This window comes from Anguilla rostrata, chromosome 7 (assembly GCF_018555375.3).
Source record: "Anguilla rostrata isolate EN2019 chromosome 7, ASM1855537v3, whole genome shotgun sequence".
In the NCBI taxonomy this organism is placed as follows: domain Eukaryota; kingdom Metazoa; phylum Chordata; class Actinopteri; order Anguilliformes; family Anguillidae; genus Anguilla; species Anguilla rostrata.
The window spans coordinates 28,622,033-28,736,902 of NC_057939.1; the positions used below are offsets into that span (position 1 = coordinate 28,622,033).

Consider the following 114,870-nt stretch of genomic DNA (forward strand, 5'->3'; position numbering starts at 1 on the left):
AAAGGTCTTGGAGAGGAACTGCCGGTTCCTGGCAGGACTGAGATTTAACTGGTGATTTCTCAGCCAGTTTCAGAAGTCAGGGGTTTGGGCATTATCTTTCTACAGTGGCGTATTATCTGTGCCATTACAGACTATACTGGGTGTCAGATTTGACGACTTGACAGTTAACCCATTTTATTGAGGTGGGTATCCTCAGTCATTTTAGGGGAGGCTTGAGATTTTTTTGGAGGGTGTCATTTGCGAGAATCCACAAATTGGGTTGTTTTTGACCACTCCGCTAGAACCTGAGGATGTTCATAAGTGAAATTCAGGCTGAAACAATTTCTTATGTAGCCAAACATGTTTGAGTAATTTTACTCAAGAAATAAAACAGCAGAAGAGGTGTGGGGATACCCTGAAGGAGGACTTCATATGGAATGTGTTGTCTGTACTCCTGCGCTCTGGCTCACAATCTACACTGATTAACACCTGGAAAAGCCAGGTGCCAAATTATTTATTTAATTAATTATTAATTATTTATTATGATTGAACATTGTGACTGCTAACATGATTTGCTGAACATTTCGAGCATCTGTATATAATATACACCTGTGCCTCATTTACCCACGTGTATACCCATATGTATATGTGCCTCTTATTCCTAGGTGTTTAAATATACCTTTCTCTTATTTGCCAAGGTGTTTCCATTTGTTGTCACTACCTGTACCCCAATTATGTAAGTAGAGTCTGGGATGTCTGATGATACATCAGAAAATTTAGGTGGAGGTTCTGTACCTGAGGTTATTCTCATACCCCATTCAGTAGATTATTCTATTTTATCCGCAGTGGCTTTCTGATACCTCTTATTTCTTTTCAAAGCTGAGAACTGTTTGTTCTAACTTTGACTGTTTTCTTTTTCTCTATTTTGAAAGCAATGTGAAGTGAAAGAGGGATAGCACTGGTGTGCGCGTGCATGCTGTATGAACCCAACAGAAATCAAATGTTGCTGTCAGAGTGAAACGTATTCAGTTGATTTAATTCTGTATTGTGTAAGACTGCATTTCCATGTGGTCAGACTGAAATGAGTAAATTGCATAAAGGTTTGTTGCAGAAATAAAGCTTGCTACAATATTTTGGGAAGCTTCCGTATCTAAAACAAAAATTTGTCAGTCCATGTGGTTAGACACACATGGCAGGTACTTTTATCCAGAGTGATGTGCAATTCCTCTAACATGGTACGCAAGCTATCTCTGGAGCTAGAGGTAGGATAAGCTAAAATTAAATCAGTGCTGTGAGTCATGCCATGAGACCTGCAATACAAAGGGAGAGAAAGGACTGTTTGTTTTTTTAATACAAACAGTAATTGAGATGTATTCTGTTCTGTTTTCATACACTTAAGGAAAACAGCCAGTTGGCCTTAACTGAGTGAAAATGGTCTTTTCACCACAAGAGGATGAGAACAGAGAAGCCCCCAGGCTATGAGAACACCACCCATTGGACATCACTCCTGGCTTTTTTTTGCCATTTTGACAATGGCATCATTAGCTCAGGGGAATGGAATAACCCCTGGCCATCACCCATGAAAAAAGAGACACCCATCTACGTTAGCATTGCGCCTTCTTCTGTTTGGGTCTCTGGCAGAACAAACAAAAGGCTTTTGGCGGAATGAGCATGTAATGCAGCAGCCTTGCATTCTTGGAATTTTTAAGTAAAATCTAACAATGCAACAGTGCAGATGCTTCAGTTCCAGCACAATAGTTTTCCATTTTGTCCATTTTAGTTACTGGTTTTTTATATTCCTCCACATCAGCCACACTATTCTTCTTGTTTACTGTGTTTGATTAGTTCATACTTCATCCTCTCTGCTCGGCAACATCCATGGCCTTTGTTGTTAGTTGTACAAAGTAATTGTTGTTAACCTCTCATCATCTTTTGGCCCACACGATCTCCCATTTCCTGGCATTTCCTGTGCGAGCGGTCCCTGTCTACGTAAACATCATCGCGTTCCACTCCGCTCGCACTGTGTGGTCACGCGGCTTTTGTGCATGAGAGGGGACGTCAGGAAATTCTGCTACCAGACCGTCATCTCTTTCTTTATGTATCACCAAGACACTAAAAGCTTTCTATTTACCTTTCATACTGAGTACAGGAGTCAGAGGGGGTGGGGGGGGGGTTAAGGTGGAACAGTCAGTGCAAGTTTTACATTTGAAAAACACAGAGTGAACACCCTGCAGCTTCTAGAGACTAATGTAAATACTGTTTCATGTTGACATCACATTGACACACACATTTTAAGATTCAAGCCATCTTGGAAATGCTCAGTGCACCTAGGTTCAGGCAGAAGAGAAAATGTGAATTGTATTAATTGAAAACCAACCTTTGGACTGTCAGGCCACACAGAGAGTCATATTAAATAAAAACCTATGAGGGGTGGGGGGGTGTAATATGGAGGTTGAGCGTGATACTGCTGAAGGGATTCTTGTTCATCGGCCCACCACCCATCTCCCCCCTCTCTCTGTCTCCCTCTCCCCCTCCTTCTCCCCTCTGTTTTTGTTATTCACCTGAAGAATTGCCAACAGCCCTGCCAGACCGTTCTGATTAAATAGAATTGAAAATCATCTGTCCGACATAAACACACACTATTATATTTTACCCTGAAGTAAAGAAAAATTCCACTTGTCACACAAAACCATGCACACTTGTTAACACACACATGCACATTTGTTTACAATGAGACACATGTTTATATACACACACTCAAACTCTCTTTCAAACACATACATTGCATGCAAAAACCCTGTTTGATGTTTGTCGTAAATGCACATACAGACTCTTTCACATATATAAACTCTAACACAGATGTGCACACACACACACATATACATGCTGATATTTACTGCACAGACACTCATTTCACTTGCTATAAAGCATAACTCAAAAATTTAAATTTCCTAGAAACATGTTTTTATGACACCATTAGACACCAAACTACAGCGAAATATGTTATTCTACGGAAACTAAGTCAACAAACCCTGACATTAAAGTTAATGAAACTGTCAGTTTTGTGGTTGAGGGAAAACTGTATGAATACATAGATTAGTGCATAAATCATACCGGTCCTCCCATACCTTCAGGGTCACCCCGCTTTTTAGTGGTTATGTGGCACGGCCCAACCCAGTACCCTCCAGCAATGTCAGTGCAAGTAGGGCATGTTCTATTTCTCTCAGTGGCCTGGGGGGGGGGGGGGGAATAGGATAGGGTTGGTTAAATGGGTGGGTTGAAGTAAGAGCTAGGGCTGGCCTTCATTAAGAAAGAAAGGAGAGAGATACAGAAACAGAGAGAGAGAGAATATTTTAGGGGCTAAAATAAAGGCAAATAAAAGTAAATGTGTGAACAGGGAGGAATGATAGTTAAAGGTGATGAAGAGAGAAGAAAATGGAGCGATGAAGGGGAAAAAATAAAGAATTTGGTCAGTATGGAAAAAGTGGACTGATGTGGAGAGACAGAGACAGAGAGAGAGAGCGAGAGAGAGAGAAGGAGGAATGTAGTAAATCCCTGGTGATTCCACAATTCTCTGGAGGAAGAAAAGAGGAATTTTTATGTGCTGCAGGTGAGCAGAACAGAGAGAGCAAGAGAAAGCGAGGGAGGGAGACCAAGAGCAAAGAGATGAGAATGTAAAGAGAAGTGATAAGCAGAGGATGAATGTGTGAAAGGGCCCAAACAGACATTTACATAATTTTTTTAAATGAGATTTTATTGAAAAAACAAAAATTGGGTGAAAAATTGGGAGACAAACAGAGCAGCGGACCAACAGACAGACTGACAGATTGACTGAAAATGGCTGAACGAAACATATGGGAAATGCATTTACTGACAAAGACAATGTATGTGTGTGTGTGTGTGTGTGGGGCGGGGGGGAATTGGGCATGGGAAAATGGGTAGAATTGCAAACTTATGGTTCTTTATTACCCAATAATGCTATGCCAAATTTAGCAATTAGCTGCAGAAGGAGAGAGAAATACATTTGGGAGACTGGGGGAGGGAGCGGTATACATCTTCCCTCTATAGAACAAATAACATAAATTTGGGGTAGAGTCTAAGAGCAAGATTGGGGCAATTGTGAAGGGTGAGGGGGTGGGGGGAGGTCATGTGTTAACAACCTCTCCACATATAGCTATTGTCTATTTTAAATACATGTTGGAGAAACAAAGGAAATTTGTCTAATCTGACCATTTGTCATGTTTTGATCATGTAGAGACACAATTTTTACTCTTTGTTTATCACATGTGTATATAGCCATTTATTTATCATCATGAAAGTTCATAAATTAAGAATTTTTTCTGTTTTGGCAAGAACCATAAGGAAACAAATGAAAATACAGAGTGGGTACACTGAGTATTGTAAAACTGATTAGAATTAAATTCACAGATGCCCCGCTGTTCACTTACACACGCACGCACAATGCAAACTTTGTTAGCCATGTGAGGTCCCCCTTAATCTTGCTGTATGTGCCACATAAGTGCACGTGTCTGTGTGTGTGTGTATATTTGTGAGCAAGAGAGAGTGTGTGTGGGCATGTGTGAATAATGTGTACATTGTGCTGTGTATTTGTTCAGTCGCACACATGCTTATTTCAGAATTCGGACATGGGCGGGATGCTCCATGCAGTGGAAACGTATCCGGACCAGCCCGCCCAACATCTCAGGGCAAACAAGACACACCGCTGTCAGTCAGTCAGCTTCTTTCTCTGGGTCAGTGACTCAGTCAGTGGTGTGTGCATGTCTGTATTATTTGGTGTTAACCCTCTCCTGCCCCCAGTGAGTCAGTCCCACAGCGTGACCGTGTGTCAGCGCTCTGGCAGCAGTGACACACAGACAGCCCTTCATTCCTTCACTTCCTCTCAGAGCCCAATCTTTTTTCTCCTCTCCTCCCCTCTTTCTTCTCTCCTTTCCTGTCAGATTTCCCTGTGGAAAAGATTATTTCTCCCTTTCACTGTTTTTCTGAGTTTTTAAATACTTTTTATTTATTTTTGGTTCAACTTATTTTTTGTTATACACTTTTAAAAAAAGTTATTTTTATATTTTTACACACACCCTTTCCATTATTATTGCCTCTATGTGCATAGCAGTGTTGGCATTGTGAATGCTCCCTAAAGCGTCTGAAGCTCACAGGTAAAGTGGTTGGTGGTGGCAGCTTGTGTGTGGTGGAGGTGGGGGCAGGTGGAGGGAAGAAAAGTAGGAATGCAGGTGTGTAGCTTGGAGGGAAGGAGAGAAGGATTCTCATTGATCCCTTAATTTAATTCCTGTAACCACAGCCCGAGGGAGTGCCAGTGAGAGGGAACGCGGTGGTGTTTCTACCTGCGTAACATACTCGAAACGTGTCCTCAGATGTCTTCTTGGTTTACCTGCCGCTGCGCCTGTCTGGGGTCCATGTGCAGGTGACATGGCAACTAGCGGCGTATTTCGGAGAAAATGGAGAGAGTGACTCATGAGAAGTTTCCGGAAGGAAAAGCAACGAGGTGAGAGGGGAGCTGTGACATGAAAGTCGGATCATAAATTTCTTTGGACAGATGAATAAAACATTTTTTATTCCTTCCTTTCCTCATTCTTTTATGTTTTTTAGTTCTTATTTTTGGTGGTAGACTTTTTAGTTATTTAATGTTGCCTCTTTTTCAAAGTTCAAAGTCATTTAAACTCTTTCTCGGTGAAAAGGCCAACTGTGGATACTACAGGGATCCAAACCTCAAAAACAAACAAAAACAAATGTTTAATTTATTTTAGCTAGAAACATTTAATTGCTTGGATGGCAGTATAGACCTCATATAGATCAATAAATAATAATATTCAATAAATATTACAGATAAAATCCATATTTATGATAAAAATGCACCATGAAGACACACACACACACACACACAAAGCACTTCCACAGAAAAATATGCGATTCACAACCCTACTGTGCATACTTGTACACTGGTTTAGCTATAAAAACATAATGTAATGAGTTTGTTTTATTCCCCCAATGATTACTATGTTTTTTGGCACAGTCACCTTGATAACTATTCAGTCACAAATGTTTATTCAGTCCAACTGCACTGTGGACTGAACTTGAATTTCAGAAATTGCGTAACTAATTTAAGAAAGTGTTATGTTATTTTTTACACAAAATCTTTCTTTCATTTCAATCACTGCCAAACTCTCGGTACTGTGTTAAAAAAGAAAAGAAAAACACCTGCCTTATCATAGACATAGTGCAATGACCTTAGATTAAATGAGGCAATAAATTATGAAAGAACAAGCCATGATAAATTACAGTGATGGCACAAAATTATTTACCTCTGTCCAACAGGAGAGCCCCCAAAGCAGAAGAGTTAGTCTCTTGAAAAAATTTTTACCATGGGAATGCAAAACTGCAAGTAACTTTACAACACAAGTAACTTGACAGTCTGTTGACGATTGACTATCAGGCTTGTGACAAATACTTAATCTCAAATACTTGGAACTTTTAGACACCAATAAAATTTTATACTGGTTACTAGCAATTTTAAAAGGAATATATTTTTTTTAACCAATATTCAGAAGAAATTTGATTTACAACAACAGCTGCTTGAAAATTCTTAGGCATCTGCATCAAATTTTACAGGCATCTAAAGAGTTAAAATTATATATATGACCCAGGTCTGTTTGATGACCAAACTATTAAATTGGCATGCTGAGATATGTTGGGAACAACTTCTAAGCAGAATGTTACTGTAGGACACGACAAACAGGGTGCTATGCTAGGCATTACAGAACAGAGAAAAAAGGATTTTTTAAAAGTAAGTGAGAGAACATGAAAAAAAGATAACATTTTCTAAAGAACACTTTTTAAGTCAATGGAGGAGAGGATGGGAAGAGATGTGGGGGGAAGTGAGAAAGAAAAAAGTGGGGATAACCTCTCCCCCAGTCTGTCACCTCACTGTCTCTCCCCTCTTTCCCATGTCCAAATGGCTGAGTCAGTGTCTGTGCATTATTTAAGCTCTCTCTCTCTCTCTCTCTCTGAGTTTCTGTCTGTCTGCTCTCGTATTCAGTACCCAGTTAAATTAACTGGAAAGTCCAGTTATGCAGTTTCCTCCTACGATTCAACAACCCTGTCCCCTGTTCTGTGTCTCTACACACACACACACACACACACACACTGTTCTGCCTAGGATTATCTACACTGTACCATTTTAAAATTTAGGCCCCCTTCCCCGACCTTCAGTGCAGGTGTAGCTTATAGTAGTGTCCCCACTCTCTCTCTATAAAACCACTCTCTCCCAATGCAATAATATTAATATACTGTAGTTTGCAGTCAGTGTGTATCTACTGTATTAACCCTCTCTCTCAGTGCAGTGTTAATGTATTATAGTGTGGAGTTAATGTGTATATACTATATTAAACCTCTTTCTATTTCTCAGTGCAGTGTTAATGTACTGATGTCTCCAGAAGTTGCTTACTCTGCACATAATTCATTTTCCCACCATCTCTCCATCTGTCTCTATCCACCCTTCCCTGCCTTACCCCTTCCTCCAATTCCTCCTTCAGTGCAGTGAGCATTAGCACATTAGCGGTTTTCTCAAGCTCTCAGCTTCTTTTTCAAGCGGTTGAAGTCCTTGGCCGACCTCCAAAGCCAGCTCTGCAGCTCTCTTAGAACCCAGAAGCTCTCTACCTTTCGGGAGAAGTCATTGAGGGAGGGTGGGTGGAGCAGGGAGGTGCTGGAGAGGGAGGAGAGCAGGGGGGCAGGGGGGGGAACAGCGTGAACCCCGGGGGCCAGGTCAGACAGGAGAGTATGTCCCTCCCTGGCACTGAACTGGTAGAAGAGAGAGAGGGGAGAGAGAGGAGGATGAAGGGTGGAGGTGTAGAGAGAGGAAGGCAGTGAGCGGGAATGGCGGGGATGGAGGGATGGGGGAGATGTGAAGGCGGGAAAATGATCTCTTCCTCTGTCTCCCTCCTTCTCTCCGATGAGCTCCAGCATGTCCTGGGCGTGGCTCTCCCATCCCAGGCGTAGCTCATCCTCATGGGTATTTTCCCTACTCAGAAGATGGTTGCCATTGGCAACATTGTTGTTGCCTTTGTTGTTGCTGTTGCCATAGAAACTCGGCAGTATCTCATCCATGAGCAGCTGCGTCAGGTTGACTCTGATTGGCTCCGAGACCTGTAGCTCTGCCCCCTGAGGCCCTGCCTGGGGCGTTTGTGATAGACTATGCCGGCCAGAGTCATACAGGTGGAAGCGCGATCCCAGGTAACCTTCACCAAATTCAGCCAAGCTTCTCCTGCTGTTTGTCTCTACCTCCTCCCTCAGACTCAACAGCCTTCTCTTGCCCCCCCATCCCTCCATCTCTCCATCCTCTCCCTCCTCACTCTCTCTGTTTCCCCCCTCCATGGGGTTTGCCTGCCCCTCCCACCTCTGCTGCCTTCCTCTCCTCCCTCTCTCTTCTCTGCTTTGGCTGGGATTAAAAGTAGATGCCCCTTCTTTGGCAAGCTCCCTACGGGAGTCCCCCTCTCTCTCCCTCTCCTCCCTGGCCCTATCCCCCTCCCTTTCTCTCCTGGTACCCCCCCCCACAGTCCCTGCTTCAGGCTGAACAGTGCCCCCAGTGGGCAAGCTGAAATACTGCGGGGGGAGGGAATACCCCAGCGTGGTCATGAGGCCGGAGATGGAGCCCAGCAGGCCATCCAGGCCAGCAGAGAAGTGCAGCAGTGAGCTCTGGAGGTAGGGGCACAGTGTGGCCCTGGCCAGTTCCCGCACTGCCCCCAAGAGCACGCTGTATGCCCGGTGGTTCTGTGCTAACCGCGCTCGGTTCTCCAGACCCCGCCAAAGGTCTAGCCGTGTGGCTGCGCTGGGCAGGGACAGCGCTGTGGTGTTGGGCCGTGGCGGGGAGAAGTCTGGGTCACTGAAGGGGGGGCCCAGATAGGACAGCTGAGAGAGAGAGAGAGAGAGAGAGATACTCTCTTTACTGTTTTACAATTTACACAGAGCGCCATAATGTTTGGGACAAAGACTTTTTTTTTTTTGTTGACTTGGATCTGTACTCCACAGTTTTGGATTTGTAATGACACAATTCACATTGAAATGAAATACACATTCTCAGTTTTTATTTAAGGGCATATTTATACATTTTGGTTTCATCATGTGGAATTACAGCACTTTTTGTAAATTGTCCCCCCATTTCAGGGCATCACAGTGTTTGGGACAAATGCCTTCACAGGTGTTTCTGATCAGTCAGGTGTGTTCATTTGCTTCCTTACTGCACGTATAAGACAGCTTTCGGTTTCTAATTTCTATTCTAGACCTTTGTCTGCTATTGCCAGTTGTCAACATGAGGACCAGAGCCAATGAAAGTCAAGGAAGCCACAATGAGGCTTAAAAATAAGGAAAAAACAGTCAGATACATGGGCCAAACCTTAGGCAAACCAAAACCAGCTGTTTGGAACATCACTAAGACAAAAGCTCAGAAATAACAAAGCATCAAAGAAGACGTCCATGGTGAATACAATGAATTTGGAGGCATTTTGTTGAACTTGAGCAGATAAGATGCTTCAGCACACTTCAGAATTCATTGTGTTGCTGCTATAAGCAGATCAGTGAAAACAATTGAGCCAGTATCTGTGGCAGACATGCATGCCAAAACCATAACCCCCCCCCCCTCCCCCCACCACATTTCACACATGAGGGGGGTGCTTTGTATCTTGGGCAGTTCCTATTGGCCTCTATACTTTGCTCTGGGTATCACTCTGATACAAGTGAATCTTAGTCTAATTTAAACACAAGACCTTTTTCCAGAACTCTGCAGGCTCTTTCAGATGCTTTTTAGTTAACTGTAACCTGGCCATACTGTTTTTGCAGCAAACAAGTGGTTTACACCTTGTAGTGTAACCTCTGTATTTCTGTTTGTGAAGTCTTCTGTGGACAGTAGTCACTGATAGATCCCCACTTACCTCCTAAAGAGTGTTTCTGATCTTTTGGACAGCTGTTTGGGGATTTTGCTTCATTATGGAGAGAATTCAGTTTGAAGACATCAGCTGTCTTCCTTGGCTTACCAGACTCTTTATGATTTCTGATTTCTGTGATTTCCAGTGCTCTCTTCTTAATAATGTTCCAAACAGCTGATTTTGATTGGCCCACAGTTTGGCCATGTCCCTTATTTCTCAGCCTCACAATGGCTTCCTTGACTTTCATTAGCACAACTCTGGTCCTCATGTTGACAAACGCCAATAACAGACTCCAAAGGCAATCAAAAGGCTAGATTCAAAACTAGATACTGAAGCTCTCTTACACCTGCACTAAGGAAGCAATTAAACACACCTTACTAATTAGAAACACCTGTAACACCATTTGTCCCAAACATTATGCCGCCCTAAAATGGGGGGACTATTTATAAAAAGTTCAGTAACTTCTACACGGTGAAACCAAAATGTAAAAAAATGCCCTGAAAAGTGATCATGAGCACTTTAACCATACGTGATTGATTGATTACAATTATAAAATTGTGGAGTACACAGCCTAAAAAAAATTTTTTTTAAGTCTTAGTCCCAAACATTATGGCACTCACTGTATATGCTAGCACAACCAAGCTGCCTGCAATTGGCACAGATGTTGACTCGCCAGTGTTTCGCAAATTGTTTCTACAGCGGTCCGCTAGCAGGAAGTCAAGGCAAAGTGGTCAAGAGGAGAATCAGTAATGCAAAGAATAATGGGGGCTGGAGAATGGATTATTTACAATGTTTAAAAAAAATTGTTTCTGTGTTGTTATTTATTTATTTTTCTTCCCGCAGGACATGATCCTAAGTATACCTCCAAAGTTGCAACAAAATGGCTTAAACACAACAAAGTGAAAGCATTGGAGTGGCCATCATAAAGCCCTGACCTGAATCCCGTATAAAATTTGTGGACTGAACTGAAAAAGCATGTCCGAGCAAGGAGGCCCACAAACCTGACTGAGTTACACCAGTTCTGTCAGGAGGAATGGGCAAACATTCTGGCAAAGTATACTGAAACATTTGTGGAAGGCTACACCGAGCGTTTCATTCAAGTTAAGCAATTAAAAGGCAATGCCACCAAATACTAACAAAGTGTATGTAAACTTTTGACCCACTGAAAATCTGCTGTAGTACATATAAGCTGAAATAAATCTTTTAGCTATTATTTTGAAATTATCTCTTACGGAAATAAAGTAGATACCCTAATTGACTTAACACAAGAAATGTATGGTAACATGAATTGTGTGGAGTTGTGAAAAATTGAGTTTGAATGTCTTTAGCTTAGGCATGTAAACTTTTGGCCTCAACTGTACTCACACACACGCACACAAAAAATGAAACGTTGCACACAGACTTACATAAGTGTCCTTAATTTCTCTGAGTTGATGCTCGAGGTATTTGGTGAGCTCATAAGTCCTCTCAATCGAAGATCTCTCATTGGACAAGCTAAGTGCAGGATCAGACACCTGGGCAGAGACCACCACTGCTGCCAATAGTAGAGCCACCTGGAGATGATGCACTGGGAGAAACCACCAATTAGAAAAGAACAACATGGTCATTGCACTGCAGATCACAAATACAGTTGGTACTGCCTGAAGCCAGAAGCAAGAAGTTCTGTTCTTCCCTGCTGGCTTTTTTATTAATTTTATTGTGTATTTATTTCTATGTGTATTTATTTCCACTTGGCCTGTCAGTCAACATGGAAGGGTGGGATCAGCTATGATCAAAGTGCATGAATACGCAATGACCCCATGATGGGGGAAAACAATCCATAGAGTTAGTATGAGCAGTCATAAGATTTACAAGATTATAAAAATGCTGACAAGTTGTTGTGTGGTGGGCTGTACAAATAGCAAAGCCAAGAACACCAATTTTAAGTTGTCTGGCAGTCGGAGGGTTGCCGGTTCGATCCCCACCCTGGGCGTGTCGAAGTGTCCCTGAGCAAGACACCTAACCCCTAACTGCTCTGGTGATTGACAGGCATCGATTGTAAAGCGCTTTGGATAAAAGCGCTATATAAATGCAGTCCATTTACCATTTACCATATATTTGTAGTAGCCATTTTGCCACCGGTAAATACTTATAACTTTAATTAGCTGTAAGCGACTGTGTCAGAAACAGTAATAATTTGTAGGCTTGTTTAACGTAATTAGTTTCTTTAGGATGTGATGTGACATGTAACTTAAAAGCAACTGAAGATATCATAGTCAAGCTTTTATGTCAAGAACATTCACCTGTCTTGTCAATGTTGATTTGATTTTAATTCCCTGGTCACAATATTGGGCCTCACAAACTTATTCTTACTTTTGTTCTTAAAAATGTTCCTACGAAAAAATCAATAGGAGATTCATGACAGATGTGGAGATCGTTGTTTTTGTGCATATGTGATGCACCAGGTGTATGAGATGATGAATGCTGGCTGTTCATAAATTTTACACGCAATCCTGTTCATGTGATTTGCATAAGGAAACAGCAATGAACAAATACAGATAAGAAAAAAATGCTGAATGCCGAAATATTCTTGGAAACGTTCTTATACACAGTTTACAGTCACATGATTCGTGAATGAGGCCCATTAACTAACATAAAATGCCAGATGCCATATGATAACACCATATAGGGGCAAATATAACATCACAAAATTGTTGTAATAACATTAAATACCATCCATTATCTATATTCACTTATTCCTGGTCAGGGTCACAGGGGGTGCTGGATCCTACTCCAGGCAAGAGGCAAGAGTACACCCTGGACAGGTCGCCAATCTATCACAGGGCACACACCATTCACTCACACACTCAAACCTATTGACAATTTAGAGTCTCCAATTAGCCTACCTGCATGTCTTCGGACTGTGGGAGGAAACCGGAGTATCCGGAGGAAACCCACAGGGACAATCTTGCTGTGAGGCAACAGTGCTACCCACTCAACCACCCAACATTAAATACATCACTCCAATACTTCATGACAACAGTATTAAAACAATAATTTCAGCTTTATTGTGGAATTCATCCAAATATTTAAGGTGAAAGTTTCTGACATAAAAGCTTGACTAACTAATATCTTCAGCTGCTTTTAAGTAATTGTGTGAAAACTAAAAAGTGTTAAAACTGCCCCACCTAGCAAGCCATATACTCCATTTGCTTCAAAACTGCAGCTACACTGTCATATAAATCGTAGCGAAGGAATTAATAGATGATTTTAAAGAGCACTATAAGATCAATTTTGACAATATTCTTGATTAGTTCATTGCTTTAAAGTTACAATCTCGAAGATTTCAGTTTCGTTCCCTTTGGCGGTACCAATGGCGAGAAGCGGTAATTGCAGGTGTGTTTTTGGACCTCACTTCCCATAGATCCAACCGGATCCAACCAGTGTCGCCTGTGTGACGTCAATGAGTTGGCACCTGGGCCACGCCAACTATTACACTTACTATTTACTGAAAAATGGTTGTTATAAAAGTAACGTTATGTACATACTCATTAATTGTCTAACATTAGGCCAACTTAAGCTGTCTTTACACTGCCGAGCCGGGTTAAAATGCTGTAGCAGACCTGGGGTAGAATTAGTGATGATCAATTTCCACAAACGTTCTTTATCCACCTTTTGCTCGGTATGAACATCTTTACACTGCAGAGAAGAATTCGCAGGATTCGCTGTGGCTCGTGAAATTACGTATCTCGTGCATCATCATCGTGAATGATTGTTGTGTGATATTTTTGAAACAACTGCCTTGTTTCTGGTTTTGCTAGCTAAACTGTTTGAGAATAAAGCTGAGCTGGGTGTTAAATTAGCAATCAGAATAAGAAGAATAAAACAAAAACAAAGGAGATTTCATCAAAAAAGGGCATCAAGGCTGGAACATATGAGGAAGCGTAATAAAATAATAACAACGCTAATCCATACTGCTGTATTCTTTTATTTAGTTTTCTCCGGCTTGACATCTTTACACAGAAATCAGACCCGGCTCTGCTCCACCTATACCCCGGCTTATATATTGATGAACTTGATGGCAATGTAAATAACGGTAACGTTAAGGCCAGTTAAGTTCAATGATTCGCAACGAGACAAAACGGTTTTAGAATGTTGCAGAGAAAATTGCAGCGGTGTGAACTGGTTAGTTGCAGAGCCTCTGAAGCCGTTGCCTAGGGTCTCAAAAGACCCACCTTGTCAAATCGCCAAGTGCAGTTTTAGAATGTTTACAATCAGACGTTTTGGAATTTTGCAAGTTGCATCCAGTCTCGTTGCGAATCATTGATCTGAACTGGCCTTTAGTTAGCTACATTGCAACGCTGCAACAACGTAGCATTGCATTCGAGAGACGGTTTGCGAGGTCGGTACCGGTCGGTAGCGTTAGTTAGTGTTTTTTCTAATTGTTAGCTGACATTAGATTGTGTTAATTACATTAGCTAGCTAGCTAACGCAACGTTACCTGATATGAGAGATGGATACTGTGCGCAACGTTGTCTAAACTAATGTTGCCTTTATTGACATGGTCCGGTAGCTAGTGTTAGCTGTGCAAATAGCTATGTAATTTAGTCACCTTACATTGTCATCAAATGTAATACGAAATCTACATCAACAAATAATATGACCTCTCATGTTACACAAAAACTTATTAGGGTTCCATAACCCCCCACCTTTAACAGTAGCAGACACCGGAAAAAACAGTACGCCGCTCACACACAAATGAGTTGAAGAGCAAGCCTGTTGCGTTAGCTCCGCCTACCCTCTCTGGCGGACCAACCACTGATGGGTGATGGGATATGCGTCACTATCTATGTGCCACTTGTGATTTTTTCCCGGGAATGTCGCCACAGACACCCAGTTCTTTAATCATAAATTATAATATTAATAATAATAATATAAATGAATATAATAATAGGCTCAATCACCATTGTGTTGCCTAATTCAGCGATAGATAGTGACTTAACAGACATTTATTTTAATGAAAATCTTCGAGATTATTACTTTAACAGTTTCATCCATTCCAAACACCACTTTGTCCAGATAATAGTGTTTCCACAAAATTGTATTCGTTATGCCACCTAGTGGCATGCCACCAAGTGTCATAACGAATAAAATAATTAATAAATAGTTATTTCATTGCTTATTTCATTATCTATTTTAGCACTTTATTTTTCAGTGCTTACATATTTCATGATCAATTAATTTGTTTAATTCCTCCTTTACTTATTTAATTATCAATTTATTAAATTTTTTGTCACATATAATCTTCCATATTGCCCAAGACAATTTTCCCTTTGAGGATAATGAAATGTATCGCATCTTACCTTATGAATACCAAGTACCCGTAGATATATATTCTAAAATAACCATAGATATTTATAGTGATAACCATACAATAAACACAACTGTAAACAAATAACTTTTGTCTCAATACCAACCGACTTTTGTGTTATATATTGGCAAATTGAACATAAGCTTCTTTTGACAATAAAGCTTTTCCAGTTTAAGTTCAAATTGTAGACTCACAGTTTCATGGAGAGCTCTTCCTGAACTGGGATGAACTTTTTGAAAGTTAGCATTGTATTGCACTGAACAGACCTTGTACTATAGAGACATTTATAAACTAGTGGAACACGATCCCCACTGGAGAGCAAAGTGTTCTAAATTACACTGTGTTTAAAGTTCTCGGCCAAAGGTGCCCCTCATTTCTGAAGGATCGGGCATATGTGTTTATTCACTACATTTCCAAAAGTATGTGGAAACCCCTTCTAATTAGTAGTTTCAGCTATTTCAGCCACACCCATTGCTAACAGGTGCATAAAATAAAGCATACAGCCATGCAATCTCCATTAATGAAAACTGGCAGTAGAATGGGTCGTACTAAAGAGCTTAGTGACTTTCAATGTGCCACAGTCATAGGATGACAAGTTTCCAAAAAGTCCGTTTGTCAAATTTCTGCCCTGCTAGAGATGCCCCTCAACTATAAGTGCTGTTATTGTTAAATAGAAACGTATAGGAGCAACAACAGCTCAGCCGCAAAGCAGCAGGCTCACAGAATGAGACTACTGAGTGCTGAAGCGTGTACCACGTAAAAATCATCTGTCCTTGGTTGCGACACTCACTGCAGAGTTCCAAATTTCCTCTAGAAGCAACACTGGCGCAAGAACTGTTTGTCAAGAGCTTTATGAAATGGGTTTCCATGGCCGAGCAGCCCTCTAACAAGCCTAAGATTACCATGCGCAATGCCAAGCGTTTGGCTGGAGTGCTGAAAAGCACACTGCCATTGGACTCTGCAGCAGTGGAAACGTGTTCTCCGCAATGATTAATCATGCTTCACTATCTGCCATTCTGACAGAATGCATAGTGCCAACTGTGCTGGCCCAAATAGTGCCAACTGTATAGTGTGTTGGAGGAGGAATAACGGCCTGGGGCTATTTTTCATGGAACTAGTTCCAGTGAAGGGAAATCTTAATGCTACAGCATACAATGCTATTCTAGAAGATTTTGCACTTCCATCTTTGTGGCCCTTTCCTGTTTCAGCATGACAATGCCCCCGTGCACAAAGCAAGGTCCATAAAGAAATGGTTTGCTGAGGTTAGTGGGGAAGAACTTGACTGGCCTGCACAGGCTGGACTTCTACCCCATAAAACACCTTTGCAGACCTGCCAACCTTAGGAAAATATTTTGAGTACTAATACATAATACTAATACATAATACATAATATTGCACTGGGCTATATTATGATATACTTGCAAGTCAAAAGTTTGAGTACACCTGCTTAGAACAATTTTTTCATGATTAATATTTCATTATATGATATGTGTGCTTATACAAACTGATAACCATAAGTGAATAGCATTCAATTATTTAATAAAAATTGAAATAATTTATTTTGTATATTGTAACATTTTTTCATTTTCAAGTATTTACAGAAACGTATGTTGTAATGTAAAAAAAAAGAACTTGTTGCAATGTAAAACACTGTCAATTATGAATAAAACCAAGTTTCTGTTCATGATTTCCATTTTTATTTAATAATTAAATAATTGAATCAGCTTATATAGGCACATATCATATAGGCCTAATGAAAAAAAAGTATTCAATTGAAAAATTATCTAGGAATGTAAGCTTTTGTAACTAGAGGTTTAGCTAAATTATTACCTGAAGCTCCTTGGTGGCTAATGTCAAAATCATAATTGCACAATGTGCAAAATGCATGGTGCGGAAGTTTTGAGGGGCGGAGGCACGGCCATTGCTCCTGATATTTTGCGAGGAACTTCTGGGGGTCATGGACTCCCTTCTTTTTAGTAGGTCGCCTGCTCTCTCTCTCCTTGTCAGTATCCTCGTCATCTGAGGTCATGATTATTTTCTAACTGCAAGGCTGGTCGGGTGACTGGCTGCAATAATAGGAATTATTTGCTACGTTAGCATTCTATAGTCAAACACCTTTGCAATGATCACTTTGCTCCAACAGAGCGTGCGCGATTCAAAGTTTGAACAGGGAGTCTCCGTAGCGTTTGAGTTACTGCAACTACTACTCCGTCAGTCATTCATGCGTCACGTAACGAGGCTAAATTGCATGCGAGCTACTACTACGGCTAACTATATACACAAATTTATCTTATTAGGATATACCCCTTGAAATGCATCATCTCGTAAAGTTACCGAACATGTTTTAACGTTTTATATGTTAGCATTACGGTCACATTTTTGTGCTTGATTATTACTCCCCACTTCCCATTTTACATCAGCAATGCAGCGTTACGCCTAGGTGGATAATAAAGTACCGCTGCGTATCAGTGGATGTTGAGTGGGTCGGGGAGGGGTTACAGAACCACAAGCACAAGGCCGTAGCATCTGGTTCAATCCGAGGGATGTAGTTTAAATACCGAATAAATGTACGGCATTGTTTTGTATTAATTGATTGCTTTCCGTAATTAAATTACAATAATATATTTTTTTGCAAAAGACTTAGGCACCTGTAAAAAAAAAAGCTGTACAGCTAAGATGCTTTCAGAAATAATTAAATGAAGGGTTATACATATTTTAAAAAATAATAATATAAAGAGCAGTAAATAGTAACTAAATAAAATCAATGTTTGGTGGGACCACCCTTCGCCTTTAAAACTGCATCAATTCTCTTAGGTAACACTGTCCTGCAGTTTTATAAGAAAATCGGCTGGTAGGTTGTTCCAAGCATTTTGGAGAACTTGCCACAGTTCTTCTGCATATTTTGGCTGTTTCGCTTGCTTCTGGCTCTCCAGGTAATCCCAGAGACCCTTGATCAAGTTTTTATCCGAAAAGTAGTCTATTACTTAAAATATTACTTTATTTAACAAAATACAAAAATGTATCTGTCAAATTTTATTTTTTGGAAAATTAATGTTTGGAAATCTCAAATTTGCTCTTTTCTACTGACACACTAATGCAGAAAACAAAAATAAACATCTAAGACCAAATATATACTATATATTTAAAAATCTAGGGTGCCTAAGACTTTTGCACAGTACTGTAGTGTATGCATGCTCGAATTAATGAACTGTGAATCTGTTTGGATAAGAATGTGTGTGTGTGTGTGTGTGTGTGAGAGAGAGAGAGAGAGAGAGAGAGAGAGAGAGAGAGAGACTATGTGTGTGCATGAGCCCATAACGTGTGTGTTTGTTTTTGTACATGCATCTCTCTCTCCCTCCCTCACTCTCTCGGCAGTGTTAATGCACAGTGCAGTGCTGAGGTGTTAATTTGAGGGCACATCATTAAAAGTATTTTACAGGGTCCTCACTGGGAAAATGGCTTCCAAACCCCCTCTTTCAATGGGTGTCAGAACAACTCTGTTCCACTCTGCCTCACCAAGACAGGTGGGGCACAAAAAGCCTCATTTTCAATCTGCTGGGATCAGAGAGCCCCTGTTTTTAACTCCCTAAAATCCCAAAATATCCACTTCTCACAGCAGAGGTTCTGTATATAAACCCACTCTCTCCCAATGCAGTGTTAATGTACTGTAGTGTACAGTCTGTTTATAATGTATTAACTCTCAGTACAGTGGTAATGTACTGGAGTGTGCAGTTTGTTTATCCTGTATTAACTCTCAGTGCAGTGATAATGTACTGTAGTGTGCAGTGTGTATATGCTGTTTTAACCCTTTCTGTGTGGTATTACTGTACTAGAGTGTCCAATCATCCATTTCATGCACTCTATGTAACTCATCACTCTTTTTTCTCAAGTTCTTTCTCTTTGACAAGAGGTAGACACAAGGACGTGATCTTGATGTGTAATTACTTGTCTATGGCATGCAGTCTATGGTCTTCTAACAAGCGTGAAATATGACAAGTTCAGAACAGTACAATCTTTCCTCATCACTCCACCTCTTTCTCCCTCCCTCCATTTGTCTGTCTCTCTTGATCACTCTTTCTGTATCTCTCCTGCCTTTCATTCACTGCTTGTCTCTATCACTCTCTCTCTCTGTCTCTCTATTTCTCTCCATCTCCTGGAACAGAGCCATAATGGAGGTACTCTGTTTCACACAGAGTTTGTGCTGTATCAGTTGAACAGCACTGTAAGACCGTGTCCTGTGCCTCTCAATCCATTCCACTTGAAAGAGGCATTGAGAAAGTGTTATTTAGACCCCATTATATTTTCTTTTGAAAACTCACTCGTGCAAGCACACAAACACGCATGTACATTTGTACACATGCACACACACAGACACAGGCACATACACATAAATGCATCCACACAGGCATGCGTGCACACACACATGTGCAAACATGCTCATACTCACACATAATGTACAAATATGCACACACACAATCATTGGCTACAGTTCATAAGATTATTGTTGTTTATGTCTTCTTTACTCGCTTATATAATCTACGCCGCTGGCCATAACAACATCAGCTTATTAGCCTTGATTTTAGCTCTTTCTCTTTTCGTATGGAGTATGCCCATGCCCAGCTTCGTAATGATCTTAGTGGGTTTCAAGCAGTTTGATGTGTGGGGCAAGCCTTACATTCTTGTGTAGGGGAGGGGCTTGTTGTACATCTGACTTAAGTTTGTTAAGGGGCTGGGGTGCATAGGGTGTAAGTATTGATAGGAGTTGGAGATGTTTTGCTTTCTTTTTTTTTTTTTTCTTTTTTTAAACTGTTTTCTGTTTTGATTCAGATTTTTGTGTTTCTGTGTTGTGTTTTGTGTTTCAGAGGATGGTGACTGTCCTTTATCTGTAAAATACCTAAATTTCCAATTGCCTGTTGATGCCCTCAGTTGCTAAAATAAAGGAATATCCAAGGTCTCTTTTCTTTCTGTCTCTCTCTATCACTCTCTTTCTCTTAGTTTACAGGGCCAGAGTAGAGGTGATAAGATGATCACACCTAAAGGGAGAAAATGGACTGGACCTTTACATTTCAGGCTGAATTTTGGGATTGAGAAATACATTCACACACGGTAAAGGACTGATTCACATTTCTGACCCAGTTTTTAAAGTAACCTTGTGCATAGATGATGCAATCTTTTCCCTAAGGGAAAATTGCTTTGAGTTCTAACGTCTTGTTTTTTCATTTTGCCAGTCATTTAATTCTGCTTCATTTAGTGGCCAACTAAATGTGAGGTAAAAACAGCAAAAAAAATTCTCACTCTCTTTCTCTCTCACACACACACACACATATGCTTTCCAAAATTAAAACTGGTCTGAAAGAAAGGTTTCATTACAGAACTGATGTAGAAGGACAAATACAAATTTAAGTTTACATGTCCAACAATTTAATGATTTTTTCTATAAACTGAGCAGAATACATCATAATGATTTTAATGCTTTCCCATTTAATTCAGAAACAATCATTTCAATGTTATTCAATTTTTGTCATTGACAAAATGCAGGAGAGTAATAATGAAGTTTTTCAGTCATCAAACAGATCCACACAATAGCCCATTAAGGAAGTGTAGTTCATTACAATTAATTAAAAACATAAGGTGTGATTATTTCACTCTCAATTACCCTAACCACATAGCATAAACTCAGAGGCACTCAGATATATACTCATACAGACAGACTCCCCAAACAAGTCTAGAGAAGTCTAGTTTAACGTTGCACAGGTCAACTGAATAATACTGCACATTAATACAGCACTAATGGAATGAGCATTAACAGAATTGATGACTGCACACTACAGTACATTAACACTGCACTGAGAGAGGGGGGTTAATACAGTACATGCACATTGACTGCACATCGCAATACATTAACACTCCACTGAGAGAGAGGGTTTATATAGTGTCTACACACTCACTGACTGGACACTACAGTACATTAACACTGCACTGAGAAAGTGGGTTAATATAGTACATACACACTGACTGCACACTACAGTACATTAACACTGTACTGTGAGGGAGGGGGTTAGGGTCATTGTTGTGTGCCTGTATACAGTTAGAGTGGAGATTTATGTGCAGTCTGCACTCAATCAACTTCACATTCCTTTACTAACTCAACACACACATACATGCATACATACGCAAACACACACACACACACATACATACACACACATGCAGAAATATACGCACACATACGTTGACACATTCAAACACATGTACATACATACATACATACATAGGGAGGCACATGTACAAATGCATACGCAAAATGTAATAGAAAAACACAAGCATGCAAATGTAAACCATACACATGTCCAATACACACACACTCACAGCCATACATAAATACACACACACACGGATGTACGCATCTACTTATATAATGTTGGACAGACACACACACACATGCGCGCATTCGACTGGGGTCACAACTGAATTCACATAGATGTACTTGGCATTATAAAGGACAGTGTCCTGCCAAAGAATATCAATGGAATAAAAACGGGATATAAAAAAGACATTAAAACCCAACAACAATTTATAACAACCTCCCTTTCCGCTTCTCTCTGTCCTGAACCCTCTCTTCCTCTTTCTTCTTCTCCTTCTCTCACTTTCCTTTTTAGTCTCTCCATCTTTCTTTTTCATTCACTCCGGTGGTTTCGCTATCCATTGCACTTTCTTAAAACCCATTTTTCCCTCTTTCTTCACTCTTTTTTCTTCTGTATTTCTAATTCTCCTTCCATCCCAACTGAAGCATTCCACACACTTTCTTTTTCTTTTTACCCTCCTTCTAGTATTAATTTACCAGCTCCCCTTTGCCTCTCCCTAATTACATCCTTCTCTTCCTCTTCTTAATTATCCCCCCCTCTGCACCCCTCCCTTCTCCCCCATCTTCTGTCCCCATTTTTTCTTTCTTCCCCTCTTTTTTCAGGCTTCAAACTTCGGTTTCTAATTTACCCCCCCCCCCCCCAATGCCCCACTCCAACTCTTAAAAAGTAAATATGTTTTAAAAAAAAACATACAAGAGCCTCCGTTCAATTATTTCAGTCTGTTACTCCTTTTCAAAATGAAGGAGGAAAGAGGTGGAAAGAGAAAGAGAGGGAAAGACATTGAGGGAGGGGGGTAGGGGGTGGGGGGGGGTTGGCAGAGCATGGGACCATGTTAATTTGGGAAAAATGTAAACAGCATGTGTAACTGTTCAAACCGTGACCAACTCATTTTATATCATCTCCTCTCTCTCCCTCTGGGTGCTGCACACAGTCAATAGGGAATCTGTACTACATTAACCCTCTGCCTCCTCTCCTCTCTCTCTTTCTTTCTCTCCCTCTATAGATTCACAGATTCAGGGATCTGCATGGAGGTATTTTTACTCTTCTCCCCATGCGAAATAAAGTTCAGTTGTTTTTTTTATCAAACTGCCGCTGTCTTTGGCATGTTCAGGTATTGTTCAGTTACAGACACGACTTTATTAATGGCTGAAAAGCTGACTTAGGCTTTGTGAAGTAGGCAGTGTGGCCTAGGAGAACTAGCCCCAGTGTGTGTGTGTGTGTGTGGGCATGCTGACATTGTACCCTTGGGCAAGGTAATTTACCTGAATTGCTTCAGTAAGCATCCAGGTGCATAAATAGATTGTATGCAACATCAAGTAAAAAGTAATCTGTGCAAGTTGCTCTGGGAAATACTGACTCCTAAACTGCTGTAAATATGTGTTTTGTAAATACATAAGTGTGTTCAGACCTCTTTTCATTTTTGTCTGTGGACATACATATACATATACTTGTGTATGTATGTTTCTTCATGTTTGTCTGTGTCTTTTCATTTGTGTGTATTTGTGTTCATTTATGTGTGTGTATGTGCACATGCGTGTGTGGAAGTGTGTGTGTGCTTGTATGTGTGTGTGCACATGCGCATGTGCATGTGTGCATGTGTGTGTGCATGCATATTTACATCTGTACCACACAGTTTTCTGAAAAAACATTCTGTCCTTCTGCATTTGTTTCTTTATAACGGATGCAGAACAGGACTCTGTTCACAAAGACGCTGACAGCAGGAATCAGGTACTTTCCCATATCAGTGACAATTAGTTAGACAAGGACATGGTCAATGTTCGACCTGTGACCCCCAAATCACACACACACCGCCAAATTCTGCCCAAATGACATTAGAGGTCTCATTAGTCTGAAGGGTGATACAGATGAAAAGCCATTTCCCTTAATCTGTTTAATTCATGCCAACAATAACTTTTGCGAATTTGACTGATGTCGGATGAGTTTGACAAGTTATATGAACGATGGAGCTTGAGAAGAAAAGAAGGAACAGTGTAGATGCGTTACACAACAGTTTATGCTGCGTTACTACTCCCTTAGACTAATCGCCATCATCATCACCATCATCACCGCCCTTATGAAAAAAGATTTATATAAAATATTTTCAAAAACATTAATCATTGCATAAAAAATGCGTAGCGAATATGAGATATTAAAGTGACAATAATTGATGTGACACGTTTTTACATGTAGTCTATCAACACTACTCTTTATGTTACCACTCGGGATTGAACCAGCAGTAAATAAATATTTTCGCACGGGCTGCTGTCAATGAACGTCCAAAATAACATCATGTGTGTTAGTTGTTCATGTTTTTCTTACCTTTTGTGTGTCGCATTTCCAGTTTCGACTGCTTTTAAAAAAAAAAAAATTTTCCTTTAAACGGTCGACAGGGGGAAAAAATCACCTTTTCTTTTGTGAATAATATTGTACATAACCCATTCAGAATAGTGACTCGATGCGTTTCCTTATTTTTAACTTACTTTCTGAAACTTTGGTTATAGGTAGGCTATAGCCTACTTTCGAGGTTCACGAGTGGCTCAGCTCAAAAGAAACAAACTTTTTTTGTGGAAAAGTTGATACAGCTTCTTCTATCACAGGCTCCAGACAATTCAAAAATCTGTCACAAAATGTATTGATATCTGACTAATATCAATAAATATCGACAAAGATTGATTATGGGTATCCAGCGGTGATAGTTGGTTTTCCAAGCCTTGAGTAGCGCGTTTGGAAGCCGGAATAGGTGACGTTGACGACGCTGACTTGATGGGTATGCGGGTAAGACTGAGTGAGTGACGGCGGTGCGGTTTATATACAGGGGCAGAAAGAGAGAAAGTTTTGTCTCCCTCGTACCCCTCCTTCTCTCCCACACTTCTTTCGGTGAATCAGACAATTGACGCATCTAAAAAGTAGAGGAACTAAACTTTACTGAGCCAATCCTAACCCCGGCTCTTAACAATCAGTCACTCGCTCCTTGTCAGTCCGACATTTTTATCGTTTCCATCACGTTCGTTGAGTCAAACGTATTTCCCCCACGTTTTAATTACCTTCAGAATTTACACCATGAAATGTACAGGTTATAATTTTTTCCTACTTGTTTTTTTCTCTAGCATCCATTTGACCTTTACACATCTTGATTTGCAACATAGCCATATTATTTAGAATTTTACGTTTTAAAATTGAAGCTATCCCCTGCTGATAAAAACCAGCAAAAAGTGAACATTGTTATGCTGATGACCAGCATGCTAGAACCAACTGGTCGCATGATTGGGTTTATCAAGATTACCATCATAGTGCAAACGTGACTAAGCTGTTCTACCAGCGCAGCTATTTTAATTATCAGTCTGAACAAGTTGGTCCACCAGCTGGGCCAGCATAACATCTGTACGACCTTCATTAAGCAGCAGGGAAAGTGTGTTTTTCAGCAGGGTTAATTCAACTTCTCGAGTTTATGTGAAAACAACTTGGATCAAATCTTGTAAGCAGTTTATTTACCACTGAACATTTTACTGTGTGTGTGTATGAGCATGTATTACTATCTTTGTGAGAACCAAATGTCCCCGCAAGGATAGAAAGATGAGGAAAATTACACAAGGTGGGGACCTTTTGCTGGTCCCCACAAGTTCAAGAGGCTGTTTTAGGGTTAAGACTTGGGGTTAGAATTAGGTTAAGGTCAGGGTTAAGGTTAGGCATGTAGTGGTTGGGGTTAGGGTTAGAGGTTATGGAATGAATGTAAGTCAATGGGAAGTCCTCACAAGTATAGCAATGCAAACATGTGTGTGTGTGTGTGTGTGTGTGTGTCTTCAGCTTTAGAATCATGTATGCATAAATATCTCCTTCACCTCAACTCTTCCCAGACTCGTATTTAGTCTACTGGCCTTTGCAACCTAGAGTGTGAAATGCATGCAATCCGTACTGAATGTTTGTGTGTGTGTATGTGTGTGTTCTGCCATGTTTAATTAGTTCAGGTGCCATTTTGTCCTGCATTGCAGTGAAAACTGATTTAACCTGGTGTGGATTAATGCTGTGTAGTTAATGTGGTCAGTAGTATATTATAGTGTAAAAACCACTATTGAGAAAAAATCTGGGTTGCCAGAGTGGATACGGTTTAGTTGTGTATAGTGCAACATCATGCTGTGCATTGTTGTATTATGTAATACATAGTATATTGTATACAGCAGTGTAGTGTAATGTAGAATCAGGTAGTATATTATAGTTTAACTTAGTTTTGTTTAATGTAGAGCTTCGTATTGTAGTTAGTGTGATGATTAGTGTGTAGTGTATTGTAATGTTTTTAATATAGTAAGTATTGAAGGTATACCATGCAGGTTTTGTTCTAGACTCTGTGTTTGTCTCCTCCTTTGTCCTCAACCCCACCCACACCTCTGCTGAGGATGCACCCTCAAGTGCTACAAGTAAAATGTCAAGGGAAGAGGTGAGGTGGTCAGCGATATTGGAAATAGCATTTTAGCAACATGAATGATTCCAAATAGATGGTAACAGTAATTGGGTGTGGTATAACAATCTTTTACACTGAGTCACCCCTTAACGTGTGAGAACATTGTATAGTACTCCGTAGTGAACCTATTTTGTGTTTCCTTGTTTGGTATTTAGCTATTCTGGACATTTAGTTAGAACTGTGATGTAAACATGGAATTGTGTGTGTGGAAATAGTAACATCAGCAGGCCACAGGTACATTATTACTAGCTAATACACTAGTGAAGTAAATGACTTTTTCACGAAGTTATCCGTATCCAGTTCAAATATTAGCCTCTTTATTTTCTCAAATACAACATAATGTGTATATGTTCACAGCTATGAATAGCTGATAACTTTGAGCTTGTAAGTGAAAATGTCACCAAGCCACTCCCCTCGTTTTCCCGCAAATGTGTCAATGGGAAAATGAATGGGGCAATTTTCAATAAGCGATATTTTTAGTTACAAGTCGGGAACCAGTTAGCTATTGGTATGCGGTACTCATGACATATATGACTCATGAAATATAATATCAGCAGCACGATTGACCCATCAGAAATACAAGGTACAACGTTGTGTACGTTTAGTACGCTTAGGAACTACACATACCGGTACTGTGCTCACGACGCACGCTTATATCGTCACGGCTCAGCTAGAACACGCTTGCGTCCTTCTACTTCTAGTGTCACTTTGATGTCGTATTTCAATTTCAAATTACTGGAAATAACAGATTTGTTACTATTAAGTTATATTGTTTATTTCACATCATAATTGTACGGTCGTGATGACAACAGGATTTCCTTTCAGGGATCTATAAAGTACAACCATAGACCGTATAAAAGAGTACAACCTAACCTAACTAACTTAAGACGTAATTTCAAATGGAAAATAACGTCATATATATTTTTATCACAACACAACAACAATATAGCTAGCCAGCATGGTTTTCGATAAATTACCGACAATATATTTACTACTTACTATGTTTTAATAAAACTATTTATTAGAAATTGTCTATCTCTTGCCTACTGCACCTGTCTTGTCTAAGTGCACTGTGATTCTGATTTTCACAATGTGTGTATTCCTTTGTAAGTGCTGTGAGCAGACTGAAAGTCTATGTTACACCGAAGCCTTGCGAAACTAAGTTTCGTTACATCGTGTACTGTACAGCATATTGTTTGTAATGACAAATAAACCTGACTTTGACAGCTAGCTAGCTACCTGCTGATCCAGCCCTCCCTAACGTTAACGTTAGCTAACCGAAACTTTATAAACGATATCTTTCATGCTGGCGCTGACAGACCTGCTCTACATGGTTGGATTTGGAATGATTTTCTCCCTTCTTAACATTATTGCCCTGACCATTGAAAAAATGCATTAAGCTAACCAGTGACACCGCATTTGTCGTGGGTATAGCTAGCTAGCCACCGGTGTTGGGTGAAGTTGCTCCCAGCTGCTGGCCCAGAGTCAGTTATTTTCTTCCCCTACTAATGGCTAAAGTTAAGACCTGGGATGGGAAATCTGATCCCAGACCAGCAGTTAGGGGCAACTTCACCCTGGAGCCTAGGCACCACATTTGGCGGGTAGACTTACAAGCACACGTGGTTGTGATGTGTATCGTGCGACTTTGATTTAGTGTAGTTCAGGACCACCAACACGTTGTAAATCGACATAAATCCATTTGTTCCCTCCAGAGATTGAAATAAATACAACCAAGCACATGCTACAGCATGGAATGATGGTCCCAAAAAAACGTGAGAAATCTTTTTTTAATCACTATAGATATTTTACAATCAATGATTTGTAAAAAGTCAATAGGACTTTAACATTGGGTTGTGACGTCATGAACCAGACGCCCCCTGGAGGCAATTTGACTTACAAGCTCAGTGGTAGCTACGTTATCTGACCTGTGTTCTGTAGTTGTTCCAGCGTCCTTCGGTATGCAGTTATTGTGCGTCGCTTCAGATAAAGCTGCTGCCAAATAAAATACAACGTAATATTAAATTGTTATATTCCTGAGGTATAGAGTTAGATATAAATTATTTAAATATTTCAAGTTATGCTGTGTTTTATAATCAGTGAACCCTGATGAGGATGGGAGTGTTTGTTTACAACTTTGTCATGCTATATCGAATTCAGTTCCCCTGATAGAAATAAATGCAGATGAACTACCGATGCCTAGGCACAGAAAAGAGTGCCATGCCCAGAACCATCGTGAACACATTAAAATAACAAATACAGGTAAAAGGTGCAGGAATTTGGTAAAACTAAGCAAAGACATAGATTGCCAGTGCATCATAGATATGCCTTAGCATGGCTATTTTATAATATTTTACAAATAAAAAATCCTGCATAGTCTGCCTTTAATGAAGTCTTTGTGTGTGCGTGTGTGCATGTTTGTGTACGTGGGCTTCGGGGGGATACATTTGTATGTTTGTATCTGTGTGTTCAGATATAACATCACTTTTCAGTGATGTTTTATGAGTCATTCTCTCATTATTCCCAACTGATCTGACTTATATGTTCATAAGATACATATGTTTGTGATCAATTGCTTAAATAGCCTGGGAACAAGAAGCTTCCTTCATCCTGATTTAGCAATAATAGTCTACTACATTTTTGCACCAGTGATAAGGAAACGAGTAAATTGTACTTTACATTGTATTTGAATATGGCTGAAATACAATAAAAAGAATAGCAGACCTGACTTCTGCCATCTGCACTGCAGTATTCACCAGCATTGCGCATACGTTGCCCCACGTAATCCTTGACCCTGCTTCGTCTGCCCTCTGGTGGCGAATCTCTTTAATTGCAGTTTCAGTAAAAACTGGTCAACACCAATCAAGTTTTGGCTTGCTGCAAGTCAACTAATAACACCATGCATTTTCATGGATTTATTCCTGAACAGCCACAGACCAGAACACCCCACAACACCTGTGAACGTTGAATATGAAAACCTGGTGGCCATATTGTTCATGTCATTGACATCATTCAAGTTCTGCCAGTTATTTAAATGGACAAACCCAACATGGGTCAATGTGATTGGCTCGACTATGTATCGACTATTGCTTCACAATTTCACTAGGGACTAATACACCGAATCTAACATGGACAGTATGGATTGTTCATGAGAATTGATTATAATTTCGCCATCACTGAACGTAGAAACTTTTCCTTCGTAATTTTGTTTGGCAGTTAAACAAAGTGTTCTTGTTCCAAAAGTTATCTTGATCAGACTTATGGTTCATGAGAAGATGATTTCTAAGTATCATTTTTTCAGATGAAACAATGGCCAACAATGCTAAATATACAATTTTTTTTGAAGCGGCCAAGTTTTTAAAGCTATAGAGTTTTGTCTTGTTTCGAACGACTTGCTCTTCTATTCAGAATGTGTTTCAAGGTCGATGACCATGTCTGGAATTAATTACAGCAATTTTAATGGACATGCCCATTATGAGTCAATTTTATTAGCTCTCTATTCAGCCATCTTTTGATGCATTAAGCATTGCTTTTTGTGGGGACAAGAACAAAGATGGGTCACATTGAATCTGAGATTGACCGGATGGACGGTTCATGAGAATAAGATTTTTTTGTGTTTTATTTTTTAAAAATTAGGCTACATTCTCTTTTCTTGTATTTGAAAGCTTGTAACATGGAAAGATCAGATACCCAAATGTCACATAATTTTTTTTCACCCTCTAAAAAAATCTAAGTGTCTCAACATTTTATAATGTCTGTATGAGAGAATAAGAACGAATATAGATCTGAAATTGTATGGATGAAATATTACTGCATCATTGTTATTGAAAAATGTGAAATGTTTGATTGAAATTTCTCCCATGACTGAAAAGGTTGCTAACTTTTCATACTTTTTTATGATAGAAAAGTTACTGTAGTCTCTCTGACTCCATTTGGGTGAAATTTTACAGTAGTGTTTTCAAATAATCCCACTTCAAACGTTCTATGTAAATTAATACAGGTTTATTCAAGAAAGTGAAATTTTGGAATATAATTTCTCCCTAAAACGTGAAGGTCTAAAAGTTCTGAGACTTCATTATTATAGATACTGCCCTGCTGTACCTCCGCTCCATCCTGGGCGAAATATTACTGTGCCGACTCAAAACCTGTGTAATCCAACAGAGGCCAATTCAAAAAGTGAAAAAGTGATCAGGGTACCCATAGACTGCATGTGAAAGTTGACAGGTCTTCCTTCAACTCCATTCTATGTGAGTTTAGCTGTAGTCTGTGGTGTGAAAAGAACTAGTAGTGACATCACATGTTAGAGAAACACCTGTCGACAGATGCCCTGATTGACCCAGTGGGGGTCAGTACAAACTAGAGAGCAATGAAACATGGACCCCTAACTGATTTAGCCCTCCCATAGCCAAGCGGCAATCGACTTACCAAGGCCTTACGGCCACATCTGGCACGGTCTGGATTACATCCGAGGCCCTGAGGTTAATCCATGGACCACAGCATGGTGCTTTAACCAAACGCTATCCAGCAACTAATGGAGTGGAATTATTTGAAAATGCTACTGTAATATTTCACCTAATTTAGATCAAAGATATTCCAAGGCCTAGTCTATCATGGACAAGGGTCAAAAGTTGGAGACATTTTCATTTGGGGAAGAAATTCCAAGCCAAATTTGGAATTTCCTCGATTCTTCTATCCTTGTGTTCTTTCCTCGCTCCTAAGCTCCACCCATCAGAGGATGCAAGGAAAGGACAGGAGGATGGAGGAATCAAGGAAACATATATTAGGCCAATGGAAGGTCCTTGTTCAGTCAAGTGTCAGTCTGAAACCATGTTAATTACATACGTGCCAGATTTTTTTGAATATCTTGAATATAATTTTTTAATATATTGAATAACTTAGTTACATAAAAACTAAGCAGTCTGGTATTGATTATTAATATATGATGAAAAACACATTTTCAGCATACAAAAATGCAAAGTTACTCACACATACAAAGCACTAAGTCGTTAATTCAAACTAGCAAAATCTAGGCCTGCCATTAAAAGTATTGATATCAAAATTACGCCAAGTTACAAGAAACAATATTGGCTATAGGGGTGCAGTGGGTAGCACTGTTGCCTCACAGCAAGAAGGCCCTGGGCCTTTCTGTGTGGAGTTTGCATGTTCTCCCCGTGTCCATGTGGGTTTCTTCCGGGTACCTACCATACTGTAGATATGAGTGTATGTGCCCTGCTGTAGCTTGGCGAACCTGTCCAGGGTGTATTCCTGCCTCTCGCCCAATGCACGCTGAGATAGTCTCCAGCACCCCTTGTGATCCTGCCCAGGATAAGTGGGTATACATAAGATATGGATGGATGAATATTGTCAATCTTGCCTCACACAAATTAAACAACATGTATTCCAAAGCAATGCTACCCAATGTTTCCTAAATTGTTTAAAGTAACGTGGCCCTGTGTGTACAAGCATGCATTACGTTAAAGGGGCAAACGTGTGGATAGGTTTGTAAGAGTCCTTCATGTGTAAAAGTTTTATCAGCCTTTCAGTAGTGTGCATGATAACAAAGTATTGTATATATGTGGGTATGAATGTACAGTATTTCATTTATTTATTTTGGTTGCAAATTCACCAGTAGTTTTTTTCATTTAAATGTCTTGCCTGAGCTAATTTTTGTTATTTGACACATTGATGTGGCACAAAGTTTGAATGACAACATTGTCTTCAGATGGTAAGATTTAAAAACGCAGGGCCAAGTTACTTGAAACAATTTAAGAAACACTGGGTAGCTTTGGAATACAGCTTGCTTAATTTGTGCGAGGTAAGATAGCCAATATTGTTTCTTGTAACGGAATTTTGATAATAGGCTAATTTTAATTCCAGGCCTAGATTTTGCCAGTTTGAATTAATGACTTAGTGCTTTGTATAGACAGCGCTTTGTATGTGTGAGTAACTTGGCATATTTGTACGCTGAAAACGTGTTTTGAATTTCCTTTTGTACTGTGTTTTTTATGAGTAAGTGATAATAGTAATTCATATATAAATGTATACGACATGCATACGCATAAATGTATGCAAACACATAGCCTACATTGTAGATGAAAAATACGTATAGGCATGGATTCAATAATTTTTCTCTTACCCTGGATGACATAAATGAAAGTGTATGTCATATTTTAAAATGGAAATGTTTTTAATGGGCTATTGTACGTGATATACCTACTAATTGTATGTCGGCAGAGGATCTACAGGGCTAGCTAGCATTAATTTAGAAATTAGAGGTTGCTGGGTAGCTACAGGAGCCTAGTTAAAAAGTAGGTAGGCTACCAGTACAGGCACAGCGGTGAATGTAAATCAGAGGTGGGTAACCCGGCTTCAAAGAGTAAAAAGACTGACCATGCATTTGCTCCAGCACCATGCACTAAACCAGCTGATTCTAATTAGCATAACTCTTCAGCATGATGGGAGAACTTAATTATTGTGATCAGCTGGTTTAGTGCATGGTGCTGGAGCAAATACATGGTCAGTCTTTTTACTCTTTGAAGCCGGGTTACCCACCTCTGAAGAAAATATACCTGCCACGAGAAGTCATTCTAGCGCCAGTTTCTATACAACCGGTAACTTTACCTACCGGACTTAATCGCAAAGCAGTCTCTGATCGCAACGCAGATTTTGGTGCTTAATTTTGGAAGCGTCTGTAGGCTACTAACATTATACAGTCGGTCTGTCGTCTCGTTAGCAAGATAGCTAATGTTAAATAGTAAAAATTCTGAAAGCGGAAACTGTCTAGATTATGGGAGTATTTTATTTAGATTTCCAAATATATAAATTAGTTACCTGCAAAGATTATACAAATTCAAAAGCAATAGTAAATGTTTTAATTTTAGTTAGCCACCAAGCCAGTGTAATGAGATAGAGGCAGTGGTGGGCGTTCATTGGTAATTTCCCTTTCAGTTCTTATGTAGTTCATTGTGTGCTCCCCGTAAGTTTCTATTGGCGTCGCTGTCTCTAGGTCTCTACATATCATATGATATACTCTAACCATAGACTATATAACACTCACGATGCAAAAGGAAGTGAATGGCAGGTCGTAGAACCCTTTTCCGTGTCATTTCGGCCATAGAAGTGACGAGCGGTGGTTCACGCGGGAAACGGTGGACGGAGTTTTTGACAGTAATGTAAACCACGTCTTTATTTATTGTTGATGTTTATACCGTTGAACCGTCAGTAGAGTTCGGTTAGTTTTCTCTGGTAAATTGAAAAAGTAATTGTTGAATAGTCTGTCTCTATCTTTTGATTTCTTGAGAAATGCGGCTAATATGAGTGTGTAGCTTGCTAGCATTAGCTAGCGAATAAATCCGCAACAGCAGATTGTGTTTTGTCGGGACTATTGTATTTCCAGCTCGCTGTCCTCGAGGCTTGACAAAATGCGCGTGTGAGACACATTCTCAAGTATGCAAGTCATTTGCTATGACAAACTAAAAGCATAGCAAGTAGCTAACTACTTAAAATAGCTTATTTGGCTAGTCTAATGTGTATTCAAACCTTGAAACTAGAAAAGCTAAAATTATAAGGGCTAGCCCCTAACTAGCCGTTATAATTTTATTTCTCCACATTTTTGATTGGCAAGCACATAACTATGTTCAATTCAAGCAAACAGCAGGTTTTTGTATATTGGTTTGCTTGTAGACTTGTTTGAAAATGAAAACTGCGTTAGTTAATCCCATTTTAGTTGGCACTAACTCGCGATCTGACTAGCTAACGTTATCTGCTTAGGTAGATTCTGTACGTTTTGTTTGCCACATGGCTAGCAGCTATTACGATCTCTAAAATCGAGCGAGCCAACTTTGGCCTTGGACCCATGTGTTCGGTAGCTATGGTTTTTATGGGCCAGTGATACCCCCGCAGATATGGAGGCGTTGTCGATCGGAGGGAACTGCAAACATAATTCGAGCATAAGTTACATATTAGAAGGTAACCGATTCAAAGACCGTTCATCCCTAATTTAAGCAGTCGCATCGTGTTTACTGGTGGTAGTGATCAGAATCAAAGATTCCCCAGATTTAAAGAGCGCCCGAACTGCGGAAGTTAACTTCTATTCGACCACCTGTGTACATTGATTTTAACGTGATTACTACGTGATTGTAGATGGCACCATACACTTAAGACACTAGGCTATATGGTCGTGTTGACTTGATTAACGATGGTAATAATGGTCATTTTAATTACAAGTACAGTCGCATGCGGCTTTTAACGGGGCCCAAGCTGCACTGGGCAATAGGCCCACAGCTGTATCATTTGTCAGGATGTAATGAATGACACAAAACACTTGACAATAAGCACAATATGAATATGGAGATGTGGCTTAAAACGGTAAATAGTCGTTTTAAACATTAAAAGCCTTCATTATGAAAAGTTAAAAGCTTGTTAAAATTCTGGGATTGCAATTGTGGTTGGAATGAAAACTAGCATGAACAGGGGGTGCCCAGGACCGAGTTTGGAAGCCATGATCTTGGATAAAGAATGCCAATGCAGGGTTTCCCCCAGAAAAGTTGTTGGGCCCGGTGGCAAGTATCTTTTGACGGGGGCCGGCGGCCCGGCGCGGGCCGGCCACAAAGTGTCTTTTTTGATTGGGGCCCGGCGCGGGCCAGCAACAGACTGATGGCAGCATTAAGGTAGGGCCCTATAGTTTCTGTGATAACAGAATCACGGACGGAATCGCGGAATTGAGAATTTAAAAAAGCTATAACACAGATTCCATAGGGCCCTACATTATGTCAGTGCTAAAAGCTGACTGGAGATTTGAATATATAACTACGTAATGTGAATGTTATAAATAAGTCATTTATTCAACACACATTTTAAAAAATCAACAACTATTTACAGTATAGCATAGTCTTTCAAAGAATCTGACAACAATGTACAGACTTGGAATGCTGTGTTTTCAACAACAACAAAATAAATTAAATTAAAATAAATATTAAAGTTTTTGCACTCTACAAAAAACTTGTATTCAAGTCCTGATTGGCTACTGAATCTTACAACAAGCCTTGGAATGCTGGGCACATTTAAATAGGGATGGGAATCCCGAACCGGTTCCAAGTTGTCCTATTCATTGGAATTGTATGGCTCCGAGCTTATCGATTCCGCTTATGGAAGCCAGCATGTGTTTTATGACAGCTGCGCATTGCAAAACAATGACGTAACGCCTTGGGGGAGGCATGCACGCAGGCAGCCTGTCTCAGGTGTTTGTTTGGGACGGCAGCTGTCACAACAAATTTGATCCGGACTGCCAGCCTTGATACATTTTGTTGCGATAAAGATTCTAAGACAACTCAGAAATTTCTGTGGATTAACTGGTTATTTTCTAGCCTGAAATGCGATCGTATTACCAAATGTCTACACGTCATGTAACGTGCACGTAGTTCGCTATCTCCCTGGATATGAAGTAAATGTTTTTACCAATTCATAATAATAAATGCGATTTTATCCATATAATAGCTATACAAAAAGGCAAAATAAATGTCGTGTTTGCGATTGCCGTCGTAGATGTCAGAAGGAAATGTCACTGACAAAAAAAAAAGTTTGCTCTCTGCAGTGGTTTGGGCTGGAAACGAGCTGTAAGAGTGGGATATGCACAACACTGCCTACTTATTGGCTACTGAATCTTACAACAATGTACAGCGTTGGAATGCTGGGCACATTTCAACAACAAAATATCTATGTATCTGTGTTACTGACTGTTTGGCTAGCTAGCTAAGTTAGCTAAATGACCACGTTGTCGTGCACATCAATGTCACCAAGCTAACGTTATTAATAAACAAGAAGTCGTTATTTAGATGGCGATTAATAAATCATGTAATCTTACAATGTATCGAACGTTACATTCATGCTACTGGTTTAACGTTACCTACACACTGCTTAAGTTAATATAAAAAGAATGTGCTTACCGACGAGATGAAGTGATACGAAGTTTGTAACGAGGTTAGTTAGCCTACTAAAGAAATGGTGCCTTGCTAGGTACCCTTAGCTTGTGATAGTTGGAAGCATCAAGTGTTGAACGTCACTATGTACAATGAGGGTAAAGAACAGCCCTGCTGTTTTCCTATAGTGCGTTCACGTTTTAACCAACAGATGTCGCTGGTGAGCTTTCCAACCAAGGCGCCCCACTGTAACTGTAGTTTAAAAAACATCTTAAAAATACATTAAAAAAAAAAAAAAAAATTCCCTGATGCTTAGGCCCGGCGGGCCACCGGGCTTGCAATACACTGGCGGAAACCCTGCAATGTTATGTCACAAAAAAAAAGCATAAAACTTGCTTTGCCTGAAGATGGTGCAATAGAGCACCATCAAAAAAAAAAAAATCCCTCATGGCCATATGCTAAATACATCTGTGAAGTATTGTCTCTCTTGCATGCAAGCGTTCAGGAGTTATGCCTCACTTCTTGTTTATGTGTATTTGCCACAAAATTTGTGAGAGCGGTACAGTAAAATGCTTTAGAGTAGCAAAATTGTTTTGATAATTTTTTATCTTCAGCTATATTGTCCCAAAAACTGACAAGCAGTCAAACTGTATGAAGAGTTAGAAAAAAGTAGATTTTTTAAAAATCACAAAATTGTCAACAGTACACGTGTAGGATTCTGCATGACTCAAGGATTCTGCCAAAAAAGATCATGGTTCTAGGCCTTAGTTTTTGAGGTACTGGCAAAAATGTAAAATGCCTTGTTATAACACCAGCATGTGGTCAATGTGGACAGGTTTTGGTGACATAAGTGGGTGACACATGCAAGCTATTTACCAAATTTTGTCCTTTTACATCATATGGTTTCTGGGATCCAGATATGTTTTAGGGTGGAAAAATTATAAAGAATGATGATAATAAGAGCAATCCCAATAGAGTTCTTGCTGCTTTGCTGCTTGAACCCCTAGTAATAATGTAGATTTTGTCAGATATGTATAGATGTTGACACCATTGTTGATTTGCTGGTGGGAAGAACTGAAAGTGCTGTACTTGTCTGTCTGTCTGTCTGTCACAGCTGGGTGCCAGGGAAGCAGGAAGCAGAGATGGGGGACATGCTGGAGTTTAATGAGATCTACCAGGAAGTGAAAGGCTCCTGGGTCAGTGCATAAACACACACCGTAATCTGTGAGCTGCTGAGTGTAGGAGAGAACAGAAGCATGACGTCATTAAAAACAAGCCCATGAGCAATAATGGGCAGGCACTGTGTCTGGTATCCTGCTGTATAGATCTGTACCCTAAACTCAGCAAAGCAAACCCAGAGCCACAGCCGTTCACACATGGCCATCACTGTTGCATGGGTGCCGCTCTCACATGGGCACCGCTCACAGGACGAGTGCACACTCCTTTTTTGAATGAAAAACAGCAGATTCACAACCTCTCGTCCTTCTGGTGTTCTCTCAGTTAACAGGCTGTTTATGAAGGTGATTCACAGCTTTAAAGTAATAATCTTGAAGATTTTCATTAAAATAAATGTCTGTTTAGTCACTATCTATCGCCGAATTAGGTAACAATGGTGATTGAGCCTATTATTATATTAATTAATATTATTAATATAATAGTTTACGATTAAAGAACTGGGTGTCTGTGACGACATTCCTGGGAAAACATCACAAACGGCGCATAGTTAGTGATGCGTTTTCCATCACCCATCAGTGGTTGGTCCCCCAGAGAGGGTAGACAGAGCTAACGCAACAGGCTCGCTCTTCAACTCACTTGTGTGTGAGTGGTGTACTGTTTTTCCGGTGTCTGCTAGCGTTACAATAACAGAGAAAAGGGGGGGGGGGGGTTATGGAACCCTAAAGTTTTTGTGACATGAGAGGTCATTATTTGTTGATGTAGATTTCGTATTACATTTGATGACAATGTAACGTTACTAAATTACATAGCCTAGCTATTTGCACAGCTAACGCTAGCTACCGGACCATGTCAAGAAAGGCAACATTAGTTTAGACAACGTTGCGCACAGTATCCATCTCTCATAGCAGGTAACGTTGCATTAGCTAGCTAGCTAATGTAATTAACACAATTTAATGTCAGCTAACAATTAGAAAAAACTCTAGCTTATGCTACTGACTGGTACCGACCTTGCAAAATGTCTCTCGGATGCAATGCTACCTTTATGCAACGTTGCAATGTAGCTAACTAAAGGTCAGTTCAGATCAATGATTCGCAACTTGCAAAATTCCAAGATGTCTGATTGTAAACGTTCTAACTGCACTTGGCGATTTGACAAGGTGGGTCTTTTGAGACCCCAGGCAACGGCTTCAGACACTCTGCAACTAACCAGTTCACACCGCTGCAATTTTCTCTGCAACATTCTAAAACCGTTTCGTCTCGTTGCGAATCATTGATCTGAATTGGCCTTAACGTTACCGTTATTTACATTGCCATCAAGTTCATCAATATATTATAATGATCGGAATAAAGCCGTCTTTACACAGAGCATTAACCAGGGGTATAGGTGGAGCAGAGCCAGGTCTGATTTCAGTGTAAAGATGTCAAACCAGAGAAAACTAAAAAGAATACAGCAGTATGGATTAGCGTTATTATTTTATTACGCTTCCTCATATGGTCCTTCAGCCTTGCCCTTTTTTGATGACATCTCCTTTGTTTTTGTTTTATTATTCTTGTACTGATTGCTAATTTAACACCCATCTCCGCTTTATTCTCGAACAGTTTGCTAGCAAAACCAGAAACACCAGCGATAACATTTTGCAAGGCAGTTGTTTCAAAAATATCACAACAATCATTCACGAGAGACTGTTTAGTGTGCACGAGATACATAATTGTACGAGCCACAGCGAATCCCGCAAATTCTTCTCTGCAGTGTAAAGATGTTCATACCGGGCAAAAGGTGGATAAAGAACGTCTGTGGAAATTGATCATCACTAATTCTACCCCGGGTCTGCTACAGCATTTTAACCCTGCTCGGCAGTGTAAAGACAGCTTAAGTTAGCCTAATGTTAGACAATGAATGAGTGTGTACATAATGTTACTTTTATAACAACCATTTTTCAGTAAATAGTAAGTGTAATAGTTGGCGTGGCCCAGGTGCCAACTGACTTACGTCACACAGGCGACACTGGTTGGATCCGGTTGGATCTCTGGGAAGTGAGGTCCAAAAACTCACCTGCATTTACTGCATTTCGCCATTGGTACCGCCAAAGAGAACGAAACAGAAATCTTCGAGATTGTAACCAAGTGTTTTTTAATGCATGTTGTTAAAAAGTTCATCTCTCTCTGTCTCTCTCTCAGTACAGTGTTGTCTTTCCCCCTGTAGAATGATGGGCGGCTGCGGTTCAGTAAGCAGACGGTGGTGTATAAGAGCAGTAAGACGGGGAAAGTGGACTCTATCCCGGTGCCTGATCTGACCCAGGCTCAGTGGAGGCGTGTCTGTCTGGGACACGGAATCAAGCTTGTCACCAGCACCGGCCACATCTACAAATACGATGGCTTCAAGGACTCGGTGCGTATGTGTGAGCGAGTGTGTGTGTGTGTTTGTTTGCTTGTGTGTGTATTTCCATTGTGTGCATTAGTGAATGAGAGAGTGTGTGTGTATGTGTGTGTGTTTTTTGTGTATGAGAATGAGAGATACCATGTGTGTCTGAGACATTGTGTGAGGTAATGTGTGTGATACCATGTGTATGCTGGGTATTTCCTGTGTTGAAATATCTAAAGCAGTATCTGCAGTATCATAAATCCGATATTGGGAATGTTTTTCCCGAAACAACCTTTTTCGATCAAGAGACGAACAAAAAGAGGCCATGTTTTCAGTTTGCACATCACAGGGTGGTGCATACCCCCAGTGCAAATTGCTCACAGGCCATTCGCAATTGGTCCATTTGAAATATCACATGGTTGGTTTTGTCATGGCTGACCAGCCAGGGGTAGAGTTCAGCTTTGTTTTTTGGGTCATTTCATCACCGTGTAGTCCTGTGGGAGCATTGTCTTGGTTGCCTGAGTGAATGTCACGCTTCCTCCTCAGCCATGCAGTTGAGCAACTAAATGATCAACGCTTTGATACAGATTGCTTGATCAAGAGCTTTCGAAACTAATTTCATGCATACAGTACAGGCCATAAGTATTAGGCCACCTCTATTTAAAAAAAATAAAACAAACAAAAAATAAAACCTTTAGGTTGTTGTGGTGGAATTTTACAATGGTTTCATTTGCTATAAACTACAAGGTTTTACTGTTGTGTTGGAAGCATACCAAAATTTCGATCTTGGTACCAATACCAGCTTTGGTAAATACATTAGGGGAAAAAAATTAACCTCATTTGAATGAGTCAAATGAAATTGAATATTAACCAAACTATCTATTAACAAACTTGCATAAAATCTTAGTTATAATGTGACATCAGATCAGTGCGTTTCATTTGAATTCTTGAACATTTCAACATTATAAACAGCAGTTCAACTCTGTGTACCATACGAATTAAGCCGCGTTTCCACCGCAGGAACTATACCCCGGAACTAGGACCCTTTGAGGAACTCAGTGCGTTTCCACCGCAGGAACTAGGGTCTAAATTTAGTTCTGGGGGCTTTGTTTTACCCCCCAAAAGGTTCCTGCTCGGGGGATAGTACTTTCCGAAAGTACAGGAACCTTTTGGGTGGAGCTTGCAGCGCTGAACATTTCTGATTGGTCGAGTACTCGTAGCATTTTTTGTGTGTCTATATTTTCAGGCGCAAACCGACTTATTTTCATAATAACTTCAAATCAAACTTGTGTGTTATGCGGCGCAGTAGCCTACTTTTGGTTATAGCCTGCCAACCTCTTGGAATTATAACGTGTGCTCTTCTGCTCTTTTCTTGCTTTAGTATTCGTTTTATAAAATGCTAAGCATTCGTGCTGGGACAGCATATTACGTACTAAAACATTCAAACGGATTAATTCGGTTGCTGAATATTTTCTTCCGGATTTTCTTTGTTAGCCCGTTGTAATTGACTCAAAACGTTTGATACAGTTATGTGAGGTATGCGGTAGTTCTGCGTAATTCACATTGGTGATACAGTAAAAGCAAACTGGAAATCACCTTCCGCACTTTTTGTCAGGGTAAAATAACAGGTTAATTCTAGTAATCGTCCCTTTAGCTTTTTCAGACTGCCGTAATTTTACTCAATTTTACTGCCATTTTTCAATTCCACGAAAAGACCAGGAAGACTATGGACTAATTTATGGTGCATGGTTCGCATCTGGAGGGCACACTTCGCTGCTCGGCTAGCAGTAACTTTGAAGGAAAACAAACGGTGGCTGTACCACTACTAATTTAAATTTTCACGCAAGTCCGAGTTTTCGTTCTATTCTTGTCATTTTGCGATTAGCCTATATAGAATTGACGATGAGAAAGTAATCAAACAGCAAATTGTTTACAACGTGTGCATGTTTTCTGCTGTTGTTGCCAGTTATATTGGAAATGTCAATGCATTCTGTCGCTTCGGATGTCAAGACATGAAAGCGAATGTTCGCATAAAAACATAATGAATGTGTTTGAGAGGATATATAAAACAGTTACAATCTGACTATTGGTCTGTTATATCCTATTTGTTGCATAACGGTCCAAGTTCAACTACCAACGACAGTTTTGCTTGACAACGGTAAAATATGCCCAAACGGCCACAGAAGAATATTTCAATTCCATGTGATTCAATCGATAAAAATCAATAAATACAGAAGTAACCATGTATAGTCATTGTTGGTAACCCGTTGTATATACGTGGAATAAACCCCTCCGGGCTGTCCCGGTTATTAGAAAATAATGTAGGCTACTTCGGTGGTAGTATGGGGTTACAGAAGAAATCATATGACAGATGGACCGACGACAACGTCGCTTTTTGATACGTCAGTGGGCTAATTTGCTTAATCTTCGCGGGACTTTAGACCCCGGTGGAAACACAGACAACCATTGGCTGAAGGAACCTTTTAGTTCCTGGTAAAGTAGTTCCTGGGACTGAAAGTTCCGGGTAATTTTGGTGGAAACGCGGCTTTAGTGGTGTGTTTTGTTTTTATGGTCTATCATTGGTGCAACCAGGCAAAAAAGATTCCAATCAAAAGAAAGCAATACAGCCAAATATACAATAAAGAGAATACAGTGGGGGACACCTTTCCTGGAGAAACAATCCAACTTAAGCCTGGGGCAAATGTTAATGGAGGAAATGTCCTGTAAATACATAAATGTATGCCGTTCATAATTTTATCATGACACTTCTAACAGACGTGGCATGGAATAGCGGGATTATCGGGATGAACTAAGATATGTTTTGGCATTCTGATCCAAATAAATTTTTGCCACACAGGCTAGTAATATTTTAAAAAACAAAACCCTAGGCATGATTTTTGTTTTACTCATGTTGAGAAACCAGGGTAGTGCTTGACATATTGTTTTTGCTGGTCGCTGCGTCTTTCAGATTGGAAACTTAAATTGTGCCACGGGAAAATGAAGTAGTACCGTGTAAATGAATAATAGAACCGATGTAGGTAGTCAATATAGCTACCTACACTGGTTAACATTACATAACTGTAACCAGTGTAGCTAGCTACTACCTACATCGGTGCTGATGAGGGCAATTGTTCTTTGAAGTATTGCCCTCCTCCTTGCTCTATCTCAGAAAACAATGAAAACACAGATATGATTGTTTACAATGAAATGACAAGTTTATTATTGGGTTGACTGTTCACTGTAAGCTATCCAAACTGAAATGAATATTTTCCTACCCATCGTTGCCTTCCACTTCTCTTCTGACGGCAAAAAGATGATTTCAATTTAAGTGACTAGCTATACCAGCTATATGTTGCTGATATTATTGGTTATATCAGAATATTTCAGTAACACAGTCTGCTACTTATATAATACAGTGGCAGCTAGTGATAGGCAAATGGTTAGTAACAACCTCTACCTAGTTATGTAGGAAAAAAATGTCCTTGTTAATGTAAAATAGCCGTTAGCAAAGCAGTTGGAAACTGAAATGACATTTGCGCCAATGCACTTAATGGTTGCAATTAAGGAATTTAAGCGTTTTCCTCGTCTAAAAGTTGCTATTATAAAAGAGGCTGTATTCATTTAACTAAATGTATATGTATTGTTTTTTTCTCAATTTAGACAGTTTATTATGTATTATTATTTATTCTTTAAAACAACAAAGAAATGAGAAAAATATTTTGTTTTCTTTATTTTGTAGTGATTATATGTACTTCTGATACTGGACCAAACTAGATTTCTTTTTCCAATTGTACCCCAGGATGTATACAACACCAGGAAAAAAATTTGGAGTGGATTGAACGAAGCAGTAAAATTATATAGGCGGTTTCCCAAAGGTGGGCCCAAATTTCCTGAAAACCTCTCCAAATGGTAGCAAACCTCTCCAAATTGGAATTACTTATTTATTTTTCCCCAGCCATATTCCACTTCCAGACGCTAATTCCATTGAGGGTGGTACCCTCTGGAACCCACAAAACAAATTCCCACAAATTCATGTTTTTCACTAAGCCCTGTATTTCAGTCTAATGCTGTCCTTTTGGAGAGCTTCTGTGTACAAAATGTGTTCTTCATGGTTAGTTATCACACAAACTAAATTCACTTAAAAAAAATAAATAAATAAAAACACTGTTACCTTGCTGTGTACAATAAAACCAAATCATAAACAAGTTACAATAGTGACCTTTATCACTACTGCATTGTCTTTTATGCAGAGCATTCGCTATAAAAAAACAAAACCAAGCAAAACCGTGCACTAAGCTTTCTCTCTTGCGCTATGCAAAAACGCAAAGTGAAAGTAAATCGGTATGTAGAATATCTAAGCCATAGTTCCAGCTAGAAGGAAGCTGTAAGCTGTGCTCAACTTGATTCTGTATGATTGCTGTAATATATACCGGGTTTCCAGGCAGGGGAGAATATGGGTCATGATGGGAAGATCTTAGAGAGTTTAGTGGTAGCTTGCTTTTAGGCCATTTGCTCAGCACTGAAATGGCTAATTGAGACTTATTTGCTCTTTGTGAAGTAAGATGTTGCTTTTTTAGAAAAACCACACTTTTTTGCTTTTGTCATTGGGATGGCAGGTATGCCATCCAGCCAAGTTACGCCTTGGCGTGGCATGCCCCATACCAATTAGTTGGAGGAATTATGCGAAAAATCGTTATGCGGTGGATAGAAGCATGAAATTTGGTACATATGGCTGCCTAAACAGTTGGCAGTTGACTCAAAAGGCACCTAAAGAACTTAATAAAAGCAGGAAGTTTGGCACAGACGTCCCTTGGGCGACCCCAAGACATCCTAGAAAGGGTTCCAAAAATAATATTAAACAGGAAGTGAATTATTGAAGAAATTCAAAATGGCCGCCTAAACAGTTGGCAGTTGACTCAAAAGGCACCTAAAGGACCTCATAAAAGCATAAAATTTGGCACACATGTTTCTTGGATGATCATAAGACATCCTAGAAGGGGTGCCCAAAAATATTTTAACAGGAAGTGAGCTATTGAAGAAATTGAAAATGGCCACCTAAACAGTTGGCAATTGACATAAGGCATGGAAAGGACCTCATAAAAGCATTTGATTTGGTACGTACATTGAGTGATCCGAATATATCCTAGAAGGGGTGCCCCCAAAAACTCTTAAACAGGAAGTGAGCTATTGAAGGAATTCAAAATAGCTGTCTAAACAGTTTTCAATTGACCTATGATGCACCCAAGTGGACTCATTTCAATCTCAAGGTTGCTAACATTTGTCATCAGGTATGTGAAGGAGTGGCCCTTCACTAGCCTGTTAAACAATAAATACTATCAATTAAATAATTAATTGATTTAATTTAATTGTTTAATTGAATGTAATTTGTTAATCTGAGGCAATTGAAACTACGTGCAATTGATTGGCTCAAGCTATTTAACTGTCAGTAGGGACAGAGGGGAAGAAGTTGAGCCACAACGATCATTTGTACTGCTAGTGTTTTTAAAATAAATTATTCGTCTTTTTAAAGTCTTGTTTTACTCTGTTGTTTTTAAGCCTTTTTACAAGGTAATATCAAATAAAAAGCTTCTAACATGCAGTATAAGATCTTATTTGAGGGACATAATCTAATAGTGACTCACATGTGTGCCAATTCACATGTTCCAGCACATTGGCATAATGCTGTGCAAGGTAACCCAGCATCTCGGCATCGACACTTCCGAGAACAGAGGGGCTCAGTTTTGCAGCCACTCTTTAGGAGTTCTCTACAAACTTTGGCAGCCTCTGGCAGGAGTGTCCATGAAGGTGTCTGCGAATCAGCTACTTTGGTCCATCCATATTTTTCAGGAGAAGGTACAGGTTGGATAGCTTTCAGACTTTTGGACCAAATGCTAGCTTGGTACCCGGCTCGATTTGAATGTTGTAGCAGTGCAGCCTGTGTGGGAGGAATGTTTTCCATTGAGAGACATTTTTGAGAAAACGGGTCCTTCCTTAGATCATTGACCTTTTCAATGTCTTGTCATACAGAACATAGGTGTATCTTTCCAGCAATGCAAAACTGTTTGATTCCTGGCTAAGTGGTTGAACCAGGAGAAAGAGTCCAGGGTTTAACTGATACCCATGACACTTTGACAGCATGCATTTACGACTGTCTGCATCTCAGAGTATTAATCAATTCAGCAGGGAAACCGATTCAGTTCAATGTCGAGAGCTGGCATCCGTTCAAAACATTGACAGACAGGGGCAGTATGGATGACATGATTGATTATAACTTAAATATTGGATTTTTTCAAAATCACAGACACATAGCCAATGTGTCACAGGTGTCATCCATAGTTATTCCGATTCCTTCATGGAGAGCCCCTGAAACATCTGCACTGGATTGTCAAAATTGTCATGAGGTCCTCATGCCACTCACCCCATGTACCCCTCGTCCCTATTTATCCCATCAGCAAAAAGATGCTATTTTCCTAAGAGTCACTGTCTCACAATTAGCTAATAGCATGCTAATGTGCTAACGTTACTCAGTCAAACCCCTATTCAAACAGATTAGCTTGCACAATTGCTAATGCAAGACATGGCATGCTATATTTTTGATGGTGATGAAAGCAACCATAATCAACTGTAAAATACCAGCACATTGTACAGTTATCTAGCAAGACAGGCGATAGATAAGTTGGATAACCAGATTAAACAACAAATGCAAAGAATAGCAAGAAACCGTGGAGAAGCTATACCTTGTGCAATTTGTAAACAGCACCCTTCTGTGTTCTTATCAGTGAGGAACAGTTTTTTTCCCCAGTGTTCACAGATTGCTGATACCTTGTTCAACATGCTTTGGTATGAAAGCGTCTGCTAAATACCTAAATTGTAAACCGTATAATTTACAGTAGCTCAAGTTTATTCGGTGCCAATGGGAAACTAACCTAAGGTAGTTGCATGCTAAATGTGAACTTCATAATCCAGGGGGATTGTTTTTTCCAGCACAAAATACATGGCTAATCGAGTCACCGAGCACTGTTCTGATACACTGCCTTTATTGATTAATTAAGTCCTGCCCCCTCGTACCCCCCCCTTCCCCAAGGGTCAGACCAGGGTCAGTCCAGGGTCTTGTTTGCAATGATAAAACATTTCTATACATTCCCAATAGTGTCTACACCCAACTGTGCTTCTGTCCACAACATTTTTTGGCATTAAAATGCTAATGAGTTGTGCCCCAATAGAGGGCTTGATCTCTGGTTATATGAAGATTTTAACAATTAATTATCTATAGATTATCATTCATTGGGTCTTTTAAAAACTTTTAAAAACAATTATGTATATATGCCATTGAAAATACACCACTCAGAAAAGCATTCATTCATCTCATTCTGACTGTTTTTTAAGCCTATGTTTGGTGTTTAAAGCTGTTTAAAATGTATTTAAGAAAATTTCCATGGGTTATTTTGGGCAAATCCTTTAATACTTGTCTATTTACTATAAATGTAAAAGCTGACATTAGCATAATAAGCCAAAATGTCTAAATTATATCACGTTTTAGGAATCTTGGGTCTTTTCTGGTGGCCATTTTGGGTCCAAATTTTTGGGCACCCCTTCTGAGATGGTGAGATACATCCTGAAGAGTATCTGTACCAAATTTGGTGCTTCTATCCACCGCATAACGAGTTGGCCTTTTTTTGGGTTTAATTCTCCCTACTATTACAGGACTGAAACCCAGGTTCAATTTCCCCCCCCCCCCCCAACTTAAGCCAATCAGAGGGAGAGTAGGGGTGGGTCTTTGCAGAATGCGGGTGTGGAAAAAAAAAACAACAAAAAAAAACACTGCTACGGTGGAGTTTTAGAGATTTTGAGAATAAGGTTGTAATATTACGAGAATAAAGTCGCAATTTAATGAGAATAAAGTCATATTTCAAGAAAAAAGTCGTAATTTTCCGAGAAAAAATCATAATAGTACGAGAATAAAATCGTAAAATTTCGAGAGAAAAACCATTTAAAATTTTTAATTTAAGTATTTCGTTATTTGTGAAACCTATGCTAAAGTTAAAGCTAAACTTAAGATGCTCCACCTTCCTCATTTTAATGCAGGCGGCAGGCTGCTCTTCTGTTATTTCCCCTCTAAAATAACATGTAGCCTAAAATTACGACTTTATTCTCGTAATATTACGACCTTATTCTCAAAATCTCAGAATTTTCCTCTGTGGCCATAATACTCCGTCGTAACACACAGAGACAGACCTGCTAAATGTCAGGCGCACCGGTGCGACCAATGAAAATGTTTAGTCGCACTTGACAGATTTCTGGTCACATGTGCGACCAAAATGGTCGCACTCTGGAGCCTTGCTGCATAAAATCTTTTTGTCTCTCTGTTAGCTAGTGCGATGCCAGCTGACGCCATTAGATGGCAGTGGTCACCAGTCAGTGTGAGATCCGCAAGAACAGAACGTCTTGCTTGGTAGCAAGCTTTGCTGGAATACTAGGAGCAAGCTGAGAGCAAGTGTCTGCATATGTGGTCAGCTAAAAGGTTTTATGTTATATTTTTAGGTGAGACCGTATGAAGCATGAATTTTCAATAGTTTTAGTATGCGTACGAATTCCTGTTGACTTTTACATGCTTATACACGACAATGTTGTAAGATATTGTTGGTTAAACTGGTTAGTAATGTAACTACCTTGTGTGCTAGCCACAGGCTATATTGTTGTTCACATGGTTTGGTTAGCTATGTTACAGTGCGTTCTTCACGAACCATGTTATAATGCTTATTTATGCGTTGTAAAAACAGGCCTTTATTACTTTGTGACATAATTTCTGTTAGAGAAACCAGTGCCATACAGAACAGTATTGTATTGGTAGCAAGCTTTACTGGAATACTGAGAGTGAGCTGAGAGCAAGTGTCTGCGTATGTGGTCAGCTAAAAGCTTTTATATTTTGTTTGCAATGAAAATGAACTGCTTGTTCTCATTAAAATATGTGGCGCTGTGTCGTTATTCTGCGAGTGCAACATATGCTTGTCTGTCATAGCCAACATTTATATATGAATTATTACTCATTACAAACTCGGTGCAAAAAGAAATCTCATTGAAAACACATTTTCAATGTACAAAAATGCCAAGTTACTCACATACAAAGCACTGTCTATTGTTTCACTTGGCCCTGTGTTTTTTTTAATTTTACCATCTCGCACCATGTCGTAATTCAAACTTTTTGTCACACCAAAGTGTAAAATAACTAAAATTTCCTCATGCAAGACATTTAACTGAGTGTACAAAACTGCTGGTGAATACCTACAGAAAGCATATTCCTCCAGAAAACAAATGTTTACACTTGGTTGTCAAGTTCATTTTACTAAATGAACAAATTCCTGTACATTTGCTACTTACAATAAATGCTGCATGTAAAATAAATATTGTACATACATACATAGAATACTTCATTATCCCCGTGGGGACATTTCCCTCGCAGCATGTAACATTCACATGTACAAACAGACATTTATACCAAGAAACAGACTATCATTGATGCAACAGAAAGGCTGGGCAGCTGAATACATACATACAGATAAAAATTGGACACATTGAGGCCTATTCAATCAATCTTGACTCTTAGAAACCTATTCACACATGCACTGTATGCTTCTACACACAGGGCCAGGTGGCTTGAAACAATTTAGGAAACATTTGGTTGCATTGCTTTGGAATACAGCTTCTTTAATTTCGGTGAGGCATATAGATGGCCTATATTGTTTGTAGAACAGTAATTTTGCGTCATTTTGATATCAATACTTTTTATGGCAGGCCTAGATTTTGGCAGTTTGAATGAATTACTTCTAGACAGTGCATTGTATGTGTGAGTAACTTGGCATTTTTGTACATTGAAAACATGTTTTTCAAGAGATTCTATTTGCATGCATAGAAATGCTCGTTTTCAAATGCCCATGAGTTCAATGGAAATCACGCATAATGAATATTGGGTTGGGTTTTGCTAGCCTGTATACAAAGAGCAAATAGATTTTTTTGGTGGGGGGGGGCTTATTAGCAATATTGATGTCATCACTGTAGCATTAGCAATTGTTTGAGTTGTGGAACATAATTAGATTATAGAATACCATAATTCACCTTGGGTGTCAGTTTCAGCCCTCCTTTGGGGAAGGGGACTGCCTTGTCATCTTTTTGTTGTCTCTAGTGGTTTCACCGATCGAGACTGGGTTTTTTGCATCAAAGTGCAAAGAGTCTGCTCTTTACAATGGTGCACCTTAAGTCAGTGATCGATGAAAGCAATAATTTACGAGAATACTATTTTTAGACGCCTACAACTAATTGGGGCTTAAGAAATTAATGTTTTGTACGGTACACGGGTACACATGCATTGTGCTGGTCTCTTGAAGACTAAAACATAAATGTAGCTAAATCTAGGGAGACAACATGTCAAGTTGATGGTGGCAGTAAATTCGGATCAACCGCAGTCGCTGTCACACAGTCACCGCCTAAGCTCTATTTAGAGCCAGGCTTTGGCTTTCCAGTTGGTCCCAAAGGTGTTTGATGGGGTCAGGTTTAGGGCTGTGTGCAGGCTTGTCAAGTCCTTCCACACCGATCTCAACAAAACCATTTCTATATGGATCTCACTGTGCCCCCACAGACATTGTCATGCTGAAACAGGAAAAGGCCTTCTCCAAACTGTTGGGCTTGCACAGAATCGTCTAGAATGATTGTATATTGTAGCATTAAGATTTGCCTTCGCTGGACGTAAGGGGCCTAGCCCAAACCATGAAACACAGCCCCAGACAAAGGGGTGTCCAGATACTTTTCAGATCGGTGACAAATTAAATAAAAAACCAACATGAAGTGCCTTAGTCTCTGGAACACCATTCTTCCAAAAGATATTTCCTCATTTGGTGTTCTGATGATGGTGGTGAAGAGCGCTGTCTAACACAGTCCAAAATCTCCCATTGGTGTTCAATTGGGTTGAGATCTGGTGACTGTGAAGGCCATGGCATATGATTCACATCATTTTCATACTCATCAAACCATTCAGTGACCCCTTGTGCCCTGTGGATGAGGGCATTGTCATCCTGGAAGAAACCACTCCCATCAGGATATAAACGTTTTATCATAGGAGAAAGGTGATCACTCAGAATGACTTAGTATTGATGTGCAGTGACCCTTCCCTCTAAGGGGACAATTGGATCCAACCCATGCCAGGAAAATGACCTCCACAGCATAACAGAGCCACTGCCTGGACCGTTCTCTTGGTGTTCGCCACACATGCACTAGCCCAATTGTCAAGAATATGGCTCTTGTATCAAGAGCTCTGTCAGAGCTAAAAAAGATTTAGATATTAAAAAAAAAAAAAACCTTTAAGTTGTCACAAGAGGTTATGTTTTCATAGTCTTACATTTTTTTGCCTTCGCTACACTAACCCCCCCACCACCACCACACCAAGAGATCAATTCCACAGAAAACACTGTGTAGATACAGTGTGTGTGTGTGTGTATGTATGTATATGTATGTATGTGTATATATATATATATACATGCGCGCGCACACTCACTGGGGCCACTTTATTAGGTACACCTGTTCAACTGCTCGTTAACGAAAATATCTAATCAGAAAATCATGTGGCAGCAACTCAGTGCATTTAGGCATGTAGACATGGTCTGCCAGCAGCCATACCTCCATGCACTCTGCTCCTGCCAAATGGCTGAAGCTAAGCAGGTGTGGGCTTGGTTAGTACTTGGATGGGAGACCACTAGGGAATACTGAGTTGCTGCTGGAAGTGGTGTTGGGTGGGCCAGCAGGGGGCAATCTTTCCTCTGGTACAAATAAACCCCAATGCCCCAGTGCAGTGACGGGGACACTGTGCTGTAGGAGATGCCGTCTTTCGGATGAGACGTGAAACTGAGGTCCTGACTCTCTGTGGTCATTAAAGATCCCATGACACTTATCGCTAAGAGTTGGGGGTTCCCCGGTGTCCTGGCCAAATCCCAGATCTGGCTCTCGGAAACTTGCCACTAAAAAAAAAATCATCCTCAGACTTAATTGGCTAAATAAATGTTCTCTCCCTCTCCACCTTTGCTAATGTGTGGTGAGCGTTCTGGCGTAAATTGGCTGCCGTGCATCACCCAGGTGGGTGCTACACATTGGTGGTGGGTGAGGTGAGTTCCCCTTCACTGTAAAGCACTTTGAGCATTTGGAAAAGTGCTATATAAATGTAATTAATAATAATAATAATAATAATATTCTGAACTTCAGCAGACAATCTGCTGAAGTTCATACCAAGCATCAGAATGGGGAAGAAAGGTTATTTAACACCTTAGCGCACAAGCTAAATCTTGCCAATCCTTGCCCATTTAGGGGGTACCCTATTTAAAGCTTTATAACTCCAGATGTGAACACCCCAGAGACTTGAAAAATGGCTTAAATGAAGCAAGACATTTGTACAATTTACAATACTAATGCAGATTAGTTTATAAGAAATAAAGTGCCACAAATGCAATTGTTTTGACAAAATCTAAAATAAATTTGCACTTTTTAAGTTCGCAATGAAATACTGAGAGATTGCATATATACAGGAGGTTAAACTACATGTGCTATATCAAAAACTTCTTGACCACAAGTTCATAAAATCTAAGGGTGGATATGTAGAACTACTATAGATGTATGAAGGAAAAACTAAGCAGTGTACCCAGCGTCTCCAAATCTATCCAAAATGTCTAAATTATGCATTGTTGTACATATTATATTCACGTATTTCACTACAAATCAATTGTTTTGACTCAAGAAAATCACTGTTGCATAATTTTCAAATAGGAATTACAAGCTTTCAGTCAGTACAGTGGTCTAAAATAGCTAGGTGTCCAGAAACATATCCAAAATATCTCTAAAATTGAATAAAATGCTTTTTGTCCATTATAAAACATATAAATGAGCCCCTTATGAAGGTCTAAGATGAAACATTGCTATCAGATTAAAAAAATAATGCAAAAATATTGTCACACAATGCGGTACAGTACCTAAATGTGTAATAATTAACTCGTGTGTATTTCTATACTCTGTACTCTCGTATGTTTTATTGTATGGGGATGAGACAACATGAAAACAATTTTCACCCGTCCACCACGTTTTGGCAATGTTCCAGCTCTGACGTCATCACTGTTGCATGCTTCACAAAAACTATTACACTACTAACACTTACATTACAGTGTGAAATATTTACATTATATAACACCACTAACCTATTTAAAGATACTCTATTTCAAAAATAACGTATATAACCGAAATATTTCGAGCAGTAATACGTACATAGCAATGATGGAATCTCATCTATGTGGAGTAGAGACCGTATCAGTGATACTGTTCTGTTCGCTTCGGTTTTGCTCCAGAAAACGATGTCAGCTAGGTCTATCAGCAAACATATGGCTTAGCTATGTCCAGAAGTCCTCAATAATAATAGTATTTTCCAAGAAATTACGAAATATCGTTGACCACGTTTCGTTAGGTGCAGCGTATTTTTATGCTAACAGAGTGAATGCATAAGTGAATGCGATGCTAAGAATATTTTCTGTTACGCTGGCCTATAAAACGCTATTACAAAAGCAGACAAAGCTACCTGGCATCGCTCCCATGTCCCACAATCGGCAGCTTGTGTCACCTATTTTTTGACAGACAGTTATGTTTGTTAAATGTTGACCAGGTTTAATGTTGTATTTCATGTTATCATTATCCAGTTTGAATAAAAATAAAAAAGGATGAAAATGTAAGATTGTATTTTGTATTTGAATTATTATGGTAGATTAGGCTCCCTTTTTAATTTTGTGATTTAAATTTAATATCAAATAGGATCCATTCCTGCTTGTTTTCAAAGTTTTGGAGGGACAGCACTGTATAAATAGAAGTAGTAGTATTGGTTTTTATCATTATCTGAAATGTCATCAAAGTTAGATCTGGTTAGCTAGCTAATTGGCTGGTAGAAATTATCACAAACAACTAGCAACTAATTAGGGGTCCAAGCAGCGAAGCTGGTGGAACACTATTGTATCTGTTAGGAATATTATTATTATTATTATTATTATTTTTCTCCGCTAAAAGTGTCTGAGGCTCAGCAACCATAAGTCCTAGAGCAACCAAATTTGGTAGGTGGGTTCCTATGGCCCGCCACTACTCAGGCCGTACAAATCACCTGTGTCGGCCAGATGGTGGCGCTATAACAAAGGGTCATGCGTAAAAGGCCCTAACTCCCACTCCGTAAGTCAGATAAACACAAAACTTAATCGACCTATGTATCTGAATGTGCTCCACAACTTTGCTATTGGGACCACCTATGTCCGCCATATTGTTTGCCCGCCATTTGGACTTTTTAGTTGCGGTGTGGAAGCTTTCTCTGCTAAAAGTGTCTGAGGCTCAGCAACCATAAGTTGTAGACCAACCAAATTTGGTAGGTGGGTTCCTATGAACCCCCACTACTCAGGCACTACTACTCTAAATATTTCGGTTATATACGTTATTTTTTAAATTGAGTGTCTTTAACCTCTTTAGGCACAAGCCAAATTTTGCCAATCCTTGCCCATTTAGGGGGTACCCTATTTAAAGCTTTATAACTCCAGATGTGAGCAGCACAGAGACTTGAAAAATGGCTGAAATGAAGCAAGACATTTGTACCATTTACAATACTAACTTAGATTATTTCTTCCTAAATTATGAATATAAACTAAAGTGCCACAAATGCAATTGTCAAGGCAAAAAATCTAAAATCAATTTGCTCTTTTTTCGTTTGCAATGACATACTGAGAGATTGCAAATATACAGCAGGTTAACCTCTTAAGGCACAAGCCAAATTTTGCCAATCCTTGCCCATTTAGGGGGTACCCTATTTAAAGCTTTATAACTCCAGACGTGAACACCACAGAGACTTGAAAAATGGCTTAAATGAAGCAAGACATTTGTACAATTTACAATACTAACACAGATTAGTTTATATTCATAATTTTGGAAGAAATAAAGTGCCACAAATGCAATTGTTTTGACAAAAAATCCAAAATAAATTTGCGCTTTTTAAGTTCGCAATGAAATACTGCGAGATTGAATATATGCAGGAGGTTAAACTATACATGTGCTAGGTCAAAAACTTCTTGACCACAAGTTCATAAAATCTAAGGGTGGATATGTAGAACTACTATAGATGTATGAAGCAAAAACTAAGCAGTGTACCCAGCATCTCCAAATCTATCCAAAATGTCTAAATTATGCATTGCTGTAAATCATAACATATCCATGTATTTCACTACAAATCAACTGTTTTGACTCAAGAAAATCACTGTTGCATAATTTTCAAATGGGAATTACAAGCTTTCAGTCAGTACAGTGGTCTAAAATAGCTAGGTGTCCAGAAACATATCCAAAATCTCTCCAAAATTGAATAAAATGTTTTTTGTCCATTATAAAGCATATAAATGAGCCCCTTATGAGGGTTTAAGATGAAACATTGCTATCAGATTAAAATAATAATGCAAAAACATTGTCACACAATGCGGTACAGTACCTAAATGTGTAATAATTAACTCGTGTGTATTTCTGTACTCTGTACTCTCGTATGTTTTATTGTATGGGGATGAGACAACATGAAAACAATTTTCACCCGTCCACCACGTTTTGGCAATGTTCCAGCTCTGACGTCATCACTGTTGCATGCTTCACAAAAACTATTACACTTCCGTCTAACGCTTACATTACAGTGTGAAATATTTACATTATATAACACCACTAACCTATTTAAAAATACTCAATTTCAAAAAGAACGTATATAACCGAAATATTTTGAACGATAATACTTACATAGCAATGGTGAAATCTCCTCTATGTTCAGTAGATAGAGACGGAGAGACAGTATCAATTATATTGTTCTATTCGCTTCTGTTTTGCTCCAGAAAACGATGTCAGCTAACCGAAATATTTCGAGCAGTAATACGTACATAGCAATGATGGAATCTCATCTATGTGGAGTAGAGACCGTATCAGTGATACTGTTCTGTTCGCTTCGGTTTTGCTCCAGAAAACGATGTCAGCTAGGTCTATCAGCAAACATATGGCTTAGCTATGTTCAGAAGTCCTCAATAATAATAGTATTTTCCAAGAAATTACGAAATATCCTTGAACATGTTTCGTTAGGTGCATCGTATTTGTCTGCTAACAGAGTGTGATTGCGTAAGTGAATGCTATGCTAAGAATATTTTCTGTTACGCTGACCTATAAAACGCTATTCCGAAAGCAGAATTAGACATGTTATACATCGTTAGAAAGCTTATACTCTCGCCTACCGAATAAATGAATTGTAAATCTAGTCAGACTGTACTAAAAAGGGCGACGACGCCGTAAACAACAGGTGTGGTGTTACGCACAGCTATTTTGGAAGATACCCAGGCGTCACAGATGCGCCTATATTTCCCAAACGGATTGTCCAAGACAATATATGACCACGCAGTCTCAAAAGGGACATCTCTACACGTAAAACCAACAGTAAGGTTTTATATTTATTCAATATTTAGTCCCAGATATTGACTGTAGAATGACATGGTATCATTTTAAAAAACTTTTTCTCGTTTATTTCGTTATTCAGTGAGCAGCGTTTTCACTGCTGTATAGGCATATCTTAGGGCTATTGTCGGGTTTATCTTGTTGCTATGACGGAATACGATTTTTTAGTGGTGAAAGAATATTTTTATGAATGCCAAGATAGACAATATTGTCCATTATGTCAAGGGTGGGGAGTGTTTTTTAGATGAGACTGCAGGGAGGGGGTGTGTGTTAAATGAACGACGGGAGCGACAATGGTGGGGCTGCGAAACTCCGTTTTCGGCATAGTTGTCATGTATCGTCTACTAATGAAACGGAAACAACGCGTTTCTGTTTTCATCTCACACTTTGGTTGCAGTAGTACCGAATGTTTGAGTTTAGTAATTTAGGCACGCGGGCGTGCCCACCACTAGGGGCTGTGCGCTAAGAGGTTAAATAGGTTACTGGTATTACATAATGTGGATATTTCACACTGTAATGTAAGCGTTTGTTATTAGTGGTGTAATAGTTTTTGTGACTCATACAACAGTGATGAGGAGAGTGTTGGAACATTGCCAAAATGTGGTGGACGGTTGAAAATTATTTTCATATCGTCCCATCCCCGTCCGTCGCTATGCTGAGATTTTAGTTTCTCTACAAACGCGCAAAAACACTCTGGTATAATAAAACAATGAAGGTAAATATAGCCTATGTATATAGTCCACTTCCTTCTGTTGCTACCATAATATAACAAACTTTCTTGTGTCTACAGCACAGATTCTCGCTGCAATTACTAATATTGAATATAAACAGAAGACGCAATTTATGCTGTAGTCTGCCAATGTCGAAATAAATAATACGGTACTCTGCGCGCTGGTAGCAGGGATGGCGAGTTGATATTTCGTTTTGTTTCTTTTTTTTCAATGTCGTATTTATTATTTGAAATTATTATCTGTTATTATATTATTATTATTATCTGTCTCTGCGGCTCTATGTGCATTCTCTGCTAAGCTGAGCAATGGATTGGAATATGTGTCTGACGTAGTGTTGAACGGTATACCGAAACTTCGGCACTTTTTCGGTAATTAAAAAAAAAAAAATCCTGGATTCGTTCACTGGTTCCTTCACAGCTCTGGTCCTGACTCCGACTTCTGACTCTTTGTTCACTGACTCCACTTCCTAGTGAACAAGAACGACTCATGCAGTGACTAATTCTGACTTCTGACTCAAGTTCCTTGTGAAAGAAATGTGACACTGGTTTATATGTGAATTCCTACATTAACATGGCATCGGCCGACACTGTTATTATGCGATTCACAGATATTTTCGAAATATTTCACAGATTTGGATATTTTTTCCTTGCTATTTACTCAAATAGCATTTACTGTTTGCTCGGAAATAGGCTAAGTGGCACGAGTTGGCCTCCTAAATAATTTGCAAATGACAGAAGGTATGATGAATACAATATAATGTAGCCTATTGGATATTTTATGGTTTTATAAAGAGCGCATGAATTGCCAGTGTGCGACAAATTCTTATGAGTTTGTAGTTTTATGGTACAAATGTTTTGTAGTGGATCAAACGTGCCAAAATTGATTTTACATTTCAGTTTTACACTTATCTTCATAGTTGGTGGCTGTCCAAATTTTATGACCTGTAATTCAGAGATTCTACAGAACTGCCGTGCCGTGCGTTACTGCAGCGGTATTAACGGATATGATTTTATGTGCCTCGGCTATAGCTATTTAGTGTTAGGTAACTGCGTTGTCATTTTCCTGCATCATGAATTAATGGCCGCTTGTTCACGGTTTATTTACGTCACGCAAATAACAGAGTAGGCTAGGCTACTCATTGCTTATAGCGTTTCTTAGGTGTAACTGGGCTAACCAGCTAGTGTAAGCCTGAGGACAGGAGAGAGGGAGTCTGAGATTGATAAACAGAAAGAATGAGAATGGAGGGAGAGAAATAAGGAGAGAGGGAGGGAGAGACACTGAAGGAGATCAGGGTTGGGAGCCCATGAGGAGTGCATTAACGGCGTACCTTACACCTGCTGTCCCACATGTGGAACCCATTCCCCCCAACCCCTCGAGGCAGTGTTTGGCGTTAATAAGCCCAACAGGATAAATAAACTGTGTCCAGGCCGGTCATCAGGGAGTGTGGGTGCCCTGACACAGCTGGGTCAGCTGGGGTAATTGGGCTCTGATTATCCCGGTCTCCTGGTGCACATTACAGTCCAGACTGAACCCCGATGATGTATTTATTACCCACTGAAAGACGGTAATCACCACAAACTTAGAGCGGTAAACATGAGGACTACAGCATTTCAGCTGCCGTTGTTCCCTCTTCCCTCATCTGGCCCCCTTTCTCCCTGTCTGCAGGATTTTGAGAAGATCTCGGAGTACTTTAAGGCTAATTACAAGGTGGAGCTGGCAGAGAAGGACATGTGTGTGAAGGGCTGGAACTGGGGCACTGCCAAATTCTCTGGTAAACCATGTTTGTACTCGCGTACACACCTGCTCATACATGCACGCACACATACACACACACTTTCTTTTGCTCGCAGTTGTCCCTGCAGATTGCTGAATTAAGGGCATGTCGTTTTCTTGCATTAAGAAATGAGCTCAAATTTGGCCCCATTCTGTTCTCTTTTTAAAACTTTTTGTCTTTAAAAACCACTTTTTCTGACCTCATTAAAATGAGATGAAAACCACTTTAAAATGCTGGGGGGGGTGGTTCTATTGAGAAAGTAAATCTGTTGATCTGCCTGTAAATCGTTGATCTGCATGCAAATCCATGTATCTGAACTGGTTTCAGTTCAGATACATGGATTTTGCATTCCAACCACAATGTAAATTTTTCTCAATTGGGTGCTTTTTAGGTTTTGAAGCATTATTTACACTTTTAAGCCACATTATGTGAGAAATATCTATGCATGCCATGAAGAATAAAATTTGTCTTCCATGTTCATATTGTGCTTACTGTGCTGTAGCAGGGGTGGCCAACCCTGGCCGTAGGGAGCTGCAGGGTCTGCTGGTTTTTGTTTTTACTTAAATACAACAACCACTTAGACCAAGGAAACCAGGTGAAAGGAGTTAACTGTAATTGACTGCTTTAATTGATCAATTAAGTGCCAAGTAAAAACGAAAACCAGCAGACCCTGCAGCTGTCCGGGACCTGGTTTGGCCACCCCTGTGCTATAGGGTTGCATGGTATTCTGATACTAAAGTACCACTGTACCAAAATTTTGTAACCAACATTTAGCAAAATTCAATATTTTACCAAAATGCACTTGACATTTCTTTGTATTACAACAAAATGATTGTTATCCATTGGAAAAGAAATACTGTGGCTTTGAGAATTGAAGGGAACGTTGACATAGGCTGTGTTTGAAACTATACTAGGGCTGGGCGATATATATCGCAGTGATAATTATTTTGTGCAATAGCGGTCGTCACCACCGTGTGGCGTACCGCCTTTTTGTCTTTTTCTCTTATATTAATTATACCTGAGGCAATAGCAAACAACCATGCTTTTGGAGGCCGTGTGAAATTGGTGGGGCGCAAAACTTTCCTTTAAACTAATCATTGATCTCAAACTGTTTTAATTTATTTTCAGTGATTAACAAGCATGCAAATGATCTGATTAATCAATTGGAAAGTGACACAGCGTCTTTGCATTGTGTTAGGGAGATTAAATGATAAATGTGATTTAGAAAAATTTGTTTTAATCACTAAGCAGTGGCGGAAACTTCCCCTGATTTTACTTGAGTATCAATACAATTAATCCACAAAACAGGCTACTCAATATTATCATATATAGCCAGCTCTCCCCAAATAGGCAGTTTTAGCAAGTAGCCTAGGCCTTATAGCCTACATTTTTTTTCATTTGCAATACGAAATTGCACATTTTTAATAAGCATTATTTGCGGATACATGCACTTCTTTCTCCACACTCGTATTAATTGCAAATATCTGAAATGCGTAAATCAGGGGTGGCCAACCCCGGTCCTGGGGAGCCGCAGGGTCTGCGGGTTTTTGTTTTGACCTTAAATACAACAACCACTTACACAAAATAAACCAGGTGAGGTGAGTTAACTGTGTAATCAACTGCTTTAATTGATCAAGTGCCGAGTAAAAACAAAAGCCAGCAGACCCTGCGGCTCTCCAGAACCTGGGTTGGCCACCCCTGGCGTAAATTGTAAACAATCTTTCAGGTTTTGTTTTTGCTGGTTATTCTGAAAGCTAACACGGTAGATAACAGACTGGTGTATCTTGTTTGTTAAGTTTAGACTACTTGGTGATTAAAACAGATTTTTAATGAATAAATTGAATTTATGATTTAATTCCCCTAACATGGTAAGATGCTGTGTGTTAGGCTACTTGCTATTTGATTAATCCGATCGTTGACACACTTGATAATAAAGGAAAATTAATGAAAACCCCTGTGTGCCATCTTCTTAAATAGTAAAGGGACACAAATAAATATAGTTTAAATTATTTAATTAGTACTTCATTTATTTGTTATATTTAGTATTTTGCTCACAAATCACAGATGTATAATTTTATTTTTAATTTTTATTTAGTTTCCCCACTTTTTAGTATTTTCATTTTTTTATTTCCTATTTTCTTGCTCTAATATTATATTAATTGTATTTCTATTTAGTATTTTCCTTCTATTTCCTATTTTCTTGCATAAACGTTACTAGGTTTTACATCTTTTATAGACAATTTCCCCACCTGTTTGGGGAAATTTCTGTCCGAATGATTTATCCTTAGTTTGGCTAACAAATGAGGTCAGACTTCTATCACAGTGAACCAATGGGATAGGACGCCATCTTCAGACCAACCCTCAAAAAAGTTCTCTGATGCATTTTTGTTCATCCATTACAGCCAAATCAAAGGCAAATGACCCAAACAGGATGTGAGCTCATATCTCAGTTACACCCAATCTTTGGTCAGTTGGAATAAAACTTGCTATCAGTGCTTACAGCCAGGCTTGTAACATGATCAGATCAAGTTGCCATGGCGACTGCCCTGCTGGACTGCTTGGCCCCCTTATCGCTGCTGGCAGCTATATTTATTGTTATAATGTTGTTGTATTAATAATAATAATTAAAGCCGCAAGCGGTGGTTGGGAGGGGTCCAAGCATTGGCACTATCGCGCCCCCTATGGAGCGATTTTAAAATAACTTTTTCCTCATGATCATATGCCTTCACCCAACATATTTACTGAATATCATGATGATTATATAAAATATTGATGACTTATGGCCAATTTTGTGCTAAGAGACGCTGTCGGATGACTTAGTTGCATCGCCATGGATGTGTTCTGGCCGCTTCCAGTAAAGGCCTTTACTTTGTCGTAACACTTAGATGGGATGTCGTAACACACATATGGCCCGGCGTGTATGTACAGCTGCAGCGCTTCCATGCTGTAACTAAAAAAGGCGTCACACTAGTGTTGTCATGATACCAAAATTTTGACTTTCATACCGATACCAGGTTTAGTATCACGATGCTCGATACTGAAACAATATTGATTCAATACTCGGTACCTAACAATACTGAAAATACCTTCATAGATCAGAAACCTAATGTCCAAAAGGGTTGACCTCATTTTCAAATTCACAGTTTATTAAAAACCTGGTATATTAACAACCTTTAAGTTGATGCCTGTTCAACATATTAATAAGCATAGGCCTATAGTGTTACAACACTAAACAATAGAAAAATATATTAAATATATTTTAAAAATTAAACAATTGTAAACTAAATAATCTTTAAATAGGTCTTTCACTTTTAAATAGATCTAAAAACAGCGTATTTTAATAACAATGCAGCATCTTCCTATAATATAATATTTCCAAATTAGAACACCTATTGCTACTAAAGTGAACTGAGTCGAAGCTTGCACTGTATCAACGAGTAAGTGCACAAGTGCACGTCACCTCACTTGCCAACCTTAGTTGCTACTGCCATTTAGCGAAGATTCTGACAAATTACACTTTTCATCCTCTCAATCGGTAATGCGGGAGACACATTTCCCTGGCTTTTACATTTGACGCAAAACTACCGAACGTCAGAAAAATCTAATACCGAACCGTTTCTTTTTTATAAGTACCGAAAAAGTGCTGAAGTTTCGGTGTACCGTGCAACACTACGTCAGACACAAACCTATTCCAATCCATGGCTCAGCTTAGCAGAGAATGCACATTTCAGAGCGCCTCAGAGACAGATAGAATAATAACACATAAATACACATTTCAAATAATAAATACGACATTGAGAGAAAACGAAACAAAAGGCTACTCTCGTGCTGCGCGCAGAGTAGCCTGCCGTATTATTTATTTAGACATTGGCAGATGAGAACATTTTCAGTTACGCTGACCTATAAAACGCTATTCCAAAAGCAAAATCAGACATGTTATACATCGTTAGAAAGCTTATACTCTCACCTACTGAATAAATGAATTGTCAATCAAAACCAAATTGTACTAAAAAGGGCGACAACGCCGTAAGCAACAGGTATGGTATTACGCACAGCTGTTTTTGAAGGTAGCCTACCCAGGGATCACAAATGCGCGTATATTTCAGAAACGGATTGTCCAAGACAATATATGACCACTCAGTTGCAAAAGGGACATCTCTACGTGTAAAACCAGTGGTAAGATTGTATATTTATTCAATGTTTAGTCCCAGATATTGACTGTAGAATGACATGGTATACTTTTAAAAAAACTTAGTCTCGCTTATTTCGTTATTCGTTATTTTCACTGCTGTATTGGCATATTTTAGGGCTAATGTCAGGTTTATCTTGTTGCTACGGAATATTACATTACATTACAGGCATTCGGCAGACGCTCTTATCCAGAGCGACGTACAACAGAGTATATAACCATAACCAGGAACAAGTGTGTCGAAAACCCTAGAGAGAAGTACTGTTCCAAGTGCAGAGAACAACCGCATAGTTCAACTTGGACCCTGTAGGTTAAACTGATTAACACTCACACAAACAAGAACAGCAACAACGCAGTCTATGCAAAAATACAAGCAATAGTTAAGACGAGTGCATTAACTAAGTCACCTACGAAACAGCTACCTAGTTACAACTCTAAGCTTGCAGTCAATTTAGAGATTCAATTGAGAATACGATTTCTCTCAGCATAATGATGGATTTAAAGACTAAACGAACTCACCCGGTACTGTATGATTCATCCTCTCAAAGCTTTTACTAACAAACTTTTAGTAGCAAAAAATGAAATCTCAACTCGCCATCCATGCTATCTGCTTCCTACGCTCGGAGTACCGTTTTATTTACTTCGACATTTGCAGAGTACAGCATAAATTGCGTCTTTTGTTTATATTCAATATTAGTAATTGCAGCGAGAAACTGCAACTGTAGGCTCAAGATAGTTTATGTTATGGTAGCAACGGAACGAAGCGGACTATATATGTATTTGATCAGTTAAAAGTAATTAACTTATTTTATGTAATGGCATGCATAGCTATTTCTTACATAATATGGCTTAAGGGAGTAAATAATCCTGCACGTAATTAAGAGAAATGAACAGCTTGTGAAAATTCTGGAATTGAAATTGTGGTTGGTATGAAAACCATATATGGCATATGCAGGGGGGCCCAGGGCTGAGATTCGGAACCACTGGGCTGACCGAAAATCAATATAATGGTTATTAAAATTTAGCTATTACAAGTTAACCTTGTATAAACAATATTGTGGACTGAAGTTGTGTATATGTGGAAGTTTATTATGACACACCGGCTCTTATTTGTGCTTTGAAATAAGTATTTCATGAGCATTCCATCAATAATAACACTTCTGATGTAATTGTAACGAGCCACTCTGATCGCTTCGAATGACGGACAGAATCAAATGACAATGGTGTTGATTTAGGAAATATGCAACTTTTAATGATTATTGTTAGTCCTTTATTGAGACCATTTGGGGGGGGGGGGGTTTTATTTATTTATTTATTTTTTCATTTGGTCTCCTGTCCCCCCAAATGATTGGCGCCCCTGCAGACAATGCATTTATGGAGTTTTAATATTTTTTAGTTAATTTTAAGTCCCTTTCTGTACTCAATGATGTGCTTTATATGGTGCGGTTTAATTTATTCCACACACTCTGTGCCCACTGTAGTGTACCATGGCAGTTATGTTATTACCATTTTTTTTTTTTTTTGAACGTGTGGGATCCTGTGCCCCCTAGGGCCGCTGCTGTCCTTCGATATAAATGACACCCCCGCCTTCGAGGTGCCGCTATCCAGTGTGTCGCAGTGCGCAACGGGGAAGAATGAAGTGACGCTGGAATTCCATCAGAATGACGATGCTGAGGTGTCTCTGATGGAAGTCCGCTTCTATGTGCCCCCCAGCACCGGGGATGAAGGAACGGACCCTGTAGAGGTGCTGTACCTGTGATGGCCACCACTGTACACTGATGGCCGTACATTACATTGCGCACATTTAGCGGAAGTGTCTATTCAGGGTGATGGAGAACACAAGAATTTGATTGCGAGAACATAAGTGCATGTGTGTGTTGCAGTAAGTGACAGTGTGCATTGTTCTTTAGGCCTTTGCTCAGAATGTGCTGTCGAAGGCAGATGTGATCCAGGCCACGGGAGACGCCGTCTGCATCTTCAAAGAGCTGCAGTGTCTCACTCCCAGGGGCAGGTACTGTGAACTCACCTGCTGATCACACTGTTTACCCCATCTACCACAGTATCAACCCAAATCACCCCAAAGTGGTTTAAGTTCTGGTTTTAGTCTGTTTTTAAAGGGCCCCCCTCAGTACTGGTGTTCCCTCCCACAGGTACGATATCCGCATCTATCCCACCTTCCTGCACCTCCACGGCAAAACCTTTGACTACAAGATCCCCTACACCACTGTGCTCCGCCTTTTCCTGCTGCCACATAAAGACCAGAGACAGATGTTCTTTGTGGTGAGTGTTCATATACAGTTGAAGCCAAAAGTTTACATACACCTAGGCAAAAGACATTCAAACTAAGTTAAGTCAATTAGGGTATCTACTTTATTTCCATAAGAGGTCATTTCAAAATAATAGCTAAGGGACAGATTTATTTCAGCTTTTATGTACTATATCAAATTTTCAGTGGGTCAAAAGTTTACATATACTTTGTTAGTATTCGGTGGCTTCGCCTTTTAATTTCTTAACTTGAATCAAACGCTTGTGGTAGCCTTCCACAAGCTTCTCGCAATGCTTTGCCAGAATTTTTGCCCATTCCTCCCGACAGAACTGGTATAACTCAGCCAGGTTTGTGGGCCTCCTTGCTTGGACAAGCTTTTTCAGTTCAGTCCACAAATGTTCTATGGGATTCAGGTCAGGGCATTGTGATGGCCACTCCAATACTATCACATTATCTTTTTGTTACAACTTTGGAGGTATGCTTAGGACCATGTCCTGCTGGAACACCCCCACAACATGATGCTGCCACCCCCATGCTTCACAGTTGGGATGGTGTTCTTTGGATTAAAAGCCCTCACCCTTTTTCCTCCATACATAGCGCTGATAATTATGGCCAAACAGTTCAATTTTTGTGTCATCAGACCAGAGAACACTCCTCCAAAAGTTTAGGTCTTCATCCTGGTAATCACCTGCAAACTTAATTCTGGCTTTTTTATCCCAGTCTTGGAGTAGGGGCTTCTTCCTTGTATGACAGCCTTTCAGGCCATGGAGATGTAGGATTCTCTTAATGGTGGATGTAAGTACTTTGGTACCTGATGCCTCCAACTCCTTCACCAGTTCCTTTGTTGTTGTCTTGGGGTTCAGTTGAACCTTTCAGACTAAAATTCGTTCAGCCCTGGGAGTTCCATTTGCGCCTCCATCCTGAACAATGTAGTGTCTGTGTGGTCCCAAGATTTTTATATTTGCATACAGTCGTTTGTATAGATGCTTGTGGTACCTTCAGTTTTTTGGAAATTGCTCCTAAGGAGGAACCAGACTTGTGGAGGTCCACAATTTTTCTGAGGTCTTGGTTGAGTTGCTTGCATGGTATCAAGGGCAAAAAGGCAATGGCTGTAAAGGTAGGCCCTTAAATACAGCCACAGGTGCCAGTTAACTCCTAATTGACAGTTGGCCAATTAGAAGCTTCTAAAAAGCAATTACATCAATTCCTGGAATCTTCCAGACCGTTAAAAGGGACATGTAAACTTGTGTATGTAAACTTTTGACCCACTGTAATTCTAATATAGTGAATTAAAGCTGATCTATAATGGATTGTTTTACAACCCCAATTCCAAAAAAGTTGGGACGGTAAATGAAATGGAAATAAAACAGAAAGCAGTAATTTGTGAATTTACTTTGACTTGTATCCAAACAAAAACAGTATAAAGACAATGTATTTCATGTTTTATCTAATCAACTTCATTGTTTTTTGAAGATGTACATGTATTATGAAATTTATGCCTGCAACACACTCCAAAAAAGTTGGGACAGTCGAATGTTTACCACTGTGTAACATCATAATTTCATTTAATAACACTTAAGCATTTGGGCACTGAAGACACCAGTTAGTTAAGTTCAGCAAGTGGGATTTTCCCCCATTCTTCCATTATGCAGGTCTTCAGCTGTGCAATTGTACGGGGCTTTCATTGCTATATTTTGCGCATCATAATTCGCCACACGTTCTTAAAAAGGAGACAGGACAGGACTGCAGGCAGGCCAATCTAGCATCCGCACTCTCTGTTTATGCAACCATGCACTTGTATTCCGGGTTGAATGTAGTTTGGCCTTGTCCTGCTGGAAAATGCAGGGATGGCAGCATATGTTGCTCCAGAATTTGTACATATTCTGCATTAATGGTGCCCTCACAGATGTGCAAGTTACCCATGCCATGGGCACTGACACACACCCCCATACCATGACAGATGTTGGCTTTTGGACCTGATGCTGATATCAGCTTGGATTGTCCTTTTCCTCTTTGGCCTGAGAACACGACATTACATTACATTACAGGAATTTGGTAGACACTCTTATCCAGAGCGACGTACAACAAAGTGTATAACCATAACCAGGAACAAGTATGACGAAAATCCTAGAGAGAAGTACCGGTCCAAGTGCAGGGAACAACCGCATAGTTCAACTTGGACCCTGAAGGTTAAACTGTTTAACACTAACACAAACGAGAACAGCAACAACGCAGTCTATGCAAAAATACAAGCAGTAGTTAAGACAGGTGCATTAACTAAGTCACCTACAAAACAGCTACCTAGTTACAACCCTAAGCTTACAGTCATTTACAGGGAGGTAGGGAGGGATGGGGAGAGGTGCAGCCTGAAGAGGTGAGTCTTCAGTCGTCTCTTGAAGTGGGTCAGTGTCTCAGCTGTTCTGACCTCCATGGGGAGGTCATTCCACCATCGTGGGGCCAGAACAGACAGGAGACGTGTTCGGGAAGCGCAGGTGCGAAGAGGGGGAGGTGCCAGGCGTCCTGAGGTAGCAGAACGGAGGGGTCTGGCTGGCATGTAGGGTTTGAATATCTTGTGGAGGTATGCTGGGGCTGATCCCTTGACTGCCTGGTATGCTAGGACCAATGTTTTAAATTTGATGCGAGCTACAACAGGCAGCCAGTGGAGGGTAGTGAGCAGGGGAGTGACGTGGGAGTGTCTGAAGACCAGACAAGCTGCAGCATTCTGAATGAGTTGCAGGGGTCTGATGGCAGATGCCGGTAGTCCAGCCAGAAGAGAGTTGCAGTAGTCCAGGCGGGATAGTACCGTTGCTTGGACCAGGAGCTGGGTTGAGTAGGTGGTGAGAAAGGGGCGGATTCTCCAGATGTTATACAGGAAAAATCTGCATGCTCGGCTTACTGCTGTGATGTTCTTTGAGAGGGACAACCTGTTGTCCATCACCACTCCGAGATTCTTGGCACAGGGTGATGATGTCACTAAGGTGTCCCCTAGGGAAATGGAAAAATCGAGGAGGGGAGATTTTAGAGCAGGAATGAAGATTAGCTCCGTCTTTCCCGGGTTGAGCTTCAGGTGGTGATTGTCCATCCAGCTCTGGATGTCCCTCAGGCAAGCGGAGATGCGGGCAGGGACCTGTGTGTCCGATGGGGAGAAGGAGAGAAAGAGTTGTATGTCGTCGGCATAGCAGTGATAGGACGGCTGTTTTGTTCAAAAACTATTTGAAATGTTGACTCGTCGGACCACAAAACACGCTTCCACTGTGCTACTGTCCATCTCAGATGAGTCCGAGCCCAGAGAAGTCGGCGGCGCTTCTGGACAGTGTTGATGTGTGGCTTCTGCTTTGCATAATAAAGCCTTAACTTGCATCTGTGAATGTAGCAGCGAATGGTGTTGACTGACAAAGGTTTACTGAAGTATTCCCGAGCCCATGTCATGATATCTATTACAGACGCATGATGACTTTTAAGACAGTGACGTCTGAGGGATTGGAGATCACGCACATTCAGAAATGGTTTTTGGCCTTGCCCTTTACGCACTGAGATTTGACCGAATTCTTTGAATCTTTTAATTATATTGTGCACTGTAGAGGGTGAAATGCCCAAAGTCCTACCGATTTGTCTTTGGGGAACGTTGTTCTCAAAGTTCTGGATTATTCGCTGACGCATCTGTTGGCAAATTGGCGATCCTTGACCCATCCTTGCTCTTGAAGGACTAGGCCTTTCTTGGAGGCTCCTTATATACTATAACATTATTGCCTCAACCGTTTAACATCACCTGTTTCACATCACCTTGTTATTTCAACTTGTCACATCGTTATTAGTCCTAAATGCCTTGTTAGGGGTCCAAGCAGCGAAGCTGGTGGAACCCTATTGTATCTGTTAGGATTATTAGGGGTCCAAGCAGCGAAGCTGGGGTAGGACGACCTGCCAGCTAAGAAGTGACCTGTACAAGCGTGATGGGCTGCACCTGAACAGGAGGGGTTCTGCTGTGATGGGCCAGCATATGTTTAGGGTAGCAGAGGATTATTTAAACTAGGGGACAGGGAGGTCAGAGAGTGAAGGGTCGGGAAGTGCAGACTGCCTGGATGGAAGCTGTCATGGCTACATTATTTTGTGAACACCAATGAAATCTTTTTAAAGCAAAATTTTAGTGCGGTTGGCTTGGGGCTGAGAATGGAAGAAGGTGTGTAAAAGTAATAATCTTGAATGTCTTTGTTTAAATTCTAGAAGTATAAAAAATACTATGAATAGTGGGGGCTATGACATAGTTGGGATTTCAGTGACATGGCATGGGGAGGAGGATGGGGATGAATATAATATAGAAGGGTACAAACTCATTAGGAAGGATAGATCCAGTAAGAGAGGTGGGAATGTAGTTCTCTGTGTAAAATCTTAATGTGCAGGAAATTCCAGAAATTGAAAAACTTGTGCCTAGTCAGAATATTTGGATTAAGCTTGTTGAGCAGGGGTGGCCAACCCAGGTCCTGGAGAGCCGCAGGGTCTGCTGGCTTTTGTTTTTACTCGGCACTTAATTGATCAATTAAAGCAGTTGATTACATAGTTAACTCACCTCACCTGGTTTATTTTGTGTAAGTGGTTGTTGTATTTAAGGTCAAAACAAAAACCCGCAGACCCTGTGGCTCCCCAGGACCGGAGTTGGCCACCCCTGTTGTAGAGGAACAGTCAGCTTCAGACATTAGTGTGAATTCAATGCTCTTTGGAAACCTTAAACAGGTTTGTCAGTAAGGGACTATTATGGGTGACTTAAGTTACCCTGAATTTTTTTAGATGTTTTAAATAACCTTTTTTGGTCAGTCAGCCTACAAGAGGGAATTCAATTCTGGATCTGGTGCTATGTAATCCCAACTGAATTTGCAGTATAGAGGCAGTTCAGCCGCTTGGGACAAGTGATCATTCTGCAAGATCTGATATATTTTGGTAATACAGCAAGAAGTTTTCATTTTACATTAGCCAATTTTAACAAGATGCATGCAAATTTAAGTAATATAGACTGGGTGCAACTTTGTGATTGCAAGACTTTGAATGAAATGTGGGGCTGGTTCACAAGGGTTATTCTTGAGGCACAATGTAAATTTGTTCCAGAAGTAAGGAAAAGTAAGAAGCAAGCAAGCAGTCTCCCCAGTGGATGAACAAAGCCATACAGGAAAGTTTGAGAAAAAAAAGAACTGTGTAGAAGAAGAAAAATGACAGCACTGGGAGTTAATAAGGCTGAATATTGTAAATATGTGTGCTAAAGTTAAAAAGGAACTATGGGAAGCCAAGAGGCTCTTTGAAAGGTGAATTGCCAAGATGCAAAATGTAATCCTAAATGTTTCTTTCAATACTGTTTTAGGAAATGTAAAGTGAAGGAGAATGTCAGGTGCATGACAGTAGGGTTGGGTCGGTTTCCGGTTTTGCAGATCCGGTCCGGTGTAAGAGCTTAAACCGGTTTGATTTCATGCGACTGAACCGGCATTTGTCATTATGAGACGTTCTGGCAACTTAAAAAGTAGCCTACATCAGCAACCTGTGTGACTGTGCTAAATCCAGCTTGTATTGCATTAGTAATAAGCAATATGACAACGTGATTATCATAATATTATGTTTGTTTATAAACGGAGCCACTAGTGTCTGAGTGCAAAAAAAAATTCTACACTGTAGCTTCAGAACTGGCTACAGTGTATAACACAAAGACTAGTCGTAGGAGGGATCTTATTTGAGCAGGGTGCTGCAGGAAGTGGAGTTTGGTCTTCCTCATTTATATCAATAACCTTGACAGGGACATTGAAAGAATATTATTTTAATTTGTAGATGATACAAAACTGGAAGGCCCAGCAAATAGTTTAGAAGCTGCCAAAGTAATCCAAGACGAGAATCCAGAAGTGGGCGGAAACCTGGCAAATGAAATTCAATATAGCTAAATGCAAAGTTATACATATGGGAAATGTTCATGTGGAAAAAAACATAAAGCAGGATTACTTTATAGGAGGAACAAAATTGGAATGTGCTTAGTTTGACAGCAGGGTTCGTACGGTCATGAAAAACCTGGAAAAGTAATTGAAATTAAAAATGCAATTTCCAGGCCCTGGAAAAGTTATGGAAAATATTTTTTGAAAAGTAACGGAAATATAGCTAGAGTTGCATCAAATATAATTACTAATTAATCCAATCATAAAAATAGTATGTATAGTAATAAAACTTAAATTGGCACGTAACCTTCGCGGTATTTTGGTTGTGTGAGAAGTTAATTTGGTCCGGCTCAGCCTGTTTAAAGGCACGCCTCTGCTGATGTAGCAGTTGGTAAACGTAGGCCCTACTGTGCCGACAATATGCCAGGGAAGTGCAGCTTCAATAATATATCAGGGCTCGAAATTAACTTTTTTACTTGGTAGCACTGGTGCTCCCAACTTCAAAAACTTAGTAACACCCACCGAAATGTAAGGAGCACCAACAATATATGCAATAGATTTTTTATTGATAAAAAAGACAATATAACAGTACGGTTTACAAGTAACAGTTAAACTGTCACGCATAAAATGTGTCGACTCTTCAAGGAATTGCGTGTTATGCATTCAACCGACAAAGCGCTTCTCGTCACATTAATACCGCTAATTAAATCAACCGCCAGTAAACTGCATCGGAGAAATTAGCTGTTCCAACCGGGTCGCTACACAAAACGTCCACTTCAACTTTTCAGCTTTCAGTAACGTTAATAAATTGAACATAAACTTTTGTCTTCAGGTAACATTAGTTAACGCGTTAGCTCTCTGTGTCGCGTGACAGTGGAGTGCAGAGAAAGGGAGTGATTGAAGGCTAATATTAACCCATTTAAAATCAGCATTAAAGGTAAGAATGTCAAGCTCGCGATTGGTTAGAAGGGTCACCGTCAGCTCACAAGGGACATGCTGAGTGTATTAACTAGCGAATGTGCAGAGAAAGAGACGTTCGACTGGAAAAAGAAAAAAAAAAAAAAGGTCGCACCAGAACAATTATTTGCACTCGCACAAATGCTCCCAATTATATTTTGAGGTCGCACAGATTAAATTTCGGGAGCATATGCAATTTCGAGCCCTGTTTGAGACATTGACAAAAATGTTAAACTATTCGAATTAAAATGTGAGAGAACGTATCTAAGTGTGTCTGTCTGGTGTTTATTTGTTTTAGAGAGGCACCATATGTTTCAGATGCAGACCTAATTTTACTTGGTGTTATTTATTTATTTATTGACCTTTCAGCAGAATTACAGGTTCATAAAGACGGTTGTCATTAAAAACACTGAATTATTTTGCTGTTACAATAAAACATCAATACTAAGTAGACAAAAAATTTTTAATATTGCAATTATCTAAGCTGAGATCTAATCTCGTATCCCAAATTTAAATTTAAAATCCGCTGTCATTTAGGAGTCTGCACATATAGGGGATTGGTGATCTCCTGTATCTCTCAGTTCGACATCTTGGGATGGCCAGTTTGTTGGAGTTCCTTGTCTGACGACCTGTGAGCTCCTCCCTGAGGGGGGGGTAGCCAGTCACTGAAGTTGGACTTTAGCAGCTTTCTGGCAAAGCCAAGACACAGTTGAGTGCGTCTCTCTGAGAGTGCACAATCCGAGAGTGCAGAGAGCCTCTGGGTACCCTGAGTACCTGTGGCCAAGTATGATTTTACAAGCCCGTTTCTGCGTGCTTTCCAGCCTTTTAGCCTGGTCTGTAGTCAGGGAACTGTGCCAGACGGGGACTGCATACTCCAGCACCGAGCGTACGTAGCCTGTGTAGATGGAAACCAGTTCTGGGTCTCGGACACCAAATTTCTTCAGGCGACGCAGAGCAAAAAGCTTCCTGTTCGCTGAGGTCAGCATGTGGTCCACCTGACTGTCCCAACGCAAATTACTCTGGATGGTGACCCCAGGACCTTGACAGTGTCACAGACTTACAGGATGTTCTGGTCAATAGAGAGAGTCGGCAGGGCGGGTGGATGCCTCATGTGGGTGACATGTGAAACTTTACATTTCTTTGGGTTGAGTTTCATTTTGTGCTCCTCTACCCAGATATCAAGACCATTCAGGGTCTGTTGGAGGGTACAGGGTAGTTGGAGCTGTTACAATAAATAATTTTAAATCGTCCCGCTGAGATAAAGTCATTTGTTTTGGTCATGGAAATTCAGTTAACCCTCTGGGGTCAAATGAGGCACACTGGTGATTGTGCGATGCTCTGACATTTGTGTAAATTTCATCAACTTTATATACAGTGATTCCAAAGTGTTTCATATCTTTGTTTTCAGCACAGACTCAGCTACAATAATATGGCAGCAGTAAGTAGGTCATAATCATGGGTGGATTGTAAACTGCTCTAAAAACACACAAACTGTAAACAGTAGTTTTGAACATGCACAGGAATGTTGTAATAAAGCACACTGAACAATTGTGACTAAGACTTTTGGTCACTGAAATGTGTTCATCAGGGTCTTGGGTATCAAAAGATGACAAAATATTTTAGCAAATCCAATGAGAAATATAAAATACATTGCTAAAAGTTAGTGTTGTGACTACTATTTTTCAACACCAGGTGAGAATGGGGGGGCAAATGGCCTTTCTGTAATGAATATGCATTGGGTAGGATGACCTGCCAGCTAAGTAGGCTATTCACACCTGGCCGCATGCCTCCCCACCACTAAGACAAAGACTCAGTGAGCCATTTAGAAGACAGAAACAAAGACATCTTTTGATTTTCAGAACATTTATTGAAGCAAACTATACGCATGGAAGATGAGATGAGACTGGTGTACTCTTGCAACACTTGCGTGGCCTCTTAGCTAGTGGTGAACTAGGCCGTGTTTCCTTATCAGCAACTCTGTAAATATGATAAAAACAAAATTGTTAGGAAATGTGACATCAAATCAAACTTTATTTATATAGCACGTTTCCTTCAACAGGTGAAAATTAAATGTGCTTTACAAAAAAGGGGCGAACCACTAACTAATGAAAACAAAACTTAGGAAATGTGACATGGTTACATCATATACAAACAAAGAACCAAACAAACACAACCAGACGCAGAGAGGTAGCCTATAATTTTGAGAAGCAATGGTTAGAATCATTCGTAGTGTGGGAATTTACAAGCGCGCATATTAGTGAATATTCCTACAAACACAGAGAATGTAATACAGCACACATTTACAAATAATGCAAGCTATCAACGAAACAACATTAGCTAAACTAAATAAACATTGCTATTCCAGCTCAACTACACGCAACTCATCAATAACAATGCCTCAATCTGAAGTAGGCTAGGTCTGTTTAGCTAAGTGGTTATTATATTGCTATTTCCCGAATTTACTTACAGTATGCCAATATCGATTGTGCGAGGACATCAGTTTTAGAATCTTAACCACGCCACGGGCTATTTATTACCAATATGATCGAAAAACATACAGTCTGTCTGATACTTGTAACACAACCAGACGCAGAGAGCCTAGCCTATAATTTTGAGATGCAATAGTTCGAATCGTTCGTAGTGTGGCAATTTACAAACGCGCATATTGCTGGATATTCCTACAAACACACAGATACGTTGCAATACAGTACACATTTACCAATATGATCATAAGAAATATACTTACGCATGAAGTTGATCCTCAGCTGGATCAGTTCGCTGTTCGAAATGACACCGCTCTTCATCAGTGTCGGCTTCCGGACTGACCATTTTCCAAAATTAAACGAAATGTTCACCTCAAAAGAAGTGAATTAGGCGACACTTTGACATTCTATCCCGCCTTCGCAGACTTTGCATTTCTCACATGGATCTCGCATCACCCCTCCTTTAGTCTCCTTCTATGGAGAGTAATTATAATGTTGTTAACATGTGAATGCGATTTGGGCGGACTTCCTGCTGAGCGAAATTCACATAGTAATGAGTAAAGTTTAACGAAGCATACATGATCTAATTAATCAAATTTGGAACATTTAAAACAATTCATATTATTTGCCAATGGGCGCATTGGAAAGTCGTGATTCTAAGGTTTCTGTCAATGTTTTTGTTGCGTCTGTATGATAACAGCACGTGAAGTTAATCATCCAAATAGAAACGAAAGTTAATTTCATCTTGTCGAGCTCCGCTGGCGGAGCTCTCGACCCCAGAGGGTTAAAGGTTGTGGAGAAGTCATGGAAAAGTCATTGAAAATCATTGGTGAAAAAGTGTATGAACCCTGGAGAGACTTGGGGGTAATGGTTGATCAAAGCCTTTCTGGTTCTAGGCACTGTGATATTGCAGTAAAAAAAGAGAACAGGATTCTTGTATATATAGTCAAAAGTGTTTAGGATAAATCCAAGGAAGTTATACTTATACATTTGTTATACCATGCTTGGATTATTGTGTGCAGATCTGGGGCCCGTGCTACATGAAAGATATAGAGACTTTGGAAAAGGTTCAAAAAGGGCAATCAGATTGATTCCTGGTATAAAAGATAAAAGCTATGAGAAAAGATTTAAGATGCTTAAACTTACTAAAAGTAGACTTAGAGGTGATTTGATTGAGGATTTTAAATTCATAAAGGGGATTAACAGTGTGAACTACAAGGGATTCTTCAGGTTGAGTTCTGTTAGAACGAGGGGACATAAAAGGATAAAAGGTAAATTCCGCACAGACATTAACAAGCGTTGTTTCATGCAGAGATTTGTCAATGTGTGGAATAGCCAGCCAGGTCTTGTAGTTGCGGCAGAAACTAGGGGTTTTCTAGACATGGCTTGATACTGTGTTAGATACTATCTAGCTTGTAGGTAATCAGAGCAGTAGGTACAATTTGTTTTGGAAAACGGGTTTTAGTTTGGGCTGAATGGCCTCGTCTCGTCATTACAAAGGGTGTATGCACGTTTGTCTGTGTGTGCATGCGTGCATGTGGTTTGAGTGATGGTTATGTTTTGATATATCTTCTGCTGGTTTCTCTCTCTCAGATCAGCCTGGATCCTCCCATTAAGCAGGGCCAGACTCGCTATCATTTCCTCATCCTGCTTTTCTCTAAGGAGGAGGATATCTCTCTCACCCTCAACATGAGCGAGTGAGTAGCGGTGACAGCCTCATCCTATACACACACAGCTCTGAGCAGTGCTATAAGTCACTATTCAATTCTTGCTCTCCCTCCCCCTCTACCTCCTTCCCCTTCTCTCCTCTCCAGGGAGGATGTGGAGAAGCGTTTTGAGGGGAAGTTGAGTAAAAGCATGTCCGGCTCTCTGTATGAGATGGTCAGCCGAGTGATGAAGGCCCTCGTCAACAGGAAGATCACCGTCCCAGGAAACTTCCAGGGGTAACCACCTTAACAATCCAACCAGCAACCCAATAGGTCACCACAGCAACCCAACAGAAAGCCAGTCAGCCACCTTAACAACCCAAACAGCCACCCACCAACCCAAACAGCCACCTTAATGTTGCGTTCTTTATGAACTCGGCAGCTCGTAGCTCGGACATGGAAGCTTGGAGTTACTTGCTTGGTTCCAGTGATTACCTCGTAGCAACTGTCAGTAACATGGCAGTTGACAAGAAGCTGTCCCTAGTTCTGACACTTTCTTAGTGGCAACAGCTTCAGAGCTACTGTAACATATGCTGTTCCTTGGGAACAGTAAAATAGATATAAACTTTTATTACCTGTTACTGTGGGTGTTCCTCAATACCAAAAACGTGAAGTCTGGACTTGTGAAGTACGTTCTGTGGGAGACCACACTTCCAAGAACAGTAGGACCGAGAATGCTGTTATATGCATTTGAGATGCAGTGCTTATTTGTGACGTGCGGTTACCCTACCTCCAAATGACAGCAATGTCAGCAGCCTTTCCTGACAGTCTCCCTGCCCGATGTATTCTAGTTTCTTTTAAAGACCCCTTCACAATTGTTTGAGTGTAGTTTCCTTTCAATTGTAGTTTAATTATAGCCTTAAAATATGAAAGTGAAAAAACATCTATTTCATCTGTTGTTTTCTAGCTAGCTAATGCATTTAACTAGACTAGCTAGGTTGCTTCATTCATGATCGCTTTCTATACCAACAAAAATCTACCTAGCTCTTTCTGCAACAAGGGCAAGCTTTGCTAACTCGATGTGGCCAAGTTAGCATTACCAACAAGTAAGTGTCGTTCCAGTCATTTAAAATTGCTCTCTGTACCAACTAACATTTAGCCAGCGTTTGCTACAGCACACAACTCTACTTGCCTCAGTTTATGCACCCCATTACAGCCGGGTCGATGAACATTTTTAGTTATGCACAGTACCTATATTTAAAATGAGCTAGAATTCAGCTATTTTTAAATATTTCTTGGGTCGTTTTCATTTTTAGAAGATTTTAGTCATTTATAGGTGAAATGAGAACTAAAATTTTATGACTCAGCTATTGCATAATACTAGCCTCTGCCTATGACTTAGCCTCTACGGTAGCTGACTCAACTTGGTTAACTGCACGAAATTAAACGTTTTTAGTTGTATGTTGTATGGTTAAAATGAGCTAGAATTCAGCTCTTTTTAAATATTTCTTGCCTCATTGTCATTCTTAGAAGATTTTAGTCATATTTATAGGTGAAATGAGAACTAAAATTTTATGATTTGGCTAACGCATAATACTAGCCTCTGCCTACGACTTAGTCTCTAAGGTAACTGACTCAACTTGGTTAACTGCACGAAATTAACTGTTTTTAGTGTATGTTGTATAGTTAAAATGAGCTGAAATTCAGTGATTATAACCCATATTTCTTGCCTCATTTTCATTCTAAGGAAACTTTTTGTTACATTTATTGGTGGAAGGAGAGAACGAAAACAATATTTGTGAGTTTGGCCCATCTTGTCTGCCATCGCCTAACAAATGGTGGGATACCAGGTTCATTCTCGTTGGAAAAGGATTGCTCGGATGCGTCCTTGATATTTGAGGGGAATCAGTACCTCTTTTGGGGTCTTTAACAGTTCTTGCTTCTTTGCATTTTTTATATTCGAATAGGACTAGGGCCGTTAAATATGTTGTCACATGAGTTCACCAGACCGCAAGGACACACAAGAGAAACACCCTCTGTTTTCTGACATTTCAGCCGTTTTTAATAACTTAGTTCCTTGTTCTCGGCTACTCAGAGCTGTGAAATGATACCTGACTTTCTGACTTGTAATTCCAAGTTAATGGCCCATTCCAGTGTGTTTCTCCTGGTCAAAAACTCGTAATCGCAAGTTTCTGAGGTATGTGGAATGCCGCATTACAACTCACCTAACAACCCAGCCAGCCACCGTAACAGCCCACCCAACAACCCAACCACCCACCTAACTGACCCAGCAACCCTACCAACCACCTTAAACACCCACCCAACAACTCAACCAGGCACCTTACAATTGACCAAACAACCTAGCTAACCACCATAAATACCCACCCAACCAGCTGACTTAACCCACTCAACAACCCAGTCAGCTGCCTCAACTCACCCAATAAGCCAGCCAGTTGCCTTAACAGCTGCCCCAACAGCCCAACAAACCACCTTAACTGCCTATCCAACAACCCAACCATCCACATTAACAAATTACCCAATAACCCAACCAACCACCTAAACAACCCAAACACATTAACTACTGACCCAATAACTTAACATGCCATCTTAACTACCCGGCCAACCACTATAACAACGCAACCAGCCCCCTTAACAAATCTGACTACAGTTTGTGCTCTGTAGTCTTTCAACATGTGCTTGCAACATGTGTATCTTTTCATGTTCTTCTCAATCTTTGGTGATGTGTGCAGGTGCATTGCTCTGCCCTGAAATTGACAGGTTAATATGATGATGTAGGTTTTTGGGGTGCTTGGAAAAAGACGTCATGCTTTGTGATTGAGGGAGCTGGGCTTGTATCTAGGGGGCTGGGCGCCTGCTTGATTCCCAGGTGTGGGCCATTGCTGTTGGGTTTCTGAGCAAAGGTACTTCACCCACACCACTCCAGTTAAGTATTCAGCAGGTGTCCACACTAACATCCTTTCACCCGTCCTGTTTCTTTCCATTTCCTCTTTTAGGCACTCGGGTGCACAGTGTATTACCTGTTCGTATAAGACCAGTTCAGGGCTGCTGTACCCATTAGAGAGGGGCTTTATCTACGTACACAAGCCGCCGGTACACCTGCGCTTCGATGAGATCTCCTGCGTCAACTTTGCCCGCGGCACCACCACCACCCGCTCCTTCGACTTTGAGATCGAGACCAAGCAGGGCAACCAGTACACCTTCAGCAGCATTGAGAGGTAATTGCACACACACACTCACTGCACACACACATGCACACACATACACACACTATATTGAGCTAGTCATATAAAATACACAACTCCTGTGAAGGATAAAGCCTATGATTTGTCTGTGCAGCTCTGACTCTTTATGTCCCTTGCCTTTTCTCCCTCCCTCCCATTTTCACAGAGAAGAATACGGGAAACTCTTTGATTTTGTCAACGCTAAGAAACTCAACATTAAGAACAGAGGATTTAAAGAGGTAAGTGGGGTTTGCAGCGTAATGCAAAGGCGTTGAGTTGATTTCTGCAGCCAGTTTTACTGTGATGAGTACTGACCAAAGCTCTCTCTGTTCACCATCACCCATCCTCCTGCCCCCTGGCCCTGAAGAAGAAGGTCTGTATGTGGCTGGGGAACTGCAGTGGGGGGGGTCAATACCTGCCTGAATGCTCTGTGGGTGTGGCTTTGTTCTCTGCCTGGTTTCTCCAAATGGTTTTTGCAAATGAGTGTCATACGCAGCTCTTCCTGGGGGTGGGGCAGTGGTGGGGCTGTGGCAGAGAGAGTGTGAGATGGAGGCAGAGCTTAGAGCTGAGCTACTCTTGGTGCCAGTGTTTTATTTAGGGTATTTACATTTTATTGCAGCAAGATGGCGGATAGAACATTCTGTTGTCATCATGGAAATAATTACCGTGTTCTCCCTGAGCTCTGGGAGAGGGTGAGGCATCCGGAGGTGGGTCTCAATCCTGTTAACGTTGCGCCCTGGAAATCCTGAAAGAGAAAGACTGTATGAGGAGAAACTAGTGTTCATTACCTAGGGCTGAGCGATATACTGCAACGATGATTATTGAATGGTCATCACCACCATGTGGCACTGTTAGGCATACATTTAAAACTGCCTGTCATGAGAAGACTGGGGGTCTGGGGGCTGCTGAGACCCCCATCCTGGGCCACATCCTGATGGGGGAACCAGGGGGCAAAGCCCCCCGGAAGCTCTATCATTTGCATCGTGTTTAGAGGTAAAAGGTGGCTTTACTAGTAACACTTTCCCTTAAATTGGAGTATATATTTATGTATTCGGACTTGTATGCATTAAAGTTGAAAAGTATAATGCAAATAACTTTTTTGAAAATAAAAGCATGCAGTTTTATTTCACTGTGACTTTTCAGTTATCTGTTTCAAATACTACAGATTCACTATTGACTAAAATGCAAAACATATTATGGTTTGGGAAAATATTAAATATTATTTTGAAAGTGAGAGCAATTTTTCCCACGGCGCACAGGCAGGACTGCCGCCGTGGGCTATGCATAACAAATTGTGGCCACTCACTCACTCACTCATGGACGACCTTTGAGGGACGTTTTGTGGGATGCATGTGCAGGTGGTGCTTCCTTTAGTAGGACGCATGCGCAGGCGGTACAGCACGACATTTTTAAGCACAGCTTTATTGCCTAACGTTACTTTAGCTAACCCTAACATGTTTGCATTTCGCCTACTTTAGCTAATCTAGTTAGCGCGTACGGACGCTGTCCTGCACGCATGAGTAGGAGCTAAGGACACACAGCTACAACCACCGATACAGATGTATGGGCACACGGAGGACAACAAATAAAGTTACAGATGTGAGGACATGCCATAGCTAGCTAGCTATATAGTTAGTACAGGTGTGCCGTGGGTCTGGACGGTTTCGTGCTTGTTTTAGAAAATACACTACTGAATCATGACTAGTATGTTTTTGGAAAATTGACTGGCTAGCTTTTAAAATAATATCAAAGTAGTAGTGACTACTGTAATCTAAAACACAATGGTGTAAGTTGACTAGCTACTACAATTACGCTTAGAGAATAGCATCTAAAACATTGTACAGTTTGTACTGTAATTCTTTCTGATTTAAACTGAAGTACAAAAACAAATAATTATTGAACAACAAGAGAGAGAGATATTCTAGGGGGTTTGGGGGCATGGTGCAAAGCACCATGGGGTAAAATGTGTAAGCAATTGAAGACCTGTCCATTATAATTTTAAAAAATTAACAGCCAGATCTGGAATTATAATACTTTAAGGACTGCCCAAAAGTATTTTCTTTTGCCATTCATTATGCTTGATATAACTAAGTAGTTAATGTTGGCCAACTAATTTCAGCTTACTTAATATAAAAATAGAAATAAATAAAATTAAACATGAAATCATAATTTGATGTCATAATCATGAGTAATTATGTTTGCTCAGACAAAATAATTAGACCTAGGTTCATGTGAAATCATAAGTCATGGAGACCCTGAACTGTCTTGGGGGGTCCGGGGGGCATAAAATCCCAAAAGATTTTGTACATTTTAACATTTAAATGAATCTGGTGCACTTTGAGAAGAAGCTAGATTTATAATAAACCCATGCAGTTGTATCATTTTTAAGATGCTTGAGCCTACACTTGATCTATCAAAGAAATTAAATATATCAGTACAACACAAGAGCTTTTACTTGGAGTGTTTGGAATCACACTAATTTTGCAGTAAAAAATGGCACCGCATGCTACGTCAGATTTAGACCTTTCACAGTTGGTATATAGCTTTTCCAACTTAATGCTGGAAATGATGTAGCCTACTAGTACAGCATACAGTGTAGCTATCATTGGTCGTTTTAAATTTATAGAACATTTTAACCACTCCGTTTAGTTAATATTCATGTAAATGTAGTAACCTTTGAGGACAGGCTACTGGATGAACCACTAATTACTCATATCATAGTGCAAATATCCACAGTATTACTCCCACACATAATCAACATAACATTTGACTTCACAGTCAGATGCAGATAGCTTTGCTAACTTCATGCTGGAAATAATGTTTTAAACCAGTGTAACCACATTCACATTAGTCTAGCCAGCAAATGGATAATTAAACCATTGTCACCATATTCATATCAGTGTAGCTAGCAAATAGATAATAAACTGAATGTTATCTTCACAGAATGTGTTCTGGACCGATGGTTTGGAGATGCAGGACCTGAGCACTCTAAAGTAAAGAGACTACCAGGCTACTGCATGTAGCATGCATGCTGCCAATGGGAAAATCCCAGATACAGTAACATTTTTCTATAGACACATTTCCACCGCAGGAACTTTCCCCAGGAACTAGGAACCTTTTGAGGAACTCAGTGTGTTTCCACCGCAGGAACCAGGGTCTAAATTAAGTTCCGGGACTTTATTTTACCCCCAAAAAAGTCCCTGCTCAGGGGGGGTAGTACTTTCCAAAAGTACCGGAACTTTTGGGGTGGGGCTCAAATGCGAACATTTCTGATTGGTCGAGTACTCGCAGCATTTTATTTCAACCGCCATTTTTAAAAATCTGCAGCCGCAAATCCGATTTATTTTCAAAATAACGTGAATTCAAACTTTTGTTATGCGGCGCAGTACCCTACTTTTCGTTATAGCCTGCCAACGTCTACAGATGAGAAATTAAGATTGAGGATTATAACACGTGTGCTCTTCTTTTCTTGCTTTAGTCTGTTTTATAAAATATTAAGCATTCATGCTGGGACAGCATATTACGATTTAATTCGGTTGCTGAATATTTTCATCCGGATTTTCTTTGTTAGCCCGTTATAATTGACTCAAAACGCTTGACACAGTTACGTGAGGTATGTGTTAGTTCTGCGTAATTTACATCGAGGATACAGTAAAAGCAAACAGGAAAAAACAACACCTTTTGCACTTTTTGTCAGGGTAAAATAACAGGTTAATTCTAGTAATCGTCCCTTTTGCTTTTTCAAACTGCCATAATTTTACCCTGAGATTCTTCAATTCCACAAAAAGACCAGGAAGACTAGACATGGACTTATTGTGCATGGTTCACATCTGGAGGGCACACTTCAAGTATTTAGCTGCTCCGCTAGCAGTAACTTTAAAAGATGAAGGCAAACGGTGGCTGTACCACTGCAATATTAATTAAAATTTTCACGCAAGTCTGAGTTTTCATTCTATTTATTCTTGTCATTTTGCGATTATATGGAAATGACGCTGAGAGTCGAATTAAGCAATTCAACAGCAAATTGTTTGCGACGTGTGCATGTTTTCTGCTATTGTGGAATGTGAATGCATTCTGTCGCCTCGGATGTCAAGACATGAAAGTGAATGTTCGCATAAAAACATAACGAATGTGTTTGAGAGGATATATAAAACAGTTTCAATTTGTATATTGGCCTGTTGTATCCTGTTTGTTGCATAACAACGGTCCAAGTCGAACTACCAACGAGAGTTTTGCTTGTCAATAATATGCCCAAATGGCTGTGGAAGAATATTTCAATTTTAGGTGATTAAGTCGATAAAAATCAATAAATACTAAAGTAACCATACTGTCAATGTTGGTAACCCGTTGTATAAATGGAATACACCCCTCCGGGCTGTCCCGTTATTGGAAAATAATGTACTTCGGTGGCAGTATGGAGTTAGGCTACAGAAGAAATAATACGACAGATGGACTGACGACGACGTCGCTTTTTCATTCGTCAGCGGACTAATTTGCCTAATCTTTGCGGGTCTTTAGACTGCGGTGTTAACGCAGACAACAATGGGCTGAAGGAACCTTTTAGTTCCTTGAAAAGTAGTTCCTGGGACTAAAAGTTCTGGGTACTTTGGGTGGAAACGCAGCTTATGTAACCCCCCTCTCCCTTTCAGCTGCCGATAAGACATCGAGCATTAGTGCAGCTGCTTTGTTCAGGAAAGAACCTTCCCTTCTGTGGAATCAATGCGTTTTGTTTTACACAATTGTATAGGGCTTTTCCAATTTCAATTAACAAGCCCCGTCAACGACAAAATTTGAACCCTGCCTACTGTTTGTCATAACACCATGAGCGCATACAGTTGAGGCAAAAATTTTACATACACCTAGGCTAAAGACTCTGCACATTTCATGTTACCATAGATTTCCTGTGGTAAGTCAATTAGGGTATCTACTTTATTTCCATAAGAGGTCATTTCAAAATAACAGCTAAGGGACAGATTTATTTCAGCTTTTATGTACTATATCAGATTTTCAGTGGGACAAAAGTTTACATACACGTCTTAGTATTTGGTGGCATTGCCTTTTAATCACTTAACTTGAATCAAACGCTTGTGGTAGCCTTCTGCAAGCTTCTCACAATACTTTGCTGGAATTTTTGCCCATTCCTCCTGACAGAACTAGTGTGACTCAGGTTTTTAGTTTGTTGGCCTCCATGCTCGAACACGCCTTTTCAGTTCTGTCCACAAATTTTCTATGGGATTCAGGTCAGGGCTTTGTGATGGCCACTCCAATAATTTCACTTAGTTGTCTTTAAGCCATATTGTTCCAACTTTGGAGGTGGTATTAGGATCATTGTCCTGCTGGAAGACCCAGTTGCGATAAAGTTTTAACTTTCTAGCTCATGTCTTGAGGTGTTGCTTCAGTATTTCTAGATAATACTCCTTCCTCATGATGCCATCTTTTCTGAAGTGCACCAGTCCCTTTTCCAGCAAAACACCCCCACAACTTGATGCTTCCACCCCCATGCTTCACAGTTGGGATGGTGTTCTTCGGATTAAAAGCCTCACCCTTTTTCCTCCATACATAGTGATGGCCAAGCAGTTCAAATTTAGTTTCATCTGACCTGAGAACATACCTCCAAAAGGCTAGGTCTTCGTCCTGGTGATCACCTGCAAACTTCATTCTGGCTTTTTTATGCCGAGTAGGGGCTTCTTCCTTGTGTGACAGCCTTTCATGCCATGGTGATGTAGGATTCTCTTAATGGTGGATGTAGATACTTTGGTACCTGATGCCTCCAACTCCTTCACCAGTTCCTTTGTTGTTGTCTTGGGGTTCAGTTGAGCCTTTCGGATCAAAGTTTGTTCAGCCCTGGGAGTTAATTTGTGCCTCCTTCCTGAACGATGCAATGTGTGGTCCCAGGATTTTTATATTTGCATACAGTTGTTTGTACATATGCTCGTGGATTTATAATAAACACAAGGTACTTGTGCCCTATTGAAAAGGATCAGCGCTCAATGAAGAAACCCTATCCCATTGCCAAAAGAAAGTCTAACATGCCTATGAATATTTATACTATGGGACTATACATTACGAATGTATTATATGGCCCATAGCGGCCCCCAAACAGCATTGCCAACTTAAACAGACCCGTGCTCCGTTGATGCGAGCTCCAGGTATTGACAATGCCGATGCTACATACCTTACCACATGGCCCCTCATGGCCACCACAACCCAACGTGTAGATACATAGGCAGTGCGAGCCAGCATATCACCAGGGTTATCAAGTGGGCACCTACATTCATCGGTGTTTCATCAAGTTAGGCCCACGACACCTCGGGAAGGCTCAACAGTTAGTTCCAGCGTCCCAGAACCACCCCCCTCCATGCTAGCTCTCATTGTCCGTGGTACCCACATGCAGAACTTCCTTGTGTTATCCTATCCTTATGTCGAAAATAGAACTTCCTGATAACAATATCACACATGAAGCAGAAACAGAGAAGAAAAGGAATACTCTTACTCTTTGTTTACTTTGGCCCCCAGCTGACATTATTTCTCCTCAACCAAATCCACTGACTTCCTTTCAGTGCTTCTTCCGACATGGTGGTACCTTCAATTGTTTAGAAATGGAGGTCCACAATTTTTTTCTGAGGTCTTGGCTGAGTTGCTTGGATTTTCCCATGCTATCAAGGGCAAAAAGGCAGTGGCTGTAAAGGTAGGCCCTTAAATACAGCAACATGTGCCAATTAACTCCCAATAAACTCCTAATTATGACAATTAGCTAATCAGAAGCTTTTAAAAAGTTATTACATCAATTTATGGAATCTTTCCAGGCTGTTTAAAGAGACAGTCGTATGTAAAATTTTGACCCACTGGAATCATGATATAGTAAATTAAAGCTGAAATAAATCTCTCTAATTGATTGTTTTAAAATGACCTCTGATGTGAACAAAATAGATGCCCTAATTGACTTGCCAAAAGAAATGTATGGTAACATGAAATGTGTGGATTTGTGAAAAACTTGAGTTTGAATATCTTTAGCCTCGGTGTGTAAAATTTTGGCCTCAACTGTATCTGCTCAAAAGTTAATAGCAGTTATTAAATATTTGTATCAAATGACCTATTTCAATATATTTCAAAATATTAATAAATTGCTAATAATTACTGTATTTTAAGTAAGTGCATTTGAGTCCTTTGTTTTGTCAACCAGTCATTTTGACCGATAATCAAGTGCTGGTGAAAATGACTGGTTGACTGGCTGCTGCCTAACACTATACTATGTGGTGTATTGCCTTTCTTTTTTCCCCTTTTTCTCTTTAATCATACTTTTGCAGTAGCAAACATCCAAACTTCAGAAGACATCTCATGATCTTGTGGGAGCTGTCTGACCTTGCTGCTGATTGGCTATCTTATCAACACCCAATAGATAACAGTGGTGACGTTTTATCCCCGGAATCATTTCATGCGGTGTCAAGCATAAAACAAAAAACAAGCACGAAACCATCCAGACCCACAGCGCAACTTGGCGAACTATATTTTTTGGTTGATTTTACGCGCTCATATATGGCAGTTGATTCTGTCAGAATTCTGACTGATAAGCCAGGTCAATATTTTCACTGGAGACTTCCAGTGAAAATATACATTCCGCCTTATAAAGTCCCAGGTCATTTGTGAATGGTTTAAATTGATTTTGAGAATAGACACCTCATGGTACAATCATGATAACGGCAATGACTGTGCTGTGAAGTTTAGGTAGCAAACAACAAGGCTGAAACATTTTGACATAATTTGCATAGAAACTATATGCTCAGATCACCTAGTTTCACTCACTGTGGCCAAGCAGAATCAATAATGTTATAGAAAGAAAATATATAATGTGTATTATTATTTCTGATATAACCTATATAATGTTATATCAGAAAATATATAACTTTAAAAGATTTAATTCAATCTTCTACTGAGACTTTTGCCGTTTATTGAGGGTGTGACAAAATTTTGGTGCCGCTGATTATAATCGAATGTTTTTCACATTTACCGTTCAATTGAGCAAGTGCTATTGACAGTACATTTTTATGGGTTAGTGCTGTCAGATTGTGCTAGCTACTTTACATTAACCTTGTACGGCGATCAATAAAGGCTAACCGCACAGTAACACTTACTACTTGTCGCTTCTACCACCACTGTAATGAACTAAAAAAAGGCTACAGACTTACCTTTTCTATGAGAAATGTGTTGTCGAGCTCACGCGCATACACTGCTTGCGACATTGTAAAGCTTCATTTTGCCCTCCGTACTATATAGCTAGCTAGCTATGGCGTGTCCTCACGTCTGTAATGTTATTTGTTGTCCTCCGTGTGTCCATACATCTGTGTTGGTGGTTGTAGCTGTGTGTCCTTAGCTCCTACTCATGCGTGCTAACTAGGTTAACTAAAGTAGGCGATCCATATGCGCTAACTAGGTTAGCTAAAGTAGGCGAAACGCGAACATGTTAGTGTTAGCCAAAGTAACATTTGGCGATAAAGCTGTGCTTAAAAATGTCGTGCCATACCACCAGCGTATGCGTCCTACTAAACGAAGCACTCCCTGCGCATGCGTTCCACAAAACGTCCCTGAAAGGTTGTCCGTGAGTGACCACAATTTGCCATGCATAGCCCACGGCGCCAGTTCCTGCGCACCGTGGGAAAAAGACAAAAAGAAAGACAAAACACCACATGGTGGTGATGATTGTTTTTGCATTTGATAATTGTTATTGCGGTATTTCATCCAGCCCTATCTTTAATTTCTATTTACTGTAATAGGAGGCCATTCGGTGTTTCCCACAGGCTGAGAATTTATTTGTGGCGGTCAACTCTGTTTATCTCTCTACTAATAAGCCAAGTTTTATAGGTCTCTGCCATGTGGTTAGGCCAAAACTGGGAACAGAGGAAAATGAATAATAGCATTGTCAAAATGGCGACAATCCAAAATAGCGGCAATCCAAGTTGTTGATGACAGATGATGTACAGATATATGCTCCAGCAGTGTTTCTCACAGGTTGAGAATTTATTTGTGGTAGTCATCTCCGTGTCCATGTTTGGGGCAGAAGGGGCATTGTTTGTACTGTTTAGTAAATTGTACTGTAACTATTAAAATGTTACTTAAATTTTTCTTCGCAGACAGAGTTCACATTTTGTGTTCGGCCACTTGATTTATATTTTGTGTTAGGGCAATTTTATTTTTTTTGTTTTTATTTTTGGCTGTCTTCAGAAAATGAAGCCTGTATGGCAGTTTTATCCAAACTAAAACTATTTTTGCAGTAATGGTCTCAGTTACAAACCTTTATGCAGTCTGGATGATTTGGAGATTAATATAATCACATGCAAGTTCTAAACATAAGTTAAGAGCTTTAAACTCATTGGTGCCTGATATCCAAAATGCCCTAATTTCTAAACACAAGTATTTTCATCAATTTCAATTAAAGTAAGCCCTAACTGTTAACCGTAACGGTTATCATGACAGTAATGTTATGGCAACCTATCTGTGGTGCAGTTCCTCCCTCCTCCTCTAGCCTTTTTTTTTAAAGGAGGATTATTCTATACTCATCTCTGTCAAAAGTGAGAAGTAAACATTTTCATTAGCTGTCTAAGCTAATTATTAGCGGTGTGAAAGTTGATTCTTGCTAAATGCCAGGGCTCCAGACTAACTTTTTACATTGGTTGCACTGGTGCGCCTAACTTTTTCATTTGGGTGCACCAGCACATAATTTAGGTGCACCCAAACTTTTTCACCGTGCCTTTTGGCGCTGCAATAATACATTTTAAGCGTTACCTTTTTTGTCAGTTCCCATACACATTGGTAATTTCTTAACACATTGTGTAAATGATTGTAAACAGGAATAAAGGTGCAGATAAATGTTTTTTCTTTATTTAAACCACAGCACAAACAATAAATTGCAATAACCTCAATTGTTTAAAAAATAAACTTAAAGTGCTGATGTTTAAAGTGCTTGACGAGCTCAAATAACTCAAACAAAAGTGTGCGTTGCTCCCGGAGGAGTACAGGGCGCGGTTTCACACATACACTCTAGTGATGCACGGATCGGCTCTGACGTCATCCGAATCACATCATCCACCCGCCACCCAACCGAACTAATTATTTTCTCCAATTTAGACCCCTACAACGGAGTATTAGGGCCACATTGAGGGAGAAAAATCAGAGATTTTGAGAATAAGGTCGTAATATCACGAGAATAAAGTCATAATTTAATGAGAATAATATAAAGTCATAATATTTCAAGAAAAAAAGTCATTACGAGAATAGTCGTAATGTTACGAGAAAAAATCATTTCGTGAATAAAATCGTTAAATTTCGAGGAAAAAAACAATTTTTAGGAAAATAAATTACCAGCAACCAACAGAACGGGCGAGACAGTCTAATGGCAGCCTGAGCCTGCAATTTCCTCCAAGTCCATGTGGTTCTTTTTTCGGAATAGAAAAGTTTCTTGCACAATCTTTTCAAAGTCCTGTTACTTATGATAATGTGGTGCTGATGTGCTAAAAGATTAAGTATCTCGTTATTTGTGAAACCTATACTAAAGTATAACTTCACAAGATGCTCCACGTTCCTCATTTTAACGCAGGCGGCAGGCTGCTCTTCTGATATTTCCCCACGTAGCCTAAAATGACAACTTTATTCTCGTAATATTACAACGTTATTCTCGTAATATTACAACGTTATTCTCGTAATATTACGACCTTATTCTCAAAATGTGGCCCTAATACCCGGTCACACTTTACCGTTATTTCTCATTATTTCGCAGCTGTTGCATATGACATACCCAGCACTTGACTCGTCATGGTTATTTTACTAAATCGCTCCCACACAGAACTTTTCTGCCCTTCCTTTTTTTTTTTAAATTCTCCTTTTTTAATTTTCTCTTGGATCTTTTTTGCCTCCATTGCTGCTTAATTGGCGCAATGAGAGTCTAGTCTGCTAATTCGTGCCTGAGGAAAAATGGAGCTTAAAATATGTTCACATTTTAGAGAGTGTAATTAATATTTTCCTCATTAAAGTTACAATCTCGAAGATTTCAGTTTCGTTCTCTTTGGCGGTACCAATGGCGAGAAGCGGTAATTGCAGGTGTGTTTTTGGACCTCACTTCCCATAGATCCAACCGGATCCAACCAGTGTCGCCTGTGTGACGTCAATGAGTTGGCACCTGGGCCACGCCGACTATTACACTTACTATTTACTGAAAAATGGTTGTTATAAAAGTAACGTTATGTACATACTCATTCATTGTCTAACATTAGGCTAACTTAAGCTGTCTTTACACTGCCGAGCCGGGTTAAAATGCTGTAGCAGACCTGGGGTAGAATTAGTGATGATCAATTTCCACAAACGTTCTTTATCCACCTTTTGCTCGGTATGAACATCTTTACACTGCAGAGAAGAATTCGCAGGATTCGCTGTGGCTCGTGCAATTACGTATCTCGTGCATCATCGTGAATGATTGTTGTGTGATATTTTTGAAACAACTGCCTTGTTTCTGGTTTTGCTAGCTAAACTGTTTGAGAATAAAGCTGAGCTGGGTGTTAAATTAGCAATCAGAATAAGAAGAATAAAACAAAAACAAAGGAGATTTCATCAAAAAAGGGCATCAAGGCTGAAGGAACATATGAGGAAGCGTAATAAAATAATAACAACGCTAATCCATACTGCCGTATTCTTTTATTTAGTTTTCTCCGGCTTGACATCTTTACACAGAAATCAGACCCAGCTCTGCTCCACCTATACCCCGGCTTATATATTGATGAACTTGATGGCAATGTAAATAACGGTAACGTTAAGGCCAGTTAAGATCAATGATTCGCAACGAGACAAAACGGTTTTAGAATGTTGCAGAGAAAATTGCAGCGGTGTGAACTGGTTAGTTGCAGAGCCTCTGAAGCCGTTGCCTAGGGTCTCAAAAGACCCACCTTGTCAAATCGCCAAGTGCAGTTTTAGAACGTTTACAATCAGACGTCTTGGAATTTTGCAGGTTGCATCTAGTCTCGTTGCGAATCATTGATCTGAACTGGCCTTTAGTTAGCTACACTGCAACGTTGCAACAAGGTAGCATTGCATTCGAGAGACGGTTTGCGAGGTCGGTACCATTTTTTCTAATTGTTAGCTGACATTAGATTGTGTTAATTACATTAGCTAGCTAGCTAACGCAACGTTACCTGATATGAGAGATGGATACTGTGCGCAACGTTGTCTAAACTAATGTTGCCTTTATTGACATGGTCCGGTAGCTTGCGTTAGCTGTGCAAATAGCTATGTAATTTAGTCACGTTACATTGTCATCAAATGTAATACGAAAACTACATCAACAAATAATATGACCTCATGTTACACAAAAACTTATTAGGGTTCCATAACCCCCCCCCCACCTTCAACGGTAGCAGACACCGGAAAAAACAGTACGCCGCTCACACACAAATGAGTTGAAGGGCAAGCCTGTTGCGTTAGCTCCGCCTACCCTCTCTGGCGAACCAACCACTGATGGGTGATGGAAAATGCGTCACTATCTATGCACCGCTTGTGATTTTTTTCCTGGGAATGTCGCCACAGACACCCAGTTCTTTAATCATAAATTATAATAATAATAACATAAATGAATATAATAATAGGCTCAATCACCACCACGGATTTAACTGCGATCCGCGCATCACTAATACACACATTCCTTCTTTTTTTTTTCCCCCACCCGCATTCAGCAAAGAAGAATATCTCGGTCAGAGCCAATCAGAGGCAGAGTAGGGGCGGGTCTTCACAGAATGCGGGTGGGAAAAAAATAACACTACACACACAAACACACAGAGACAGACCTGCTAAATGTCAGGCGCACCGGTGCAACCAATGAAAATGTTTAGTCGCACTTGACAGATTTTTGATCGCATGTGCGACCAAAATGGTCGCACTCTGGAGCCTTGAATGCTTGTTGGCATTAATTCAGATGTTTATAACTTTGCAGTCTTTCTGTCAATTTTACATATTTTAACTTTTAAATATTTAGTTACCTGGCACAGATATGGTTGCACGGCTGTCTTTGTAATTATGTTAGCCATCTCTCCTGTGCTGTACATACCGCGACTACGAGAGGGAGGGGGTTCGGGCAAGCCCACATAAGGAAATGGTTGTGTATGTCACCATGCCATATGAATCGGTTGTATGTCATTTTGGCATTTAAAAGAAAAAAAAAACAAATACAAAAGTATAGTGTGTTGCTTGTACAATTAAGCAACTAAATACCAGAAAATCTTCTTAGGCCGTAGGAAATCTATTTGTATGGGAAACACTGGGTCATTGGCTCTAAACTGTCTTCCTGGCTCAGTTGTGAGCAGGTGTCCACCTGAACTTACACCCGGAACAGGCTGGTTCAGTCTTGCCAAACCAGCCTGGATTTGTTCTTGCTCATACCAGCCTGGATTTGGTTTAGACCTCACCTTTCCCCCCCAGCTGAGATGTACTGAATTCCAGAAGGTATAGCACAGTGTTTCACAAACCTGCCACCCACCCCCCACCTCCCCCAACCATACCCCTTCCCCTCAACCCAACATTTTCTCAAGTGGAACTCAGGCAGACCTCAATTTCCAAAAATATGGACCCCACACACACACACACAGAGTGAAAGGGGTGGGTTTGGTGTAATGAGGAGAGAATCGGCAGGGTGGAGGGGTGTGATTTGAGGCATTGATTGCTGTGTGGCCTGGTGGCTTTACTGAGACCCTGTGTGTGTGCGTGCGCGTATGAGTGTATGTGCTCTGTGCTCTGCATTAACAGTAATGATAGTGGTTAACACTCCTGATTGCAGTGTTTACGTGTATGTCTTTTTAAAAATTTTAACTAAAGTAGCTGAATGCTGGAGGCACAGGTGTGTTTAATGCAATGTAATGGCTCCTGTTGTGATTAACTAATTTTATATTCATAATTATAATTTTTTATTTAGATTTAATAGGCTCTATGCATGTTGTGATGTCACAAAAGTGGAAAACAGGCTTGTTTACTTCTGGTTACTGGGTGGTCTATTCACAGAAACATGGCAGGAAAATGTCACATTTTTTAATCAGACATACTAATTCAAAAAATAGCTAAATGTATAAAATTAAAGAAAATTTATAATTTATTAATTCAGTTAATTAGGACAAATCTGAAAATGGCCTTTTCAAAACCTTTCAAGTTCCAAATAAAAGGGAGAACATAAATACTAGTCATTTCACACATCTTGCGATTCACTTGGACACATCGTCAGTGATGTAACGTGGGGTCATGGGGTGTTTCAGGTCTTTCAACAATCATACACACTCACCCAGGCCACCCAGCCAGGGTTGATCAGGCCCTAGCTTGTGTCCATGTGACATGTGTTGTCCATGGATCCCCCCTTGATCCACAGCCATCTTGACGCCCTCTCTGCCGCCTCAGTGGTCTTGATGGCTTTCCTGCTGTGCAGTCCTGTAATGCCAAGGAGGAGCTTGAGTGCCCTGTGGAGAGACTGACCTGCGAAGCCTCTGCAGCCCACCTCTATAGGAACACATTGTGCCCTCCATCCCTGCCTTCGGCACTCGCTAACCAGGCCCTCTTCCTCTCATAGACCTCCTCCATCCAGTTCCCAGGGAACAGTCAGCTCCAGCAGAACCACCTGTCTTGATATCTGAGACATCAGGACCATGTCTGGCCTGAGCGTGGTCACTGCGATGGTGTCTGGGAACTTGAGCTGCTTCCCCAGATCAACCTTCAGCTGCCAGTCCCTTGCTGTGACAAGGAGCCCACCCCGCACTCTTGGCTGAGCCTGGGGCTTCTCCCTTGCCTTAACAAACACCATGGCCTGTTTTTCTGGGCGGTGTTGCTTGGCTTTGCTGATCCCAGTGCAGATGGTATCTGCTGTCACCTTCAGGACCTGGTCATGACGCCAGCGATAGCGCCCCTCTCCCAGGGCCTTCGGGCAACAGCTGAGGATGTGTTTGAGTGATCCTCTTCTCTGACACAGTGGGCATGCTGGTGTCTCAACCATACCCCAGCAGTAGAGGTTAGCTGGGCTGGGGAGAACGTCATAGACCGACTGGATCAGGAACTTGAGTGGCTCAGCCTTCCAAAACTCCACCCAAGAGATTTTCCGCTCTGTCACTTGCTCCCATCTGGTCCATGTGCCCTGCTGCCACATGCCCACCATCCCACTGGAGCTAACTTCCTCCACCCCTGCTCACACCTCCTCCTGGACCAAGTGATGCCTCTCTTTGCCTTGGACCTTGTCGTAGCGAGGTCTTGGGATGCTACCAAGCCTTGCATGCCCAGAGGCCATTGATCCTACCAGCACGCTATGCCGCAGCTGTGACTCCGCATGTTCAACTGCCTCTCGCGCCCTCTCCACTTCCTCCCAGTCCTCACTTGAATGCCGGCTGTGGAGACTCTGGTGTCGGTGTAGTTTCTGTATTGCAGCACCTGTCTTGCACGGGTCACCATGAACTCCTTAGTCAGGCTGCTGAATGGGAGCCGTAGCTTGTTCTTATGTCCGTACAAGGCGGTGCTGCTCAGGCTTCGTGGCAGGCTCAACCATCTGCGAATTAGCTGACTTTCCTTTCGAAGCCCTCGACAGTCATCAGTGGGACCTCATAGTAGTGGTCGACCGATATGGGTTTTTCAATGGCCGATGCCGATATGTAGAGAGCAGGGCGGCCGATGGCCGATAGCCTATATAATACCGATATCATGTTGTTGGTTTTTTTTTTTTGCATCTGATAAAATACACTAATAATAATAACAAATGAGACACAAAATTGCTGAAGTTAAATGAACATTTATTTAACATTAATGTTATTGTCTGCATTGTCTCTGCTTAAGTAGATTAATTAATTAATTCCATTATTCCATGCACATTACAATCTAATATACATGGTTATTTTAGCCAGTAACATGTTGTTTTAGATGGAATTTTTATTAATTAATGAAATAGAAAAAAACATTGGGTTATGCTGTAGATTTCAGAACGTCACTGGTATTTAAGGGAGAGCGGGGTTACAGTATGTCAGAAGCGACGTCATGTAACTGCATTATTCTATACATTAAACGCTAGCCAGTAACTGTTTTAGATTAGATTTGCTGTCATTTAGGATGGGAGAAACGTGTTAACATTTAGAAAAGACAATGGTGACTGAGGAAATTTAGGCAAACGTTTATAGCAGGGTGCATGAGAGTTATAGTACAGGGCTCTAAACTTTTTCACCACCTTCCCAAAACTGTCCCAAAGCATATTTTTGTATGTTTGTTTATGTTTGTTGACAGACTCGGTTACAAGCCCAATAGCCAATCTAAGCAATCAAACACATTAAAAAAATAACTTTGTTCACTCTCATTGCACAGCCTACTCATATCATCTACCAAGTGACTAGAGGTGACAACAGTGTTATAGAGCGTAGATTCTGTCCCGCGAATCCACTGCTATCTCTCATTAAACACTGTGCCAAGTTAGCTTGGTGTATTGAAGCACAGACAAACACACACACACGCAGAGGGAGAGAGACACGCACACAAGTGCAGAAATGTTATGTTAGCTAGAAGCCCATTCGTTCCCCAAAAAGTTGTTGGCAAGTTGATAACATTACCGTTAGATTTCGGACTCCTGTTAACGTAAGCCCACTAGTTGAATCAAGGCTCTAGCCCAATTAGCTGATGCAACCGACCGTAACTAACGTTGGGTATCTTATAACTATCAAAGCAATCGCTTACGATAGCAGATAGTTGACTTGAGATGAGAGGAGAGGTTCATCAATCCTGTCTTCATCCTCTGCCTCAGCTGGCTATTAGTGTTACTCTACTGCTAGCAAACTTTTCACTGGCATGATCATGTATATGCGCGAGCGCCATTGATGAAGAAAATAATGTTTACGTAACGTGCTTAACAACAGAAGACCACAGGCTCACCAACAATAAAAGGCTTCACCGTTACACTTGCTTACTGTCCCAAATGACAAATCTGATAAATTTTTTATGGCTCGTCGGGAGTAGGAGTGGGGGCTGGGGACGCCATACAATAGTTTTTCGAGCCCTGTAAGCTAGTTTAGCTAGTTGAAAGCTTGCTAACGTTACTGTTACAATTCCCAACTAAAGTTATGTGCATTTTCTCACTAAAAGACCGGAACCAATCTAATTATACAGACCGTAAACATTGTATATGTTATTAAGATTGGCCAGTTAAATATATTGAGCTTTGAAAGCTAGGAATTTAAGTCTTACCTTTTTCTCTCAGGTACATCCAGCATTGGCACGTTTCCCACTATTCCAAAGCATACGTCTGCCCATAGAATGGCGAAATTGACACAAGGGGGAGTGCTAACATCATTCCACAGCAGCCACACTGACAAGGCTGCCTGGAGATGTGTCTGCAGATATTTTTTGTTTTTCGGCCTTGTGAGCGCAGGCATCGGCCAATGCCGATTATCTCAAAATGCCAGATATCGGCCTGATTAATCGGTCGACTACTACCTCATAGACTTGCAAGGACTGCGTGCTGGTATATCCAGGCCTTGAACTTCCCTGGCAGCCCTGATTTGTCCACTGCCATCAGCCCTGACTCCAACTCCTTGCTGGTTGTTTGGAGTGATGTAGTGTCCTTCAGGGTGCAGTCAAAGACCTTGCCTATGCTATTGACTGGCTTCTCGGTGACAGATGGGACCTGGATACTTCCTAGGGAGAAGCAGAGCTTGTATGTTATCTTCCCTCGCTTCGCAACCAGTGACTTGGACTTCACTGGCTTGAAGCACGTCCACGCCCAGGGGATGTGTTCCTTAAGGCCTTGAAGGATCCATCTGCAACCAGGCACTGATGTAGTTGTCACCGTCAGGTCTGTGAGGCCACGCTAGCGGGACTCACTTGTATAACAGAATGAGTGTGACCAGGCGGTACTGGTTGGTGGTGAACAGAGACAGCGTCACTCCAGAAGTCAGATGCCGAAGTACTGATTTATTTACAGTGCTTCCCAAAAATCACCAATTAAAACAAAAACAAAACATACATCTTAAGCAAGGTACTGTACATTCCCGGGAAACAATAAAAGGGCCTTAGTAACAGGTAGAATTAGTCATTAGTAATTAGCAGATAGCTTTAGCATGATAACATTACCCAGCCCTCACAGCAAGCTGTTCACCCAACGAAAAGAAGAACCCCACTGAAAGAAACTGGCCCCATTATATATATTTCCCATAATTGGGCTAAACCATTCCCCAGGGTATTCCAATTTACATAGCTACAATGGAAAAAAGTAATACATGCAATAACAGTTACAAATTACACCAATTCGAGTCATTTTAACAATACTATGGTTATTCCTTTGAAGTTCATCCTTCGACATACATAATCAATCATATTAAATCAAAATGCGTCATGTCTCAAAATATCGACACCCTCCCTTTAAATTACCTCTTCCACTCAACTGATAAATAGCCACGTGAATGATGCGCACGCCCCCTTGTAACCCAGCCGACAGCTGAATGTGGAAGTGGAGGTGTTTGTGATTGAACTGTGAGTAAAATGAATGTTTGTACTGAAATATAGGAAGGCATATGACAGAAACACAGATGGAATATAAAATTAACCATGTAAAATAATGGGTACCGCATTATTTAAACAGTGGAGATGTTCGGTTGGAAATAAACGGGAATGTGAGCAAATTATTTATGGGTATGACTGAACACTCTGCTATGCTAAACACAGTTAACACATGTGCGAGCTATTCACGCTCTTGGGGACTCATAGGCTACCAAAAAGGAACGGGGGATCCTTTTCACAAGGTCATCCATGAAGGCTCTGATGGGGAGCTGTTGGACACCAGACTTGGTCAGGGGGCCTCTACACTCCACTTCTGACTTAACCAGCATGTTCATAGCTAAGGCAAACAGGATCGCTGAAATGGTACATCCAGTGATTATCCCCTTCTCCAACTGGTGCCATGCTGATGTTGTACTTCCAGAGATGACTCTCAGACTGAAGCAGTTGTAATAGTCCAGAATAAGGTGCCTGATCTTGCCTGGAACATGGTGCCGGACCCACGGTACTTCCATCAGCTTGTGTGATATGGAGCTATAAACATTGGCAAGGTCCAGCCACAGAACAGCCAGGTCTCCTCTACCTTGTGCCTCCAATGAGCGGGGTGACAACCCCTGCGTGCTCAATGCATCCTGGCACATTTGGGACTCCACCCCTTCTGCACTGAGGTGATGATGTAGGAGTACTTCAGGAGGTACTCTGTCATGCATCGAGCAACGATACTAAAGAATATCTTGCTTTCAGTGCTGAGGAGTGAGAGTTCTGAACTGCTTGATGTTACTTTAGTTCTCCTCCTTTGAAATCCAGACACCCTCTGCAAATCTCCACTGCTGTGCTACCTTCCCCTTCCTCCAGATCACCCTGAGGATCCTCCATAGCTGGTGTAAGAGCCTGGGGCACCTCTTGTAGACCTTGTATGGCACTCTACTTGGGCCAGGGGCAGAGCTTGTTCTGGCAGCTATGAGAACTTCCTGAACTTCCTTCAGGGTAGGTTCCTTGATGTTGCACTCATAGGTGGGATCTGGTGGTGTTATCAAGGCTCTGCAGTTCGCTAGGTCCTACTCCCGAGCTCTGACACTGTAGGAGCTGTTGAAGTGCTGGTCAACCTCCTCTTTAGAGCACGTGAGGTGGCCGCTTTGTTTTTGCCCAAGCAATTGCCTGGTGAAGCCAAAAAGGTTTGCAATTAAGGCTGCACGCTTCCTGGCCCTCTCTCTGCCCCTTCTTCTGTGCCGCTCTGCTCTGCATGGAGTAATAAGTTTGCTCCTGATGATGTTCCAGAACTCTGCTAATGCGGCCCTGTCTTCCTCCCTCGTTCCTTGTACTGCCGCCTTAGAGATCTCAGTTCCTGCCTAAGCTGGCTGATCCTCATCTCCCATCAGTTTGGCCCACCAGGGTTTTTGGCTGCACGTTGCTCCTTAGTACCAAACCTTTCGGCTGCAATGCTGATGATGATTGATGCCTCAGACTTGAGCCATCGGTCTGCAAGGACCCCATCTACATCCTCATCAAACTCTCTCTCCTTGTTGGCTGCTGGCCACTTGACCCGATGATGTTCTGACTCTGCGCTTGGAGGTGGAGCCCGTGGAACTTGAAGGTTCCGGGCACTGTGGGGTGACTCCAGGCCTGTGTCTCACCAGGTATTGCTCCTGAGCGTTGCACCACTTGTTCTCCCCTTTAGCATCTCATCTTGGCCTGGTGGATCTTCAGGCCGCATGGGTTTTTGCAGACCTTTCCACATATACACTGCACTCATAGTCGATAATAGTAATCATTGCTGCATCCCGCAATGCACAACTGAAGGTTCAACTTCTTCAGTAGTTTTATTCTCCTTCCGAGAGATGAATAGCTTTAAAAAATTTGGATTTATGTGAGACGTGAAGATTACTAACGTAACAGAGCTACAATGAGAGGCAATATTGTAGCTTTTTTACTAATCACCCGGCTTACTAAGTAGTAACCTAAATCATTACAGGGCTGCCAACTTTGAGAGAGGCTTTTCCCCATTCAAAATGGGATTGTTCTACTGGCGGAGTTTGGGAAGAAAGTTGCTCGCTTTACTTACAATAACTTCTCTCACATCAAGCCCATCTGTACAGCGGGATGACAGGTGTATGCAAATGCAAACTGCAAACACACAGAATTAAGTTCAAGAGCCAAGATTCCATTGACCTGTTGAACGAATTTCTAGCAAGCCACCTCAAACGCTAACATAGTTATTTCATATTTATTATTTATTCCAGAGGACTGAATGCTGTTACCTATTAAATTGCAAGTTTTGCAGAAATACACACATTAAACTGTATAAATGAACAAAAATCACATACAAATACATTTTGTCAACTTTGAGACTTGGGACATGAACATTACTTAGTCGCAATGATGAAATGCCTTTCTCACACCTTTTTCATACCTTTCATATACAAAGGCGGGGCACTTCTAAAATATGATCTCAGTAAAGTTACATTAATTGCTACCGGTGGTACACGCCTCTGGCAATGCGCTGGGCAACTTCCAACATATTTGCTGGCACAGAAAGAATAGCCCCCGGAGGATAACGGATACATTTTTTCTACATGACAAGGTAGGTTACGGAGTGCTACCAATAGTTTGCCTATTTTTATATACAGTAGCAAATGTTTATATTTTGCCTTCTAGCCCGCAGCCCTGATCGATAATAGGTGCTCTCATTCTTCTGGGGTATAGCCAATTAATGTTAAAACACATTTAGCTACCTTCGTAATCACACAGGTTTGACGACTCATAGAATTTAAAGCCCTTTTATAATTTACTTTTTGTTGTAAATCGGGTTAAACATCATTTTCAGTTAATTTGGGTGAGTGAAAACGGGTGTCTCTGCCATCTCCCTTCCCTTAACTTCACTAGCTTCAGCTTTGACCAGAAGTAAGCGAGGCTGTGTACCCAAATGTGTTGGTTGTTTGTGTGCATAGAGCATATTGTTTGAATGTGTAGGGGGTTGGGTAAAGGTCCAATGACACCCACCCCCCCCCACCCCCCTCCCGGTTTGAGGTTCACAGTAATGACGATGTGGGCGGTGTGTTGTGAGAGTTGCATTGTGGGAGGTGCCTGAGGCCTTGCTGATGGCACTCCACTGCCTATGCTCTTCCTGCTCCATCTGCGCAGAGAAAGCAGCCCAATGATGCCACAACTGTGCAGCCAAGCTAAATGCATACAACATAAATATTTTCACAAATTAAAAAATCAGGATCAAAGCATAGATTGCAGCAACTAATTTACTTTAACTTGAATTTTTACCTGCATGTGACACAAATTTCTCGGGATGTATTTATCACCTAAGGTGAAAGAACTTTCCCATCTAGTGACTGACCTCTCCATGACCTCTGACCTGTTTGTCTCTGTCCTCTGTAGGGCATGAAGGGGAACGAGAACATGTACAGTGACTCCGACGAGGACCAGCACGATGCCTACCTGGAGAGGATGAAACAGGAGGGGAAGATCCGAGAAGAGGCTAACGACAGCGATGACTCTGAGGGAGAGAGCGGTGAGGGGCGGGGCTTCTGAATCTGGGCTCTGGGTGACCCCCCCAGGCGGTCCACCAATGAGTCCTAGGGGGGTGTCTGTGAAGTGGGGGGGGGGGGGGTTTCATCCCCTTTCTTTTCTATAAATTTGGTGCCCAATGTGGGACTGAGTATATCCAATTCCCGTCCTAACTTGGAAAATCCAATTGCTATTCATAGGCGCCACATTGAAGTACGAACCCTCGCTGCTGATTCGAGAAAATTGAGACCTATGCGTTTCTCCTTCAAAACATGTGGTGTTGCTAGCATGTGATCTCATACAGTGGAGTTTGAGGAAGACATTTCATATGCAGCTATTAGCGTGCAGTCCACAGGTCCCTGACCAACTAGTAGAGGTCGCTAGAGAGCGATGAAATGAAGATACCTAATGCTAGGCTCGGACTACACAACCAAGAATATCTTTGGAGTGCTATACAGCTCACTCTACCCAAAATATTATCCTGTACATTTTTGTACACTGCATTTTTGCAGTGGTAATAACATCACGTTCCAGACATGCTATGATGGTTTGGTGTGATGAATAGTCTCGGCTGCAGCCTGCAGAGGTCTCTGTATGAAGATGGCAAAGATGTGGGGTCCGCAGTTTACAGTGGTCATTTTTGGGGAACCCCCATGATAGGGTTTCAAAAAGTGGTGTAGCCTGCTGGTGTTCCTCGCGGGGGGGTTGGTGGGCAGACAGGACAGATCAAGTTCTCACAGAATACTGCTTGATTGTTTTTTTTTACCCTGTCTCTCCCCTTCAGATGAGTCATTCAACCCAGAAGAGGAGGATGAGGATATCGCAGAGGAGTGAGTGAAAAACTTGTCCATCTCCTTTGGCCCTTCCCCTGTTCTTCTTTCCCCCATGTCCATTCCATTTTCAGTTCTCTTAACTTTCTTTGCAGACCGTTTCTTTACATGCGCACCCCCCCCACACCCTGATATTACTGTCAGAGCTAAATGAATGGCCCTATTTTCTTTCTCCCTCTTCCTCCCTCTCCTCTGTCCTCCTTTCTCTTTTCCTCTCTATCCTGCTCTCTCTAGATTTATGAAAATATAATTGAAATATAATATAACTGAAATGTAATTACATTTTGGCCATTTCTTCAGAGGTTAAATATTAAGGTACGCTAAACTACCCTTTAAAATAGCTGTTTTATGAGCTGATGTTTTACATGGTGTTTTAAAGCATTAGAGCAATTAGAATATAAGAGGAGAGACTGGCTGTCAGATCAGACAGCACTCTACAGCTGTACACAGCCTCTATCCCTGTGTCTGCTTCGTACCAGGCTTTTAGTGCTATTCATCTTTAATTCTGTTAATCCAGGCGAGTAAAATAGGGATTAGACAGCCGTAACTACAATCCATAATTGCAAGAAATGGAGAGGACCTCCTGCAATCACTGAGTACTTGAGTAACTACTGAGTCTGACAGTGATTGGTGGTTATAATGTTGTTGCCAACATACTCTGATTGGGGGAACTTTGTTTTTACCAAGGTTGACATTGCAGCTGTCTTATCCCTGAATCAATTCAGGAAATGAATTTGGAAACAATTCAAACCGTTCTGTGAAGACTTCGCAATAATTTCTTTGTTTTCCTGAATTTATATTTAAATAGAACTGACCCTTAGCTCCAGACTACTCTGTGTAGTTGTTAACCCCAGAGACTCAAGCTCTGTTTCCTTGGTAACACTGAGCTCTGGGATCTGTCCCCACCCCTCACAGGTATGACAGCAATGCCTCGGCGAGCGACAGCAGTGCAGATGACAGCGATGATGGCGGCAAGAAGAAATCCGCCAAGAAACCCAGAATCACTGAACGCAAGGAAAAGAAACCGCGCAGGAAAGAAGTGAGAGTGAGCATGAGCGTGAGAGTGGGAGAGAGAACGCAGGTGCAAAGATGGAGTGAAGGAAAAGGAGAGAGGAAACTGACTAAAAACGAATGCTGACTCGGAGTTTAGTTGCCTCATGCATGTCTGCCCTCAACTTTAAGGGGACTGTACTATACACACCCTATGCTGGGGCTCTGCTATATACACACTAGGGGGGCTCTACTATATACACACTATACAGGGACTCTACTATACACATTATGCAGGGACTGTGCTACACACATACTGTAATGGGGCTCTACTATATACACACTATACAGGGACTACTATACACACTATACAGGTACTCTACTATACACATTATACAGGGACTGTGCTATACACACACACACTACTGCTACTCTGCTACACACACACACTGTACAGGGATTACTAAACACACTATACAGGGACTGTGCATTATACAGGGACTGCTATACACATATATCACAAGCGCTGCTATATGCTACAGGGTTTGCACTATACATACACTATACAGGGACACTAGTATATGCACACTATACAGGGATGCACTGTACACACACTATACTGGGACCTCTAGTATAGTATACACTATAGTGGGGCTGCACTATACACACTATGTAGAGGCTCTATTGTACACACATTGTAGAGGGGTGTAGATCGTGGGTGTGCAGAGAGATGCTGTTTTGGGGAGGGCCATAGATCCAGGGATACACTCATTTTTATGTCTCATAGAAGAAAGCGAAGGACGCTGGCGCCCCCAAGAGGCCAATGAGTGCCTACATGCTGTGGCTCAACTCCAGCCGTGAGCACATCAAGGCCGAGCACCCCGGAATCTCCGTCACTGAGATTTCCAAGAAGGCTGGCGAGATGTGGAAACAGCTAAGCAAGGATAAGAAAGAGGTGAGAAGTCATCTTGTGTTTTCCTTTCCTCTTCCATCCCGTCATTCTTGAACTCCCTGCGTCTTTCTTTCTTTGAGTAAAAATACTTGAGGGAGAGCTTGATCACTGGTTTACAGGAGATATTTTCTTAGGGAGGTCTTGATAAGAACACACGTAAGCATCCAGTTGCATTGATTGCAATTTATATGTGTGTGGTAATTTAGGCTTTTTTTGTGTGTTAATGGTTTGTGCAGTAAAAGGGTTTTTCGAATTCTTGCCCATTTAGGGGGTGCCCTATTTAAAGCTTTATAACTCCAGGTACAAGCATCACTGAGACTTGAAAGATGGCTTAAATGAAGAAAAACATTTGTACCATTTACAATACTAACAGTTGGATTCGTTTATATTTATAATTTTGGTAGAAATAAAGTGTCACAAATGCAGTTATCTTGTTGAAAATGCAAAGATTAAGTTTTTTTAGTTTGGAATGAAATACTGAGAGATTTCATAGGTAAAACATAAAAATGTCCTGCATCGTAAACTCCTTGCCACAAGTGTGAAAAATCTGAGGGTGATGGGTATGGGCTCAAATTAATGCCAAAAGTATTTTGTACTTGTAAGCAATGACGTATGCTTGCAACTCATGGTTCGTGTTTGTACTCTGCAAGTTGAACCTGTAAAAAAACGTTGTGTTTGTGGATGTAGATTTTCGTGAGGGGGGAGGGTCACGTCTGTAAATTAAAATCTACATGTGTTTTGTGATCTGAAGTGGTTTATTAACATTTGTGAACAGAAAAAGTATGAATGCAAAACAGTTTTTTACGTGCGACACTCCCTCTACATGCAACGCCCAGTTTACAAAAAGAAAGCTATAGACAGACTTTTGGCACTGTTTTTACGCTTCCGGTATGGAGAGCCAATCGTTCAAGGCATTTTCAACTATCCAGTCAGCGCTCTAGTAGAGACCAGGGTTGCCATGTTGGGCAATTTTCCCCCATTGAGTCTCCAAGAACGTCGTTATTAAAGGGAATATTGCAGGTTGGAGAGCCCAGTGAGTCAATGTGTAGGAAAATGATGTAGATTTTCATAAAAAACTATACTTATATATACACTACCGTGTCTTCTGGAGTCGTTTTTGTGAGAGAATTTTACTTACCGCATTTAAAAAAAAAAAAAAGAAAAATTTAAAACGCCAAACCCGGAAGTGACGTAACAAAAGGGAGTGAAGTCAAGTTTTACAATAAGAAGAATGGGTATCATGTCATTCTACAGTCAATATCTGGGAATAAATATTGAATAAATATACAACCTTTCCATTGGTTTTACAAGTAGAGATGTCCCTTTTGAGACTGAGTGGTCATATATTGTCTTTGACAATCTGTTTGTGAAATATACATGCATTTGTGACGCCTGGGTACCTTGCAAAATAGCTGTGCGTAATACCACACGTGTTTAGTGTTGTTTCCGTTTTTAGTACAGTCTGGCTTGATTGACAATTCATTTATTCAGTAGGTGAGAGTATTAGCTTTCTAACGATGTATAAAATGTCTAATTTTGCTTTTGGAACAGCGTTTTATAGGTCAGAGTAACCGAAAGTTTTCTCATCATCGCATTCACTTACACATTCACTGTGGTAGCAGACGCTGAACCTGACGAAAACGTTGTCAACGATATTTCGTAATTTCTTGGAAAATACTATTATTATTGAGGACTTCTGGGCATAGCTAAGCCATATGTTTGCTGATAGACCTAGCTGACAGTTTTTTGGAGCAAAAAGAAAAAACAAGCGAATAGAACACTATCATTGATATGCTATCTCTGTCTCCATCTACTGAACACAGGTAAAATTTCATCATTGCTATGCAAGTGTTACTGTTCAAAATATTTCGGTTATATATCCTACGTTATTTTTGAAATGGAGTGTCTTTAAATAGGTTAGTGGTATTATATAATGTAGATATTTCACACTGTAATGTAAGCGTTAGTAGTTTAATAATTTTTACGAAATGTAGGCCTATATTTAACCTTGTCTGAAAATGACCATTTGAAAAGTTAATGCAGGATTTAATCATTTTTACAAGACATAAGGGCACAAATTCAGAGGAAATAGAGGGAGGGGAGAGAGATGCAGAAGTGAAGTCCCGTCTCTTCACCTGCACAAAACGCTGATTATGATTAAATCCTGCATAAATTCTACTAAATCTATGAAGCAAAAAGTAAGCAGTGTACCCTGTTGTCTCCAAGTCTATCCAAAATGTAAAAATTGTGTATTGCTGTAAATCACAATATAATAATCTATTTTACTAGAAATCAACTGTTTTGACTCAAGTAACTCGCTTATGCATCATTTTCAATTGGGAATTACTATCTTGCCATCAGTACAGGGGTCTACGATATCTAGGGGTCCAGAAACACATCCAAAATCTCCACAAAAATGAATAAAAGGCTTTTTGTCCATTATAAAGCATATGAATGAGCCCCTTATGAAGGTTTAAGATGAAACATTAATATCAGATAAAAAAAATAATGCAAAAACATTGTCACACAATGTGGTACAGTACCTAAATGTGTAATTAATTCTCGTATGTATTTCTGTACTCTACAGTATGTAATGTTTTCTTGTATGGGGATGAGACGACATGAAAACAATATTCAACAATCCACCATGTTTTGGCAATGTTCCAACTGTCACGTCATACTGTAACAAAACTACTAAGCTACCAACAAACGCTTACATTAGTGTGAAATACAACTAAGAACAAAATTATTCATACCCATGCCAAATGTTGAGTTATAGTGAATTTTTATTTGACAAATAAGTTTCTTCTGGCTGGAAAAGACAGGTGATGACAAAAAACGGTAAGACATTGCGTTAGAGATATTAATGAAAAATGTTACCTATTTCTGTTTTTTTACATTTTTACAAAGAATACCATGTCCAAAATTATTTATACCCTTTCTCAGTAATCAGTCAAACGGTTCTTATAATTGCCAACAAGCTTTTTGCACGTCTCCACTGGGATTTTGGACCACTCCTCTTTTGCGAAGATCTCCAGGTCCTTGAGGTTGGAAGGCTTCCTTGCCATCACTCTGGTCTTTAGTTCCCTCCACAGATTCTCGATGGGATTCAGGTCTGGACTCTGGCTGGGCCACTCCAAAACGTTGATATTGTTTTCTGTTAACCATTTCTTGACTTCTTTGGCTGTATGTTTCGGATCATTGTCTTGTTGGAAGATCCAGTGCTGCCCAAGGCCAAGTTGTTCTGCAGACTGCCTGATGTTTTCCTCCAGAATCTTAATGTAGTCCTCTTTTCACATGATACCATTTACTTGGCAAGTTTGCCTGGCCCATTGGCTGAAAAACACCCCCAACGCATTACATTCCCACCACCACGCTTGACCGTGGGGATGGTGTTCTGGGGGTTGAATGCTTCTCCTTTCTTTCACCTGATGAAAGCCACGTTCCTCTGTCCAAACAACTCCATTTTCGTCTCGTCAATTTTTCCAGTATATTAATGTGCGTCTGTAATGTAACGATTTTCTAGTGAATGTCTGTTTCCAGTGTATTAATGTCAGTTTGGGGGTGGGGGGGTAACTGGGGTTTTCCTGTGTATTAATGTGTGTTTGTGGGGTAATTAGTGTAGTTTTGTGTCCCCTGGCAGGAGTGGGAGCAGAAGGCGGAAGAGGCAAAGAGGCATTATGAAGAAGCCATGAAGGAGTATAGAGAGAGTGGAGGCGGATCCTCGGCCTCTGCCAAAAAGTATGACCCTGCAAAGACATGGCAGGGCTCTGCCTCTGTTTAAGCACTTATACTGCACAATTAGTACTTTCTGTTACAATCCTCAGCCTTTATTTTGTCAGTCAGTGTTTCATCAATCATTACTTCACCTGAGTGATGATTTAGTTGCAAGGTTGAGGCAGCACTGAGGTTGGGGAGGTTCTCCTAATTAATTTCATCCTTGTCCCTCCCTCGAACCCTTGTTTCAGAGAGACAAAGAAGAAAAGGGGAAAGAGTGATGAGAAGAAGAAGAAAGGAGGGGGACGTGGAGCAGAGCGGGAGAAGGAGAGGGAGAGGGCCGGGGGAAATGACAGCTTCAAGAGCCGCGAGTTCATCTCCGACTCTGAGAGCTCATCAGCCTCTGCTCGCGGCAACACCAGCAAAGCCAAGGTAACCCAGTTAACCGTCCCACCCATAAAGTTCATGTTAATATAGTGTGTATGTGTGTAGTGTATGCAAACAGTTTATTATGTTTCATTGGTTATCGGAGTCTTGTACTGATAATACTGTTATTTTAGTTGTGTGTCTGAATTGTGTATGAGCTATTGGCTTGATTTTCAGTTGTTTAATTAGAATTTGATGCCAATTGGAGTCTTGTCATCATAGGCTAAAAGGCATCACCATTAGTATGTATAGTCAGTGTTTCCCATAAAATGTATTTATTTCCACGGTCCTCCCAAACAGATTTCTCCCCGCCCAAAAAGATTTTTCGGTACCTAGTTGCTTATTTGTACAAGCAACACACTATACTTTCGTATTTGTTATTTTTCTTTTAAATGTTGAAGTGACAAACAGCTGACTCTTGTTTTGCTGCATGAGCTGGCCATCCCCTCTTCCTGTTGTAGCTGGCGTATGTAGAGCAGAGCAGGGAGGACAGTCCCTGAATGCAAACATAATTAGGAAGACAATTGCGTGAACATACCTGTGCCAGATAACTAAATATTTTTAAGTTTTCCCAAATTTAGCTGTTGCTTTGCATGTGTCCTCTGTCAGAACCGAGACTGCAAAGTTATCAGCATTTGGATTAGTGTCTGCGTTCACCCAGCTGTTATAGTAACAAACAATTTACAGTTAGGCCTGCCTACTTTAATTGAAATTGATGAAAATCATAGTGTTTAGAAATGAGAGCATTTTGGATATCACCACCAATGACGTTAAAGACCTTAACTTATGTTTAGAATTTGTATGTGATTATATTATTCTTCAAATCATTCTGATAGCATAAAGATTTTTCTGAGACCATTACTGCAAAAATAGTTTTAGTTTGGGTTTATTTTACATTCTGTTCATTCTCTTTGTGGCCAGACTCGAAAAATTGACCCCCCCCCCCCCCAAACACATTCACATCGACCACCACAAATAAATTCTCAACCTTTGGGAACAGCATGTCTATTGTGCAGTGTGTATACTACAATCCCAGAATTGTAATGTGTATAGTACAGTTTGTAGAGTCCCAATATCGTCTGTGTGTATAGTCATATATGTATGGTAGAGTCTCTGTGTAAAGTAGTGTGCATTGTAGATTCCCAGTATGTGTGTGTAGTAGTGTGTATAGTAGAGTTCCAGTATAGTTTGTTTGTAGTACAGTGTGTACTGTAGAGTCCCAGTGTAGTATGTGTATAGTAGTGTGTATAGTTCAATTCCAGTATAGTATACATGTGTTACGGATGTTAAACAGTTAATCGATCAACTGTTAATCGTGAATAAGAATGTTGATCGACTAATTTATTAAACTTTTAAATTCCAATAAGCCATTTCAATGAATAACCTCATACTGGAAATTAGATTTTACATAAGGGAGATATTTCTCTGTCATTAGACACAAATGCCCTCAACTGGTGGGAAGCTGACAAGTTCCTTTGACTGGTGGCATTAACTAAATGTCATTTCTCCATTCCTGGTAGTATTAACTAAACGTTATTTCTCCATTCCTGGAACATCAGTGCCTCTGAGCACGTCTCCTCAACAGTTAGTACCACCTACAGTAGCACACCAGACGTGTTTGTTTTGTTCTTCTGCTCTGTCATCAGATTCGTTGTTTCCATTTCTGGTTACTCGATTTGAAAAAGCCGCCATTCGCCATTTACCGCTGGAGGCTCGCTCTCAGAACTTGAACTGTTTTGTGGACAGTGATTACCTTGTTTGACTTTGCGTTTTAACTCATTTTGTTTGATTTCATGTAGCCCTTCAGGTTTGTTGTTGATTGGATTTTCTGCTTGACAATTCACTCATTCTCAACCTTGACTCTCGTTTTGCCCTCTGTTCGCCATATAGTGACTCTAGTTAGGTAGAGTGTTCTAAGCTGGACTACAAGTCCTTCCATCAACACTTATTTTTATTTATTTTGTTATGTTTCCTTTATTATTTTTGAAGGTGCTCTGGGTGGAATTTTGAATCTGCCTTGGAGGTACACTATTCGCACTCTTGGTCTCCAACTGCTGACTTATTGTCCCGAAGCTCAGTGTTGAAAGCTGCCCCATGCCCAGCAACCCTTTGAAGACTAGCCAGGTTTCAGTTTGTATAAAATGACTCTGACAGAGAGCTCTGTCACCAGCCGTGGCTACACTCATACGTAGCACATACTCTGTCCACAAACACTTTTCACCGCATTTAACCAGATAGCATGTCGCGTTCTGTGAGTGCACGCACAGGATTCGCAGCTAACTCTCCAACCCTCATACATACAAACGCAATCACGTAGTACCTTAAAATGGGGGGACCATGTACAAAAGGTGCTGTCATTTCTAAAAGGTTCATCCGATATGGATGAAAATACCCTCAAATTAAAGCAGACAGTCTGCACTTCAACCTCATTGTCATTGTATCCTTTCAAACTCAGTGCTAGAGTACAGAACCAAAATAACAATAAAATGTGTCATTTTTCAATCTGTCCAATGAATTATGGTGCTCACTAAGTTCTTGAACAGAACGGACAATTCCCAAGGGTTTTAGTATATGCGGTGTGCGTCAATACCGATGAAAGTAAAAACGTTATATGCATGTTATTGTCTGCATGGGAATATAGCTGATTGTACAAGGTTAATCTGTTGAACAGTCGTGGTTCCTTTTATCCCACACGGGAATTACCTTATGTTTACGTGCTTACCTTATGTTTACGTGCAATGAATTTTGATGTCGTTGAACTTTGCTTGATCCAAGGAATCCAACGCTAGCTCTTTTTTTTTTTTTAATCGGGCATACGGCTCAAAACTTACATGCATGTAGTGGCGCTAGAGCGCTTGAGGTGGAGACATGAATCTTCGTTAAAAGAATCATGGGACTGTCCCTAATCAGTGTGCCAAATTTCAAAACTTTTTACCATACGGTTTTAGGGGCTGCCATAGACACCCTAGCCAGAAGAAAAAGATAATGATGCATAATAAGATAATAAGAAAAGGTAGAAACACAATGGGTGCCTACGCAGCTTCGCTGCTTGGCCCCCATTTACCTCAGAAATAAAAATGAAGTGGACACACATAGCCTAGCCTGTATGTATGCTATAAGATAAGTATGGAATCAGTGCCAGTTCTTCTGAGCAGTGTAAAGAGCAAATATCGGGTAAAAGGCGGTAAACAAACATCAGTTTTAATTGGTCTTTGTAAAAAATTTTCCCGGCTTTGATCTGGCATTCTTAACCGGTATAGCAGTGTAAAGACGAGCTAATTGAGGACAGCGCTTCATGTGGTCACCAACAAAAACCCTGAGTGACCATTAACTCTTCCTTTTCCCAACATCCCTTTCTCCCTCCCTTTCCCTTTATCTCCCCATTCCCTAGGGTTCAGATGAAGAGGAGATTGCCAGCACATCCCCAAGCTCTGAGGAGTCAGGGTCGGACTGAATTTTTGTGGTTACCATCAAAGTAGTGATGCCACTGCACGCCCACCAATTGACGGGTGCATTGGGAACTGGAGAATCCTCGGTCATTCATTCGCACACAAACACACATACACAGGCTCTTTACATTGACCAACTCTACTTTCTGTAAATACCTTTTTGTTACTCAACGGAACAGACATCAATATTTTTTTCTCTCTAAGTTGCCAACAGTGTGTTTTTTTCCAGTATTCCTGTGAACATTGGTGTTTATTTTTTTGCGACCACCATTTTACCTCTCCATTCTAGATATGGTTATTTAAAATACCGGAGAATAGCATCCTAACCATTCACTGAATTGTTGTTGTGAATTTATCTGGGGTACAGACGTGTGGGCTATATTCCTACCACCTTGTGGGTTATGTTTGTATTGTGGGACTTGTAGTGTTCCCCACTGTCTGCTTTTCACTTACTTGAGAAATTATGGTAAACATAGAAATATAGTCCCCAGATCAGTCTCAATCTTGCTTTAAACCATTTTTTTTAACCTCGGAAAATAGAAGTGAAGCAAACTGTTGGCATAGCACTTTTGTTTCATTTTGTGCTCAGATCAAAATAATAAAATTGTCTTTTTGTAAGAATAAAAAAAAAAGATTTGTCTCTTCCTCACCCTCTTGTATCCATCTGTATTTGTTTCTTACACTAACTGAAAGTTACTCGAACACACTCAGCTTTCCTGGACCTGAACCCGCAAACCTGGGCTCCCATTCTGGGGACAGGTTAGGGCGAGGGTTAAGCAACTGGGCTTGTACGTCTGAGGCTGTTTGTACATCAGAGGCTGCACACAGCTGTTACACCCTCTCACAATGTTACCTAACCTGAATTAAATGCATAACAACTCATAAAAATAGAAAAGATTGGGGATTCAGTAAAGAAAATAAGTGATGGACGTGTGCATTCTCTGCCTCTCCTCCATTTGTATGGCTTTGGAGAGGCCTGCTGTCTTGCAGATGGACTGTAGTTCCTTAATTATTTCCGGTCCCTCTGCGGATGTGCCGATGCACTTCTTACAGAGCGTACCACCCCTGCGTTAATGTGCTCTTACCACCGCACTGCCCCCGCTCTCCAGTAGCGGCGCCGAGTACCGTGGACAATGAGGATGATGTGTGTGATTGCAGCCTGTGGTTCCGCGCTAAGACAAATGGAGGTGCTGTGGGTTTTCTGACTAAAGTAGAGGGACAGAGTGTGGTTTTGGGTTTTGGTGTGCAGAAGGAGGAAAGTATGTGGTTGAGATCTCCCGGGACCCTAAACACAGGCCTAATGCACCTCGTATTTATCATAAACAAACATCATAAATGCCCCTGCGTCCCGGCTGTCCCGAGTAGAGTGGCTGCTGGGCAGGCCAGATTGGGGCTCCTTTACTTTAGCTGCAGTCAGGTGCTCTGGCAGGTGTTGCCATCCACAAACTGCATTAGCTCTGTTTTGTGATTTTTACATTCATGTATTAATGTAGTCGCACAGACTACCATGGCTCCCTGCACCCTTTAGCTGCCCTCTTCCTTTTTGGATTTCCATTTGGGATAATGTTGTAGGTATAGCTGTGTGTGGATAGGTTTGGCCATGCACGTGATTCTGAGGAAGAATTTTGGGGCCTCTGCTAATAGATGGCGCCATAAGAAAATAATTTTTTTTATGTGTATGAATCTTCAACTGTTTCACGCTGCATCTCTGAAAGCCCACACCAGTGTTTTGAATGACCAAAAGTTAGCTTAAAAAATGGCCACCATCAGCCAATGACTTGTAAAATTTGGGATCGGTCAGCCATTATGGGGCACCTTAGCAAATATGCAGGTTTTCAAAGAGCATATCTTTGGCTATTGTTAATGGAAAATCCTACAATTAAAACCAGTAGGTCCTACTCCTTCAGTTGAACAACTTTGCCTCAAGAAGCAAGATCGGCATTCTTTCTGAGCCACTGTCAGCTGAGCTGAGACCAGGCCCTGTTCTCTTAAGCCACATTTCCACCCAAAGTACCCAGAACTTTTAGTCCCAGGAACTACTTTTCAAGGAACTAAAAGGTTCCTTCAGCCCATAGTTGTCTGCGTTTCCACCGCGGTCTAAAGTCCCGCTACGATTAGGCAAATGTCTTCAGCCTAGGTGTATGTAAAATTTTTGCCTCAACTGTATGCGCTCATGGTGTTATGATAAACAGTAGGCAGGGTTCAAATTTTGTCATTGAAGGGCCTTGTTAATTGAAATTGGAAAAGCCCTATACAATTCTGTAAAACAAAACGCATTGATTCCACAGAAGGGAAGGGTCTTTCCTGAACAAAGCAGCTGCACTAATGCTCAATGTCTTATCAGCTGCTGAAAGGGGGAGGGGGGTTACATAAGCCACGTTTCCACCCAAAGTACCCAGAACTTTTAGTCCCAGGACTAAACAAACAGGATATAACAGGCCAATATACAAATTGAAACTGTTTTATATATCCTCTCAAACACATTCGTTATGTTTTTATGCGAACATTCACTTTCATGTCTTGACATCTGAGGCGACAGAATGCATTCACATTCCGCAATAACTGGTAGCAACATTTATAGCAGAAAACATGCACATGTTGTAAACAATTGGCTGTTGAAATGAATTCGACTCATCGTCATTTCCATATAATCACAAAATGACAAGAATAAATAGAACAAAAACTGGGACTTGCATGAAAATTTCAATTAATATTGCAGTGGTACAGCCACCGTTTGCTTTCATCTTTTAAAGTTACTGCTAGCGGAGCAGCTAAATACTTGGTGTGCCCTCCAGATGCAAACCATGCACCATAAATTTTGAGTCCATATGTCTAGTCTTCCTGGACTTTTTGTGGAATTGAAGAATCGCTGAGTAAAATTATGGCAGTTTGAAAAAGCAAAAGGGACGATTACTAGAATTAACCTGTTATTTTACCGACAAAAAGTGCGGAAGGTTTGCTTTTACTGTATCCCCAATGTAAATTACGCAGAACTACCGCATACCTTACATAACTGTGTCAAGTGTTTTGAGTCAATTATAACGGGCTAACAAAGAAAATCCGGATGAAAATATTCAGCAACCGAATTAAATCGTTTGAATGTTTTGGTACGTAATATGCTGTCCCAGCACGAATGCTTAATATTTTATAAAACAGACTTAATGCTAAAGCAAGAAAAGAAGAGCACAC

General features: G+C 40.5%; 2 protein-coding genes and 2 long non-coding RNA genes across 13 annotated transcripts; 2 read left to right on the top strand and 2 right to left on the bottom strand.

Annotated features, from left to right (window-relative positions):
* Positions 1–5,726: 5,726 nt before the first annotated feature.
* On the bottom strand, positions 5,727–24,606 carry clcf1 (cardiotrophin-like cytokine factor 1). Its single transcript, XM_064341924.1, has 3 exons — positions 23,964–24,606; positions 11,336–11,496; positions 5,727–8,916 (listed from the first exon to the last, which is right to left on the bottom strand). The coding sequence occupies exons 1-3, from the start codon at positions 23,977–23,979 to the stop codon at positions 7,576–7,578; spliced, it is 1,518 nt and encodes a 505-aa protein (XP_064197994.1). The 5' UTR covers positions 23,980–24,606; the 3' UTR covers positions 5,727–7,575.
* Positions 24,607–32,570: 7,964 nt separating this feature from the next.
* On the top strand, positions 32,571–112,330 carry ssrp1a (structure specific recognition protein 1a). 10 transcript variants are annotated; one of them, XM_064344030.1, is made up of 18 exons: positions 32,571–32,708; positions 37,129–37,210; positions 39,394–39,579; positions 58,473–58,578; positions 64,321–64,514; positions 64,681–64,781; positions 64,921–65,050; positions 75,973–76,076; positions 76,194–76,322; positions 79,040–79,261; positions 79,434–79,506; positions 101,189–101,321; positions 102,102–102,147; positions 103,063–103,192; positions 103,925–104,092; positions 107,715–107,830; positions 108,058–108,238; positions 111,624–112,330. In XM_064344030.1, the coding sequence occupies exons 2-18, from the start codon at positions 37,157–37,159 to the stop codon at positions 111,684–111,686; spliced, it is 2,136 nt and encodes a 711-aa protein (XP_064200100.1). In that variant the 5' UTR covers positions 32,571–32,708; positions 37,129–37,156; the 3' UTR covers positions 111,687–112,330. The 10 variants fall into 10 exon arrangements, with proteins under 10 accessions (XP_064200100.1, XP_064200099.1, XP_064200090.1 ...); XM_064344029.1 differs by lacking the exon at positions 32,571–32,708 and adding an exon at positions 33,108–33,264; XM_064344020.1 differs by lacking the exon at positions 32,571–32,708 and adding an exon at positions 33,112–33,269.
* Positions 79,526–92,818, top strand: LOC135259523 (uncharacterized). Its single transcript, XR_010331298.1, has 2 exons — positions 79,526–90,812; positions 90,906–92,818. It is a non-coding gene; the product is annotated as an uncharacterized LOC135259523 (long non-coding RNA).
* Positions 97,200–99,714, bottom strand: LOC135259524 (uncharacterized). Its single transcript, XR_010331299.1, has 2 exons — positions 99,609–99,714; positions 97,200–97,775 (listed from the first exon to the last, which is right to left on the bottom strand). It is a non-coding gene; the product is annotated as an uncharacterized LOC135259524 (long non-coding RNA).
* Positions 112,331–114,870: the final 2,540 nt, after the last annotated feature.

Bases quoted from the DNA above. Each gene is read 5' to 3' on its own strand.
- clcf1 (XM_064341924.1), bottom strand. The intron at 8,917-11,335 runs GTAAGTCTGTGT...TCTCTCTCTCAG, and splicing joins GAGAAATTAAGGACACTTAT to CTGTCCTATCTGGGCCCCCC.
- ssrp1a (XM_064344020.1), top strand. From the start codon at position 33,172: ATGGCAGGTCGTAGAACCCTTTTCCGTGTCATTTCGGCCATAGAAGTG. The intron at 39,580-58,472 runs GTGCGTATGTGT...CCCTGTCTGCAG, and splicing joins ACGATGGCTTCAAGGACTCG to GATTTTGAGAAGATCTCGGA. The intron at 64,782-64,920 runs GTACTGTGAACT...TCCCTCCCACAG, and splicing joins TGTCTCACTCCCAGGGGCAG to GTACGATATCCGCATCTATC.